The sequence below is a fragment of the Stigmatopora argus genome, chromosome 6 (assembly GCF_051989625.1).
Source record: "Stigmatopora argus isolate UIUO_Sarg chromosome 6, RoL_Sarg_1.0, whole genome shotgun sequence".
NCBI lineage: Eukaryota > Metazoa > Chordata > Actinopteri > Syngnathiformes > Syngnathidae > Stigmatopora > Stigmatopora argus.
This window is the reverse complement of record NC_135392.1, coordinates 15,266,235-15,410,413: the sequence shown is the minus strand read 5'-3', so window position 1 is coordinate 15,410,413 and position 144,179 is coordinate 15,266,235. Positions and strand designations below refer to the sequence as shown.

Genomic DNA, 144,179 nt, shown 5'->3' with positions numbered 1-144,179 from the left:
ATTAGATAATTTTATTCATCCCGTATTCAGGAAATTTCACTGTCACAGTAGCAAGAGGGTGAGAAGACAGACACAGGAAAAAATCAGTTTTAGATATAAAAGAAATAATATAATGGGTTACATGAATGACTATTTTTTTCTATTTATTAATTATTTGTTTTATATATATATATACATATACATATATATACATATATATATATATACACATATATACATATATACATATATACATACATATACATACATATACATACATATACATACATATACATACATATACATACATATACATACATATATATACATATATATATATATATATATATATATATAATATATAACATAAAAATAATAAATAGATAGAAAAAAAAGTAATTCATGTAACCCATTGACTTGGCATATACAAAACAAACATTCAAACGGTTTAAGTAACTTCGTAAGAAAATTGTGAACTGCCTGCAGGTGATGTTGAGTGTGAACATGTCTCTGATGTCAAAGAAAACATGGGGGTCCTTTTTGGCCCTTTCTTTTTTGTGTGTTGAACAAAAACAACAGTGTATACATGAAACATATTGTCAGACACATATGACATAACATTACATTGAGATCAATTCACGTATGCAAATATTAGAAAGATGTTCTTTTTTTACTTCATACAAACGTGTGATTAATGTGGGTAAATTTGTCCTGCCTTCCTCGAATTGTTGTACAGTTGGTAAACGAGCTGAGAGTGTGCTATACATAAATTTTGACTCAGCACATAAACACGACGTGACATCTTTGCTTGTTAAGTTCTGCACCTTTCAACTGAATTATGAAGGGTGCTCTGAAACAGACGTTACGCAGTACTTTGTGGGCATCGATAATCGACCAATGCTGAGGAGTCGGATAACATTAGGCCGTCGTGACCTGAGCAGTGTGCAGCCACAGGCATCTCAAATTACATCTGCTTTGCACCACTCTTGGTTTGGTTTTCACAATTTGTGGGCTTGTTCCTAATGAGCCTCTATCGAGTCTAAGTAAGCATGACTTTATGCAAATTGAAAAATTGAACACCTTTCTTCCTTTTTATCTATTTTTTTAAGACGCCTGGCTCAGTTGCTTCAGCATTATGGTAAAATATTCATTTTTTTCTGGCAAGATAGAACCTGGCATAATGCGCTAGTACAGGGTTTGCTCAATGTGCATAGAGCGTATGCAGATATATATTATCTCTCATAATGCTCTGAGGGAGACAGACACATTTTGGATACAATATGCACTATGCAAAAGTCTTAACGCAGCACAAAGTTTCTTATTTAGTAACCATCCTTTTCTAAAACAGTCTTTCTCATGAACAGTTCTAGGAATGGTTCTGAGGAGTGTGTACATGATATATAAATAGATATTTATAACTACAGTATATACGAGTCTAGCAGAAGGGAAGGAATCGTTTTATTTGGTTTCAGATGTCATTCAGACAGATTATAGCTTTTTGATTCAATTTCCGCACTCGACGGTTTACATTTTGCAGTTGTTGTAAGCATAAATTATGAGTACTTATGGGCTAACCAATACTAGACATTAGTGCAATTGTTTTTCGGTACCTGACTACGGTTCATCAACAGCCACAGAGGCTTTGTTGCTTGTCTAACAGATTTTTCTATGCTTCTCAAATAGGATTTGTTCTTGACAAACCTTCTAGAAGAAGGCTAAAGCTACATCTAATGAAACTATAACACTCATTGAGCTGTCACATAACGGTTCAATTTAAGGGCAATCAAATGAACCTTAAGGATGAACCTGAACGTTTAAAGCTCTTTAGGTATGGTATACTTAGCACTGGTCAGCTGTTTGTACCATTATTCTCCACAATGCAACCAGTAACATGACCTCTGACTGACCCGTTTGCCGACACTTGCCAAACTGGCTCTGAATTGTAGCAGGGAACAGAAAACTTCTTACCTAGTAGCAATTTTACAACTATGCTAGACTGTGAATTGTTGGGCCATGGACAAGGCAATTATACGCTTACTAAAACTTCTAAGGTTAAGTTGTCAAACGCTTAAGGCCTCACGCTTATCTGAATGATAAAAGAAAGGGGGGGAGAAAGAAGTACTAAAAGAAAGGAGTGTGTTTTGGAACAACCTGCACACTACCTGCCACTTTGCGTTTTGATCGTTTTGCTCACTTCTAGGTCACCCTGTTGCCTAGGATCATTAAAGCGTTGCTAAGAATTTTACAGTTTTTTACTGGATCCTTTGGGGAGTCCTTCAAGCTGTGTTAAAAAGAAATTGAGTAGCAATGCTAATGTTCCGGTCTACCTGTTCCATTTTTGATGGCAGTGATTTCATATACAATAGTTCCACACATTGATGTTTCCTGAGGTCATACTTTGCCCTTGCAACCTTTGCTGAAGAGGGCTGCATCAGCAGGATTTACTCCCCAGAGGCAACTGTGGTGCAACACAACACATAACCTTGTTTAGAATTTAGCATAACCTGATCAATCAAATCAAATGGCCAACAGTGAAAAAAGAGCTCAAAAGGTGGTTGCCATCCAGATAAATTTCTTTCATTCATCTTTTCCTGTATGCGTTTGTTGGGCATTTCTCAGCCAGCCCCTTCAAAGATGTGAATTATGTGAGCCTCCACTTCACTACTAGTAGTCGGACACCTTATTCTGCTGTGTCATGCGGTGGCTTACACAACCGTTCCTTGCTGTAAGCGCGGTGCCTAGGCAAGAAAGGGCAAAGCATGGTCTCAAGAGAGAGAAGGGGTTGAATCATTGCTAGATCTTACTAAGAAGTTACGTAGACAACACATAAATACACTCGCAGTCTCACACACTGCACAGTCATACTAGATGCACAAGAGCGTGTCTTTCCTGTGCACATCCCCAAAATGGATTCCCCCACCCTCCTCTTTAGTAGAGCAGTAATAATAGCTCTTTTTCTGGTGACAGATGGCAGGAAGTATTCAAGATTAAGCATTCTTTAGTAGGGTCTTTCATTCCTTCAATTGTATTTTTTTTTTTGAAAATTCCTATTTGACATGAAAAGAAACAAGAAGTTAATGATTAGTAAAAAATAAAAATAAAACAATTTAAAAAATAATTTATTGCTATTAACAGCAAACTCATATTTGACATGGAAAAAAACAAATGAAATGTTATTGATCACATTAATGATGACGCAAGATTTGAAATTCACCTTGGTCTCATTTTTACGCTTATTTTAAGCTTGTTTATGTCAACTTTTTTCTCGATACTGTATAGATATTATCATTTCAATCATCATATCAAAATATCACTTTTTACCATTGCATTTGATCACTTCTCCATGTAAGCCCAGACACTGCATAGGAATCCTCTAAACAAGTAGATAATTTTCTCTGAGACGAGAACCTGGGTGAATCAATAAATTGACTTTGCCAGTCAGCGTGAGCCTAAGACATGATGTTATTGCCATTAGGAGAATTTATTGTAAATTGCAAGCTCATAGACTTGAGCTAAGGTGCTGACTCAGTCTTGACTTCATGGTCCACTGCACCTGCTCTACAGTTTCTACATCTAAATCAGGGATACCGAATTCACTTAAAGTCCTGTAAAATATTTCATATTTATATTTAAAATCTTATAAATACATAGTAAACGTTTGAAGATAGGTGCCGAAAACATGAACAAAGACTATTATTAAAAATTTTGTGTTGAACTGAAGCAATAAACTCGTTTTCCACAGATTATTAAATTATCTGTGTTTTTCTAATATAAATCATGCACGTTTACCAATCAGTATTACAATTAGAAACTTTGCACAAAATCTTTTACTTGCTGTAATCATAGCAGGGGCGTTCATGGCCGACATACTCGGTGGAGGGTCTTCATCAGTCCTCAGCCTGTACTGTGCTGTAGCACACTTGTGGCTGTTTTAATGACTCAGGGCTGGCATGCTTGGTAAAAGCACACTTTTTGGCACGTTAATTTGTTTATTGATGTCGAATTCCATTTTACAAGCCCTTTAAATAAAGTATAAATTGTGTCTGATAGTTATTCTGAAAGTTTAGATTGCTTTCCCATGGACCATTTAAAGTTATGGAAGGGTAACTGAGGTCTACTGGTCTGTCAACAGGCTAATCTGTGCGTCACATGGATGGTATTTACACTGATTATTAGATTATGCCATACGGCATACAGATTAGAGAGGTGCCAAGTTACATTTAACAGCAGATAGTTTATTTCTACGTCAAGCTGGCTCAAAAACTCATTAATCCAATCAGAACTAAAACAGCCCTAAAACACATTTTATAGTTTGTTCTAATTAGGATTGAGTGGAATTAGAGCCTATTCCTACTGCCATTGGATGAAAGACAGGCTGCACACTGAAGAGGTTACTAGGAAATTACAGGGCAAATATACCCAAACAATTATTCATACTCACATTAACACCTGGACCACATAGATCAGGGGTGGGAAACTATTCCACAAATGGCTGCAGTGGGTTCGGGTTTGTATTCCAACCCATAAAGAGGACACTTTTTCACCAATTTGGTGTCCTACAAGTGCAATCAATGGATTACAGTCAGGTGTTTCTTGTTTTCTGCAGAAATCTCATTGGTTAAAGTGCCTGTGCTGGATCGGTTGGAACAAAAACCTGCACCCACAGCAGCCCCCGAGGACCGGTTTGCCCACCTCTGAGTCGTAGAGCCTTCCATGAAATAAACATGTATATTATGAGGAACTGGAGCCATTGGGAAAACTTGTTAACTGTCAAAAGCACACAAGGAAGTAAGCAGTATTTGCTCAATTTGCAAATCTGTGTTTGTGGCTTTTCTGTCAGCAATAGCACATAACAGCATGCTTACTCCAATATTAAAAGTATCTGGTCAAATATTTGACAACATGTACATGTGTCTGACTTCTGAGAGTGTAATGCGCGTTGGAATCCCTCTGATTGACAGTGAAGGGGTGTCTGTCTCTGTAAGTAAAGTAGTATTAGTCCTGTGACGGACTGGTGACCAGCCCAGGGTGTATCTGCCTTTCATTCTCGCTCAGGTGGGATAAAATCCAACTCCCTGCAACACTGAAAAGGATAAGCAGCCTTGAAAATGGTTGGATGGCTAGATAATTATGACCATCATGTTTTCCTCCTCATTCTATGGTTCACATTCAAATTCTTCACCCGTTTCTGGTATATTATTTGGTTTTTCCCACACACTCCTGCTTCTCCCCATGTTCTACAAAAATATATGTTATCTTAATGCAAATGGCAAAATTATACGTGACGATATTCGCAAATGCTCAATAAATGCTCGTCACTGGCCTATTCAGCACACAATTATATATATGCTCTGTTACTCAAGAGAAAAACTTCATAAAATATGTCTTGATCGCTATCCTTTTTGTCAAAAATGTACATTAAAAGACGGGAATCCGTTGCAAAGTTTTGTACTATGGCCAAAATATCAGGGGTTCTGGTGCAATAGCTTTACATCTTTTGACCAACCAAAAATATTGATGTTAATCCAAGTCCAATTTAATCATGATAATATCATTAGAAAATACAATAGCTCTGAGGTAAGGGTGTCTAAAAAAAATTAGAGGGCCGCGGAATGACTTCAAATGTTTTCCAATGGATTTTAAGTATTAACTCATTAGCTACCATTCACTGGGATAGACCCCCATCCATTTTGACTGGGAGGGCTGCCAGCGATCGTTGTATCATTGTCAGCCCCCCAGTCAAATTGGATTGGACGTCCATCGCCATCAATAACAGTTAGACATGATGACTAAATTGCAGCTTTCCAAACTGTAATGGATTTGATGTCTACAACGGTCTATGGAGGTGAATGTGTCAAGGGCTACAAGCAATAAAATAATTGAAAGGTATAAGGATATTCCAAAAATATATGTACTTATATTTACACTCCTGAAAAAAAATCTACAGTTTTCTACATTTATTTCAACATGTCAGGTCTCCATCTAGGGTTGAAGCTGAGGCAGGCAATAGGCACAAGGGTCGGAAACGTTTTTGACAGAGGGAGCCAGAATATTCCTTGAGAGTCATAATCAGAATATAAAAATCAAATTACATGAAAATGTGAGGGTTTTTTGTTGTTGTCATGTCAACACTTCCAATACAGAAAGTCTCGGAATTATTTTAACAACATTGCTAATCAATGAGTATCAATGGGAGTATGCATTTACAATGGGAGTCTAATGAAATAAAATGTATGATTACACCAGCGCTTGAGCTACATTTTAGCTTATAAGTTTGCAGAAAGCCATATATAGCTTGCGAGCCATAGGTTCCCTACCCCTGCTCTAGCACTTTCTCCATTAATTAGTTGTCATTTTACATGTTGGCAGTAGGACTCTAACCATGATCTTTCAAAACTGCTTATAGAGTTTGAGTTTGATTTATTTAATAAAGGGACAGAAAATATTAATTAACATATACATATCCATGTTAAGGGCGGCCCAACGGCTTCAATGGTTAGCACGTCGGCCTCACAGGTCTGGGGTCCTGGGATCAAATCCAGGTCGGTCCATCTGTGTGCAGTTTCTTTGTTCTTGCCGGGCCTGCGTGGGTTTTCTCCGGGTACTCCGGTTTCCTCCCACATTCCAAAAACATGCATGGTAGGCTTATTGGACACTATAAATTGTCCCTAGGTATGAATGTGAGCGTGAATGGTTGTTTGTCTCCTTGTGCCTTGGCCCGAAGTCAGCTGGGATAGGCTCCAGCACCCCCCACGACCCTAGTGTGGACAAAGCAGTTCAGAAAATGAATGAATGATTGAATGAATGAATATTCACGTTAATGAACATCACTCTTGCTCATTTTGTGTTTTTGCTGCTTTTCTGTCTTAATGATTTGATTTGGTGATTCTCAATGATCCCATTTACTTTGATTTGCTTTGTACTTTGTGCTTTTGCTTTGTTGTTCTGTCTAATCACCCTCTTGCTACTGCCACAATGAAATTTCCCGAATACGGGATGAATAAAGTTATCCAATCCAATCCAATATATATAAGATTATAGCCAAAGGCTAATTTCCATCTTTAGTCCCTTATTCAGGCTCATGCCACACTATTTATTTATCTTTTTGTGTGCAATTATAGTCTAATAATCTTGTGATTGAACTGGTAATTGATCTCAGATGTGCAGGGAGTTGTTTATTACACTCACCTGGAGCTCGCACCATGCTACTTCGACCCATGTTTCCGTGTCGAGACCTTTGTAGACCGTTTTGAAGGACCCCCTCCCCAACTCAATGTCGAACTTGAGAAAACGGCCACCAGGTGAGGTGGACACGGCCTTCATCCCCGGCTCCTCTTCGTTCTCATCACTTCCGGCTTTGCCTGTGACGTCACATGCCACGCCCTCTTCCTTGACCTGGCTTTGGCACGTGTCATGTCTCTCCTCGCCGGTCTCCGCGTCCTCGTCCACTTCCGGCTGACTTTCCGATCTCGACTTCTTTGACTGCAAAGTCCGACTCTGAGTCCGACCGACGATGGAGCGCAGGTCGATGTTGGCCACCGGTGCGCTGCTGCTGCTGACACAGTCGCCCGCATCCGGCGCGTGGTCCTCGGAGTCCGACAGCCACAAACTCCGCCGAATGAACCTCTGGCGCACGAGCCCTCGGTAGTCTGAGGGCGGATAGGCGCTGGGGTCGCTGGCTCCTCGCATCGCCGTGTTCCGGATGTTGACATTGTCATCCGCCCCGTTGTCAACGTGCCTTCTCAAGGCATTGGCGTTAATGTCCGAGTCCAAATCGGGCGTCGAGGAAAACGTGGAGCCAAGTGGCGGATCTTTGGTCGAATCCTCCGCCGCATGCATCCCAGCTGCCGTTCAGTCCCGCGGCATTGCGTGCGCAGGATGCGGATGAGGAGCGGCGGTCCTCTCCGATGGAGGAGGGACAGCTGACTCGCCTACCTGCAGCCGCACTCGCTAGCAGTGACGCAGTTCGGAAGCTCCCAATATGCGACCTCCAGTGTATTTGGGATCCGGAGCATCCCTCCTCCCGGAAAAAAAAATGTCCAGCTGGGAGGGAGGATGCGCACTTTTACCCGCACAAGTTCTCCTCACCGTTCACCTTGTTGCGGAAGCATGGCAGACCCACTCGATTCCGCTGCACTACAATGAAAAATAACATAAACAGAAAATAAACAAATACACACCCCCAAAAAAAGAATCTTTGTGATCAATCGGGTTGTTTGGAATGTGCTACGCGCTAATTCCTACGTGCATTACGGTAAACGCGAAGTGCGCAGATGGCATGCAGCGCGACACACCCGCTAAATAGCCGGCATCCGGGTGGAAATACCACGGCTTCTCTCCCCCTGACCACACGCACTTTTCTCCCACGAGTGACATCCCGGAGCGCAGTGCAGGGGGCAGGAGGATAGAATGGAAGCTCTTATCAGATTATATGATCACTGCGGCACACTTCCCAACCCCTCCCCGCCCTGCACAGCCCTGGCTTTCGTCTCTGCACGAAAGGGAGCGTGTGGGACAATTTGACAGCTAAAAAATAAATAAGCCCACGCCCCGACTGCACCCCTTCCCATCCAGGTTTTAGGCGACTCCCTCCTGGACTTCTGCTGTGCTGTCAGCCTTGTAGTACTGGACCATCTTTGGTAAAACAAGCAATCCTCCCTCGCTCTTTCCCCCCATCCCTCTCTCTCTCTCTGTGGGCTGTGCCATATAATGGCACCACCCACATGGATAACCTGTGGAAAGTGACAAGTGGCAAAGCGTTTTCCCCCTCCCAACAGTTACCGTAATTCCTTGCATGTAAGCAACCTTAAAATTGCCTTAAAAATCGGTGAATTTTATCATTTCTCGCGTATAAGACGCCCCCTGATTCACAATTTCATCTCATCTCACCTCATTTTTCTGAACCGTTTTATCCTCACTAGGGTCGCAGGGGGTGCTGGAGGCTATCCCAGTTGACTTCGGGCCTCAACTGGTGGCCAGCCAATCACAGGCAACAAGGAAACAAACACCCATTCGCGCTCACACTCATATCTAGGGGAAATTTAGAGTGCCCAATCAGCCTACCATGCATGTCTTTCGAATGTGGGAGGAAACCGTAGTACCTGGAGAAAAACCACACAGGCCCAGGGAGAACATACACACAGTGAAGAGACAGATTTGTATGGGTTTTCTCTAGGTACGGTTTCCTCTCACATCTTAAAAACTGGTTGAAAATTATAAATTGGCAAAAAACGCAACATGGAATTTGACATCCATTGCCGTTAAAGGCTATCCAGTGTGCATAAAAAAATACAAAAAAAGGACAAAGACCAAAGAATAAGACAAAGAAGTGATGGAAGCCTAAAGCATTCATCCTGTCTTAAATTACAGTGGGAAGATATAAAGAGGTGTCATTTTGATGGTGGTGACTAAGCAAAGTAACCCAATAGCGATGTTGGCCAGTGAGTGCCTCACAAGAGCAAATTTTACCCTGCCTAAAATATTCGAGTTTAATATTACTACATTTCTAGAGGCTGAGCAAGATTCAGCACAAATTAATGAACATAATTTTCTGTAAATTCAAATATTAGTGTTGCTTTACTTAGAATTGAAAGTAAATGTTCTGATATAAGCCACTGGCCACCTGGGGCCCGCAGCAAAGTATAAAATATGTATTATTGAATATGGCCTACACAACAAGCCAAACTTCAGCACACATTTTGCATCACTTCTAAATGATTACAAGTTGGACACATGATTTGGACGTATCCGTTCTACTATGATCAACATATATTTTCTTGAATCTAGCCTTCCTGTGTGGAGTTTACGACTTCCCCTTTGCTTCTGCGGTTTTCCTTTCACATACCAAAAGCGTGCATGTACGATTAACTCATTCCCTCCCATTGATGGGGACAGACCAGCCAATAAAAAGATTGGACATCTATCCTCTTCAATGGCATTGGATATTAATTGAATACTTCTATTACAATGTGAAAGTGAATGTTTAGTTTTCCAGGAATGGAATTGAACTGAATGTTTTTATTCTCATTATATAATGAGATTTAAAGCTGTCACCACAAAGTGCACAAATCACAACAATAACAAACAAATATGCAAATAAATTATCAATATATAAATAATAAATAGATAAGTAGTCAATAAATACATAAGACCTCATTTAGTGTAGGAAAATTTATTTGATGAAAATCTGATTGCTGGATGATTTCTTCTCTGATCCAAACAAGGACAAAACACAACATTTTGACGCATATGCCAGTCTGGCGCCCACCTGCACTACCAAGTGATTTGCACTAGATGGCAGTAGAGAGGTATGAGTTGGTGGTCAGTGTGGGAAACTCGTCACCCGTTGGCTTTCGCCAATGGAAACATTACTCATCTTATTTTCACATCACTTTTTTCGAATCCTGGCGAGGGGAAAAGAGGCGGACGGGGCTCAAACGTGACAACTAAAGTCGTGGGTGTAGTCGTTGTTGCCTCCGGTCTGCCCGAAAGGGGCTGGCGTGTTGGCTGCAGCCCACCCACCGCTTCTGTCGTCACGTTATGCGCTGTAATTCCACGGACCGTGACCGTGACCCCTTACACGCTCGACCACTGCGGCTCTTACACTATTCCTCGGTTAATCCTCGTTCCCGTGGTGCTGAAAGGCAGAACGTTCATGGTTAACGGAGATGGCCAGCGATGACTTCGAAATGAACGGCGATGCCGACCACAACGGCGAGACGGAGGTAAGGCGGTACCCTAAGACCCCATTTTATAATCGCGATGCTCTAAACCGTTATGGGTGTAAAATCGGGTTTGGGGATAATTCAAATTCGTTAGTCATTCGGTGGATCTAGACGGGTTCCCCCCAGCATTCACGATTAAGAATTATGAAGTTCTGATTGGGTAGAAAGTGTAGAGTTAGTTTGAGTTTCTGAAAGAATTCAAATGGTGGGTCGTAAAACTATTAATATTTTCACGATGAGAAGAACTGAGCCTTTCTTTAACTCTTTCATGGACAGTGCTCACTCTACAGTTGGCGTTTGAGCAAATTTACTCTTTAAATGGCGAGTGAATATTTTTTGAAGTGATCATAAAATTCAATATGTGGCTCGGTGGACAAGTGGTCACCGTGTCAGCCTCACAGCTCTGGGGTCCTGGGTTGAAATCCAGGTTGGTCCACCTGTGTGGAGTTTGCATGTTCTCCCCGGGCCAGTGTGGATTTTCTCCGGGTATACTCCGGTTTACTCCCACATTCCAAAGAAATGCATGGTAGGATGATTGGACACTCTAAATTGCCACTAGGTATGAGTGTGAGCGTGAATGGTTGTTTGTCTCCTTGTGCCCTGTAATTGGTTGGCCACCAATTCAGGGTGTCCCCCACCTCTGGCCCGAAGTCAGCTGGCATAGCTCCATCACCCCACGACCCTAGTGAGGATAAAGCGGTTCAGAAAATGAGATAAAGTGAGAAAAACAATACAAGCATTTTTAATGATTTATCTTTATTGTATTTTTGATAAAAATTTTATATCATTATAAATACACTTATCCACCTGATTATGTAGTGGTTCACTCGCCTGACTTCTGCACGCCAGTGTGGGATCGATTCCCGCTCGGTGTCAATGCAGTTGTGAGTGCGAATGGTTGTCTTGTCTAAGTGTGCCCTATGACCGACTGGCGATCGATCTAAGGTATCATCCGCCTTTTCCCCAAAGTCAGCTGGGATAGGCGTCAGCACCCCGTGACCCTTATGAGGAAAAGTGGTTCAGAAAACGAATGAATGGTGCTGAACAATTTGAAGTTTCTTTTCTGAATATTCATCAATCCAAAAAGTGATATGATTTATATGTCTGGAGTTTGCACGTTATCCCCAGGCTTGCGTGGGTTTTCTCCAGGTACTCCGGTTTCCTCCCACATCCCAAAAACATGCATGGTAGGCTGGTTTAACACTCTAAATCACCCCTAGGTAGGAGTGTGACCATGAATGGTCATCAGTCTCCTTGCGCCCCGCGATTGGCTGGCCACTAATTCAGGGTACTCGGACGTTTCGTCGAAAGACGTTTGGACCCTGGATGTTTGGTCCCCGGACGTTTGGTCGACCGCACGTTTGTTCTACCGCACGTTTGTTCGACCGCACGTTTGGTAGAACGGACATTTGGTCGCCGGCTTGTCACTGTTGAAACAAGCTCTCAAAATTATAATCATGAGAGAGAGAGAGTGAGTTTAATATCTAAATATCTAATATCAAAATATCAACAGTAAACTCTCTGTCATAATTTGACAGCGAGCGAACCCGGCGACCAAACGTTCCGTTCTACCAAACGTCCGCTCGACCAAACGTCCGGGGACCAAACGTCTTTCGACGAAACGTCCGGTCACGCTAATTCAGGGTGTGTCCCGCCCTGGTGCCCATAGTTATCTGGACTAGGCTCCAGATTGAAGATTCTCTATCACTCCAGTTTTCGCAATGTTATGTCTATTACTATTTACCTCTGAAAAATAACGGAGCCAAAGTTGGAGTTGTAAATCCCTAACAACGTCCCTGGGTGTTTTACACGCCCACAGGAAGAAAGCAGTCCAAGTTCCTGAGAAAGCTCTTCTCTAAACTTTACAGCATGAGAAAAAAAGAAGACGATTAAGCAAGGAAGGAAGAGTGGAGTCATGACTGTGCCAGTATACAAAATAGCATGCATGGTCCATTATTTAGTGTTGTCAGCCATAGCACAAGGCAAACCCTTGTTGAACTACTGCTGTGAGCTCTGTGCAGATAAAACCTTGACAACTTATCTATGCAGAACGTGTCTAGTTGCCAGTTAAAATGACTTCCTCTTATGTAAGATTATGGGCATACAAAAGTAGAAAGCTGTTGCCTGGTCTCTTCCTTGCTGAATGACCATCAAATTCCAATGTATCAACTATCCAAATTGTATCAAATAGCACACATTATTGTATCAACAAACCTGATCATTTAAGTTTGTTAAGTGTTGTGTATGACGCGCATGCTTGGCTTAATCTCGCTGGACGCCAGTAAATATTATATGTACCCATTAAACTCTAAAAAAAGGATGTAGCATTTATAACATTGCTTGACCTTTGAATGAAAGCAGAACAGTGGACTCGCGGGTCATGAGGGATCTGAGTTTTTGGTTTTGGTTGGCACTTTGACATTTGTGAGGGTTTTCCTGTGCAATGAAATCATATGTGGTTGCACAATGCTTGAATGTACCCCTTCTGATGGGTCATTTAATATGTTGGGTGATCGGTTATGACAGCAAAATTTCAAAATCTTTTAAGTGGAGTGAGTTATCATGATTTTGTCTACGTGAAATCCACGTTTACTGGAATATTACATTACAAGTATATTACATTACAAGTGTGTAATAGTGTTTGTGTTTTGGGTGAAACTCTGTCACACTCACAAAAAAAACACACATTCCCACATGTAGAACAGCATACAACAGGCTTTGTAGATATGCTGTAATGATTAAACAGTGAAAACGTTCCCCTTTGGTCGGAGTTGACTTATAGTAAAAAATAAATAAATAAATTAAAAACACTTCCACCAAACACATGGCAAAATGTGTTATGGTCCGACTTCTCGTTCCCCAAGAGATGCTCGGAGTAAGAAAAAAAAGTGCTAATAGTGTCATGCTATGCGAGTTTTATTTTTAATCAGATGAAATTGGGACTTTAGGAATAATGAACTGTCACTTTTCCAAATATTTATTAGGGTTACCGTGCCTTCTTTAATATTGTAATATATTTAATGACAACACAATGTGATATTGATTCTTTGAGCAACGATAATATGATAGTTGCTAACATTACAAAGTCGGACAGAATTTGATTTGGATTGGATAACTTTATTCATCCCGTATTCGTTGTCACAGTAGCAAGAGGGTGAGGATGCAGAAATAGGAAAGGCATTTTAGACATAAATAGATAGGTAATAAGTAAGTTAATAAATAAATAAATATATAAATAAATAAGCATGTTGCTGAAATATATATTCATATACATACACATACACATCCGTGTACATACACATATATATATACATACATATATATAAGCACATATATACATATATGCATGTACATGCATGCATACGGTAGGTCTTAACACACAGCCATTTGTTTTGTTAAAGAGCCTGACAGCTGATGGGAGGAAGGATCTGCGGAAGCGCTCCTTCCTGCAATGAGGGTGCAGCAGTCTATTGCTGAAAGAGCTTCGGAGGGACTCCACAGACTCATGCAGGGGGTGGGAGGTGCTGTCCATGATGGACATCATCCTGGTCAGCATCCTCCGCTCTCCCACTTCCTCCACAGAGTCCAAAGGACAGCCCAGAACAGAGCTGGCCCTCCTGACCAGCTTATTCAGCCTGTTCCTGTTCCTCTCCGTGCTCCCGCATCCCCAACAGACCACTGCACAAAACACTGTAGATGCCACCAGTGTCGTAAAAAGTCCTCAGCAGTGTCCTGCACACTCCAAAGAACCGTAGACTCCTCAGTAGGTAGAGGTGGCTCTGGCCCCTTTTATACAGGGCATCTATGTTTGTGGACCAGTCTGGTTTGTCGTTGAGGTGAACACCAAGGTACTTAAAATTCTCCACGATTTCAATGTCTGTACCCTGGATGTTCACCTGAGTGGTCTGTTGAGGATTCCTCCGAAAATCGATGACCATTTCCTTTGTCTTACTGGTGTTGATGTAGAGGTGGTTTTGCTTGCACCAGTCAACAAAGGCTGTGATGATTCCCCTGTACTCTAGGTCGTTTGCTTTTAAGGCTTTCTAATACAATTTTTATGACCACATTTAATATAATTAGTTCCATTCACCAAAAGCAGCAAAAAATATCAAGCCATTTTTATGTTTTTATTGAAATATTTCAGTTTGGATTACATTGGTGTTCCACCTTTTGACCAATAGCGATTATTAACAAACCTATTGAACCTATTCAGATCAATTAATTGTTACGCCATTGCTCTTTAACATTATTTTGAAGTGACAGCCATGTCTTGATATAAGAAACCGATCACATTACAGCAATTGGTCGTATTTTGCATATCACAAAAACAGCATTTGCTCAAAGAGATGTAGACAATGAAACATGTTCAGGCAACATCATTGGGATTATAAACAACAGGGTATTATTTTCTTATGTTCTGCCATTTTTCCTTATTTGTGAATTTGTGATTGTGACAAACCGCTGGAGGAACCAATATCAGTCAACCTAGCACATTTGGAAAAATCACATGACCTGCATCTATACTGAAAACAAAATTAACCTTTTTCAAAAGGGGCACCTAAGTTTGCTGTGTACATAGCCAATATGAGACTTTTTTTTAACACAAAACAGCGTATTAAACTGTAGGAGCCGATAAACTCAAGGTATTCTTTCATTGTTGCAATCCAATGCTTCAGTGAAGGATTGTGCTGAGTAGGTTATTTCCATCTCTTTTGCTGAGACATACCTGCTTTAGTGAAATCCAAAACACAAACTGTACAATTGGTTCAAACCGCAATACAAGCATTCATATAATGGTCGAGGAAAGATTTCAAATTTTCAAGGCAGAGGGAATCAATTTATTTTCTACCAAAGTAAACTCGGAAAAGGTTTGTTCTGCAAAAATTCTCAACACATGAAAAACACATGGGAAATTCCATCGTGTGGCTCTAAATTCTTTTTAAGGAAATGAGTGTGGAGAGGATTTCCTTTTGGGGATTTAGTATTTATGTGAAACACAGTGTATGGAAATTTTCTATTTTAATTGCACAATTGAAGGGTATTTATTTTGGTCCATAATTCATTCCACTGCCTCTTAGATTTAGTAGTATAAAAGGGAAGATAAAGACCGAATGTATACTCTAATAGTCTAATATTCAAAAATTTATAACTTCTTGTTGAGGCGGCAGCAGGTGTTAACCACACTTTTCTTATATGGAATTCCTAATACCCTGCTATTATGGTTTAAATGAATACCACAATAAAAAGAAAAGCCCAAGAAGAAGCACATGTACTATACGTAAAGTTTGTCCCCGACACACAAGAGAGTTGTTGCCAAACTGTTCTCAAAATGTGTAAGCAACTAGTTACTAAAACACTTTTTTTCAGTAAAAAGGAGTGGCTAAAAATCCTGATTCAGTCAAATAAAGAGCATATCTTTGCAAATATTTCATTTCATTGAATTGTTAAAACAAATAGAATGAAACCCCCAAGGAACTACGAATAATACCGTATTGATTCGAGTATAACGCGCATGTTGTACCAAAAAGCTGAAGCAAAGTTCGGCTGCGCGTTATACACGAATGCCAGTGAAACACTGCCCTCGGCCTGTGAAAAAGTCCCTGAAATTGGGAGACGTAAAAACTGTCTTTGTCCACTAGATGGGGCGCAAGAGCCCGTTCTATTGGCCGATGCTCACTTAGAAAAAAGAACTCGAGATGAATGGAATCAATTGTTTGGTGAATCTGATCATGATGAATCAGATTTTGAACATTTTTAAATATTATGATGATGAATTAGACTTTAAAGATTTAAAATTGTATATTCCATTTGAGAATTGTGTTCATACTGGTAGTTTGTTTTACCAGGTTTCCATACCATATGTTGTGATTAAGCTGCCTCGTGGTGTAGAGGTCCACTTGCCTGACTTCGGTGTGAGCAAACGTGGGCTCAATTCCCGCTGGTGGCAGTATGATTGGGAGTACGGATGGTCGTTTGTCTCTCTGTGTGCCCTATGACTGACTGGCGCCCAGTCTAGGGTGTAGTCTGCCATTCGCCTGACAACAGCTGGGTTAGGCTCCTGCAACCCTTTTGAGGACGGGCAATATGGAAGATGAATGAATGAATGTTGTGAATAAATGTTTTGTTATGGCGACATGTGTTCAGCATTTGCCAATTACGAATACCAGTGCAATCCTTGGTGTGAGCTGAGAAAGTGAAAAAAAGGTTACAGCAATTTTAGTCACAAATTATGGGTGTGCGTTATACACTAGTGTGCGCTACACTCGAATAAATACAGTAATCACACTGTTCCTGCCTCTTCCAACCACCGTGAGCATATCAGCTGATTGCGCTGAAACAATGCCCCATTCAACTATCAATGAAATGTTGCTGTAAGACAGAAAAATGGGTGTTATTTCCTCTATCATTTTTCTGCTGCACCCACATAACTAATGTGTATATTGAGCTGAGTAAATATACTAACTACTGACTGAAATCCACCCAACCGGGTCATCAAGGAGTTCTTTTCTCTTTGAAAATAAAGTGCTCTAAAGTGGTTATGCCACCAGGATTGCTCACCATGAAGTCAGATAATGGTTAATAATGCAAGTTTTTATGGCAGCAGATCTTTTTCCTCACAGAGATGGGTCCTCATGTCCATTTTTTGTGTGTTTCAGGATGCACTGCACAACCCCCAAAGGAGGCAGAGGAGACCCCTGAATATGAACCATTATGCCAACAAGAAGAGCGCGGCACAGAGCATGCTGGATGTGGCTTTACTCATGGCCAATGCCTCGCAGCTGAAGGCCGTGCTGGAGCAAGGCCCATCTTTCTCCTTTTACACGCCACTGATTATTCTCATCAGCATATCCCTCACCCTGCAAATCCTAGTGGGAATTATGCTCATTTTCATAGGTAGGTTTGCATTTTTTTAGGGTTCCTTTATCTGTTACTTACACTACAAGCGGCTTTTATTACAGAACCTTCTAACTTTTCAACCAGAGGTAACCTGAAACGCGACTTAGCTGGTTTCACAAAGGGTTTCTTTCAAATACAATTGACACAGTAAATGGAACATGGTTGATTAAAAAGAGGAGGTTATTGGATGAACAAATGCACAAGTAAAAAGCACATAGTATATTATTTCCTTTACTTTACTAGATTTTAGATTAGATTAGATAACTTTATTCGTCCCGTATTCAGGAAATTTTATTGTCACGGTAGCAAGAGGGTGAGAATACAGACACAGGAAAATACATTTTAGACATAAATAAGTAGGTAATAAATAAGTTCATAAATAAATAAAATACTAGGTGTATGTCTACTTGTTCCTAAGAAAAGGGCAAATGTGTTATGCTGTTTGTAAACTATATTTTCAATTTATTGAGGGATGTGTGCATTTTATAGTTTTAATGAGTAGATAAACCCAACATATTTATATTCCCTATTTATTACTATTTAACATGAATATTTATCTTGACTATTTGGAATTGAGATTCATACAGCTTATATTTAGAGCAAATGTTTGAGTTGGCTTTTAATAATTCAATCTAACTATTTAATATGGAGTATATTTACGTTGTCTTATGTTATTAATAATTGTGAAAACATTTTTTTACAAACCCTATACTTTTCATCTTTTCTAATCAGGTTGAAAACGCAAAAAATGGCAAGTATAGTAGAAGTAGAGAAGAGAAGATGTTGGTGTAGACAAAACAATAGCAAGAACAAAAATGAAAATGGAATTTCATTTAAAAATAAAATACTCGATTGTGAGCCTGAATGTAAGGGTAATATTAATTTTTCATTTTTATGAGAGTTATTAGAAAGACTTCATGATGCAATGCAGTGCTGTTCGGCACAGTTGCAAACAACAATCAACAGTATACATACTATTGTCAATATCAATTAGAACAGAGCATTATTGCCTATAGTCCAGTCCAGCTCAATTGCTGAATAAATAGTGAAAACACCGTGTCCCCTCAGTGAAGAGTCTGAAGCCTTTGTTTTTATCTTATCCCAACAGACTGCATACTATTGTGAAAAGCCGGCTAAATTTAGAGAGCCACTACAGGAAGAGCTGAATTTCAATCATCTGCTACTGCCAAAAAAGTACATGAAGCAGTCATGGTTATATTTTAAAGAAGTTCAATACTAGTGACCCCAGCAAGTTTTTTTTTCATATTAATAATAATAAAGACACGATTTATCCTCAATTATTTCTGCAGCTTTTTGGGTAGACAAATCTCTACTGCCCCTTAGTGGATAATAAACTCTATTTGTATCTTTTGCAGTCAAATGGAACCTGAACGATGAACGAATGCATTACCGGTTGAACATCCTGGAGAATTTGACCACAGCTTTCGTCTTTGTCATCGTGGTGGTTAATGTCTTTATCACGGCCTTCGGCGTCCAGCGGCCCAACACCAGTGCATGACCTGAAACTTTGACATCTACATCATCTATCTCGCCTGTGGATTTAGTACCCAACATGCACTTGCACTCATCAACGACTTATTTACTTTGCCTACAAACTGTCTCTTAGGTGCAAACACACAGTTGTGTTTTTTCCTGGAATCTGACCTTGCATGGTAAAATTATACCGAGGCTCAAATGACGCAAGCCGGTCAAGCGAACACAATCCACTATATAATGACTCAGTTCATGTTGTAACTTTGGGCAGTAGTGTATTTTTTTTTTTTAAACATATATTTTTATTTTTTTATTTTTAATAATATCATACTCAGGTCACTTTGACTAAACAACTGCCTTTTCATACTAACATTTGCTACTGTTAGCCTTTGGGTATGGTTTCAATTTGAGGTGTTTGCCTTACTGCCTGTCTCACCTCAAGGAGTCAACAAGTTTTAAACTTAACATGACGTAAAAGCTTTATTTCCTCGACCATCTTGTAGCATCATGCAAGATTCAGAGCTAGTTGTTTTGTCGTATACTTTATGCGCTATGCAACCACTACTGTGTATTTAAAATGAGTAACATGCATATTTTAGTTAAGGCTTTAATGTGTGTTCGATAATTGGGAGTATATGTTTTTATAGCATTTTCTATGGACTAAAATCTTTTTTCGGATATTACTGTATGACATTAATATTCACTGTGACAACTATTTTAAATTAAAAGTATGACCAAAACAAACAGCCGTTATCATGTTGTTTATTGTTAGAATATATACGCACTTGGTTCAGAAGACCAAAGGGGCACTTCTACATTTAAGGCATCTTCACATGAAAACAATGCAAGCAGGCACCAAGAAATTTGGATGTTTCCTAACATCACTCAGAGATAAAATACAAACAACATACCAAAACACATGAATGTAGTAGTATAACAATTTCTGTTTTCACAAGGCACCAATTACGGTGGCCGAGAAGTGTCAGGCGAATACTTTGCAAAATGAAACAAAGCACAAAAGCAAGTTCGCCATGTCAATTCAAAAAAACTTTCCAAAAGAAAAACAATTGCAAAATTTCCCAGCACGAATGCAGAATGACGACTCGGAAGTGGGAAAAATGTATTCATGTTTGCATTTTTGCTATGGCTTTTTCCATTCGTGCTGTGGATTTTCGCATTCGTATTGCGGCTATTTTCATCCATGTCATGGAAATGTGTATTTCTGCTTTTTCGTTTTTGCAAAACGTTTGGACTACCTTCCCTTACACTTCTCAGCCACCACAAGCAAATAAAACATCAACTATTATAGGTACTAATTTGACTACTAGTACTTTCCTTTTTTTCTTTAAATTTGATCATATTTACAAGAGCCTGAGATACACTTAACATTACATCTTATGAATTCCATTAGAGGTAAATCCATTCATTACAAGGCAGAGCTTTTATCTTCATTTAAAAAGAAAAAAAAAGATTTTAAAATTTCCAAAAGGCACTCAAGGGCATAAATGTCCAATTATGTGGGAAATAGAAAATCGATAATTTGGTTGCAATTTATAAACATTTAAAAATATTTCTTAAGGCAAACTGGTTGGACAATATTTGAGCAGCTGACTGGTGAATAAAATCACAAAATAATAGTTTCCAATACATTAGGTTGAACGTTGGACCTTGCTCAAAGCAATATAAGTGCTTAGTTCCTACCACTACAAGTAAAAGAAAAATGTACCTGAATTTAGATGAACTATTATAATAATATAATATAATTCCTCTTCTAAAGGTGGATACATCAAAAAACTTGGTTAGAGATGCCACGAAGTAGGTGGCATTGCCTTAACCATATGTGTGTTGCAGGCCACAAGGGCCATTTCCATCCTTGTCAAGGGGAGTGCTAACCTTCTCTCCTTTCATACAACACACCCAAACGTACAGCCGTGTCCGTTTTTATATGGGCAGCTACAGAAGTCGTTTTGACTTATGGTTTTAACTTAACAAAGTCATTGTTAATATTATGTCAGAATTGGCGTGTCGATGCCTTTTCATTCTGAGTGGCGTTTGTGTTTACGGCTTAATTCATTTCATTATTATCATATTTGCTTCGTTTAGATTTTATTATTGCTACCCATAATGCACCTCGCACGAAAGTTGGAAATAATTGGTTAGGTCGCTCGCGAACACGGAGAGAGTCGAACTATTTTCAAATTAAGATCACAGGAAAGACAACTGTTTGTTTTTATGTTTTCATAGATAGGAGATTTAAAAAAAATACACCTATTTTGCCTCAGATGTCGCTTTTTGACCCTGTAATAATAGATTCCCTTTGCTCGTGTACTCCCTTTTTATACCACATGGGGGCAACCCCAAACCTTTTTTTTCAGTTCTATAGCTTTCTCAGACTTTCAGAATAATTCCTACAACCCGTGCATGGAAAATAGTATTACATTTAGTACCAGTTAAGAGATCAAGTTACAGTTATTCGGTCTATCTATAAAGGCAGAATAACAATTAGTTTTCAAATGTATAGTTCACAGAAATATAAATAGCAATCCTATTGTTATTACTTTATTCATTAACTTTATAGATAAATTTCCCTGTCAAATACAGCAATACCTTGACATACGAGTGAGTGCCCCAACATACGAGGAATTTGAGATACGGGTAAAATTCTGAGCAAATATTTACCCTGAGATACGAGACAAATTTTGAGATACGAGCATACGAGACAGCCAGTTTATGATTTCTCGCCGCATCACCCCCGGTTGCATTTTTTCTGTTTCTTTTTTGCGTTACTGCAGAATTAAGGAAAACACAATGGGTCCAAAGCAAGCTGGTGCAATGAAAGGTAGTACGAGGAAAAGGCGTATGATGAAAATCGATATTAAGCATGAAATAATCGAAACACATGAGCAGTGTACGCATGACTGAGCTGGCTCGCCAATACGTATGGAGAAGCAGCAAGTTCGCCTCGAAAGCCGCGGTGGAATACATTTACCTATTTGCCTTGGTTATTGCACAAGATTTAAATTCAGTATAACGTAAGATTAAAACTTTCTTAAGTGTGTGTATAAGAATCTAAGTTCAATTATGTTAATTTTAACGTTTGTTACGTTACGAGTGCATCCGTGAAGTCTCTCTTTCTCTCTCTCTCCCATCCGCAAACTCTGCGTAATATTGAATGTCTATTTTTTTTTTTAATTAAACATCATAACCACTAGTTATTTGTAACTCTGTTCATAGAGGGTGAATTACAACCAATAAAAATGTTGTAATATCCATTTTTTTGTGTTTTTTTCAGAGTGGGAACAAATTAATTTGTATTTAGTTCATTTCTATGGGAACCGTTGATTCGAGATACAATTAAATTGACATATGAGCTCACTTCCGGAACGCAGGAAGCTCGTATCTCATGGTATGAGGAAAAATGCCTGCCAAATGATCCCCATCACTCATATCCTGAAGCCCCAAAGAAATAAATACTAATGTGTAAAATTTGTCTTCCTATGGACCGCGTGAAAAGGCAAAGTATGGTGCTGTGCTTTGGTTCAAATGAAGGTTTGCTGACGCCTATGGCCACTTAGCATCAGTTGATCCTTACTTCATTAGGCTTTCTTCTGTGTACCATACAAGGACCTCACGGGCTTTTCTTTTCAAGCCCAGTGCCGCCATCCCGAGGGCCCCGCTGCCGCCAGTCACTTTGGCTTCTAAGGAACAAGGACATGGTGACGGTTGACCCGGGTTAAAAAATAAATAAATAAACTTGGATATCTTTTTTTTCATTACTCTATGAATCTTCCTATTTTAATGTCAGCAACATAAACAATAGCTCCTTACCACCAAGGTAATAGACTAATGCCACTCCAACAGCAACACCGAAGCAGCCCATGAAGAACAGGGGACCTAGAAAGAGGTCATTTTTTTAGGGGCATTGCTGAAAATTTATAACAGCATGCAAAACTACAATGTATAGTGGGGCAGGTCAATTATGGACTTATCTAAATGTATATAATACATTGTTTTTATCTTACCTTTGTCGTTCATAACATGTCTCTCTTTGAATGCACTTGGATATGTGAGAGGGTCAACAGAATCTGGAGACAAAGTGATTAATCTATTGCATTCTTGGACAATTAAAGTGGAACCTCCAAAGTCCAAATTCCTAAAATAAAATCAACATCCTCTGTAAGGCAAGCAAAACCTTAAAAACCCTAAATATTCAATAAAAACCCTGTGAGACCTCACCTTAGTAAGCATGAGGAGTGTGTTCGAGTGATGCCACCAAAAAGGGTATTGTATTATTATGGCAAATGGAAAAATGTTGGTTATAACCATAAAACCAGATATGATATGAAAGGCTTTTTAAGACACTTAACATTCAACAGGTCAAAACATAGATAACAAGAAGACAAAATGAACGTAGTACAACTAAAAACATTAAAGGAAATGTTTTTAGTTGTAGTTCATTTTGTCTTTTTGTTATCTATGTTTTGACCAGTTCATTTATAACGGACAATGGTGGGTTTTTTTGCAGGTTTTAGTCACCTGACATTCCGACGTGTTACTTCCGACTTCTTTAATGTCACATGATGTAATTGTGACGCGCCTCAATCAGCTGATGGTTCGTATTTTCGTTATTTTTATATAATTGTACAAAAGTGGTAAATTGTCATTAAACTTGTATCAATGTTAAAATGACCCATAATATGTTGTTCATAAATGACTTCTAGATGTTATAAGAGTGATGATATGCTTTTAAGTTATATAATTGTGGTCCTTTTTGGAGATTTCACTTTATAGTACATGTTGCTATTTAATCTAGCCAAACAATGAGTGCCTTAATTACTGGGCTATCAAATATTACTATATCTCAATTTGCACACTTACCTCGAAGGCGGAGACGTGTAGGCAAGCTGTAGTATACATCCTCTACATGCAGGTGAAGAGCCCTATAAAATTCCCTGCATGCCTCCTCACCTTTTGCCTGCAGGTGAGTCACAAGCTCACTCAGTCGGACGCAAGTGGGCACATCCAACTTTCGGAACTGCAAATGGACAAGAAAAATAGACGAGTAAATATAGAAGTCATTACATAACACGGGTATTGTAAAAAGGTGGTACCAGCATCATGAGAGGTACATGGATTTTCTATTGTGATTTGCCCAATAATAATTAAAGAAAAGACACATTTGTAGTCATTCATATACAGAGCTGCTAATGTATTTGTTGTCTCTTTATTTTCTTTAATTTCACACCTAAGAAACACGCTCTGTATACATTTACAGTGAAACACTGATTACAACATTTTGCACCTACTTTATTTTTGAAAGTGAATTTGCTCACAAGATTTTAAACACATGGCCCAAGATGATAGATATATAGCTAGTTTTTCCAAATGCTGTCGTATTTTTCACCCAAAAATGGAGGGGCTTGTGCCGTAATTTGTATATTCTTAAATCCCAATCTCATTGTTCACCCTGCTTGAAATCAAATTTGGGTCCTGTGTTTTGCATTTTGTTGATTTACTGTGCTGAATTTGAAGGAATGTAGGCAGAAAACTGTAGTTTATGATATTTAGCAGTATTATGCCACTCAAGAAATTAAAAATGTACGTAGTTTAGCTATTATAAACATCCCCCTTGGGAACAAAAATATATTGGTTCGTGATGTAAATGATGTGTGACAATGCCAACCTAGAGAAGCATTTTTAAGAACAAAATATCATTTGCCTGGGGGAAGGTACACTAATACAAACATAAAAATACTAATCCATCAGACTTGTTGCAAAGACAGCACACTTGACTCTTAAAATAAAAATGGCATTATGTTAAAGTGTTGACAACAATAATAATAATAATGCACACTCGCTTTGCAAAGATTTTACTTGCCTTGGTGGCCTCCTTGTCTGTGAGTATTTGTGGGTAGATTCGATTGAGCTGTAGGATAATTTTGTCCACCAACTCTGTGTCAAGTTTCCTCTCTGCTCTGAGAAAGGCAGCATCCTCCATCAACTGGTCATGGAAACTATCTGTCCACACACAGGGGAGTTTCATTAAAATACATTGTATCAAAATAATTGAGATGTGCACGTTTTGAGAAATAAACAACGTTTCTTTCGTATGCTAAATTAGTCAAAATTCGAAGAAGAACGCAAAACATCTCCATCGAAATGAGTAAAGATCGCAGCAGCAACTACTACTTCGTCTACGAAAACAAAGTTTTGGAACGGCTACTAATGATTCGGGTGAATTTTCCATTATCATACAACATTTGCAAGTTAATTGTGAATGGCAGTCTCATATTTTATAGTGGAAACGGGGATAAAACACATATATAGTCCAGTTAACGAAAGACACAAACCTCCCATGGTGGAGTCCCTTATGCCCTTTTACCAAGACGCGCCCCCTTGACGTCATTATTCTGTGCGCTGACCGGAAACGGAAATTCGTGTCTCCTTTTGGGATGAAGCAAAAATAAGAGGAGGCTAAAATTAAACAAAGATTAAAAAGCACTCTGGGATCTGATTGTTAGGAGTTCGGCATATCAAATGCAACTTTCGACTTACAATACTATTGTTTTTAAACAATTTACACGGAAATAAACTCATGAATAGGTGTGCTAAAGGTTATGCAGAGATGAGGAGTGTTACACTTTAAAACTTGCTTCCGTATATATGAGTGCCGTGGCTTGTGATTGGCCGAAAATATGCCTACTTTTTTCTGATTGGACAACAACTTTTGACAGACGCTTCCTTGACAAAAACAATAAGATGCTGCTTGAGTCAGAAATTACATTTTGTAAATACAGAAAGTCGAATATAGTATAAAAAAAGGAAAGTGGCAAAAGCAATGGGAATAAGAAAGAAAATGTTTAACGAAACACAATAAAGTAGGTGAATTGAGGAAATCAGGAGAAAATAAAAATATTAGCAATGAATTTTGGACATTGCTGAACTTAATTTAAGAAACAAGTTAGAAGCGGTCCAAAATATCTTATTCAGGTTTGAAAGGCCGCCAATTCAGTATTGACCGCCTCTGGCCCGAAGTCAGCTGGAATAGGCTCCAGCACCCCCCGCGACCCTAGCAGGGATAAAGCAGTTCAGAAAATGAGATGAGACATTAAAAGAGTAAAAACACTATAGAATTTGGAAATGTAGATGCAAAAGTCAAGGATGAAAAAATATCAGCTAGGACATTGTTTGTTTTAATTTGAATATTGCAAGAAATTATCAAAATCATGCAATGAAAAAAAAAAGTATGAAGTGCTTTCACAAAACACAACAAAATAAATCTTCATGCCGTAAGAAGAGAACCCTCGGTAGAGTAGTACAATAGGAACTCCTAAGGAGAGACAAAATAGTTTATTTTAAATTAAAAACAAACACCCTCCTGTCCATAGTTAGATGGGATAGGCTCCAGCACCCCTGTGGCCCTAGTGAGGATAAGCAGTAAATGAATACAAATAAATATCACAACATTTACCCAAATAACTCTTCAGAAGTGTGAGAGTTAGAATATTTTATTGGCTTAGCAGTCTAGCTGTTTACATTTACTCTACAGTCTGTATGACATTTGCCATGTTTTTACCACGTCTTTGTGATTTTTTTTCCATTTTCCACCTCTTTTCCTCACAACTGAACAATTGTAATGAAACATGAACTAAATAGAAAAAGGTGAGAAATACAATGTAACATATTTTCAGTTGGCATGAGAAAAAGAGGATTTTGCTAGTTTTAGAAATTGCACTTTCACCATCACACAAAATGGCACTGGAGGTGGACTTTTTGAAGAAAAAGCTTATTAAAGTCACATATAGTAATACATAAATCCAGGACCTAATTTCTTCTGTAAATAGTGGTATATCATTCTCATTGAACATTAACTTAGGCAACTTCAGATACAAGTTTGCATACTCTTCCTTAATGCTTGTGAGCTTAGTTTGCTCTGCAATGGTTAGAAAATAATTTACTCTGAATTATTTATTATTGAACTAGTATCCTGTTTACAGAAATTGTCAGGCGTCATTTTTCACAATTGAAGCAAAAAGTGTTCAAAATTCAGGCATTTGACAGTGATTTCTTGCTCTAAAATAAATAAAAATAACCAACCAAACTTGGTAACTCAGAAATGGTGACCCATGCTGGTAAAAATGCACTTTCTTTAAAATATGTCATCATATTAGAAAAGTTAAAAAAAACAAAATTCTTAGAAAGAAAGCGACAACAAGCATTCAAAGTGCTCAGTTGGGGTAACACGCACACAGGAAAATAATCAAATAATCAATCATGATCGCTCTTCCATCCATTTTTTTAGAATGGCGTCCGTTCTTGACGTGTGAAGGACCGCAGACACTGCTGATGTATGCTGATGTAATACTTTACAAAATAGTCTTGGCACTTTAAAACAAGGCCCTTGTGTATGATCTGCTGTATGCAAGATTTGGAACATAATTAGAGAGAAACTGCCAGGAGAAGAGGTGTCTGGCAGCTGCATACTGATCAAACTCGCCAAGGACACTTGACTTGAGAGATTTACTGTGGACAAAAGAGATAAGAAAGAGAAAAATCTAATTAAATTAATTGATGATTGATAATTAATGAGAATCACAATCAGGTTAATTAGTGTCCAGTGAGGTTTTCATGCAGGATTTGCCAAGTATCAAACAAGGAGGGCCCCCCAAATGTTCCCCATTTCATTGAAACAGGAAACTGCCTTGATTCAGCAGAGCTAAGAATTTTTAGTTGGAATCAATGTAGCAATATGGAATAAGGGATAGGTCAGTTAAAAGTAGAGGAACAATCACATTTTGGGGTGTAGAATAACATGAATGCTTCCAGCAATTCAACATTTTGACATTTTCTTCTTCCTTTTAAATAAAATACAACAAATATACAGTATCAAAAACCCTGAAATAGAAAAAATCATGTAACAAAATGAATGTGAATACTGTTGTTGTTTTATCTACTGGAGTTAGAACAATGATCCTTTTCATAACCAGAGAACACGAGTGCCTGATTTCATGGTCTGTACACATGAAAGAAACCTAGAAAATAGATTTCAACTGTTAATTACCATGTAAAGGAGAGCTAGTGACAGTCAAGAGGCATTATTGTTCTTTGGACAAAGCAAAGCATGCACAAAACGGTGCTAGTCTGGAGCCAGCTACAATGGCGGCTCACGCCAGAACTTACATGATGAGTGGACGGGGCTCCCTTGCCCTTCGTCTTGCCCTTTCCCACTGCCAAAGTGGTGGTGTTGCGGCGTGCCTGCTCATGATCAAATTCTAGGTCCTCCAGACGCTGGGTGAGGGCTAGTTTCTGCTGGATGGCCATTCGTAACAGAGAGTTCAACGTCTTCTTCTCGTCCTCCGCCGCCGCTAGTTGTCTCTGCATGTCGTCCAGCTGGGTCACGTATTCGTCACATCTTGCAGGAACAAAAAAGTGGGATGAAACGACTTGATAAATACCACTGACAGCTGGAGATGCAATTTTCCTGTCCCAACATATGCTCTGCAATTAGCCAAATATAGTTTCCAGATGGATGGAAAACTATTACATCAGACAGTTCCCACAATGCTTTGTGGTTCGTGCACATTTACGTAAGAATCATGCGTTGTTGTAATTAATGATAATAATATGATGGTTTCTAACCAGGTTTCTCAACTTGTGAAAATTGCTTAGTGTGTGCATGCGTGTTTAATGTATGCATTTTTCCTGTAGGTTTTTTAGATGGTGAATTAGAACCAATAAAAATGTTTTTCCATTGTAATCTGCTGTTTTGGGGGCTGTTTTTTTTCAGGGGGTAGAAACGAATTAATTTGTATTTAGTTCATTTCTATGGGAAAAGTTGATTTGAGATACGAGTAAATTGACATACGAGCTCGGTCCTGGAACGCATCAAGCTCGTATTTCAAGGTATTACTGTAGTTGAATTTCAGTTGTGTTGTTAAAGTTAAGATTGGCTTTAACAATATGGAAATGAAATGTGCCGAGCATTTATGCATCAAGGCGCTTGCGACCACAATTAAGCATTCTCCTAAAGTCTGGAGGGCAATGGTGATTGTCGTCGTCGCTCGTTGGCCATTTTACGTAGGGCCTTCAATAAATGTAGCATTACAGTCAATGAAGTGTGTTCTTTTCTAATAGTTAATTTTATTAGTTTATCCTATAAATCTCATAAATGCAATAATTTTACTGAAAGTTTAAGAATATTTTTTTTAAATCTTTTCAAAATCCAGCTGGAATTGTAGCTACATGAATACGGTTTGTCATGGACCAATCCGTAATGTGAATCTGTCAAGAATAAAGTGTATTATAGAAGACAAAATCATTCACCTTACATCCGCTTTTGTTTTTGCCTTTTAAACATAATTGAATCATTTTTTTGGCCGTGAGAAATGTAAGTTGTGCCGTAGCGCGTGAAAATGGCCTGAACGCGTTAGAAACAAACTCAATGTGTAACTGTTGTTTCTAACAAAGTGAGAACATAAAAATATAATTGCACCTCGGCGTGGACGTGGGAACATCTTTTAAAATAAATGACGAAAAAAATAATATAAGTGTACCTTGACGCAAACATGGCTCTGAGAGAGGAGAAAGTGGCAGCATCTTCCTTTAAAGCCTTGAGTTCATTGCGGAGCTTCATCATAGTCTCAGTCACCATGGCCTTCTCACTGTCGTATTTGCTCTTCAGATTCGCCAGTGCACCCTCAGCTGTCTGAAGAACCAATTTATTTCATACAGATGCATTCTAGAGGTTATTGGGCCTCAAATCAAATCGAACCATGGCAGACTTTGTAATATCGCCAATTATCATTGTTCAAAGAATTAATATTGTATTATAACATCATTATAATAAGCAATTTTTGATAAGAGCAAATGTAATATAAAACATTAGTAAAAGGATGCTTCCTTATCAGTGGCTCTGGTGGAATTTTGTACCTAACAATATTTTTAGAGCAGGGGTGTCAAACATGGGCCCACGAGGGGGTCCGATTGGGCCTGCGGGGTTGTTCCACCTGACGAGCAGTTTGTAGGTCATTCATACTTTGTGTAGATAATTAAATGCTTTAATTTTTTTGACAGGGGCGCCGCAAAACCAGCTGTTTATGAGTTGTGTCTGCAAGTGCGAGCACTGCGGGACTTGAATAAATTTCCTACCCGCAATCACATTCGTTCATTCCCCCCTTGCCGTCAAATTAGTGCTTTCAGGCAGGCAACGAGTTAATAAGTCGATAGTGGCAACTTTTTGGAAGGAATATAAACTGGTCCGGCCCACATGAGATCTTATTGGCATTAATTTGTCCCGCAAACCAAACAGAGTTTGACACTCCTGTTCTAGAGAGTGTACATAGACCTCTGACCTGTTTGTTGGCTTTGAGCACGGCTCTGAGCGTGGCGATCTGTTCTCTCTTAGTGCTAAGTAGAGACTTCAGCTTAAGGATCTCCTCCATGCAAGCCTCCTTGTCCTTATCAGCAACGCTGCTCAGCTCTAGATTGGCCAGCCTTTGGCGGGACAGATCCGTGGTACGGTCCACCGCCTGCTGCAAATGGCGAATCTGGTCTCGGATGATGGCAACCAGGTTATAGATGTTCATAGGCTCTGGGCGAGTCTCTGGTGCAGAGACGATGGCGGCGGTCTCGACAGAGTCTGGCATTTTTGGGTCTGTCTCCGGTATGAGTCCGTTGGTAATAAGTATAGAAGCGGGGCGCGTCTTTGCTTCTTGTCCTCGCCTCACCAATGCTTTGCCCCCCTTGTAGTAGTCCAACATGACACGATTGGGGGTCTCATTGTTGCACATGCAAACATGGTTGTACAGATTTGCCAGCTCCTCACTGAAGACTATGAGCTCATCTTGGGCTACATTGAGGCTCCCAAGTGATTCTCCCGCGGTCTCGCTAACCAGACGGAGCTCCTTTTCCAGACGGGCCATCTCAATTTTATCTGCTTGACTGATCTTCTCCAGGGATGCCAACCTTGACCTGAGCTCATGAAGGTCAGTCTCTAATCGTGCTCGTTCTTCTTCGTATTGGGTTCGACAATTATCATACTGTGCCCTCAGCGTCTTAAGCTCCTGCCTAAGCTCACCTGCTTCGGACACGGCCACCGTGTATTTACACTTCAGGATCTCCGGTCCGTTGATGTCCAACTCATAGTAGTCTCCATCTTCGTGGCTGTCTCGATCTTTTTCACCATCAAGGGCAGACTGACGCTCTTTGCTGGCCTGAAGCTTTCTCATGGCACTAAGATTTTCAGTGAGTCTGTTCACCGTTTCCTTTTGCTCAGACACCGTGCCGTAGGCTTGTTCAAGCTGCTTCTGGTTCTCCTGCAGTGTGTTAATGAGAGCCATTTTCTCCCTTTCCACCTAAGACACAAATAAGACCTTTTTGAGCAATGTTTCATTTGGATATTGATGTTTTGATAAATACAGGTACAACTATGCAACCCCAAAGACATGCTTTTTTAAAACACAACTATGTGAAATGCAAAAACAAAACTTCTCTGTAAATGTTCAAGGTTAGACTCAATTTTTGGTTCTACTTTTTTTTTATCTACTCAACTGTAATGCATTTGCAGAGCACGCCATATACAGCCTTCATACCTGTCAACCTCTGCCGATAACCGTACGAGTCGTACGGTGTTTGTAAGGTTTTTTGGGGGTTTGTAAGGGGAATCATAATCATTTATAAGGGCAGTTATCGGCAGAGGTTGACAGGTATGAGCCTTACCTGATTCATACTATTTTTAATAGGAATCTAGTCCACATTAAATATAATTTAGAACACATTAATTTCAAAAAAATAACAGTTGTTTGTCAGTTTTCCTCTCCTGGTTCATACAATCATCTTCTGAGCTGCTTATTCTCACAAGGCTAGCCTAAGAGACTATCTGGATCACTGTCGTCCAGTACAGAAATCCAGCTAATAAATTATACAGGCTTGGACTACTAGTAGATATTAATGCAGGATTTTCATCCATTACACGCAAAACCTGAATGTTTATCACGAATACGCCTAACTATACGCATAATATTGCACACTAACACAGTGAAATTTTCCAGCATTACCAAGCAATGCAAAAGGGGTTACTACTGTAGTTCTTAGGTCTCATACCTGGCCAAGCTGTTGTTTCAGTTTCTGAATCTCTGAGATGTTAAGCTCACTCAGCAGGTCGTCCACCAGGCTCGGAGCAGGCTGGAAGGAATCTCCTCTCTGGCCCGCCGTGGAGTCGTTGTCTTTGTTACTTTCGCGTGCTTTGATCAATCCATTCTCGAAGCCCCGGATCAGCTCCTCGTTGTCAAGATCGGAGATTGCGGAGGGATCGTCATGGAGTTTCAGGTTGTCGAAAGAGATATTGAACAAGCCATTGTAAACGGAACCACCGACGGTCACATAATGGGAGAGCTCCTTGCGCAATGTGGCTTTCTGTTCACGTTCGGTTTTTATGGTCTCTAAGGCCTCCGTTAGCTGGCGCTCAGCAATCTCCCGCAACCGCATGGCATCCTCCAGCTGACTGTTTAGGCACTGCGAGTCTTCCTCCAGTCGGCGGATTTCATATTTAAGACCTTCAAATTCTACCTAAACAGATGTTAGGACACAGGAATGCAAAGCTGTAAATAAATTTGTTTAAACCAAAAGCAAACGTACAGAGACAATTGTTTATAAACCTGTTCTTACAATAATACTAGGAATAGTAAAACAAACAACTCTATACAGTAATCCCTCGAATATTGCGGCTAATGTAGACCAGACATGGCCACGGTAATCGAAAAATCACAAAGTAGGATCACCCCTATTATAACTTTTTTTTCCTTAAGTGCCGAGTCCTGGTAGCAAGCAGGAGATAAGGGAGTGGCTTCCGCTTGCAAGTTTCAGCGTAGATTTTCACATTTTTCTGAACGTACTTTTTATAAAAATAATTAATAGCAGAAAAAAATCATGGAGTGAATTCGCGATAAGTGAAGTCCCGATAATCCAGGAAGACTGTCTTTTTATACAAGATATAACAAGTGAAAAATCCTGTGTCACACCTGGTTCTGTCTCAGTGCAGACACTTGCTTTTGGAGAGAGATGTTCTCATCTTCCAGTTCACTGTAGTCCTGCAGCAGCCGGGCCTCCCGCACCTTATACTCCCGAATATCATCCCGAAGCTGACTGCGCTGCAGCTCCACCTGGTCAGAGGCCTACTCGATAAGAAAAATAGGAGGAAGTACAGGAAAATTACTTGAAACGGTTTAGAACAAATGGGATAAATGACAGTTGTGTGGCCAAAATTTCAGAGTAAAAATAAATAACTCTGATACAAAACATGCTCAGCAAACTTTGCAGATTTAACCTTGTGGTTGATGGTTCTTTCTAAGGTATTGAAATCCTACTTTCTTATGTACTTTTTTATATTTACAATAGTTTATAAAAGTGATTAATCTGACCAAAGATTACTTTGCACTTTGCTATATTAAGTAATACCATATACAAGAGGTGCAGATATTTCTCATTCACTCTGTGTCGCCATCCATACATGCTACTATAGTATCTGTGCTTTTATGTTGGATGCCTTAGAAGACAGCGTCTGGCCTGGTGAGTAATGTGTGATGTTAGCAAATGACAGTGAGAAGCTAGCTGGCTGTTTACTGGATAACGAGTTAACCTGATTGTGATGACCCGACTCAGAATAGATTTTGCCAATAAGCCACTTTTATGAATGTGCTTATTACTTTTTTTGTTTGTTTTCATTGCATTGTTGACATAAAGTGCACTAGCCAATGTGTATATCCTTGATCCCATGTGGGGATATTATAATTCTAATTTAGTTATGGTAATTACCTAACATATAGTGGTTTGAATAGATTTATGCACCCCTTCATAAATCATTGATTGTATGGCTCAGCAATTGCAGTAAAGCTCGAAAGACAGAACAGTACACCGTTGCAGATGATGTCATTGTGCATTTTTCAACTACTCAGCAAACTGCACAAGGAGATGTGCTAAGCAGTTTTTTTTAGGTATGCCTAAGCACATTTTCATTTAGCCAGCTTCATTTTGGACCAATGAATCATGAATAGATGAATAAAATGGAGTTATTTGGACTTAAAAAGTTTGTGGAATGCACAGAGGAGAATACAGCATTCAAGACAGCTACCGACAGTTGATTTTGGTGGTGGTTCCACCATGCTACGTGGCCTGTCCAGGTAGGTACTAGCAATTTGTATCAGTTGAAGGTTGCACATATTCCAGTCAGTATCAGCAGATTCTTGAGAAGAATGTCCAAGAATCAGTGACAAAGTTGAGCTGGGCCTGGAGACTTCAACAAGACAAGGACCATAAACAATGCCAGGGGTGGCGAACACGTGGCTCCCGGTCTAAATGAATGCAGCTCTTTGCTTATTATGATATGTTGTATATACTGTGACTCTTTGTCTTGTAGTTGATGTGTTAACTGTGGCTAAGCTGCATTTGATGTGTGTTGAGGGTGTAAACTGACCTTGAAATGAACATATTGTTGTGTAAGGGGAAGAAAGTGTCATGGTGAATAAAATGGTTTCAATCGTGTGATTGTGTGTTTGTGTGTTTGTGTGTGTGTGTGTGTGTGTGTGCGTGTGTGTTTGTGTCAGTCTGTTTTGGCAAGTCACTGCATGGAGTGGCTCTTTGACACTCACTGTTTAAAATGTTTGCTCTTTGTGTCTAACGTGTTCGCCACCCCTGAACAATGCTCAAAATCTACAAAAGCATTAAGCAGGAGGAGAAATACAATGTTGTGGAATTCCCAGCTCAGTCCCCAGACCTGATTATTGTTGAAAACCCTGTAATGTGATTTAAAGCATGACTGAATTGGAGATGAAGAATGTTCCTAAACACCTTAACCCAGAATCCAGACCCTGATTGGAACTTTTTGGAAAGTCTTTAGAGGGTGTTGTTTTTAGAAAAATCTACTAAATATTAGTGTACTTTTCTGTTGGGTTCATGCACCTGGCTTTTTGGTTGAAATAATAATTGTACACTAAGAACTTTTAAAAATGACTGTTTGTCTGCTATATGATATATTTAACTGCAATTGCTGACTCATACAACCAATGATTCATAAAGGAAAATTAGGGGTGCCCAATTTTTTTAATTCCCCCTTTAGATATAGTTATTACTATTTCAAATTTACTGTTGTGCTACACACACTGCACTTCATATTGCTTGTTTAATGTAAAATGATCTAAACTTTTGGAGATTCTTTCATTTACTGACACTTTCCTCCCAGCTCGCCACCATTAGCCCAACTTATTTCTACACTGAGTTGCACATGTGACAGCAGTAACTATAAATCATGTCTGTGTTGACAGTTAGGAAGTTATTTGGAGACTGCTTTTTTAATATCTAATTGGAGCCATTCAAATAATTTTTGGACTAAAAAAACTCCTTAAAATAATGCCTTTAGAGTTATAATGACGGTATTTGACTTTGACTATTGACGTAATTGATGAAAAGAATAGTTCTTCCAGAATTCCAGGAAATCAAGCCCACAAATGTCTCCCCAACCAATAATCTCTGATCTACTATACTTCAATCTAATCATATTCACCTCTCTCATTTCCAAAGTGATATGTGACAGGCGCTCATTCTCAGTTTGCACACTAGCAATTGAGACTTTGGCCTGACGAAGGTCATTTTGCAGTTCCAGGACTTTCTGCTGGTACTGCGCCTCCTTACTGGCCGACTCCAGGATCAACGATTCCTCCCTGCTCTCTCCATCTGCTGCCACCTTCCTGTGAGCCGAGTGTGCTTGCCCGAAGGCCTGAGGACAGAAAGAATAGACAAAACATAACAAACAGGGCCAGAAAAGCGTACAAGCTCCCAGCATTTCAGGTTACACATGGTCACAAAGCAACAATATGACAACCGCAAAAATACTAGTGATATAAATTTTCAACTATAGAGACATTGGAACTTAATTCCGCTGACGTTTTTAGATCAAAACGTACTGATTTGTGCAATCGGCCGTGGTCAGTCATGGCTCGAGCTCTGACAGCATTATCGCTGAAGAAGGAAGTAGGTCATCATCATGAGACCTTTCAAAAGAATTAGCTAAAACTGTGAGTCAATGGATAGTGATTTATGCTACTAAAGAGGTCATAATGGATAACCATTCCATCATGTTATGAATGTGCTATTGGGACTAGGTCATCATTTGTTACTCACAAGCATATATATTTATATATATATTTGGAAAACACTGGTAACAAATGCTAAAAAGAAGCTACTGCATCCCCTGCAAAGGGAAATGACTGGGGGTTGGGAGGTATCTGTAGTTATTCAGGATGTGGGAGTTGCACAAATAAAGGAATTTGTGCAATCTGTATTCTAGGACTGTTGACTTTTAATGCAGTGTGATATTTTATGTATTTAAAGTTTGCCACATAGGCAGCAGCGGAAAAAAAAGAGCATAACATACCGAGAAGCACAAGTCAAGACGTGACAAGAGGCATTTCTTCTGCGAGGAAATTACACACTAAGATGGTGCTTATAAACGTGTAACTCAAGTAGCGATCAACCGATAATCGTCCGGACTGATATATGGCAATTTGACTTATATCATGATTTACTTTCTCGGGCCGCATAAAATGATGCGGTGGGCCAGATTTGCCCACCGGGCCACCACTTTGACACATGTGGGCTAGAAGGACCACCATAGTAAACAATGTACAATTTAGTGTAGTTACAAGAATAAAATTATCATCTTTCAAAAAGCACATGATTATTTTTTTTTCTAAGTGCTTAGCACGTTGGCCTCACAGTAGGAGACCTGGGTTCAAATCCAGGTCAGTCCACCTGTGTGTAGTTTGCATGTTCTCCCCGGGCCTGCGTGGGTTTTCTCCAGGTGCTCCGGTTTCCTCCCACATTCCAAAGACATGCATGGTAGCCTGATTGGACACTCTAAATTGCCCCTAGGTATGAGGATGGTTGTTTGTCTCCTTTTGCCCTGCGATTGGCTGGCCACCAATTCAGGGTGTACCCCGCCTCTGGCCTGAAGTCAGCTGGGATAGGCTCCAGCACCCCCCGCGAACCTAGTGAGGATAAAGCGGTTCAGAAAATGAGATGAGAAACAGTGGCTATGTTCTAGTAGCCCATTTCATCTCATGAGATTATTCAGCCTCAGTGAATTTAATAACAGAAACAAACACTCAATAATTGAAGACAAAACCAGGCTTTTCTTAGCCACCTTTTACGTAACATATATATGTATATATATTTTTTATAATATTACGAGTAAAATGTGAGCATACAATACCTCTTTGAGCTGATCAAGCTCATGTCGGACCGCCTCATACTCGGTCTCCAACTCATCAAATCGCTGTTTGAGCTGTTGTTTCTCGTCCAGCACTGCCAGTCCATATTCCGCCGCCTGAATCTTTTCCTGCGTTGTTTCACGGAGCTCCCGGGTGAGTCGCTCCACCTCGGCCAAGAGCCACTGCGGCCCGGCCTCGGTCACCAGCACGGCTTCGGGGTATTCCTGGTCCGCCATGGAAATGTTGGCGAACCGCAGCCTCGCAGCTGTAACGGAACGGAGCCCAGCCCTGGCTAGCCGGAGCGCCGAAGAAAAGCGAGCAGCTCTTCAAAAAAAAAAATCACTGCACTCTTTCTTTCGAGCGCATTGTCGCAATTCACGCGGCTTCTATGCACTTTATTTGGGCCATTACGCATTCCGAAGCTTCACGCTCGTCAACTGCAGTTCCATTCTCGATGACTTTACTTGGGTCGCTCTATTCTTGAAGCTGACAGACGAAACTTGTGTTGAGATAATCGAGTGGAAAAAATGCCCTTGCACGACGTTCTAATTAGGGGACAGGGAAATGTAGTTTATATCGCACGTAACATTGTCCAAGTCACTTCTAAAATTAACCACAAGTACCACAATGCAATGCGCGGGTTCTGAAGTGAGCAGGCTAAATTCAATGTGGCACTGCCATCTATTGGTTTAATATGAAAACTACAGCACAATTTGCCATTAGGAAAAAACTATTTTTGAATGTCGGAATGTAGTCGCTCTCTCTCACTCAAAAATAATTTTTGGAAAGTCCCAAAGTTCAGGATTTTCCATCCCTGGAATATAGAAGAGTGTTTTATTGGTATTTAAGAAATGTTTTGGTTGGGGCTTTCATATAACATCTATTTTATTAAAAAAGAAAAATCATTTTATATTAGAAAGTGGATTCTCCGTCCTGTAAAAATCCAAGATGACATCACACCTAAAAGTTTTAGATAAGTTGTATTTAAGATAAAATAATAACAAGAATTTCCTTAATTTAAGTCTGGTACTTTCTTATTGTAATAAATGTGTAGTTTATTTACAGTAAATAATTTTGTGCATGTGAACTATTTACATGACAATTCATTTCAATCCATCTGAATGTTTACTATAATAACATGAATTGCTTGGCAGTGTTAACAATAAAGTCAAATAAACACAAACTCCAGGACTCAAATGTAGAGGGCTTTATTACATGAAATAATAGTGCTTACAAAACTTCAAGTAACAGTTCATTAACCAGATTTAACTCTACCTCTGACAGTCAAAATCCAACTTCTGCATCCACACAGAAGGAACTCCTCATATAAAAACAAAATGAAATAATGCTGCTGTTGTATCATTTGCATTGTGGTAGTTGACATCAAGTTACAACAAAACACAATGCTGAAGAGTAGCAATTCACCTGAATTGTCTGTGGATGTGACCCGTTTTTTTTGTTGCCATTTTGTAACCAATCTACATTTGTTTTTTTTTAATTTAGTTTCATCCCCACTAACCCCTACACACAAAAACTCACCCTGTTACTTGCTGACACCATCATAATGACAAAAACTTTAATACTAACTAAACATCCCACCTGATTTCAAAAGCTACGTTTGGAATAATATATATTTTTAAAAATGCCACTCTAGTGACGTGACTGAAAAAAGTATTTCAAAATCATATGGAATCACCACAAGGTACTAATAGTGAACATGAAAAAAATTGATGGGATATGTATTTGAGCATTTGCACGTTTGTGTGAATGTATAAGTGTTTGAGTATCTGTGTTGGGTGCTTTAAAAGTTTAGTGAAAGTGGAATTCTACCTGGGAAGATCACAAAATCACAATACTTACTTACGGGGATTCACAGTGAATAAAAAGGAGAGAGCTGGGTGTCATGTGACTCACGTGAGTGTTAATAGATTTGGTGAGAATTTTTTTTAGGGCAGGGCATGAGAATTACTTGGCGTTGGTGGAGGTGCTGAGCATCTTGCGTACGGCCTGGGCGATGGCGTCGCGGTCAATACCGTAAAGCTTGAGAAGCTCTTGGGGTTTGCCGCCGTGCGGTACGTGGGACACAGCCAGACGATGAAGATTAAACCCAGTCTCGTTTACTACTGCCGAGCACACGGCCTCCCCCAGGCCACCTGTGAGACAAAAATAAACCAGATGAAGGAGACATCAAGCAAAGTCAAAGTTGGGGGGAGGAAGCTAGAGACCACAGGCCACATGCGGACAACATCGTTTTTAGCATCACCAAGAGTTCTCAATAATAAAAGTCTTGTTGCATTATATTTGCATTTTTTTAAAATTTTGGTAGGATTAAATAAATTTTTTCAATTTATTTTTATTCATATATATTCTTAACTGTTTTGATTATTAATTTCTTCCCATTTATAGAAAAATCTGAACTCAAAAAGGCGGATGAGTGGTTAGGGGAGGGATGCTAACTACTCGGGAATTTCAGGAGTTTCTCCGGAAATGCAACTCCGGACAACCTCCCTAAATTCCGGAAATCCCCAAAAATGTTCTCTTAAATTTTTTTGAAGCAACCATTTTGGAAAAGTACCAAACTTCCAATTTCTCTCTCATGTCATCTCATTTTCTGAACCGCTTTATCCTCATTAGGGTCGCGGGGGGTGTTGGAGCCAATCTCAGCCGTCTCCAGGCCAGGGGCGGGGGACACCATGAATCGGTGGCCAGCCAATCGCAGGCCACAAGGAGACAGACAACCAGACACCAATTTAGAGTGTCCAATCAGCCTACCATGCATGTTTTTGGAATGTTGGAGGAAACCAGAGTACACAGATGCACATGACCTGGATTTGAATCCAGCACCCCAGAGCTGTGAGCCCGACACGCTAACCACTCGCTCCACCGGGCCGCCATTTCCAATTTAAATCCCTCGAAATTCACACCATCACTACGGCTTCCGCCATCTTTATTCATGCAAGTGCAACTTCAGCGTAACACATGTTAGAATTACTGACTATAAATAATAATAATCGGACATAGGCCCTGTCGTCATCATCAACAACAAAAAAGCCTACTTGTCATCACACCCAGAAACTGCACATAGAGGGACCCAAACATAAAGATAAACTTATTTTCATTATGCTGTACTTTTTCAATAGTTTGCAAAAACACAATATTTCAATTAATGTAAAACAGATCTGGGCAATTAATTCCACAAAGGGCCACAGTGGGTGCAGGTTTTCGTTCTGACCCATAAGAGGAAACATTTCCACCAATCTGGTATTTTACAAGTCCAATAAATGGCTCGCTTCTTGTTTCAGCAGAAATCTAATTAGTTAAACTGTCTGTGCTGGATCAGTTGGAACCAAAATCTGCACCCAAATCGACCCTCGAGGACCGGATTGCCCAGGTCTGATGTAAAAACATGATAATAAAAGCTTGATTTAAATCAAGGGTGTCAGGCTCGGGTTGGTTCGCGGGCCGCTTTAACGTCAACTTGATTTCACGTGGGCCGGACCATTTTAGATATAATATGTAGTTTTTTTCATAAATGGATTAAAAGAACTGGATTAAAAGCCCTAAATATTCAGTTTTTTAATTGATCTAAAACAATGTTTAATTTAGCTTTTTTTAAATATATTTTTAGATTTTACAAAATGATTTTTGAACTAAAAACACACAAAAATTGATTAAAAAAATACAATTAATATAATTGAACATAGGCCCTCATTATTGATTTAAAAGGGGGAAAATCAGGAAATTTAATATGCATCTATACTCTTTATTGTAATTTGATCCTAAAACAGAAAGTCGGCACTCATGATTTATTTTCCCGGGCCACACAAAATGATGCGGCAGGCCAGATTTGGCCCCCGGTTCACCACTTTGACACTTCTGATTTAAATTGTCCTACGCTTATTGTTTTTTTTTAACATTTTATATGGATTTTGTCTGAATCGCATTCACTCCCGAAATAATCTGGAAACAGGCGTACTCCTGAAATGGGGTCAATAGAGCTCTGAATATGTAGTGTCCAGTCAAGTCTGTGCCTTCACCCCTCCCCACTGCTCTGGCCGAGAGAGGGCCCGGCTGCCTGTCCTTATCTAGGTCACAAAATACCCCACAGGCACATGCTAAGCTAAAGCAATGTGACAGCGCACTGCCTAGTTGACTTTTGCATTTTGGAAGAGCTGCATGATACTTTGTCTGCAATGAGGGCAGACTACTCCCAGCCAATAGGCAAATGCCACTGGATTGTGTCTTTTTTTAACAAGCCAATGGGAACGCGCCATTACAAGCCAAGACGATACAATCCAAGGCAAATGTGCCCCAGCTGCACTGATGCATGTTTTTTTGCTAAAAGCCTCGTCTATGTCATGCATTATCAAAAGAGAGAATGCCTACCTTCATAGTAATGGTCCTCTACAGTGAGGATTCTTCCCCTGGTGGCACGTGTGTGGTCAACGATGGTCTTGGCGTCAAGAGGTTTGATGGTGAAAGGGTCAATAACCCGCACATATATCCTTTCTGCAATGTCAAGAATAGAAAGTAATTATAAAGGTTCCAAGTTTTTAGGATCACACATAAATCTACCATACACAACATAAACTACATTATTAAAGGGGATGAAATCTGAATAATCCATTAATTAGGTTCGAGGTTGCCTGGAAGGTACTTTTATTTGCAGTGAAGTACTAGTTCTATTATTTTATTTTGAATACATTACCTTAATTCAATGATTCTCAAATTGCTGCACTAGTCCCACTGAATGATCCATAGTCAAATTCAGTTTAGGGGTGTTATGGTTTTGGTGGTAGAGTAGTTGTTTCCCAACCCATAGATTGCGGGTTAGATTCCCTGCTCTGGTGACCTCGTCTAAGTATCGATTGAGCAAGATATTGAGCCCCACATTGCTCCTGATGGTGTGTCATCAGTAGATGAATGATGATATAATGTCAAAGCAGTTTGAGTGTGGTAAAGGTGAGAAAATGCTATACATGTATAAATCTATTTCGCTTTTTAAAAGTTTAACTTTTAACTTCAATGACCTCTAAAATTCTCAAAAAAATTGCTTGTAAAATCATATTGAGTTGCATTTTTTTTAAATTTATATATACAATTTTTAGTTCTTGTTTTCGTAATGTACTTAAAAGTTATGTTTTGTTTAATTTTGTATTGACAGTAAGAAATTTAATTTAAAAAAAGAAATTTCTCGAATACGAGATGAAATAAAATTCTAATCTAATCTAATCTAAGTGCTTGATTTACAATACCTTTCTTTAGATGTTCAGCTGCAGCAAGTGCCTCATGCAGAGTTACTCCAGCAGCCACCACAGTCACCTGGTCCTCTTTGTTCTGGTAGACCACCTGGCATTCAAAATTGGAAGCTCTTTTAGACCAATAAAAAAGGCTCCATTATAAGTAGAGAGTTTTCTATACCTTGGCCTGTCCGACATGGAAATCTTCATTGCTGTTGTAAATGATAGCATTGTCTTGGCGGCTGGTTCGGATATAGCAAACACCCTTTGACAATAAAAACAGAAGGACAAGCCAATAAATGGAAGAGTTCCCCCTTGAAAATAAATAAGAAAACACACCCCTTTTACCTTTGTGGAAGCAGCCAATTCCACAGCTTTCTCTGTTGATACGCCATCACTAGGGTAGAATATGGTGGCTCTAGGGAGGGCCCTGAACATGGCCATGTCCTCCAAACCCATCAAGGAAGGCCCTTCTTCTCCTATAATACATATATTACACTGGATCATTGTTCACATGCAGCAGATAATCATTACAAGTTAACATTTTGGCAGGGGAACAGACACATGCGGGAACGTTTCTGGTCTTTGCATGCATTAGGTATACCTGCAATAAAGGAGGAACACTTGGTTCCTTGCAGACAGCTTCCAAGGGAGACGGGAAAGGAGGGAGAGGAAAGGGGTGAGGACTATGGGTAGGGCATTGGTGAGGAAAAGACAGGATTAGATGATGAAGGAGAAAACAACAAGAACTGCAGTTATCAACAAGAGTGGAGTGCTCAGTGTGGGGGAAAAAGGCTGTGAGGTTGTGAGGTCGGTATATCTTACTGACCAGTGGACAGGCCGCAGTGGGAGCCACAAAGGTTGATGTTGCTATCTAATATGGCTGCCATACGGAGTTGGTCGTAGGCACGTGTGAAAAAGGATGCCAGGGTGCTGGCAAACACAACGTTTCTCTCACGGGAGGTACATCCCATGGCAACACTGACCTAGCAGAGGAATAAAGAAAATGTTGTTTCGCATCCCGACATGGTGTCCCTTCAGAAAGAGTAGACAGCAACACTACTTGAATTAGGTAGCACACACTTAAAGATGATTTTTTCTTCTTCTATCTGTTCTATTCTAGCACAAACACGATCCTTGTGATTAAAAAACTGTACGGAAGATGAAAGAATGGATCAACATAAGAGGATCTACTGTGTGTTAGAGCACATGTGTCAAAGTGGCGGCCCGGGGGAAAAATCTGGCCCGCCGCATCATTTTGTGTGGCCCGGGAAAGTAAATCATCAGTGCCGACTTTCTGTTTTAGGATCAAATTAAAATGAAGAGTATAGATGTATATAAAATTTCCTGATTTTCCCCCTTTTAAATCAATAATTGTAATTTTTTAATCATTTTTTTCTGTTTTTAGTTCAAAAATATATTTTTAAAAAGCTAAAATAAACATTGTTTTAGATCTACAAAAAACTGAATATTCAGGGCTTTTAATCCAGTTCTTTTAATCCATTTATTTAAAAAAATCTAAATATTATATCTAAAATAATACGGCCCACATGAAATCGAGTTGACGTTAACGCGGCCCGGGAACCAACCCGAGTCTGACACCCCTGTGTTAGAGCCTTCGCCCTTCTATCTTCATACCTGCCTCATTGGAGGCAGTTGGGAGGGATTTTATTTGATTACAGGTCGGATGTCAGACGGGTAGAGTGGCCTTAGCTGACTCCAGTTGCCATCAGCTAGCTTTTAAAGCAGAATGGATACACCGTTCATCACCCGCCCGATTAACTTGTCCGTTACCCACATGATTTGTATCTTGACTTCTATCTGTATTTATTCATCGTGTCATGATCTTTCACTTCGTTTCTCTGGACATGGCCTGCTCGCTCCCCAACAGATACTTAGTATATCTCTATCAGCCTGAAAAACACCCTGGTTCTGAGGAAAGATCATCATTCTCCTTTTCACCACTTCTCCATTTGCCTGAATGAGCATTTTTATTCCAATAGAGAACTCTCACTTTCTAATAATACAATTTTTTAATTGAATATTATAATTTAGATTTTAGATTACTAGATTAGATTTTTAGATTAGATAACTTTATTCATCCCGTATTTGGGAAATTTCATTGTCACAGTAGCTGGAGGGTGAGAATACAGACATAGGAAAATACATTTTAGACATAAATAAAGAGGTAATAAATAAGTTAATAAATACATAAATAAAAATATTTAATTTGAATATATATATATATATATATATATATATATATATATATATATATATATATATAATTATTATTAGAGTTATTACAAATCATTTTAGTCATCTACCAATTATTCATGGAAATATTTTAAAGGTTGCTGTATGCATCTATCCAGTCACTTCAACCATTGACTGCATCAGCCAGATGGCTCCACCCTCCCCTCAAATTAATATTTCATTTGCCGTGACTGCTTATGGTCCCACACATGCCTGACCTAGATTGGAGAGGTCTGCATTTGGAGACACAACAGCATCCCCATTAGAATATAGTAATAGTACAAACCTGTTCTTCCTAAAAGCTTTACTTCATATCAAGATTAATGAGCTCATAATTGCAGCTGCCAAGGAAGACCCTGATCAGTGGCATTGTCAGTGGTCCATTCTTTTTACCCATCTTTGCATAATGCAAGACTTATATTTAATTTACTACCACGTTCGACCAGCTGCCAAATGTATAATCATAAAAGACGCATAGAAAGCAATTCTTTCACAAGAATTAAGAGAGAGCTGGTTCTTCCTATAAGCGATTATCCACGATAAGAATAGAACCTCAAAATCTTTCAAAGCCAACCCATCGTGTCTAATAAATAATGTGTTAGGGATTGGTTTCGTCAGGGGTTTTTTTTTTTTCGACCTGCTTCCCTGCATGTGTAACATAACATGTAACATTTTTTTACCTAGGTCTACAATGTCTTGTGTGTCTTGTGTCTGTCTTGCTACTGCAACCAAGAATTTTCCCGAATACGGGATGAAATTAAGTTCAAATCCAACTCTAATGCAAAATATGCAGAAGAAATTTGCAGTTCAGATTCAGTGACAAGGCAAAGTTAATAAAAATCTGCAATTTCTGTACATTGAGGTTCAAAAATAGTTCCAATGAACTACTATAACAATGGCGGTTCTTTGGAAATCCTACCATATTCTGTTGTGCAATGTAGCACTCCACAAAACGATTGGGATGCTCATTTTTGAAGATCTCTGAATAAGTGAGGTTGTTGGTGTCTCCATCAAGAGCCACAATGCGTTCGTTGTAGCGGCCTAACTTAGTGATTGACATCCCATAGGCCTTACGTGTGGCAATCTGTAAAAAATAAAAAGAAGTCTTTAATACAGGCATCAGTGCTTATGCACCCCTAAAACTTATGTGAAAAGGGCATACATTGTGCACAGGTGAATGAATACCTTTTCTCCAGGTTTGTAAGTGGGTGCGCTGGCCATGCGGATGTTCCTCAGGCTCACTGGGGGGGAATCCTCAATGGGAGTAGGTGGGTACAGGTGCTTGCTGGTGCTCATAATCCGACTCTGCAGATCCTTCATGACCATCTCAGCCATGTCTTTGGGCAATGTTTTGGACTGCCAACCCATCTTATCTTCTGCCGCTTTAACACCAATGGTACATCATAACATTATGTTACAGAAAAGCATTCATTTACATTTCAAGTAACTGTTAATTACCTGGAATCCCTTTGCCTTTGGTGGTTTTGGCAATGATAGCAGTGGGCTGATGGCGTGGCTGGCTCAGAGCCTTGCACAACTCCTCAATACTATGTCCATCCACAATAATGGCATGCCAGCTGCATAAACATACATACAGTTGTAGTATGTACTTCAAATGAAAATTTGCTTGTATTAAATGTATTTAAGGTAACTTGGTTTTTATAACTGATTACTCATTTTTATTTAAATCATTATTAAAAATATATATAATATTTAAAATGATGATAAAACATTATATTAGTTTTTTTGTCACGTTTATTAGCCAGAAGTAATTACCGTATGTTCCGGCTACGAGTCGCCCTTTTTTTCATAGTTTGGCTAGGCATGTGACTAATACTCAAGTACAACTTATATATGTTTATTTTTTCCTCCCTGACCAGCCTGTTATGTTGTTTTTGGGGCTCTAATCATAAAAAAATGTAATGTAAACAGATGCCTATTTAGCCAGTTATTGTCCATTTTATTGTTGTATTTTAACATATGTTTTATTCTTGGTTTCTGATCAAATAAATGTGACATTCTATTCAAGTGCAACTTATTTTTTTCCCTCTTCATTGTGTATTTTTTGGCTGGCGCGGCTTTTATTAAAAAATACAGTACATCGTGACCACGATTTGCTATGGATTGTCATATGCTGAAAAATCTTTCTGCATTTCATAATAGGGAATGCTACTATTCTCCAATACCTAATAGCATTGAAGCTGTAAATGTGCACTCGAATTTTATTCAGTAGTAACCTTTTCAAAAAATTTAAAACCCCATCTAAAGTACGGTTGATCGGTATTTGACTGTATTACCCAAAAGCTTCACAGCGTCTCTGGTATTTCTCGGCATGATGCTGCAGAGGCGCAGAGTCACTTTGGCTCAGGCGGTTGATGTCCATGATGGCCACTAGGTTGTCAAGCTGGTAGTAAGAAGCAAAAGACATAGCTTCCCAAACGGAGCCCTCTGACATGTCGCCATCCCCCAACAGGCAGTAAACACGGTAGCTGCATTTGAACACAGTTACACCATGAGTGTGCATGCGCTTGAGTGCATACAGCATGAAAATGCTATCTGACAAGTTTCTGGTTAGATTGATTCCTGATCTGATGGAACACTTGTTAAGTATGGCATAAAAGCTTCCTGAGGCTTCTGAAGGTGTGGCTGCTGAATTTCACACCTGCACCTGGAACTTGTTTTTCCTTTTGTTCTTGTATATGAACATCTATGTATATGTCTTTGCAGAAAACGGTTTGAATGTCACAAGAGAAAAATGAGTAATGACTTGGAATTAGTTTGCAAGAATAGATTAGGACAATCAACTGTGAAAAAATCCACGGTGGAAAGCACAATGGTGTGATTTTTTTCGTAAAGGAAATTTGCTAGAAAAAGATGGGAGATATGACTGCTGGGCCTGTGGTTATTAGAGCAGAAAAATCAGGAGAGCAAAGCATGTAGTCACAGCACAAATCCACTGTATGCACAATCCTAAAATTTTTCCCAAGAATCTACGATATAATGTAGAAATCATTAAAGGATTTGACTTCTGCATAAGTGTGAATCTACAGATTTAAACAATTTATGAATATAGTGTGTAACTGATGACCCATGTCAGGATTACCTGGCTTTGTCGAAGTATTTACCAGTGTACGCCATTCCACAGGCCACACCGAGCCCCTGTCCCAAATAGCCAGTTGTAACATCCACAAACTGTTGCTTCTGAAATATCAACATATAAATGCATACAAACATCAATGCAATGGATTTTAAACATCCGGTCAATCCATTTTTTTGTAATTGGAAAAATGAGACCAAGATAAAGAAAAGATTTAGAGCACAAATGTTTCTCTTTCTTCTTCAAATGAAACTCAGCCCTTTGGACAGTGAAAGGAATTATGAACAGTTTGAAATTGTAGTTAGTGTTAGCAGTTAGCCCTCGGTTATAGTCTTACATATTTACATATATACCACTTAAAAGTCTTAAATTTTCTCCAAAATAGAATTGGCGCCTGATAATCCAGTGTGCTTTATATATGGAAAACAAATTAAAATGTGTCATTCATTGAGGGTGCGCCTTATAATGCGGTGCGCCTTATAGTCGTGAAAATACGGTATGTTCATTAACATGAATATAAATATGTTCATTAATATGTGCTGTCCCTTATTAAATAAATCAAACTCAAGCTCAAATACTTTGGACTTGAAGGTAGAAAGCAAAAACAAAAAATTGGGAAAATCTGACTATTAAAAGAAAATACTGTATTTGGCCTCCACTGTCATGTGTCTTTTTGTGAGTTTTAATGTGATTGGTTCAGTTTTTTGAGGGTACACAAACTACTGCAACCACATTATTAGATTTGTTTATTTTTAGCTCCCATTTCTATAAGATGCATAATAATAAAATTAAATCTACCGAGTGGTATGTTCCTGGCCCTATTAATGGTGGAAACGGTTTAGCTTGGTCTCATTTTTAATATAAAAAAGTCGATTTTTAGATACACAATTAAATATATTGAATTTTTAACAGGATCATCTGCTATCTCCTTACAGGAACAAGATGGCACTCCAGTGAAGAATCAACCTGGCACATATTGAGCAACTCGCTCTCCTTTAGGAAGCCTGTCTCAACCCACATTGAGTACAAAGCTGGGGCAGATTGAACCTGGGATAGATGAAATAAGGAAATAGCTCTCATTTTTAAATATATGCATTTCTTCCATAAGGCCAATATGCTCGTCGTACCTTGGACATGAGGAAGCGATCGCTGTGGAAGTTCCTTGGGTCCTCAGGGCGGTACTTCATAGTGTGGAAAAAAAGCACCGACATGATTTCCGCCACACTGCAGCATGATGTCGGGTGTCTGCAGAAAAAAGGAGGGGAAAGGGGGCTTTCATCCAGATGTGCATGCAATGGGCAAATCCTAAAGATGCACGCACAAAATATTTATCAGCTTTCCGTTGGTGAATGTGTTACACTAGCTGGCCTCGCAAACAGATGAACAGCTTTACAATAACTACGAGTATTTGGTCTAGTCAGATAAATTAGAATATATTTTTTTTAAAGAAGCAAAATATGTTATTAAATTTAAAAAAATGAAAAAAAAAGTAGAATATTAATACTGTGCAGCACACACTGAACAGACCAACTGCAGTATTGAAACAAAGACCACCATCTATCCTTATTGGGTTTACTGTATGCCTGATGTGCGATCAACCATGTTTATTCTCATTATAAAATCTTTATATTTTTTATTATTTGAGTATTTTAATGCCAGTGTAAGAAATGCAAATGGTAACAAGCAGCTACCAACACAAAAATATCTTTGTTCAATTTCTTTTCTTTGTTAGTTGCCCTCCATGCTTTGCAATAGATGTTTTCTTTGCTATATTTTAGTGATTTAACTACCACCATGTAAAACACAACAATGTATACCAAAACAAAACACAGATTTTCTTCATTTCAATCATTATTTAAAATAATACACAAAATTAAATTTAAAAAAAGTGCCTAATAAATTCATCTGTATGTACTGTGAATATTCTGTTTACTCTATATTCTTAATATTCTTGTAGTCATATATTGTTTTAGTAAAGATAGAACACGGAAAATTTAGTATCAGTGCAAGAGTGGAACAAAGGCAGGACATGGTGTTTTCTAGGCCCGTCACTTCAAATATGCCCTACTGAATGCACATTAATACATGGATGTGAACATTTTTCTTGCTGAGAAATAGCAATTTTGTAAAGATTCCATAGCATTGTACTTGTATTGATATACAAGCACAGGTGTTTTTACCAGATCACACCTCTATATGCCTTACCCAAAGCCTGCTGCGGTCGTCGCCTTGATGGAGTTGATCCTGAGGCGATTGGCGATGTTCCTCAACGCCTGCACTGTCTGTTGGTCAGGTTTGTGATAATCCTCCATGAAGGCAAAATGTCGAGCTCCAACAGTCCTTTGCTGGTAAATGAGTGAAAGTATGAGATGGGGCGAGAGGGGCCCAATCTGAAAGAGATGGTGTTAGGGATAAAAAGAATGGCAATGAACTAGAGGCTGGTTTGACCCAATCAGGTATGCAGACGGATAGATTTGCAAGGACACACTACATACACAACAGCAAAAATCACACACACGAAATCGTAAGCATCATTAGGCGCAGAGGAGGGGCAAGTGAGTGACGTCCACTGCTAAAATTGCATTGGGCTTATTTCATTGGCTCGGGAGAAACAGGATGACAGAGGTGTGTCACAGCAGTGCGTGTGTATGTGCATACACAAGGGGAATGGGAGGGACTGAACATTTAGATCTTAATTCCCTTTGACATTTCTGTCAAAACATATACAATTCATTTGTGGTGGTTTATCATCTTTTGTTGTTTAATCCAAGATAAAATAACCCACATTTTAAAGTTTAATAGTACAAAAGAAGCACAGCATAATTTAAATTTAACAAAACATGAAAACTTGATAATGCATAGGCAGAAATGAAAGGATAGTGTTTAAGAATTATGGTGGACAAAATGATACATGCATTGTGGCCTCATCATAGAGAGGAATTTACTAACGGGTTCAGTAGAACATTATAATTTAATCTAATTTCTCACCCTCATTTTTCTCTCTGCACAACCTCATGCTCAGTGAAGCTTATGACACCCTAAAGTGACAAGGACGTGATGTTCTTCCCTCAGTTTCAAGTAGCCACACCTTAAGGACCGTGAGGAGACATGTATTAACCAGAGTAGACATTTTCCAACAAAATATGTTGACGCATTCTTAAATTTGTGTTGTCTGACTGAGGAAAATACAGAAAGAAAACCCCAAAAAATTCTATTCGGCAAAGGCTACATCAGCCTTATCTTTTATTGCGTGAGAGCTGAATGCAAATGCTTAACCCAAATTCTAATCCCTATGTGCGCAAAAGCACTGATGCGTGTCGTGCAATCTGTAAATGTAGAAGTCAGACTGAGATTAACTGTGTTTGCCTGCCATCAAGAGGGTAAACCTTGATCATGCACAGGACTTCCCCATTGCATCTACTGCATAGAAAAGTCGGCATACAATATGGATGAATAATTTCTGAAAATTATTGTTTTTAGTATAGTATATTACAAAAAAGTGTCTTATATATGGTTGTACCTTTTTACAATATAATGTAGACCATCAATTAATGGACCAGACAAAATGCAGACTATAATCTTTATCTTTTAGGGCAGGGGTGTCAGACTCGGATTGGTTCGCGGGCCGCTTTAACGTCAACTTGATTTCAGGTGGGCCGGACCATTTTAGATATAATATTTTGATTTTTTTTTTTATAAATGGATCAAAAGAACTGGATTAAAAGCCCTGAATATTTAGTTTTTTTATAGATCTAAAACAATGTTTATTTTAGCTTTTTTTTAAATATATATTAGATTTTACAAAATGATTTTTGAACTAAAAACACAGAAAAAATGGATTAAAAAATTACAATTATTGATTTAAAAGGGGTAAAATCAGGAAATTTAATATTCATCTATACTCTTCATTTTAATTTGATCCTGAAACAGAAAGTTGGCACTCATGATTTACTTTCCCGGGCCACACAAAATGATGCGGCGGGCCAGATTTGGCCCCCGGGCTGCCACTTTGACACATCTGTTTTAGGGTAAACCATTTTTAATGAGCAGTTTAGGGGATTGCAGGCCCGTTTTGTGTGAATAAACGGAGCATTGTTGAGGGGAAAGTTGTAAAAAAACAAACCGTAGATAGTGTTTACGTCATAAAATATCTCTGGCACCCATTTTTAAACATTTTTGTCTTTAAACAAATTTGGAGATGCAAGATATTACCTACCTTTGGTCTTATTTAAGGGATTATTGGATGTTGTTGCATGAGTACATTTTATCCATACTATAGTTATATACTTTAAACCTAGAAAACTGATACTTCTGATCCGTATGTGAAAGAATGTTATTCTGATTATTGTTTGCAGATAGGTTTTTAAGTTGGAGGCATGGTGATTTATGGTCATAGGAGTGAATATGAGTGTGAAAGGTTGTCCTTATCTCTGCACTTAGATTGGCTGGCAAACACGTGCCCATTGGTTAGTATGGCTGATGAATGGATGTATTTATGTCCAACACTATAAAACAATTGCTAAAGTTTTGTTGTATTACGGAGGACCTTCAAGTACATGGAATTGAAGAATATGTCATAATGTGATGCTCTCAAGACAAGGGGGGGCGCACTATTAGAGTCACCAGATTATATGGCACTACTTTAATGAATAACCTATTTTAAAATGTGTTTCATTAATAAGGCGCACTGGATTACAAAACACAGTAGTAGTACTAGTGGTGCAGTGGCAGTCCGTGAATTTCCTAGCGACACCTTCAGCTGTCGGAATCAATCCAACCCTCAAAAACTATTTTATGGCTATAAAACCTCTACTGCAGCTACAGCTGCGACACATAAAAATCATCAATAATAACCTCATACAATTGAAATATTATTTAGGAAGATAGCCATGTTTACTCACCAAAAATCATTTTTACCTGTACACAATATCCATCCTCCTTTCTTTCCTCCTTCTTTTCTATCGCCATCGAAGCTAATGCTGAAAGCCGGGCCTGTCCTGTCATATTTCTGGCATACGTTTTTATTCGATTTAATGCTGAAAATGTTCGTTCCCGGTTGTGACAGGCTTGCTTGGTTTGGAGTTGTCCGACCTTTCTTAATGATGTCCAGCTTTTTTTTCTTGAAAAGTCTGTCTTGAAAATGGCTTTGACAGTAAATCTGCAAACAAATCAATTTCTTCTCCTCCTTCAGCCATTGTGGGTTGACAAAACAGCTATTAAATCAACACAACAATATATTTGCTTGTGCAGCATGCTCCAGATACAGTTTGGTAGCTCTGGCTAGTCCACTCTATCACTAGCCAATCATAGTTGGTGAAAGCGATGACGTATCCCTACGCCTGCGAGAAGGCCTTGGTGTCACCAAATCGAATTTTGATTGGTTAAAGCAACAGTCTTATCGACGCTTGTTTAATGCAGCAGAGCCTGTAGAACTCATTGTGAAGGCCTTGAGGAAGATTTCTGACCCTGGCAACAAATAATGGCTGAAATGTGATTGGTTAAATGCTTCAATATGAAAACACACCTGGAAGCAGTGCAACCAGGGGGAAAAGCAATGAAAGGAAGCTAACACACAATTTGGGATTATTTAATAAGTATTCATGGACAAAATATAATTAACATCAGTCTGTGATTTAGATATTTCTTAGGCCAGCAGAGAAGGCCTTGAAGACCCTGACGGCACACCACTGGGTGGTGGTAAAGGTAGTAGTAATAGTAGTAGGGGATTGTGTTATACATCAACTAGATGGAGCTGTGCTAAAGGGAATTTCACACAATGATTAACCACTCTAGCTCCATATATAAGGCGCATCGGATTGCACTGTCGGCGTTTGAGAAAATTGTCTTTTAGTTGTACCTTATAGTGTGGAAAATATCATAATTTAACTACATTACTTTTCAAATTTGTATTCATAATCAGATTCCAATTTAAATGTAATTGTGGAGTTATAAGCTTAGTTGGCAACCACGCTTCTTCTAGCTAAGTAAAAAGCCAAATTGGGGCAGCAAACATTAGTTGGCAGCATAAACCAATTCCAGAAACAGGCAGTGGTCCTGCAGTAGCAGCACTCTAGTTGAAAATAGCTTTAAATATTAATAATGACGCCACCCAAACCCTTCTCATTCACTGACATAGATAGTGACACTGACATTGGTACAGGGCGCAGGGTGCTACACCCCTGTCTACAATGCATTAGCTTCATGTGCAATTAAACAAGATTTTACACTGAATAAGCAAGTGCATGACTTATTGAGAGGAAATCGTGCTTTTTTGTTAAGGTTTGCATCTGGTAGTTGCCGTTTGACTCAATAAATGCGGGAAACTTGTAACAACGTGCATGTGCAAGCTTTTAACACCAAGGGGCACTCTCTTCTAAGAAATATTTTTCTTCACTAGCGAAGAGCAGTTTCAATAATACCTTGACATACAAGTGCGCCAACAGAAATTTGAGATACAAGTAAAATTATGAGCAAATATTTGCCTTGAGATACGAGACAAATTTTGAGGTATGAGCATTCGAGACAGCCGGGTGGCTGAGACGCGAGAGGCTGCTTATGATAACAGCGCACTGTCTTTCTTGCCGCCTCTCTCTAGTGTAAAGATATCTATGAGCATTGGACAGTGTTGCATTTTTTCCATGTTTCTTTGCGTTAGTCAGTGCAAAATGAAGGGAAAAACAATGGGTCCAAAGCAAGCAGGTGCAATCAAGGGTAGTGCAAAGAAAAGGCGAATGATGACAATCGATATTAAACACGAAATAATTGAAAAACATGAGAGTGGTGTACGTGTGACGGAGCTGGCTCGCTAATACGAGAGGAGCACCCGGACAACATTGTTTGCGTCATTTTCGTAATATTTTGTTGGGGGGACAAAAACAAACACCCCTATATAGGTTCCTTTTAAAAACTCCGGCTAAAAGTGTAAGTGGATGCGAGATAAAAAGAGCCAAACCGGAGGAAGAAAAAGTTTTTTAAAACAATTGTGTAAGGTAAGATTAAAACTTATTTTTAAGTGTCTGTATCGTAGTCTAAGTTCATTTAAGTTAAATTTATGTTATGTTACAAGCGCGTTGCCGTGCAAAAAGTGTCTCTCTCTCTCTCTCGCTCCCTTCCACGCACTCTACTGAATAATGTCTCATTTTAGTATTGAACATCATAACCACTAGATAGTTATTTGTTACTCTGTTAGTAGATGGTGAATTAGAACCAATAAAAATATGTTTTTCCATTGCAATATCCTGTTTAGTGGGGTTTTGTTTGGGGGAGCTGCAAATGAATTCCCTTCTTCACAATTTTGAACATGTTATTAGTCTTTTAGCACTGAGAGGTCACATCACGATGTCACTGCCAAACTCGGCCCTACGAGAACATCTCGTTCTGCAGCCTGGCCGCCCACCGCTTTCCGGCCTCCACCTACCGTGTCCTTCTCCCAGTTTCGAGTAACTCCTTTGGGCGATTGGCTGCTGTCATAAAAGCTTTAGCTCACTGTGGCCCACAGGTGCCAGCCAATAAGAGCCAGTGAGGGTGACAGCACGTGACAACATGTAGCCAATTGAAAAGCCCTGCAGCTGCACACTTCCTGGAGGGTAAGTACATTCAGGGAGTATGAGCATCTATTTTTAAAACTAGCAGAAAAAGAAGAGCAGAGAGCCACTTTTGAAACAATGTCTTAATATAGCACTTGTGCATTACAAAGAATTTTAAAGAAGTGCTTACAGTCGCATGGGTCCACATGCAAATCACCAAGATTTTCAATTTATGAAAAATGTTTCGAGTGAGGGGTGGCGACGTGGGCGAGATCAAGGGTTCAAACCCCAGTAGGTTCCGACCTTCCTTTGTGGACAAGATCTGTGCCAATACAGTCAAGATTACAGAAATATATTAATTCAATTTTTAAAAATCTAATTTAAAAAGGCCTTGTGGAGAGGGGTTAGTGCATCAGCCTCACAGTTCTGGGATCGACGGTTTGATCCCACGTCCTCACTGTGTGGAGTTTGCATGTTCTCCCCAGGCCTGTGTGGGTTTTTCTGTGTTCTCCTGTTTCCTTCATTCATTCATCTTCCATACGGCTCATCTTCGAAAGGGTTGCTGGAGCCTAACCCAGCTGTCTTCGGGTGAAAGAGAGATTACACCCTCAACTGGTCGCCAGTCAGCCATAGGGCACACAGAGAGACAAGTTCTGGGGTCGAGGCTTCGATCATTGGTTAAACTGTCTGTGCTGGTTCAATTGGAACAAAGACCAGGACCTAGTCTGGCCCTTTAAAACCAATTTGCCCACCCCTGAATTCAATTGATATACAGTGGTACCTCGTCACACGACCGCTCGTCATACAATATTCTCGTCTTACGACGGAAATTTCGATCGAATAATTCGCCCGTCATGCGATCAAAATTTTGTGATGCGACAAAGCCAGGTGGCCATGGCACTGTCTTTTTTGCATATCTTTCGTGTATAACAATATTTACGAGCACCGAATGAGTTATTCAGACCAGGAAACACACAACGCGAATGCGCGGGGAAAAGAGGGCTTTCTGGGTAATGAAGTATACTCGTGCACACAACGCCAACAGGCAATGGCACTCTTTCTCAGAATAATACTCTACCCACAATCAATACGTGGGTAAGCTCAGCTGCTGCATTTCCTGTTATTTTTATCTAATACGAGGAGTATTATATTACTTCTCGTTCGCTGCTCATAAGAACATCAGGGGCACTGGCTCGCGACTCCCCACAATAGCATCCACGGTAGCAACTCTTTCATAGGCGCCGTTCGAGGGGATGCGAACACAGATGGTACAAGCTAAAAGGGAGCCGCTAGCCGGCGCCCCCGAAGCTCCCATCAGCAGCGGAGCGATCGCTGATAAAAGACTGCTGCTCGTTGGCAAGTGGTCGTGCATTATCCGATTGTAAGGACATTTGTGTGCATCATTTTCGGAATATTTTGAAGGGAACAGCAAACAGCCCATCGATAGCGAACGTGAGGGTGGAGTGTTTGTTCCGTTTACGAGTGGGTTGTGTGGGGAAAAAAAAAGAAGCCCCCCACCCCTTTTGTGCCCCTCTCCCCGCGGCGAAATCCGCCCAATTTTAGTTAGATTAAACACATTTTATTTCTATTAATGTTATGATCGCGCCGCGTCGTGCGACGCGATCGTGGAAGGAGGTCGACCCAAATGCAGGAGGCAGGAGAGGACGAGGCATTAGCGTGATAACGAGTCCTTTAATGCATCAACCAAAACGTGCAAACAAGCGTGGCCGCATGCGGCGCGCATACGGACAGAGGCGAACAGAAAGGCAGCAGCATAACGACCGCTAGCTACCGCTAGCAACTGCTACTACAGTCAATGGTAGAGTGATGATCCGGCGACGTGTGATGACGCGTCGCCTACTTAAATACAGGAACCAAAAGTAATCATTGAATTGGCTACAGCCGGTACGTGTCGACGGCAACCCAGGAGGGCCAAAAGGGCACTCCTGACAGTACCTCCCCCCTAAGGGACGGATCCCAGACGCCCCAAAGCCAAGTGTCCATGAAAAAACGGAAAAGCAGCCAGGGAGGGCGGGCGGGAACTGTACACTAGGTCCGGGGGGCGTCCGCGCCAGCCCGTGAAGCAACGAGAGGTTGGCCGGTCCGGCGGGCGTCCGCGCCAGCCCGTGAAGCAATGGAAGAGTGGCCGGTTCGGCGGGCGTCCGCGCCGGCCAGAGACGAGGCGAAGACGTGGTCGGTCCGGCGGGCGTCCGCGCCGGCCGATGACGAGGCGTGGACCTGGTCGGTCCGGCGGGCGTCCGCGCCGGCCGATGACGAGGCGTGGGCAGGGTCGGTCCGGCGGGCGTCCGTGCCGGCCGGTGACGAGACGTAGGAGAGGCCTCTCCAGCAGACCTCGGCGCTTGGAGAGGAGTGGGGGTAGCGGGAGTAGCCGGTCCTGCGGGCCTCCCTGCTGGTGCTTAGGGTGCTGGCCAAGCCCCCTGCCTTCAACAGACAACGGAACTTTAGCATGGTCGTCGGGTACCTTACCCTGGCTGTTCGGGGGGTCGCCTGCCCCCTCGGTCGGGAGGGCAGGAGGGTCACTCTCGCCGTCGCCGGGCCCCTCGGTCGGGAGGGCAGGAGGGTACGAGGCATTAGCGTGATAACGAGTCCTTTAATGCATCAACCAAAACGTGCAAACAAGCGTGGCCGCATGCGGCGCGCATACGGACAGAGGCGAACAGAAAGGCAGCAGCATAACGACCGCTAGCTACCGCTAGCAACTGCTACTACAGTCAATGGTAGAGTGATGATCCGGCGACGTGTGATGACGCGTCGCCTACTTAAATACAGGAACCAAAAGTAATCATTGAATTGGCTACAGCCGGTACGTGTCGACGGCAACCCAGGAGGGCCAAAAGGGCACTCCTGACAATTAAACCACTAGTTATGTGTTACTTTGTTAATAGATGGGGAATTAGAAGAAATAAAACATTTTTTCCAATCCAATATCCAGTTTTTGGTGTTTTTTCAGAGGGCTGGAACAAATTAATTTTTTTTCCATTCATTTCAATGGGAAACGTCCGCTCGAGTTACGAGAACCTCGTCATACGATCTCAGTCTCGGAACGGATTACGATCGTATGTCGAGGTACCACTGTACCAGCACAAAGGGAGTGAAATCTGAATGGACAGAAAATCCAATATCCACCTATGTACTGGAAGCTCTGCTGTGAAATAGAGAGCCTATTTGAAAATAAATATTGCAATTTCTTGAAAAAATTTATTAGAATTCTGATCGCGCAAGTAGGTCCGTGCTTCCAAAAGTGTTTATGCCAGTAGAGAATGACTTATAAAAACCCCACACACTAGTACATGTGTTTTTAAAATGCCAGTTGCTACTTCAGGCCCGAGCCTACTACATGTGCTCTTATCACTCCATTTCCTTTCAATCGCTCCTTAATCACCATGATGACATAGCGCTTGCCCTTCAATCGGCAAGTGGCCGTCTGTCACTCTGAGACCCGAACCTTTCAAAAGTGCACGAGGGAAGTGCAAGGAGTTATGATCACTAAAGTTCATCATTTACCCATTCAATGATGAATAGGATGACTTGGACATAGGTTCAGGTGAGGGCACACGTGATGAGGTAGCATTAAAAAATCATCTGTAGATGGCAAAGGAATGTATATCATGTGTTTGTTTGGTTTGATGAAATCACTAACAAAAAACTGTATATTGGCCTTTAGCTGTTTAGCAATAAGAAATACACACTATTATATGTGAGTACGGTTATAGTGTCTGTGAAATGTGCTCATCATGTCTCTGTGCTGTTGAGTATAGGACCTTATTTAGCCAGTACAAGGCATGTGCATTCTTCCAGTATGATTATCACATCTCTGGGCTGATGAGATGTTTAGGGGATGAGTCAGGCAATCATAGTTCCTTTGAACTTGTTTGCAGAAGATCAAGTATATACAGTTCGGTGGAAAAATATTTAACACACAGGTTTCAGACTATCGAATCAATTTTCGTATGACACAGAGACAACCCAAGGAAAGATAAAATGCAGTTTCTAAATGAGTTTTTATATACCAAGGCAGAAGTTACAAACTTGTGTGGCCCTCTGTGAATATATATATATATATATTATATATATATATATATATATATATATAAATAAATAATTTATTTTATTTTTTTAAATTTTGACACTTTTTAAAACAAAAAAACAACAATTTTACATTCTTGTGTACTTGCTGTAATTCACAGACTCTCAAGTATATTCCCCACAGATAACGTGTGTTTACTGTGTACAAAGATCTAGATTTTCTTGGAAAAGAAAAGCAGTGACAAATGAAGATGAAGATTGAGGTAGAGGAGAGGACAGCATGTGCGTACATTGATGATGGCTGAGCCTGTGTTGTGAGCTCAACAGTGAAGTTGACGTTGCACTGGGGGAACAGCTGCGCTGCAGGGCTTTCAAGCTCCATCACTACTGCTCTCCTTCAAGCTGCTTCCCCAACATACTCCCTCTCATTCAACACACACACAGATACACATGCAAAACCACTGGTTGTCGCTTCAGTGCGCAGCAATATGCAGCGTTATAGCCAGGTTTTGTAAACAAGACAGTCACCCCGAGTTTGGTGATTTTAAAGCATTTTTTGCAGTATACTGCACAATGTTTGGAGACATTTTTCATGAGATGGATAATGGAATAATACCTATGAATTGAATCATGTGTGGGACCTCATGTGCGTTTAGTGTCCAAGAGCTAGACATAAGTACATTTGCAGAACGATCACTTGTTCACTGTAAAATTCATAACGACTCAACATATTGTTTTCTTTTTCAAGCCAACACATTATAAATCTTTTTCTATGATCAATAAACACAACCAGGAAACATATTCTTGTGCAGTGAATCCCGAAAACAGTGCCATGGCATATGTGAGATGCTGAATTTTCCATACTGCATATCCTCACAAGGGTCGCGAGGAGTGCCTGAGCCTATCCCAGCCAACAATGGGCACTAGGCAGAGACATCCTGAATCGGTGGCAATCCAATCGCAGGGCACCAGAGGATGGACAACCACTCCTACTATCTAGGGGCAATTTTGAGTCTTGAACTAGCCGACCATGCATCTCTTTGGGATGTGGGAGGAATACCTGGAGAAAACCTACGCAAGCCTGAGAAAAACATGCAAACTCCACACAGGAAGGTCCCAACCTGGGATTGAATCCTCTCAGAACTGTCAGGCCGACGTGCTATTATTATAAATTAATTTTGGGGTGCAGAATCATAGACTAATATCAATTATTCACGTCAAGTTTTTAATTCAGTTCAGTTTGTGATCATTTTATTTGAGGGTGTGCAGTTAGATATACAGTGGTACCTCGACATCTTAATCCGTTCCGGGACTGAGATCGTATGTCGAGCTTCTCGTAACTCGAGCGAACGTTTCCCATTGAAATGAACTGAAAACAAATTAATTTGTTCCAACCCTCTGAAAAAACACCAAAAACAGGATATTGGATTGGAAAAATGTTTTATTTCTTCTAATTTGCCATCTATTAACAAAGTAACACATAACTAGTGGTTTAATAGTAATAAAATGTGTTTAATAGAAGTAAAATTTGACGCATTTCGCGGAGGGTAGAGACAGCGACATACACAGAGGCGGCGGGGGGGGGGGGGGGGGGGGGGGTGTTCGGGGGGACCTGATCCATGGCAACGCACTCGTAACCGAACAAACACATTTAAATTAACTTGGATTAATATATACAGCCGGACGTTCAGCCGGAGTCTTCAAAACGAACGCCTCAAGAGTTGTTTGTTTTTGCCTTCCCTTCAAAATATTTCGAAAATGACACGCACAAATGTCATCACAATACGATAACGCGCGACCACTTGCCAGCTTGTCAGGGTGCCTCTTTTCTACAAAATCCAAAAACTCTTGCCACTTCGTTGTAACTTTCCTGGGTGATAATTGATTTCTTGATAAATTCCACCGCGGCTTTCGAATTGGAACTATCTTTTATCCACAATAAAAGAAGGCTCTCTATCCCGTCATGAATGTCATGCACCGGTGGGAAATTATAGTTAGTCCTTTGGAAGGCCTCTTCTCCTTAATTGCGTCCTTCTGCTTAAGGATGGTGGATATGGTTGACGTATTCCTCTCGTATTGCCGAGCAAGCTCGGTGACACGTACACCACTCTCATATTTTTCAATTATTTCGCGCTTAATGTTGATTGTCAACGGTCGACTTTTCTTTGCAAAACTCTGGCGATCCATTGTTGTTTACTTTGTATGTAAATGTAGTATGCGTTGACCAACGTGGAAAAAACGCGGGGAAATGCAAAGCTCCGCCCCGTGCTCGTAGATATATTTTATACACGAAAGAGATGCGTCAAGACAGTGCCATGGCCGCCTGGCTTGGTCGCATCTCGAAATTTTGATTGTATCTAGGGCGATTTATTCGATCAAAATTTTCATCGTATCTCGAGCATGTCGTAGGTAGAGCTGATCGTAGGTCGAGGTACCACTGTATCTCATAATGAAATGTTTCTTGGCTCAATAAAGGTGGGGAAGCACCAATGTATTCGAAGTAGCACATCCGTGATCATAGTCATTTGCCTATGAAGAAGTTTAGGCACCTTTAATAATTTCCGACATTTTCCTCAATAAATCATGGCGTGATCAGAAATTTCAGTTAAATATACCATATAACAGACAAACACCATAGGATTGATTTGAGGAGTGAAAAATATTTATTAGGAGTTGCAGAAAGTGTACACTTCTTTTTAAACAAAATAAAATATCTGTATAAATTATTGTTGTTTCTTGTTGAATAACTTAGCATCGGTCGTCAGAAGAAAATACAAACATACAGAAGTGAAGTAAATAGCGAGAAAAGAGTATTAAAGGTGGCTATTTGCAAGAGTGGAATTAAAGAAAGCGAAAAAAAAGAGAAAGACAACTATAAGGTTGGGCCAAGCTTTTTCAGTACACTTCATCGAAAACTATGCGGCTGACACGCCAACCACTCATCCTTCAGACGGGTCATAAAGGCATAAAAATGTCTTTTACACATGGAATACAGCATGTGGCATTAAAAGACACGCTTTTATAAATTTCCTCTGAATTAAACATTACCTTAAGATGCAAACTTCTATTGGAAGAAGAGGAGCTCACACTGATCACAACAACTAACGTCTATTCAGTAAATTGGTAAGATATATACCGTATGTTCATGACTATAAGGCGCACCGCATTATAAGGCGCACCCGCAATGAATGACGCATTTTATTTTTTCCATATATAAAGTACACTGGATTATAAGGCGCCCTGTCTATTTAGGAGAAAATTTAAGACTTTTAAGTGCGCCTTATAGTCGTGAAAATACGGTACTCCATAATTAGTTTGTTTGTCTTCTGGTGTCTTGTTCTTTCTCTTTTTTTCCATTTTAGATGCTTATTATGCCTACCGACCAAGCCCGAACAGTGTGACATACTCCTGCTACCTTTTTCTTTTCTTTATGTAGTTTTTCCAATGAAAATCAGCATTTGAAACAATTTTACCTAAAATGTAGCACGTCTGCAAAGTAGCAGATAGCAGCACGAAATAAAAGGATGGCAAAATGTAACAATCTTGCCTACTACTTACTGAAAAATTGGCCTTCATTAACATTTTTCTCCACTATTAGACAGAAAGGATAATTATAAAAATTCTGCTCGTGTGCATCTAATCAATTCTTTCAATCTGTTTGGAAATTTATTACCACTCATCACCCTCTGCTAGGGAGAAATTGAACACATTGTTTGCAGTTAGAGCTGTACAATTTGATGACTTTTATATATTTCAACCTGCAAAAAATACAGTCATCCTCTCTTTAATTATTATCTCTTCAAATTTGGTCATCTACTATAATATATTAAATAGTTTGTTTTCTCAGGGACATAAAATAAAGAACATACATATTTCATGAATTTCAGCTGCTAACATGCAAGTTGTATTCAACATAAGAATACTGCACACACAGGTAAATAATTCAGGAAGATTCTAGACGATGAAACCATTACCCCAAGCCGACCGGTAAACTGATCGCTTACATTGTCAAGAGACAGTTTCTCCCCTTTCTTCCTTCTCTTTGAGTCTATCGCCACCCCTGAAAACAAAAGGATGCTTCTTTTGTGCTCTATGTTGTCAACCAGGACAAACAGTTGAAGTCACTAACAAGCTGCACCGCCTTGACAGGTAGGATAATTTACTACTTTGTAACCTTTGCAATTTAATGCATCAGATTCTGTTATATCATGTCAATGAGGACAACTTAATTATTTTGGAATGTCACAAAATAACCCCAAAATAAATGGTTATGATAGTGTTTAATTAATCAAGGCACTGTACGCCTCAGTTTTTTGGGAGGGTTTTATGGTTATTTTTACCACATTTCTATTCACGTGTTGTCAGCAACCACATCATATACTTTCCATAATTGACAGTTTTTTTCTTTTTTTTAATCTTTCGTAGAATAAAAAGGTTAGGTCTTTTTTTTCCAAGATAAAAAAAAAACATTGTTTAATTTAGGGCACCTCATGGTGTAGAACAGGGGTGGCCAAGTCCGGTCCTCGAGAACCCCAATCCAGTCTGTTTTCCATATCACCCTCCTCTACCACACCTGAATCAAATGATCAACTCATCAGCAAGCTGTCCAGAAGCTTCATACTAATCCCGATTATTTGATTCAGGCGTGTTGGTGGGGGGAGACATGGAAAACAGACTGGATAGGGGGCTCTCGAGAACCGGTCTTGGCCACCCCTGGTGTAGAGGTTCACTCGCCTGACTTCGGTGTGGGCAGGGGTGGGCTCGATTCCCGCTGGTGGCTTTATAATTGGGAGTACGGATGGTCATTTGTCTCTCTGTGTGCCCTATGACTGACTGGCGACCAGTCTAAGGACGCGCTAAACCACTCAAGCCGCGAGCCGCCTTATTTAAAAATAATAATAATATTGACAGGGCGGCCCGGTGGTGCGAATAGTTAGCGTGTCGGCCTTACAGCTCTGGGGCCCTTGGTTCAAATCCAGAGTCAGTCAACCTTTGTGGAGTTTGCATCTTCTTCCTGGGTCTGCGTGGGTTTCCTCCGGGTACTCCGGTTTCCTCCCACATTCGAAAAACATGCATGGTAGACTGATTGGACACTCTAAATTGCCCCTAGGTATGGGTGTGAGTGTGGATGGTTGTCCTTCAGGATGTCCCCCGCCTCCTTCCCGGAGTCAGCTGAGATAGACTCCAGCACCCCCAGCGACCCTCACGAGGATAAAGCGGTTCAGAAAATGAAATGAACATTTTGGAATTGTCGTCTGTGAGACATTGCTCGAAATATTTGAGCACAAGGGAAAATATAGTATGTTTACTATAGAGGGGTCACATAGAGTATGGTGAATTGAGCGACTTATATATTGGGTCAAGGTCAGATTTTATGGCTGTTTTCGCTATTGTGGCACAAAAAGGGAGGAGGACGTGTTTGATTGAGCGCGTGTGACGAGAAGAGCACACGCAGCCAGTGGTGGACGCGGATGCTCCGTTTGGTTGGACCCATCTCTCCACTTGCAAGAGCGCCATGGGTGAGCTTCATTAATGCTCAGGCTCTTCCCCATCCTCCTTATTACCACAGGAGCAGATGAATTTCAAAGCATCGTTTGACAGGACAAAGCCAGCCCTCCAAAGCGTTGGAGCAGCGATACCAAGCGGCTAAAGTCTTCTATTTGAATTTTTAAAAAAAGGTCCGGTGAGCTCTCTTCTCCTCTCAACGTAGCTTCTTTAGCATAGCATCGTCTTTCCCCCCCTTCCACATATGCTTGCGTGCATGTGCGTGTATTTTCGTTTGTGTTATTTATTATCTTACCACAGCAAAGAGGACAGCGCTTATTGATAGCCAATTTTCCCTCGACGAGTGTGTGTGGACGTGGATGAGCTTCACTAACATGTCATTCACAATAAATCCATTTTAATGATCAGGCACGATACCTTCACCCTTTTTCAACACACACTTAACACGCTCAGGTTGTCTGCGGTCATGTGGAGTCCACATTATCATCTCCAGCTCGTGTGCATATGCGCGACATATTACATTACATTTTTTTCCTTTCATTTTTTTGGAACGCAAGATTTGTCCTACCTTGTCATGCTTCAAGGAGAAACGATAGAATTTTATCCGACAGTGATCGTGAACGTGTACAAGCGACGATGCCGATGTAACTACAACATACAGTCATGTTTTATTTCATAGCCTCCTTTTGTATGATCCTTCCATAATAGCCACATGCGGCAAAATGGGTTGTTGATGAGATGTTTGTTTTAAATTGTGTCATTTTTCATAACAGTATGGATCACATGTTATTGTTGCACTGGTTTGTGTAGATGGAGTCTAAAGAGAGCATCGCTGCAATGTGACCTTTTTCCTATTCTTTGCTCCGCTCTGGGGCCTGCTTGTAGTTCAAGGACTTGGTAACAAAAGTGAGGAGACCAATACTAGATGCTTTATGTGGAATGTTTGCCTGCCTTTCAATTGAGGCTTGTCTATTTTAGAACATATAGGAATAATATGTTTTGCATATTTCCACAAAAGATTACTCAATCAGACATTGCAACTAATTGGTGGGTCACGGGTTCTAAAAATGGTGGCCTGGGGCCGCTAAATGTGTTTTAGGAATTTTGCATTCATTTGCATTACATTTTCATCTCATCCCATTTTTTTCAACCGCTTTATCCTCATTATGGTCGCGGGGGGTGCTGGAGCCTATCCCAGCTGACTCTGGGTCAGAGGTGGGGGACACCCTGAATCGATGGCCAGTCGATGGCAGGGCACAAGGAGACGGACAACCATGCACACTCACACCCATACCTAGGGGCAATTTAGAGTGTCCAATCAGCCTACCATGGATGTTTTTGGAAATGTGGGAGGAAACCAGAGTACCCGGAGGAAACCCACGCGAGCCCGGGGAGTGTATTACATTTTATTCATTACAAATAGTTCAAACCAGGCGGCCCAGTGGATTGAGTGGTTAGCACGTCAGCCTCACAACTCTGGGGTCCTGGGTTCAAGTCCAGGTCGGTCCACCTGTGTGGAGTTTGCATGTTCTCCCCAAGCCTGCATGGGTTTTCTCCGGGTACTCCGATTACGTCCCACATTCCAAAGACATGGATGGAAGGCTGATTGGACACTCTAAATTGCCCCTTGGTATGAGTGTGAGAGTGAATGGTTGTCCGTCTCCTCGTGCCATGCGATCGGCTGGCCACCGATTAAGGGTGTCTACCGCCTCTTGCCCGAAGTCAGCTGAGATAGGCTCCAGCATCCCCCACGACCCTAGTGAGGATAGATCGGTTCAGAAAAGGAATGAATGAATAGTTCAAACCTTCATTTTGAATCAGGAATGTAAAAAATACACCATTTCACAGGGATTAGCAGGTTTCTTCTGCCAAGAAAGAAGAACCCTGGAAGCAATTTAAAAAACCAGGTCAATGGATGAGGAAAGATATAGTATGTTACTAAATTGTCCATGCATTCAGTCATCCATTTTCAAAGCCACTTATCATAACCAGGGCCGTGTGGTGCTAAAGATCATCCCAGTGAAGCTAAGGAAAAAGCAGACTTCAATTTAAACTGGTTTCCAGTCAGTTAGAGGGCACATGCACAGACAGAACCATTCATACTCACATTCACGGGATTGCTTAGTGAGAATCTATTCTGTGTATTAATTTTTATTTCCATTGAAAACTAACAACGTTCCCTAGAATGTGAATTTAATGATATGTTTGATGATGTCACAGTATTGTTACTAGAAATGTCTCAATACAGATGATTGTCAGGATGTTTTGCCAATACCGATCTGATCCCCACATTTTAAAACCAGTAAAAATAATACAAGAAAATAAATAACAAGTAAATGACAATCCTTTCTTTATGATTAAAGTGAACCCTGATAGTACCCCCTTCAGGAAATGTTTCTGTTTACAAATATTCCGTGATACTTTGTTACTATGATTAGTTTCTAAAGAGGGTTAGGGTTATAAAGTAATTCCACTCAGCCAACATGTTGGCCTAATGGATGGATTTACAGCAGCCCAAATGCACCATGCTAATTAAAACACATGCCTACTGGATTGGATCTGATCTTGGGTCCACATTCGATACTGTCCAATACTCCAAAAATAGCTAAATCGCGGTGCCGATACCAATACTGGGTATCAGGTCGGGAGATCACTAGTTGTTACTCTATGAGCAAAAATTACACAAAGGCAAATAGTTCAGGGGGTAAAACATGCAGACAATCTAAAATATTTGGAGGTAGTATAGCCTCTATGCCACAGGTGTCAAAGTGGCGGCCTGGGGGCCAAATCTGGCCCGCCGCATCATTTTGTGCGGCCCGAGAAAGTAAATCATGTGTGCCGACTTTCTGTTTTAGGATCAAATTAAAATGAAGAGTATAGATGTATATTAAATTCCTGATTTTCCCCCTTTTAAATTAATAATTGTAATTTTTTAATAATTTTTTTCTGTTTTTAGTTCAAAGATCATTTTGTAAAATCTAAAAATATATTAAAAAAAGCTAAAATAAACATTGTTTTAGATCTATAAAAAACTGAGTATTCATGGCTTAATCTAGTTATTTTAATCCATTTATTTAAAAAAATCTAAATATTATATCTAAAATGGTCCGACCCACTTGAAACCGAGTTGACGTTAATGTGGCCCGTGAACCAACCCGAGTCTGACACCCTTTCTCTATGCCATGACGAGAACGCAAAAGACAATCATTATATAAAGTATTTACAACAGTGGTTCTTAAACCGGGTTCGATTGAACCCTGGGGGTTCGGTGAGTCGGTCTCAGGGTTTCAGTGGAGCCTCTGCCATGGAGGTCAAGACACATTGACTCATAATGTCTATTCATGATAACATGCCCCGCTTGACCATCACTGGCTGCAGATGATCACGTGACATTGCTTGGCCATTTAGTGCTGCAAGGAATTTATATATCTTGAATTTGAAAAAATCACATTTTATTTTACGCTAAAGTAGCATTTGGTAAATGCGCATATGAAACTGGTGGGGTTCGGTCGCTCCAACATGGTAAAGAACCACTGATTTAAACTATACATGTTTTTATACAATGCAGTTTATTTTCAGGAAAAACAAAAAATGCATTAAAAACAAATTCAAATTTAGAACAAATCACTTCTTGAACAGCCGGAACAGATTGCAGTCGAGAACCAAGGTACCACTCCAAAAAGTTGAAAACATTTGTTGTGGATTTGTCATGCATGCTTTTGGTATGTGGGACAATGCCAACATACTGTGTCAGAACAACATGCATTTCTGACAACAAAGCGCCTAAAACCAGATTTGAAGCCAGAATATTCTGACTGGGAGGGCGATGTTAAAATTTGCCATAGGTTCTAAAGCCACATGTGGTTCTTTAGCACTGCCCTAGTGGCTCCCTGGAGCTTTTTCTAAAATGTTTCCAAATGGCTGTGAGAAATATGTTTTTTAATATTAGTATCGGTAATATGGTTTCTGTATGAGGACAAACATGACACAAACATTCTAAAGTTTTCCAATGCTGTAAGCATGTGTAGAATAAATATCAAACTTAATCTCTGTCAACAAAGATTTGTGTCAAGGCCTGTGACACACGCTTCTATTAGTAGGGCTGGATGCTAGGCAGGTGCCTGTTGTAAAGAAAATGGCGACTGTGCAATGGGAGTGATCTGATGTATCCCAAGGGAAAAGAAAAAAAATAACTGAGGAAAAAAGGATTAAACATTTCTTGGACCTGATCATTTGAATTAATTGCCAATTTGCCAATGAGGAAGGATTGCCTGAATTTGTTTGTTTTGCAGAGAGAATGTTCAGCTACATTTTATATATAGATTAATATTGGTTATTATCTAGTGGATGCATATTGTAACCCTCCAACCACTACTTTTACTGTGTCTACTGCTCCTTATAATGCGGTGCGCCCTATATATGGAAACTGTTTTATAATAGGCCATCTATTGAAGGTGCACCCTATAGTGCTGAAAATACGGTACTCACAAGTCTGGCATAGCACAAAAATATATCAACCAACATGAACTGTAACTCATTAGAAAACAGGCTAATCGTTTCCCTTTTGTCTTACAGAGGCAAACTATGCCAGCAGCACCAGAGTCGCTGCCCCTGGTGACTTGCCAGCTAATTGGTCAGACCATTCTACCCCCAACTAGTGTCCCTGCCCATACTGGCAGATCCATGCCACTGGATGCCCCTCACAGAGCCACACCTACACCATGAGCGCCAACGGGCCTACCCCAGACCCAGCCCCGGAAGCCCCTCCAACCTCGACACCTGCCCCGACCCCTGCTCCGGCACCTACTCCGACCCCAGCCCCAGCTTCGGCACCTGCGCAAGTGGCGCAAGTGGCGCCAGCGGTGTCAGCTGCTCCACCTGCCTCCTCAACCATCCCGGTGGGTGCGTTGGCACAGAAGAAACGGCAGCAGTATGCAAAGAGCAAGAAACAGGGCAGTAATGCCAACAGCAGGCCGCCGAGGGCTCTCTTTTGCCTCAACCTCAACAATCCCATACGCAGGGCCTGCATCAGTCTGGTGGAGTGGAAGTATCCTTTTCTGCATAAATATTCCACTGGATGCATGTTTGACATTTTAGAAAATAAACAATCACCGTCATAATATCAGGAACAACTACATAATTGCATTGAAGTTGCCTTCATATGAGCTATATCTCATATTTTTCCTTTCCAATGTAGATAAACGTACGGATTTTGTGGATAGAATTAATACATCTTCAACCTAATGCCTGATATTTTGTTTCTACTGGGGTTTTTAATTTAATCACGTCAAAGACATTTTTCAATATAAAAATCCTGTTGTGGTTCGCAGTTGGAGTTGGTTATAGTGAAGCCAAAGATTGTTGGTAATATATAAAGTATATATGAACTGATTTTAATTTACAGTCAATATTTTTTGTGCGCACTTAATTTTTTTCAAAAAGAAGAACATTTTTAGCAAGCAAATGATTTTGTGACAGTCAGTTAAAACTGATATAAGAAAATGTTGCATTTTGGATAATTTTGTATTCTGTTTCTGAAAACTTTGTGCCAACATGTTCAGTTTCCTTAATTTTTTTTCACCAGGCCATTTGATATCTTTATACTAATTGCTATATTTGCCAACTGTATGGCCTTAGCTGTCTATGTACCTTTTCCAGAAGATGATTCCAACTCCACAAACCATGACCTGGTGAGTACCTTAAATGTATTAATGTGATATTATAATAACACATTTAACTGTGCATGCAGTCAAACAATGCTAAGATGTTGTTGTAATTTTTAATTTAGGAGAGTGTTTGCCTTCTAATTCCTCTTGTCATCTACCATATTATTAGATACTTTGTGATGCAGGAGTTTCAAATGCTGAAGCGTGAGAAAGAGAACAGTTTACCCAGCCTGGTTTAGCTTACAGCTGCTTACTCAGCTCCACCGATGGCACTTTGTCACACTACGCTTACCTTTGGAGAAGTGTGCGAATGCTCTTCACATACACATACTCCCACACACAAGTGTTTGTCTCACACAGGGGGGTCAACCTACCTGCCATGTGACTCACACTTTGGCGGGCTGCTGATGTCACTTCTTATAGCTTAACCACCTTGTAACAGCTCACATGGGGTAGAAGATTGGTGCTTCATAATTCTGTTTGATTTACATCATATTGTACTATACTGTCTTTGTGTGTCCCCTACGGCTGACTGGCGACCCAAAGTCAGCTGGGATAAACCCCCGCGACCCTTAGGAGAATGGGCGGTACAGAAGATGAATGAATGAAATGTACACTGAAACATTTTTGTTTCTTCTTAAAAAAATGAGCAAAATGTATACTGATCTGATATTGAATGGGAGGCCAGCAAAGTGTTGGAAGATAGATGATAGGAAAGCTACTACAGCAGGACAATTTAAAATGATAAAATAAGATAACTAGGTGTGCTTGAGGCTATTCTGTGTGGATGTTGCTGAGTGAGCTGAGTGGTAAGCGAGCTTGTCTTGCGTGGTAGCTTTGGCAGGCACTTCGAGATCATCTGTTGTAAGTGCTGCAATATCAAAGTAAAGCACTTGTTCTTCGGTTGAACTTTCGTAAGTTGGACAGCTTTACATACGTGTATCTTGGAACAGCAATTTGGAAATCAACGTTTTTTGTAACGTGAAAATTACATAATGTAGAAGCATTCGTAAGTAGACGTACTACTGTACTCATACCTGTCAACCTCTGCCGATAACTGCCCTTATAAATGATTATGATTCCCCTTACAAACCCCCCCAAAACCTTACAAACACCGTACGAGTCGTACAAGGGGTAAATGTAGCCGTTTCCACCAGCCAATACCTACCATTATTACAATTACTGAAAATCACATGACAATAATTAATTGCAGTGAATGAGCAGCTTCTGGATTGTCAGTATTTAGCGTCACACACACCATCTTGTGTACATCATCTTAGCTGATAGGCCTGAATGTCAGCTGACACCAATGTCATACTGATAAACATGCACCCGAAGACAAGACTACAATGTGTGAGGACGAGATAAGACACTTAAAGCAAGCACCATCTTAACCTTCAATGACAGATAGTACATGAAAACATGCAACCATAATAAAATAGTTTGATTTTTACGAACTTTACCTAATTACATCCTTAGCATTATGCTGTAGGGATACTGTGTGTATGTGGCAGCATTGCTAAGTGAAAGAGTAGTCATCTCCAAACCAAAAGGTCGTGGGGTTGATCATTTTCTCTTAGTGGAGAGTATCGAAGTATCCTTGAGCAAACTTTACATTGTTTTTGATTGGATTGGACAACTTTATTCATCCCGTATTTGGGAAATTTCATTATGACAGTAGCAAGAGGATGATTAGACAGAACAACAAAGCAAAAGCACAAAGTACACAGCAAATCAAAGTAAATGGGATCATTAAGAATCACCAAATCAAATCATTAAGAAAGGAAAAGCAGCAAAACACGTTGTTTCACCAGTAGGTAAATGAGGAGATATTGTCAAAGCGCTCTGAGTGGCTTTTAAGTTGGAAAAGCGTTATACAAGTAATAGCCCATTTACCTTGCATGTACACATAGACTGTTATGTTCAAATTACTTACGCAGTCTGTGAGCATTCCATAATGGCTATTTTGAGTGTAATTAAACTCAATGGCAAATTGGCTAGTAGTCAGTGATACAAAATGGAATAATAAGTTAGTTTGATGGGGATAATTATTTTGTTTATTTTGCACAAATAGAGACATACGTTTTGCTTTCCTTTGCAAATCCTTACCACTTGCAATTTTCCACTGCTTTTGTTATTCGTGTTTTTCTATTTCATCTTTTTAAACACTTCATGTTTCAACTTGCCCATTTCAGCACCATTACAGTGCTTGCACAGGACTTCATTTTAATTCTGCAGTGTCAACACTGATGCGCATAATAAACAAGGGATAATGCGGCAGAGGCTGAACATTGAGAGCAGGTGCCGCAGCGGTTAAGTTAGATGTTCTGCTTTGAGGCCTCGCAGGTGGACTAATGCATGCCACAAAACTTAAAGGAAGCAGGAGGGAGGCCTGTAAGCGAGGGAAGCCAGGTTCACATTACATGACAGGCTGAGGCATGGCGTTTTGACACAAAATATGGTGTAGCCCTGTGATTGGCTGGCACCGCCTCTGGCCCGAAGTCAGCTGTGACTGTAGTGAGGATAATGCAGTTCAGAAACTGACATGAGATGTATGCGAACCCAAAATAAAACTTGGCTAGTCTAAACACAAGACTAGACAAGGAGCAAGAAATTATAAACCGTTTGGGAAAAATAATTAAAGTTTTATCTAAAGAACTTCAGGCTCATGCTGAAACAAAAATGTTAGAGAAAGCCTACAGAAATTCATTAATGGTTATTTGGAGGCACTTTATACAGTGGCAAGTGTCCTCTAACTCCCCTTTATAATGGTTTCAAAATAGGAACACAACCACTCTCCAGTCTATAAATAAATTGAAAATGAAATCCTTTTTATTTGACATCTTGAATATAGAAACAAATCAATTGAATTGCACATAGACCAAATTGACAGCAATGTATTTTTTTAAAAGTTAAAGACTTAAACATAAAAATCTGACATAAAAATGTGAGTTGAAAGGCGAGGGCTATGTTTACTTTTTATTTTGCTTTATGTGAGATACAGTTTTGTAACAATGTGCTGAAATTAATTAATACTTGTTTGATCTTTAAATGCATGCACTTTACTGCGTACTGTGAAGTAATATGGAGCTACTGCAGAGCTGCCGCTATGTATTATTGCAAAGTCTGTCAGTCTTGTTAGCACGACCTGGTTTAATGTAGCAGCTATTTAAAAATAGATGGTAGCTTCCTCCTCTGGCAGAACACAGGGCCAAGGATGGGGGGTCCCACGACCATCAGTAGGCACGCTGGAGTAACAGTACATAAGGAATGCGAGGCAATGCTTATGCATGAAAACAACAACGTTCTTTAATTCCTCTCTGCGTCTTTGCTGCATCTACTTAGTCAATTTAACTGCTGTGCAGTAATAAAAACATACACACAAATTAAGCAACTGTGTCTCCTACATAATTACCTGCTCAAGGGGACAGGAAATAGTCTTTAGTTCTCCCGCCCTTGCTTTAAGGTTACATGTGCTTTAGCTACGTGAGACTCAACACCGCGGGCACATCCTGACGAAGGTAGCTGAGACAAACAATGACCTTTTCTTGCCGAATGTGATTCATGCGCCTCATCCTTTGGAAAGCCGCGGCATACAGCCAGCGCGTTGCATCTGGTGGTCTTATGTGGTGTTTGCCCGTATCACTGTTATTGCATAACTCGGATGCTGCAGAGCTATTTATTTTACTGGGGACAAAAGGACAAAAGTATGGAGGGATGGAAATGTCCTCGTGCATGCCAGCATGCTGTTGATGATAAAGCCAGTACAGAACTGTTTCCATTTTGGTATGTATTCCAATCCCTGGGGGGTGGGTCGTTAATGCATTCATACACTATCAATGTTAAATTTAATGAGTCACTTTTCAAGATGAATACGGAGAAATGAGTTGCAAGGGTACAGTTCATTAAGACACAAAAATACAAATGGCAAATTTTATACTACATTTAACAATCTGAAGTACAGTTCATTAATCTGCAACTGTATTGTTGAAGTTTGTTGAATTTAGTGCACTCAATAGTGTCTCAAATATTTAATGGTTATTGAAATGGTTGTTCACTTTATAAATTCCTGTGCCTGAAGAATGCCAACAGATATTTTTATAATGTTTCCTAACAAAAAAATAGCTCTCTTCATTATATCTATTATCAGAATGTCATTAAAAAATCAGCAGTTTATGCATGAGATGATAAATCAATGGACATTCTACTGCTCAATCTGGGTTGCAGTCTTAATGATAATTTTGTTAGCCCATCCATGGCATTTTGATTGTTTGTTAACAATAAAGTAGTGGACTTTTTTACAGGATTTTTTTCCACTCATATTCCGTGCCACTTTTCATCCTTTCTACAACTGCAGACTGTTTGTATGCCAAACAAAGGCTTTTATTTGATGAACTCAAAAGTCACTGTTACAGGAACTTTTTTAGTTAATGACACGCTTACATGGATAACATTCTGCAGACATCAAAGTGTGAAGAGAAGACGTGCAATGTTGATTTGCATTTATGAAGGTTGCTATATATAGATTCCAATTTCCCTTTCAATTTTGGCCCATTGTGAATGCCTGAAGACTTTCTGAACATATTTGAGGGTGATATATTGTATTTTCCACAGTGGGCCTTATAATCTGATACGCCCTATATATGGATCAATATTGGTTAATTGTTGTATGTAATTCCCTTTAGCTCAGGTCCTTCTAGTTCCGGTGACGGCAACCATAGCTTCTGGAGCCGCATGTGGCTTTTCAGCGCTGCCCGTGTGTATCCATGGAGCTTTTTCACAAATTTTTGAAAATGGGGGAGAGAAATATTGTGAAATAATCTTGCGTAAACAAAAAGAATGTTTCAATACGTGTCATAGCCTTCAATCCGTGTCACAGCCTTCAATCCGTGTCACAGCCTTCATCCGTGTCACAGCCCTGCATCTTTGTCATAGAGACTTTGTATGTCACGCAATCTTGTCCTAATAAAACTGTTCATGCACAAAGGGGAGCCGGAGATTGGAGAGCGGAAACAGTCGAAGATTGACCGGAGTCTTACGCAGAGTAACTCTCTGTCTGTTTTCTCTCCGTGCTCCCCTTCTGCAGTAGCGTCAAAATCTCACTCATCCGTCTTGGTGTGCTTACTTGTGTTCGACCTTGTTGAATGTTCATCGTGGACCGGACAAATATATATAAATATATTTTACTGCTATCAGGACCACTACTGCTACTGCATTTTATAATCCGGTGTGCCTTATATATTAAACAAATTTTAAGATAGGCCACTGAAGGTGCGCATTATAGTGAGGAAAATACGGTATTTTTTTGTTGTTGGCTGTGTTGAGTATGAAAGGCATTTGAAACACTAATTACATAAATTTAATATTAAAACATTGATTGAATTCTAAACAACTAAATAAAAGAAAAATTACAGACGGGGAGGAGGCGCAGTAAAAAATGACAATTTACAATAAAGTCAAAAGTTTAACCACCGAGAGCCATCTTCTACATCAGGGGTCGGGAACCTTTTTGACGAAGAGAGCCACAAACAATTCATATTTTCAAATGTTATTCCTTGTGAGCCATACTACGAATTTAAAAGTCAAAATACATACATGTAAACGAGTGCCTTTTCATTTTTTGGGGGAATTTCACCACTTTTAAAGTGGAAAAAAATGAATATTTTTAAAAAGATTCTTATGCTGTTGCTAATCAGAGGGTGCATTCCAGAGGAGTCTACTGCAAAAAATGAAGATTGAAGCAGTTCTAAATGTAATATCTCAGTTCTGTCAACAGCGATTTCCATATTTTAGCTCACAGGTTAGCAAAGAGCCAGATGCACCCATCAAAAGAGCCACATGTGGCTCCCGAGCCATAGGTTCCCTACCCCTGTTCTACATCATCATTCCTCATGTCACAAATAATGAGAGTCACACTACAATGAAGTTTTTACAAATATTTTTGGCTATACCTTTTAAAGTTAAGACACAAGTAGAATGTTGTTTCCCTGTAAATGGGAGTTATGGTTTTGATAACCCGCTGTATATCATTATTCTGTGAGGTTTACGTATGTTCATTTTTGCTTTAGCAGCATAACAGAAATCCAGACTTAATTGGCAAGAAAAAAAAACATATATTTGCACAGTTTTAGGTGTGTGTGTATATTACATTTAATAGTAAATAGGACAAAAATAACTTTTCATTATGTGATAGCCTTTGATTGTTGATGTTTTACCTTCCAAACATACTATAACTCTCCTTCTCATTGCATCCAAACGTTTTCCTACATGAGAGGTGTTGTGTTTGTGGGGTGTCATCTTACCCAAACATGCATGCGTGCTTGTGTCTGCTGACGAATAGAGGGGTTGGTTGCATAATGGATGGTGTGAGGATCAATGTCTGCAGTCTCCCATAGAGATGCTTCAACTCTGTGTTTAGTCACTTAATGCAGCTGCTCATTTGTAGCTCACACTAACCCTGTCCCCAGTAGTTATCTTGAATGTTTATGCCTCTGTGAGTTGGGTGTGTGTGTATGTATGTGTGTGTGTTTGTGTGCATATGAGAGATGGGCAGAAGAAGGAGAGCAATAGCAAGACTGAATGCAAACTTAGTTGAAGCTGTACAGCTTTTGTGTGGATGCTGAGTGCCAGTACAGCTATGGTAATATGCATTAAGACTACATCATACAGGCCTCGTTAAAAGGGAACGACAGATGCCTGAAAGTATTCGCTCCCTTTAGGTTAGAAGATTCTGCAGTAAGAATATTTCAACATGTTTAATTTTTTAATAATAATAATTCTGGACTGTGAAGTAGATGACTGTCTCGCAAGTGGAATATTTAGGGATCTATTCTACTAATATCTTTCAAACAACAATTAATCCCAAAGCAAAAACAGTATTTGAAATACAAATGATGAATTCCTGGAAATCTGTCTTAAAACGTTTTATTTACACATAAGGTGTGTATTAACAAAATATAAGATACAGTGGCACCTCTACTTACGAAATAATTTCGTTTCGGAAGTGGTTTCGTAACTTGGATTTTTTGTAATTAGAAGCATATAAAATGTATTAATTACATATAAGATGTATATTAACATTGTATAATATGCAGTGGCAAAGTATTTCGTTTCAAAAGTGGTTTCGTAACTTAAAAGTAAATTAGAAGCATTTTGTACATCAAATTAGCATAATCCGTTCCACAATCTTTAATACTACCTCCGAAACCCTTTAGAAATGATAAAAGTATGTAGTATTCATATATGTTTGTATAAAATTGGATTGGATTGGATAACTTTATTCAAAAATCTTATTTATTCTTTATTCAAAATCTGCATATAAATCTATATATGTATGCAAAAAAGAGACAAAAAGAGAAGAAAATTATTTTCTAAGCCATCAAAATGAATAAGATATACAAAAACGTTTTCCAATGGGATGGAATTGCTGGTGGCATCTGAGTAAACATATTACACACACAAATAAACAAACAACTTAAAATTATGCTGCGCCCACTCAGAAAAACAATGCAGTAACAAGCAAAGGCACACGAATAAGGAACTCACTGCCGGTCGGAGCTAATCAGCCATGTTTCCGTAGTAAATATCAAAAGTGGCCAGAAATGGGGCTTTTGGTTGGACGGTCGCGCTCAAATTCTAAGCCGGCTCCGGCATCTGTTTGGTGAGAAAATGCAAAAGGTGGCTAATTATGTTGAGATATTCAACTCGCAATGTGTTGAGCAGGGTACACCACACGATCAATAGTGCCACGATCATCATCATCATCATCATTCCCACCCAAGCCATTTTTTTCCTCTGTTGCTGAACAGCTAGTTCTATAAAGAATCAAGGAATATCTTCTCACCAGTGTGGGCATCATCACCCACTGAAGATAACAAAATATGAGCACTAGTCACACATCCTTCGGCGTATCAATGAGCAAATTGCAAGCTTGCTATTTTCTTGTCTTTGGAAGCTTTTGCCATGATGACATTGCTTAGTTTATGATATCACTGAAGCATATTAGAATAAGTTTGTGTTTATTGTTTCCTTGTATTTGGAAAAGGATCACTTGATAGTGTGGGTACATTTGAGTTGACCTGCTCTCAAAACTGTCTTTGGCAGACTCCTGCCCGCCCCCACAGCTCGCACAGCTCACACTTATACACATACGCATGCACACACGCACGCATGAGTACACGTAGCACAAGGACCCTTATACTGACAGGCATATGGGTATAACTATACACAGTGGTAAATAGATAGTAGTATGTGGATATTAAAACACATGATTACCTTTGCTATATTTTACAGTAGCATGAGATGGGTTGGGCATAAAGTGTCATGAAAAAATGTAGGGAAATCTTGGTATACACAAACTTTTAAATGCCACAATAATTTAATTATGCTTCTGCCTTAACTTAAACACCCTAACCCTGACATACATTTAATTTTGTCTCATTGTCTGAAGTCATATCAGACAAAATCATAAATTCTCTGGTTTTAATAAAATGGAATGATTAATATCCATAAATAAAATATCCTAATGAATGTCTCTGGAATAAGCACAAATCTGACTTAAATTTTAGGTGGCTAGTTTGTAATGTTTTCTCATAAAATTCTTTCAAACTACCAAATAGAAGTTTAAACTAATGGAATCGAGATTGGACGATGTGAAAAAACAAAATGTGATCCTTTTTTTGTATCCGGAGCAAAATAAGTCAAGCCATCTGCTGTTGCTATATATTTTCACTGATCAACTTTGGCAAGATTTTCTTCAGGTTATGTATGCTCTTGTGTACTTCAAATTCCCAGTATTACTTTTTTTAGCTTGAATCACAGCACCATGTGCTCAATCTGTTGGGTCAATGCCAAATTTAGCTTCCAATGAAAGTGGAATGCAATATGGAAGACTGATATTAAATTCTCATTTACTCTAGATCTTCTCTAAAAACAGAATGACTTGCCCACACAAAACACAATTTAGTGCAGCATAAAACATGCAAGTCACCCCATAAACGTCTTTAAAGGACACTTTCTCCCATTGCAAATTTTACAAATAACTAGTGTCCACAGGCTCCCACACTACTATATTATGAAGAAGCCCGTATTCACTACTGCGACAAACACAAAGTAATTTACTAAAAATGATGTCCAATTTCAAAATAGCATTCCAATAAGCAGTTTATTCTAAGTGAACCTACTATATTCACACGAAGATACTGTCTAACATGAACTATCTATCCATGGCTTTTGCGCCATTGACTGATCCTTATTCACAGTAGTTGGGGAGATGTAGAGATTATGAGGAAGTAATATGGAGCGGTAGAATGTTATTGGGAGCTCCACAGAATCCATTTCTCCTCACAGTGTGTAGCATTAGATTCAAAATGTCATCATTACTTTATCTGTTTCCCCACTGCATGTTCGCTCAAGGCAAGGGCCTGTATCAGATTCTGTAAGTATAATAACCTTGAAGGGAAAGTTTTATCATGCAATTTTTAGGGCAAATCTAAAATGTATTATATTGACATGCTTATTTGAATAATCTTTAGACCATTGAACATCCGGTACACGGTCGATTGGTCACCGGTCTTTTGGTCGCCGATCTTTTGGTCGCCCGAAAGGTAAGTCAGAATTACCATTTAAATCGTTGCTCAAATTCCCTAAATACAAACTGTGAATTACTATTTAGTCATACTTAATGCCCTAGTAATTATTAGGCTAAAGAAAAGCTCAAAATTTCCCGGACTTTTATTGTTTTTCGTTGGAGAACTTGTAATCGACCGCACACGGAACAATCCATTCAAGTTCCAGACTGCTTATCCTCACAAGAGTTGCAGGGGGTGCTGGAGACTATCCCAGATAACTACGGGCACCAGGCTGAATCGGTGGTCAGCCAATTACAGGCCACAAGGAGACGGGCAACCATTCACGCTCATACTCATACCTAGGGGCTATTTAGAGTGTTCAACCAGCCTACCCTGCATGTTTTTGGGATGTGGGAGGAAACCAGAGTACCTTGGGAAAACCCACGCAAACCCGGGGAGAGCATGCAAACACCACACAGTGAGGACACATGCTCAGGCCAGCGACTGCCTATAGTGCACAAACTTCCACCATCATGGAGACGCTTCTTCTCTTCTAGCCAATGGGAACCCAGCGGAGTATTGAGAGAGTAACTATCAGGACAACTTCAAAATAAATTACAGGTTGCTCCAAGAGAATGTTAGAATTTTTCAACTTTTGCGTTTTGTAACTTGGAATTTCTTTCATATCCTGAGACAAAATTTTCTTGTTGAGTCTTTTCGTAAGCTGAATATTTCAGACATTTATAAGTAGAGGTACCATTGTACCTCTACTTTTCCTCCAAAAATGCTTTTTCTTCAGCGCTCAAAAATGTTATGCAACTTTAAAATTTGTATCGGCCTGGTCAGGCTAACTTCTGAAGCAAGGTAGGCGATAGCCAGACACACTGTGCTGTACTGGCCCTGGGCCATTGGATCACATTTAGTATCAGACCCTTTTGCTACCCAATGTTAGTGTTCCCAAAGAGGTGATCACGGGTTTATCCGAGTGATCTGACAGCACCTTCACGGTGTCTCACTGGCCCTGCGGCCCTGCGTGGCTAACAGCTCTGCATTAGTGCTGTCTGGCTGGCTCAGTCGTATGTGTGTTTACTGTATCAAGCAGAATGCATACTTCAGCCAATTAGCATGCTTGTCATATGGTCAGCTGCGCTTTGTGAAGTGTTTGAGTTGTGCCTCTGGCTACAACGGTTCACCGCGGCAGTTTCTGTGGCATTAAGAAAGCAGGAATGTATCAGTATATTGGCATACCGCAGTCTATTGGAGAGGTGTTTATTATGTTGAGAACGATCAACTACCACTTGATCGTTTGGAAAAAAAGTCCTGCAGTATATGAAGAAAGATAAGTCTTTGTCTCCCATCCTGCCTTGGTGTTTGAATTGTCTTTTGATTGACATAACAGGGAAGGGGGCGAGTGGTTAGCGTGTTGGCCTCACAACTCTGGGGTCCTGGGTTCAAATCCAGGTCACGTCCACCTGTGTGGAGTTTGCATGTTCTCCTTGGGTCTGCGTGGGTTTCCTCCGGGTACTCCGGGTTCCTCCCACATTCCAAAAACATGCCTGATAGGCTGATTTGACACTGCAAAATTGACCCTAGGTATGGGTGTGAGTGTGCATGGTTGTCCGTCTCCTTGTGCCCTGCGATCGGCTGTCCACCGATTCAGGGTGTCCCCTGCCTCTGGCCCGGAGTCAGCTGGGATAGGGTCCAGCACCCCCCGCGACCCTAATGAGGATGAAGCGGTTCAGAAGATGAGATGAGATAACAGGGAAGGTAAACCAGTCAAGCTTAGCAGAAGAAACATTTCAGAGCAACTGTAGCCACACAGTAAATAGCTTCAAGTTATATATCAAATCACAGCTCAAAATATATCCAGCACATCCAACCTCATCAGCTTATGCAACAGGTATCGAATCAAGTAAAAAAGACAAAACTTATTTCCAAACGATTTGGTAGACTATCGTCAAATATTTTTTGTCAACAATAATAATAAAAACTTTAGATAAAAATTTGATGCGTTTAAACTGCAATACCCGACCACCACAAAGAACGGGGTGCGGATGCAACATGAACGTTCATCAGAAGATTGATTGTTGAAGTTGATTTTCTCATTTGTTGCTGATGAACCGTGAGACTGATAAAAAAAATGCTCTTGAAAAATTATCTTGCTGTATTATTTCAAAACGGGTTTGGATTAAGGCAAGATTTCTTTGGTATATTTTTCATATCTGGGAGTCTGCTGTAAAATGTCCTCTTAAAAAGAAGAATTATAGTTTTATTTATTTAAATAAATGGCATAGTCAAACAGGGAACAATTTTAGAAACCCACCACACCAAAAAAAACAATGAAAATAGTCCATTAATTTTATTATTTTCCCAAAACAGGCTAAAATGAGCGGTTTCCCACGTCCTTAACTTTTCTACGTCTACGTCATCAAAGACTGAGTTGTCGTAATGACGAAAATCTCGGTATATATAAAGGTAGATATTTTGGGTTGATTCTTGTAAAGTAATTCTGGTCTTTTTCATTTGAGTTTGTCAGTGTGTGTTTTAAGTGAGCACGTTCAATTCATGGTAATGTACCTGACGCAAATGCTATACAGGCTTGTTTGTTGTAATACTATAGTGGTTTTATATACGATACGATATATCTTTATACCACACTGCCACGCCATTAAAGAGGAGTCAATTTTGAGATAGTTGTTACCACATCTGCCTTCTGTCTGACATTTGTGTTTTTGCCATGCATGTGTTTTTTCTACGGCTACTAAATACGTGTATCTTGTACTCCATGAATACTCTAGATGTGGATTTTTTATTTATTGGTGCAATGTTTTTTTAAATTTGCTTGGGTCTCTTGATTGGTTGTCGACCAGTCCGGAGTCCACCCAGCTCCAAGTTTAAAGTTGGCTGCAAGTACCATAGAACATAGATGGATCATCATAAACAAATTAAACAAATTACAATGCATTGCTTTCCATCTAAAGCCTTCCAACATGAAGTGCCTTGTCTTCACTGTTGAATATGTGGCTTCAACACAGCTCTAATATGGACACAAGAGCCTCAAGCTTTTCTCAACCTTTTGCCTTCACTACCAAGAGGCCCGTGTCTCTTATTCTTGCTTAAGTGCTCCTTATAATCTTCAGTAAACTGTTGGGAAAACGAGCCCTACAGCACTCATTGCGCTTGCATTTCGTGGAGTCCACAGAAAAGACATAAAAGCAGATTCAAATTCTTCCTTCAGGCAGAGAAGGTTATTATGTCTTCTATATGCATTTTGTATTTGTAGTGTGTTTGTATTTTGTATTAGCTTCGCATGTGAGATATTAGAGACTGTGTTTGGTTGCCACAGCGTTTACATTGACCCTGTGGCTTTGAAAGAGACATTTTCAGTCACTTACTATCAGAATAGTGTTGTGTATTGCGTGACAAATAACAATACAAACTTGTGTGCAGTGTCATGCACATTGCATCGAGATAACGTCTGGTTTTATGGCCGTTCATACACACGATTACTATTGTTTTTCAGAAATGGTACAGTTACCTTTGAATACTCGTCTCTACTTGACATTGGCTTTAATTCAAATGGAATTTTCATAAATATTCATATTTTTGCCAAATCTTCATGAACACACTTTTATTGCACATGGCATGCATTTCAGTAAAATGTTACACTACTTAAACACATATTGAAAATAAACTTTTATTGAAGCTCTATCATCACTGACTGTTCATTCATTCAGTTTCTGTATCGGTCATCTTCACAATGGTTGCGGGGATTGCTGGAGCTTATCGCAGGCAACTATGGGCAATAGGCGTTGGACACCCTGAATTGGTGACCAGCTAATTGCAGGGCACGAGGAGACCATAAACCATTCACACAAACACCTAGGAGCAATTTAGAGTTTTCAACCAGAATATCAATTTTTTGGGGATGTGGAAGGAAAAGTAGAAATGTGGTTTATGCATTCTTTCATCAGGTATAAATGTAGATAATTATTTTAGTCATTTATACATTTATAACACGACAAAGATCCTAATTCTAAGCCCATCAATAGCATATTGCATTGCGTGAGTGCACAGATTGCGTCTTTGAAATAAGATGATTATCTTCTTCTTGTTTGAAACACATTGAAATTGCTGGCTTTTTGCACATTGAAAGGGATGAAATGTATCAACAAAGAACAAAGGGGACAGCAGCACCAAAAGGTTGTCCACTTTAATGTGCTATCAACTCTGGGATGAAGCAAAACAGAAAAAACTTTTAAATAATCAAAAGCTGTGCCTTGGAATTTTGGACATTGTAAATGAGCAGGTATGGTTTCAGATTATCCATATTAAAATTCAACAATACTTTTAAATTGATGCATTAGGCAGTTTTCATTGGTTTTGTAGTACCTTTTAATGTTAGGCTCCAAGCTGTTGTGTATTGATAGAGTGGAGGGTGACTGGCAATGCCACCATACAAAGCCTTGGTACTAAACATTCACTCTGCACTGCAGTACTCAGTATTTCTTATTAATGTATAGGAGCTGTCTTATGTACCCTCGAAAGCATAGTTTATTAGGTCAGTCATATAGTAAGTCATGTGTAGACTGTTAATCTTCATCATATGGTCATCTTGGTTGAGTCTGAGACTGGGTGGGTGTACTGCATGTTGTAAGCTGCTCTTTATGTCTCGTTAATAAGCATTTCATTCTTCAAACTACGCTTTTTTAGGTATGCATTTTAGCCTAGTGAGAGCCATATTATAAACACACATTCCATAAAGTATTTACTAACCTGTACGTTTATTATTATGTTGTAAAACTGCAAGTTTAAAATTTTGGTAGAGAGCTTTCATTATGTAGGCCAGGGGTGGCCAACTCCAGTCCTCCAGAGCCGTTATCCAGTCTGTTTTCCATATCTCCCTCCTCTACCACACCTGAATCAAATGATCAACTCAACCGCAAGCTTTCCAGAAGCTTCATACCGATCCCAGCTATTTGATTCAGGTGTGTTGGTGGAGGGAGACATGGAAAACAGACTGGTTAGGGGCTCTCGAGGATCGGAGTTGGCCACCCGTGATGTAGGCCAATCAGTGTGTCTGTTTCCATGCACAGTACGGTTGCCAACCGTCCCTCAAAATTTTTTGGGTCCCATTTGGAGCTTACAAGGGATGTGCTTTGTTTTGTATTATCTCATTATCCAAGTTTTAAGCTCACCTAAGTACCTCTGATATTTTTTTGCATTTCTTGTTTTTGTCTGCAGGAGACCGTTGAGTATGCCTTCCTCATCATTTTCACAATTGAGACTTTTCTGAAAATTATCGCTTATGGTTTGGTGATGCATCAAAATGCCTACGTGAGAAATGGTTGGAACATGCTGGATTTTGTCATTGTCGTCATTGGGTAAGTCTTCAGTTTTTTTTCCAATCTTTTATCTTTGTTTTGAAATCATTATTCTTGGACCAAGTGTGATATTTGTTGACTCAAAAATGCCTTATGAGTTTGCTGTCAGGATTTGCAGTTTGACAATCCTAGTTGTGAACGATGTGGCAGGCGGTGCAAAAAGTTAAAGTTGCTTAAGCTTGTGCTCCAAGTGGCCTAGCCCTAATAGAGACCCTCAAACACCCACACAATATGACCCAGAAAAGACAGAGAGAATAAATCAAAGCTTTACCACCATTGGAATGAGTCACCATCCCTCTGTACTCAATTTCTCCTCCAACACTCCCTCCCATCTCTTCCATCCTCTCACTTACTGTCTTTCTCTCACATTCTCCCATCATGCAACAGTTTTGTTTTATCAGCAGCCACTTCCATTTCTGCGCCAATCTATTTTTCCCATCGTTCAGACTGCCTTCATGGCTAACACCTTTGCATTACCCTCTTTGCTATCTTTGTCTTTCCTTCCTTTTGCCCTTCATCTGCTTTTCCTCGCTTGTCTTATAAGAACCTCTCCTCTAATATGCACACTCCACTGGGTAGCTGGGTCACATCACTTGTCTTTGTGTGGCATGCAAGGTTGATCTGGCGTGCACTCACATGCGAAGACAGGCGCTTTGCCGCCAAGCTTTGCCACTCATTCGGGGCAGTGACATAAGCAAATAAGGCGACTGGCGTTCAGTGTCACCATTTGAAGACATCAGCATCTATCTTGAACTTACACAAACATGTCATAAAGTGCTAAATGGGGAGCCCAAAAGCCCCATGTTTTAAAGGGCCGACGTCTCAAAAAAATGCAGCCATTTCTGTTCGGCAGCTCATGTTGTTGCATTGCTGCCTAGTCAGGTATAGCAGTTTGGAGAGATGAAAATCAATTATATCCGCAGTGTTGGCTGATTTTGGCAGAGATGAATTATTTAATTTAAAGAAGTCAAGTCTTCAATTGATTTTGATTGCTTTTTAAATAAATGCAGTTCTACTCATTCGTGTAGCATGGTAGCAAAAGAAAGCATCTGCATTTTTGAGACTGATGTATATATTGACAAAACAATATTGACTACAATTAAGAATGCACCAGCAGTGCAGTAAGAAAGTGATAGACTAGGTGTCTCAGTAAAGTTCTAAGAATGGTATCTCGCAAGACATATTTTAAGTCCGATCTGCAAATGAAAAGTTTTCCCCTTCGGAGTAACGCTCCTGGAGTTATGCGTTTTTCCAGGTACAGTGATACCTCTGCCTATGAAATTAATTGGTTAAAAAAGTGGTCTCGCAACTTAGATTTTGGAATAAGCATAATTTGTTCCATGATCTTTAATACTGCTGATCAGCCTACCATGCATGTTTTTGGAATGTGGGAGGAAACTGGCCTACACAGGCCCGGGGGAGAACATGCAAACTCCACACACGTGGAGCAACCTGGATTTGTACACAGGACTCCAGAACTGTGAGGCCGATGCACTAACAACACGTTCCACCCGGATTTTTGATGTCTCCGTAAATAATCAATATAGGGTGCATTAAATCCAATTTTTCTCAAAGCCTTATAGGTGAGCAGGAATTACTGTATGCGCCTACTGTATGTGTTAGTGTTTTGAACGACCTCCTATTCGCTGAGACCATGAACTGGAGATGTAGTATTGAATATGAATAAATACAATTTTGAAGATGATTGCTATGAAGGATGACTAGCTACTTTCACCAATCAATATGTGGAGGATGATTTTCTTGGTTGTGTGAGTAACAAAACAACATCTTAGCATTGTGACTCACAGGAACAGGTGCAGTCAAAACTTAAAAGAACATCTTTCATCTCCATTCTACACCAGTAGTTCTCCACTTGTATGTATATGTTTATGATTTCTTTTTGTGGCCACCCACTAATGCAGTGGTTCTTCCGCCTGACTTTGGTGTGGGCAATCTAGGTTCGATTCCCGCTTGATGGCATTGTGAGTGGTTGTCTGTTTCTCTGTGTGCCCTATGACTGACTGGCGACCAGTCTAGGGTGTAGTCTGCCTTTCGCCTGAAGACAGTTGGGTTAGGCTCCAGCAACCCCTGCAACCCTTTTGAGGATGGAGGGTATGGAAGATGAATGAATGAATTTATTCTTGTTTCAGTGAAAGGCTGAAAGAATTTGATTTTTATGTGAAAATGTTTGATAATGCAGACTCATCTTTTGTAAACAGCGCACACAACAACAGTGTTCATCATACCTTTTGAGCAATTATAGTTATAATTTCATTGCATTAGGTTTTCACATAACTACTATCACGTTTAAATCATATCACTGACCTGCACACAGCTATTGACCATTAAAAATGACTTTCGACCTGTCTGACGCATTTGTTCTCAGGATTACATATATTTCACATAAGAAATATAGCCTTATGGCTTTCATTTCAAGGAATTTAGAGAAATAAACATACTTGCACAAATAGACATACAGTGCACTGGAAAAAATACATCTTAAATTTAATGTAGTTAATGGGAGCTGTGGTTTCCTGTTAAAATAAAAAGACTCCTGTAAACAACCACAATAGAAGCACATCCAACTCCCATGTGGCACATTATAATTGTGTAACCTTTAAAAACAGTCAGTTTCCCATTCTCTGTGTCTGAATAGCTTAATCGATTTCAAAAGGCAGCATGCTCAACTGCTACAGTGAAAGCGTGAGTTGAAACCCCAATTTTACAGCTGTGAGAATAAGAAAGGGACCTGTTAAACCGGTTACACATAAACCTTTTACTTTAATGTTGTTTGTTGTAAATGTAATTCTATTTATGGTAGTTTTTTGTTAATGTGCGAATAAAACCTTCCGGAGATTTTAGTATTTTTTTTCTTAAACAGTACTATTCTGGCAACCACAGCTGCCAGTATTTTACCATATATGTATTAGTTTTTATTTTCAAAATATTCATGTTTTTATTTGGCAATGTAGGTATACATAGATAGTATATTTACACCAATGCATTCCATTTTGGATCTTAGGCTGAATTTATTTGTACCTTTAAAAAAACAGAAACTATAAAATATTGCTATTTGAAAAAACAACACCAGAACAGCCTTACATTCTATAAACGTATAATTATGTGCTATTTTGGGATAGAGTTCAATAACTGATTAACAATGCACTGACGCCAATTCACAATATGTGAAGTTGTACTGGTAAGTAATTGTCAAACTGTTTCTCGGTGAAATCAATATGGCTGGTGGGTGGTTGTTAAAAAAAGTGACAGTCCTTTTCACAAAACTTAGTGAGAGGGGTTAACAAGAGTAAGCTGTTTTGTCTGAAATTGGCAGGCTACAAGTGCAAAGAAAGGGGAAAGAGAATGACACAGCCACAAAAAAGACAGTGTATATACAACTTATTTCTTTCACTAGAAAAATAACCCATAAAGGCTTTGTTTTTCAAAGGTTTGGGTGATGATTGCTGTATATTATTCAGTGTTTAATAATGGTGGATATAATTTTGGACACTACCTGTTTGTGTCATGTAATCGGTAATACTGTCTGAGCTAACTGACACAAAATAAGCATATAAATATTTTCCATTTTCACTACTGTACTATGATTTGGTATTTGTGTCCTTACTGGTAGACTATTCAGTGTTGTCTTGGAGATTCTGACCAAAGATGAAAAGGCAGAAGTTGAGGGAGAAGAAATCCACCCATCAATGCACGGTCACGGTAGTAAATCCGGTGGGTTTGATGTAAAAGCCCTCCGAGCCTTCCGTGTGCTGCGTCCCCTACGGCTGGTCTCAGGAGTACCCAGTAAGTAAAGTGGCATGTTATAACAATTTTCATACTTTTGTCACTCCTTATAGTGACAAATAAAAAGTGATGGGTGGGTCCAGATGGTGTCTTTATTGTTTGGACGCTAAAAACATTTTTTTTTTATTTATATGTATAGGACATGCCAGCTCATTACAGGGATTGAGCTCTCAATGTGAGAAGTGCGAGGCCGACGTGCAAACTAGTCTTCCACTGGGCCATTTTTTAAACATATGTATATTTCTTAAAAATAATGACAATGAAGTAACACTCAGGGAAAGTAGTTTTTTTAAGATAACGTAAGTTTCTTTGTTTAGAGTTACTGTAACCTCTAACTAGAAGTATCCTCAAACAACTGAAGACTGTTTTTGAAGATTTATTTCATTTGACAAACTGCAGCTTGTTGTGACATGAGTTGTGTTGAATTGTCTGCAACCACCGCTTCGTTCTCATATCTAGAAAGATCATATCGAGAACTCCTACCTTGAGTCATTTGTATCTCAAGGTATTACTGTACATAAAATAACTCGAAATATTACACAATGCCAAGAAAGCAGAAAATGTGAGTCAGCAAAGGATAAAACAGGGTTACCTTATTGAATCCTGACACGATCCATGTTACCCAGAGTATGTGCTCTTAAATCTCTGCATGATTATTGTATACATAATTTCTACCTCTTTCTTAGGTTTACAAGTGGTGTTGAACTCCATCATCAAAGCCATGGTCCCTCTTCTTCATATTGCCCTCCTGGTTTTGTTTGTCATAATTATCTATGCTATTATTGGCCTGGAGCTCTTTATTGGTAAAATGCACGCAACCTGCTACCTTCCTGGCTCAGGTATGCAAATTGTAGTTACTTTATCGACTTGCTTATCTGACTGAATGGTAGTCATGCAAAGCTCGACGTTAAAAAAAAAAAGAGGATTTCTCTCTGAAGTATCAATTATAATCATTTACAATTGTATCTAATCTACCTAATCATGAAATGGGATCGGATTGATTTTGCAAAATAATCTGATTGAATCAGAAAAAAATATATACTATAAATCCAATGTAGCATTTTTATTTTATGGAGGTGGTGTTTAGCATTACTGACTAAACACATCCACATACGCATAAACACCCAAACTCATGCTTTTATGACAACAGGTAGTTTTATGAAAGTTGTCTTTGTCGCAATGATAATTCTGTGTGACAATTAAATAATAGATTGTAAATTGTAAAAATACAATTGATACATAAATAATACAAGAGCGTTTGTAGCATTAATAGTTCTAGAAAGTTATGTATTGGGCCCAACGTTATTTATTTATGCTAAATTAACTGTCACAGCCAAATGCAATCAAAAATAAATTGTCCAAGGCATCATGATTTGGCTGTAAAATGGCAAGAACTTCTTCAGTAGTGCATGAATGAGACAACTGGCAACCAATCACTCAACTTTGCCATTCCATCGTATATGCCCTTGTACCATACAATGTAATGCTTAAAACAGTGTCAGTGTTTGAAATGTACTTACTCTAATTATGAGAAGACAGTGTTGCTTTTTACATCTATTTTCTCTGATGTGTTTTCTGCCTAGACATCACAGCAGAGGATGATGCTGCTCCATGCGCGATCTCAGGGCACGGGCGGCAATGCCCTATCAACGGCACCGAGTGCAGGGAAGGCTGGCAAGGCCCCAACGGCGGCATCACCAACTTCGACAACTTCCTGTTCGCCATGCTCACTGTGTTTCAGTGCATAACTATGGAAGGCTGGACCGACGTGCTCTACTGGGTGAGTGGCTGCTTTAGCCAACCTGCCAAGTTGACTGTTACGCGCCTTCAGCCCGAACGTCGGGTCAGATCACACATCTGACATCGTGATGATGATGATGCTGATAATTTCCTGAGGCATCTCATGTGATTGACTCGCTAAATATGATTGAGAGCACTTGACAACTCCTCTTAGAATGTAACACAAAGCGTGTGAAAGTACAGTGGTACCTCGAGATACGAGCTTAATTCGTTCCGGGACTGAGCTCGTATGTTGATTTATTCGTAACTCAAATGAATGTGTCCCATAGAAATGAACTAAAAACAAATTAATTCGTTCCAACCCTCTGAAAAAACACCCAAAACAGGATATTGGATTGGAAAAACATTTTTATTTGTTCTAATTTGCCATCTATTATCAAAGTAACAAATAACTAGTGGTTAGCTCTACATGCCCCGCCTCCACCCTGACTTTCAGATGCTACCTATCGAGGGTTGTTTGCTTTTGTATTCCCTTCAAGTATTCCGAAAATGATGCACACAAATGTCCTCACAATAGGATACCGCACGACCACTTGCCAACGAGAAGTAGTCTCGTATTAGCGATCGCTCCGCCAACGGGAGCTAATGGGCTAACGGGGGAAAAACACGGAAAAAATGCAACGCTCCGCCCAGTGCTCGTAGAGACATTACACGAGGGAGTTGCGACCAGAAACATTACACGAGAGAGTTGTGGGGCGAGAGACAGTGCCCATGATGTTCTTATGAGCAGCCTCTCGCGTCCACTGTATGCTCGTATAACAAAATTTGTCTCGAATCTCAAGATAAATATTTGCCCGAAATTTTACTCGTATCTCAAATTGCTCGTATGACGGGGCACTCGTATGTCGAGGTACCACTGTAATGCTTCAGACTTTTTCTGTGCCTCTTTTTAAAAAAATTCAAAACTCTCTTCACAGTTATTTTTTCTTGCTCTTTCTCTCTTTCCTCCTCACTTCTCCAGATGAACGATGCTATGGGCTTTGAGCTTCCATGGGTGTACTTTGTCAGTCTCGTGATCTTCGGCTCCTTTTTTGTTCTTAACCTGGTTTTGGGTGTGTTGAGCGGGTAAGCACCTTCTCCTTTTTGTGTTTGTCTCTATTGACGGGCTACTTCTGGTTCCCTCAGGTAAACGACGCCATAGGATGGGAAACACCTTGGATTTATTTTGTTAGCCTGATCATACTCGGCTCCTTTTTTGTGCTAAACCTTGTGTTAGGTGTGCTAAGTGGGTAAGAGGCAAATGTGTGCAGTGGCATTTACTTTGCAATATGCAACTCTTGTTTGCTGTCCTCTGGGTTGCTTGGTATGTTTGGGCAAAAATTCTCTTCTTAATGACCATGTTGTCTAAGAATTAAGCTATTTCCTCTGGTTCTCAAATTTCAAGATTATTTAACATTCTACCTCTAAAACCTCCTTAATCAATCACGTGGGTAGTAGCAAATGAGATTCCAATTGATGCAAATGTTAACTTAAACTTATTCCATTCACATATTTTTTAAAAATAGGTCCTAATACTTTTATCCGCAGTGTATTTTTATCCCCTTGGTGGCGTCACACACTCGTATACTTTTCTTGGCCACTGCAAAGTGATCATTTCCTTCCCCTCCCACTCTAGTCAACCCTCAAGAGAGAAAAATTAATCGTATTCCTCGCCTTTCAGTCCTCGCTTGATCTCAAACCCTAGTTTGCTTTCCCAGCAGTATCAACTGTGTAGTGGTTGTGTTACAGTAAGATTTACTCAGCAGGGACCAGCCAGCAAAGACAAGTTTAAACAATCATACACCGTGACAATATTGTTAACATCTTTAGAAACCTGTTAGTCGCTCTTGATGACCAACTGATACTTGCCTTACTACATTTCATTTTAGCAGCTTGTACGCTTTTAAATTAAGCAGCATTTTTATATAACCTATATATTGCGATTCCACACCTATGTTGCTTTTCTGAAACCCATCTCCGTACTTAAATTGCCTAGTCTCCAAGATGAGGACGCAGGCATGCAGGCTTTTCTCCATCAGTGGTAGAACGATCCAAATATAGTGCCCCATTCTATTTCCAAGGTGTAGATCTCCCTCCAGTGGTAAGGGGTTACAAATAGACAGTCTTAGAAAGGTTTCGATTACTGGATGAAATAGATTATCCAAAAACACAATAAAATCCAATTGCTTACCTGTTACACTAACAAATGCTTTTGGAAATGATTCACTGGAAAAAAAAAGTGACTTGTTTGATTATTTTGTGGTGTGAATGATGTGTTCAATGTAGACTGTGGGAGTAAATCCTCCCTAAGGGGGTCCCGTTTTGCTCATTTGTGTTTTTTGTGTTGTGTTTCCTTGGTCTCCTTGTGGTTCTGCCTAACTAAGAGAGTTCTCCAAAGAGAGAGAAAAGGCCAAAGCTCGTGGAGACTTCCAGAAGCTGAGAGAGAAGCAGCAACTGGAGGAGGACCTGAAGGGTTACCTGGACTGGATCACTCAGGCTGAAGATATTGACCCTGACAATGAGGACGAAGCAGACGAGGAGTGTAAACGCAACCGTAAGAACATTCCACGATTAATCACTATTTAGTTTGCATGCTCAAAAAGCCCTTCAAGAAGTCTTTTCCCCCCATATTTTCCCTTTAGTGTATTCAAAATGGAATACATTACAAGTATGGCTTCAGTTCAGCTGAGAAGGGTGGGGGGGCATGTTTTTGCGCAATATAAAAAAACTTAATCCAAATCCTCTTTATATAAGCGGCACACATGAAACACAGACTGATGATTCACCTTATATATTTGATTTTGATGCTCATTCTCCCTTAAACCTAGACTCAAGTCCTTTATCAAATCATTTAAGATTATTCTTTTTTCATACTATGTTGAAAGATAATACGTTTACTCAAGTGCTGAATGAAGTTTCAGAATTTAATTGATAATAAGGTACCCTTACGTCCATTTTGATTAGGTTTCCTCCATAATCAGAGTAGTATCAGGATTAATCGGGATCGAAGCACGATACAAACCGTATGACCAGATATGAGGCAATACACACCCCTTTTACAGTGTCTGTACTTCCAAAAAAATCCAAGTCACAAAACTCATTCTAGAACCAAATAATTTTGTGAATAGAGGTACCACAGTATATATGTATTTATCTGCATTACAGCATGATAGTCTAGGGCACCTGTGTCAAAGTGCCGGCCCGGGGGCCAAATCTGGCCCGCCGCATCATTTTGTGTGGCCCGGGAAAGTAAATCATGAGTGCTGACTTTCTGTTTTAGGATCAAATTAAAATGAAGAGTATAGATGTATATTAAATTTCCTGATTATTAAATATTAATTAATTGTAGTTTTTTTGTTCATTTTTTTCTGTTTTTAGTTCAAAAATAATTTTGTAAAATCTAAAAATATATATATATAAAGCTAAAATAAACATTGTTTTAGATCTATAAAAACTGAATATTCAGGGCTTTTAATCCAGTTCTTTTAATCCATTCATTAAAAAAAATCTAAATATTATATCTAAAATGGTCCGGCCCACGTGAAATCAAGTTGACGTTAAAGCGGCCCGCGAACCAACCCGAGTCTGACACCCTTGGTCTAGGGTCTCCTCTAATGTTGTTTCAATCTCATTTTCAGTATCAGTGTCAGCAACCATCATGAGTGTTCTTGGGTTGTCGGATAGTATAGGATTTGGTCACAAATCGGATCCAGTATTCAATTATATTTTCAGCACTGTCGCACTTTTTGGCTGTTTTGTAGAACTAATTCATTTCAGAAATCAAAGTTGTAATAGTAAAGAGCATCGTGTATTTTTTTCGCAGGAGAGCATTTCTCAATGAATTACCAACACGGCCCACTTGAATACAAAAACATGGTTTGTTGTTTACTGGCTGGATTATTATTAGCATTACTTTTAATCTTCTCAAATTTAAGGTATCAAATCAGAAAATTGAATCATAAGTTTTAAAAAAATCAGTATTGGGATATGTGTAATCTCTCGGCCCTTCTTGTGACAAACAGTGACCTCTCCCATGTGACCCTCTACCGTCACTGCCACCACCACCACCTCCATGTTCCGCTCTCCTCAGCACCCATGTGGCTCCCGCTGCTCTTTGTCACTGTTGGATTATTGATATTTGGAATACGGTTGTTGGCCTGTGTTGTTGCTTGTCTGCTCTGACCCCGTTTTGATAGCAGCGCATTCTCCTCCCTGCCTCTCCCTTCCCATGTCCCTCTGCTGTGCCATTGTGTCTGAATGCATGGCCTTGCATGCATTGCACATGAAGGGGTGACTCTGGCTGACCTTACTGAGAAGAAGAAAGGAAGGTTTGGGTGGTTCAGCCAGTCGTCCGACACTCATGGTAAATCTTGTGTTTTCCCTCTCTGAGGTTTGTGTGTGTGTGTGTGTGTGTGTGTGTGTGTGTGTGTGTGTGTGTGTGTGTGTGTGTGTGTGTGTGTGCGCGCGTTTGCGTGTGTGTGTGTGCGCGTGTGCGCGTGTGCGTGTGTGCGTGTGTGCGTGTGTGTGTGTGTGTGTGTGTGTGTGTGGTAGGGGGGTACTTTTGTGTGCGTGTGTGTGTACAGGGTGTTGTTAGTCACAAACTGCATTAGAGCAGGTGATTGTTCTTCATTAGGGGCACTGCACCACCAGATATTTTTCTTTTTTTTTGTAAATTTATTTTCGGTTACTTGTATTAGTTACTGTGTATATTTCCTCAGTGTGTTAGTCTGATGTAATATGGTCAATATAAATTTATATGTTGCTGACTTCCTGAGTAATGTCAATATTGTCAATCCGCTGACATCCAAACAACTTTTCAATAGGCCTGAATGGCATATTTTGTAAATGTTTTTTTTAAATTATTTTTCATTGGCTTATGACTGATAACTATGGGGCACTTGTGACCGAGCCATGTGAAATGTGCCTGGCAACAAACATCAGACTTGACACAAAAAAAGATGAACTGTTGACTTTAGTGAAAAGGGATTGTGCTTACGTGCTCAGCAGAAATTCCCAGTATTTCAAGAAATTGAAAAAACATGATCGCAGAATGCTGAAAAATATTTAGTTAAATTACAATCAAAATTTCTCTGAGCTATTTTTTTTCTTTTAGGAAGTTTAATAACTATAGCTTTTCTTGACGAACAATATAGACATGTGCATGGGGAGCACGTTGTGTTCAATGTAATGCAGAGCATGCTCACTTCTTAATGCATCATTATTGTGTTGAACACCTTGAGTGTGAGAGAAATTCTTATTAATGGCTTCAGGTGGGAAAAATTGCTTAAAAAGGGGACAAAAAAATCATTCCACTTTCTAACGGGGAAAAAAATGTAACTTCTAATTTTCACATAAAAGCAATCTGTTACAAGGTAAACAACAATACACGTTTGAGTAGCAGCACTGCCCCATTTTTCCTCAAGGCTCGCACTGTGAATGTAGGAAACAAGGCTAAACCCAGATCACTACCATAACAAACAGCACTATTTTCAGAGCTTAGAGCTTTGCGACCACTCAAGCATCAAAGACAACACATTTGAATAAGCTAAGCGGAAACATACACACACATTCACACACACCTTGAAGTTGAAAAAGACACCATATACACTGACCCACACACGCACACACTGTGAGTGGAACATTTCATCTGTCCACCCACTTCATGGACAGCTACCAACTTCCGTGTACCATAATTGTATCTTTATTGATGCAATATAACATATTTTCTGAACTGTAAGGTGCCCCAGATAATAAGCCGCACAATCAATGAGGAATTTATTTTTATACTTAACATAGTCAATATAGTTTCATCTACATTACTGTACATATTGTTTATATTATCATTAAAACATTGAATTGGATACCAATTGGTGCTGCTCTAGTCTTTGTTATTTGGTTCTAGCTGTTTGCGTATATAATGTGTATGTATATATATATATATATATATATATATATATATATATAGTATATATATATATATATATATATATATATATATATATATATATATATATATATATATATATATATATATATATATATATATATATATATATATATATATATATATATATGTATATTGCTGATGTGACATCTTAATTTCTTAATTTGGATTTTACATTTACATTTCTCTTTGTCATTGGGTCTGCAGCAAGCGTTCCTGCCAGCGAAACGGAATCTGTGAACACAGAGAACCAAACTGGGGAGGATGAAAAGACGCCGTGTTGCGGACCTCTTTGGTGAGTGTCAAAACACCTGTAAGAATTTTTCTGCTTGAATTGGTAGTCTCACTTGAGTGGTGTTGATGTTTTTCGTTTTAAAGAATATCGTCAAAGGTCGAATCCTTCCTGCCCTTTTTAGCATTTCTTCTCTTTGCAGTTATTTTCTTCTAAAATTGGTTTTCAAGATTCCTAGTAATCTTTCAACCTGTCTTTCAAACTTTGACAACTTCTTCTTTCTTTCAGTCAAAAAATTTCAAAGTCAAAGTTCAGGTCAGTATCTTGCATTGCTTGTTCTCTCACACAGATTTCTTTAGCTTTATTGACTTATCATAAACACATATTTACCAAAAGTAGCTTTACCCACATGGGATTGTATTGTGTTTTTACTTAATGGTACAACATGTGTGTATTAATCCCATTGATTTGCATGAATAGATTCCAAACATGATATTCTTATTTCTAGAAGAAAAAAAAAGGAACATTTTGCAGAGCCTCTTAATATTAAAATATGGTAGGTGGGTAGAGTAGCCAAAAATTGTACTCAAGTAAAATTTGTGTTACTTCACAATATTACTCAAGTTAAAGTAAAAGTGGTCATCCCCCCAAAAAAATCCCCATATAAGTAAAAAAGTGAACGAAATGAACACTCAAAAACGGATTAACAACTTTGTTACTATTTTAAAACAAAAGAATCAGACAGACAAAAACACATTTTCAAATGTCTGGAATATTAATAAAACAAATTTCACTCATTAAGGTAACAGAGTTAACACGATAGTACCCAGAAGAGGAGAAACTGGAGCTGGATGTTAAGAATATGTGCTAGTAAAACCTCCAGACTACTGAGGGACTGTGTGGTAACCTCAGTGTCAGTCTGCAGAAGGTCTCCACCTTGTGGACTTCCTGTGTGTGGCTCCAGTTTTTTTTATCTAGGTTTACAATGTCTTGTGTGTCTTGTGTCTGTCTTGCTACTGCAACCAAAAAATTTCCCGAAAACGGGATGAAATAAAGTTCTAATCTAAAAATCTAATCTAAAGGAAAACACAATAAAACAGGAGCTCCTTGATAGCATACAGTACAATTAGAAACAACTCAGCAAAGCTGAGGATTACAGTTTTCCGTCGTCTCCTACAGCCGGCGCTGGCGCCGCTGGAATAGGTTCTGCCGCAGAAAGTGTCGGTTGGCTGTCAAATCGGTGCCTTTCTATTGGCTGGTCATTATCTTGGTTTTCCTCAACACCCTCACCATATCATCAGAGCACTACAACCAACCGTTGTGGCTGACACAAGTGCAGGGTAGGCAAAATATCCCTGCAATTCAAGACATAGAAATCTTTCTTCACTATTTAACATGTGCCTTTTTTATGGCTTTCAGATGTGGCCAACAAGGTGCTCTTAGCCCTGTTCACTTGCGAGATGTTGGTGAAGATGTACAGCCTCGGCCTACAGGCCTACTTTGTCTCACTCTTCAACCGCTTTGACTGCTTCGTGGTTTGTGGGGGAATCACAGAGACCATCCTGGTGGAGCTGGAGATCATGTCACCCCTCGGGATCTCAGTGTTCCGCTGTGTGCGTCTGTTGAGAATATTCAAGGTCACACGGTAAAACCCCAAATGTGTACATCAGTTTTCTATTCTAATTGTTGGAGTCAGGGTCAAGAGAAAATATTCCAGCTGGCAAATAGCCATTTTCCCTAATTACTCGCCTCGCCTTGGATACAAACTAGCAAATATGACAACTCGGGCTAATTCAATTTTGTTTTTCATTCGTTGTTTGTACCTCTTATACTCACGATGGTCGTGGGGGTGCTGGAGTCTAACTGAACTGGTTGCCAGCCAATCGCAGGCCGCATGTAGACAAACAACCATTCACATTCACAATCACACTTATTCATTTAGTGCATTCAATCAGCATTACATATGTTTGGGATGTAGGAGGAAGCCGGCATACCCGGAGAAAACCCACGCAGGCATTGAGAGAACATGCAAACTGTACACGGGAAGGCCAGAGCCAATAATTGAATCTTTGATATCAGAACTGTTTGGAACCCCTTATGTGATTTTGGTTCATTCAGATTCCTCTTAACAGAAAAATATCAATTAATCATTTGATATGCTCAGTCTCAGTACTGTAATGTGGTCAAATGCCAGACAGAAATGTGCTAAAAAGATTATTTTCTATCATAAAAGGATAAATTAGATTTTTTTTAAATCCTTCCAATGATTATCCCCCATGAATGGCAGATTTGCTATTGGCCTATAAGTATTAGTTGTCGATGTATTGAGATAAAAAAAAATCGTTTACTAGCGTATTTAAAACTAATTATTTTGTTCTAAAGAAGTAATTTTCATTTGCAGTATATATAGAGCTTTTCAATTGAAAGCTGCTTTTAAAAAAATTGAAGGAAGAATATCAAGGCAGCAAGTTGTGGGCTTTCATTTTGACACCGTTTTTGCTAGAGCTGCGTAGTTCAGGAGGCTAAAATATCCAAGATTGACTGTGGGGGCGAGATGGGAAGGAATGAGAGTACTCATTGCTGAACTGGAGCTGTTTCTTTTACGTAATCGAGTCGCACTCTATTTTTTTTACCTTCATCTCTCACGGCAACCTAACATACTGCAGGAGTCAGTGACTTAATCATCTACTGCAATCACCATTGAGCATTCTAGGTTTGGTTTTCACTTTATCAGTTGTCCCTGTCTTTTTCCCCTTTGTCCTTTTGGTTTTACCAGCCACTGGCAGTCACTCAGCAACTTGGTGGCTTCCCTCCTCAACTCCATGAAGTCCATCGCTTCCTTGCTGCTACTGCTGTTCCTCTTCATTATAATCTTCTCCCTGCTGGGAATGCAAGTGTTTGGTGGAAAGTTCAACTTTGACGAGACCCAAACCAAGAGGAGCACGTTTGACAACTTTCCACAAGCATTACTCACGGTGTTTCAGGTATGCAGATGTGTCTTCTTCTTAAGATATAATGGAAATTTCGCCTCAGATTTGCCTCCTGAATGAGTGAATGAATACAATTCCTCAGATCTTGACTGGGGAAGACTGGAATGCTGTCATGTATGATGGCATCATGGCCTATGGAGGACCTTCTTCTTCTGGCATGATTTTAAGCTTTTACTTCATCATCCTCTTCATCTGCGGAAACTGTATCCTCATTCAAGTAGAATTTACTCACATTGAGCTACCAGTTGTCACAAAAGCACTGGCATAAGAGTTTCCTTGACTCAAACCCGCCCCAGACATCCTTCTGAATGTCTTCTTGGCCATTGCTGTGGACAACCTAGCAGATGCCGAATCTCTCAATACAGATGAGGGAGATAAGAAAGGGTAAAAGCCTGAATATTTCCTCTTTGGAAGGAATTCATTTGCTTTTTGTGATGAATAGGCACAAAAAACATTGGATAAAATGGAGAAGTTTACATGTTGTATTAATCACAGGTAGAGCTGGGCGATAAAACGATAACGCTAATCATCGATATTTTTTTCAACAATAATAATAAAAACTTTGGAAAAAAATTTGATAGTTTCAAACTGCAATTACATCACCCAACCACCACAGAGAACGGGGGCATTGTTGAAAGATGAACGCTAGTTCCAGACCAACGCTCCGGAGAAGAAGATAAAACGTGTTTTTAGCATGTTTGCGATAGAGGCTAACACAGAGCATGAACGCAAAAGGACAATAACACGGCCAAAATGAGTGATTATGAGATGCAGGACAACTCAGATCAGATCCACAAATGTTTAGAGGAATGGGCATTGTCTTAGAGCAAATTAAAATTGTATTTTAATACATCTGTGTACTATATAATGCTTTTTTGTCATGTGATTTAGATTTTTTATATAGCTTTTGGGATTGTTCATGGATGAGTGACTTTCTCTTTGTGTTTTCCAGGGGAAAAAAGGATGAGAAAGATGAGAAGGTATGTCACATACAAATATTAGTAATAAATATTTATGAAATCATAGTGCTCAATTCTGAGGAGTTTGCATATGCATTCAGGATGAAGAAGAGGAAAATGAGGACACCGCTGGAGAGGAGGAAGACCCAGAAGTCCCAGCAGGACCTCGGCCAGCCATCTCTGATTTGGTCAAGAAAGAGAAGATCACTCCGATTCCAGAGGGAAGTGCCTTTTTTATCTTCAGCAACACTAACCCGTAAGAAACGCGCACAGGCTTTCATTTGACCACCGGGGACAAGTAGTGATGCATCGGCTGTGTTCTGCAGGTTTCGTGTGTTTTGCCACAAGCTGATTAACCACCACATCTTCACCAACCTCATCTTGGTGTTCATCATGCTCAGCTCCGTCTCACTTGCCGCTGAGGATCCTATCAGAAACTTCTCTGCTCGCAATATTGTAAGTTTCCTCACACTTGCTACCTTCGTGAATTAGTATAGCCTTTCGGGGGTCGCAGTGTTCTTCACCTCTGTAAAAACACTGGTTCTTCATAATTTAGTGTCGTTAATTTCACCAGGTAAAAAAAACATCTGTTTATTTGCATTCTTAATGAGTTAAGGAATTTGTAAGTGTAATAATATTATTTAAGTCTTAAAGACCCAGTAAAGGATTTTTTGTGATTACTTAAAAAAAAAAAGTTTTTTTTTCCTTCTGACCACCGACAGTCTTTTATGTGGTATATTTTTTAAACTATAGATATCAGAAAAAGGTATGTTAACAGATCAGTATTTATCCTGTTTTTTCTCCATTTTACTACTGTTACTTTGTTGGTATCTGATTTTTTTTTTAATTGGCTATCCAAAAAATGCGACTCAAACCCCAATGCGACGTATCTATATATTTTTTTCCTCTTCTTTGTGTCTTCTGTAGCTGGTGCAACCTATAATCAGGTGCAAGTTATCTTCTGAAAAAGACAGTATTTTAAAAGATAACTGGTCAAAACGTGCAAAAACAGAACAATTTGAGATTAGCGTTCAACTCTTTTTCACTTTCTCAATTGTCTGGAGTTCTTGGGTAAGGCTAAAAGAGGCAACAATCCCGCAACCCCCGCCTCACTAGCATGATTCGCATATTTTACTTAAATCGGTGGCAGATTACGTCGTGCAAGTAATTCACGCCTTTTGTACCAGAGTAGCATGCAATTAGAGCTATCAATCTTTTGCAGATGGCACAAAATACATTTTCCTGACGTTTTATGTCACCGGTGTTTGTGTAATTGTGTTTCAACCGCTATTCGAAACACTCAACTCTGCCGGCCCTCTCTAGAAATGACAATTAGTCACCAACCACAATGCCCATTTTGCGACCCCACTGGCCCGCAAAACAAGTAGACTGGCACAGAAAATTTACTGTTATTTACACACGCTAATTTAAGATCTAATTTAAGATGATTTGTGATTATTTCTTAACAATACTCCTTTCTGCGGTGTAAAATTTGCATTGGTTTTCCTTATCACTTTACTGGGTCTTTAACTTATGGCTTAGCTCCCAAGAAAGTCTACTAAAGCTAAAGAAAACTGTATGTAAAAGACAAGTTCTTAAAAATATACATATTCTAATGAACATAAAATCCAGCATAGCTACGTATGGAGTAAATATTTTTTTTCTACGGTGGTACCTTGAGCTACATGTGGCCCAACCAGTGAGTTATTTGGGATACTAGCATCAGGCCGATTATTTTGCTATGAATTGAATGCATAATTTGGAGAGGCTTGTACTGCATGAATGCAGTAAACTCTTACTGTTAAAAGTGAATTGTTAAAACACGAGAATAATTTCACTGTTGCAAATTAAATTTTGCACAATTTTATTGCGTTAACTGTGTTAAGGTGAAAGTAATTATATTAAAGGGTAAATTAATTTCTGCCTAAAGAGAAAATATTAAAACATGCCTGAAAATCATGGATTAAAGAAAATTTAAACTTATTTTGTGGGGAAGGCTGAAATAAATAAATGGTTGATACAAAAGAGGAAACGAGATCTAAATGTTTTGAGTTTCTAATGTGGCCACATGATGAATTCAATTTAGAGCTCAAGGAATTACTGTATTTTAATTTTTAAAATATATGTTTAAATAAATGTATGATACATTACAAAAGTAGTAGAGTATTTGAATTTAGAACAAACAGATTGATTTAAATAAAATAGAACCTAAAATATATGTTTAAATAAATGTATGAATACATTACAAAAGTAGTATTTGAATTTAGAACAAACAAATTGATTTAAATAAAATAGAACCTTTTAAACACTTAATATGGTTGTTCCTAAAGGCGCTCAATAGGCAGATTACCTAAAGAATAAACCATCATGAACTCCTTCATGTAAGATGTTGTGGTTATAATTCATAACTCAATAATGAGGAAATATTTTTTGTGCTAAACCAAATGTTCACTTAAGTTGTGCCATTGTGTAAGGAGAATGCAAGCATTTACAAACTGTTTTCAACCTATATCCAATGAAATACACTACAAGTGTTCAAAGAGTTAATCTGATAGCAAGCATGCTCTTATTTTGAAAGGGATACCTTCAAAAAGAAAAAAAAGCTGGGACAAGGGCATTTCCTGAAACGTTGTGACATCACCTTTTCATCCGACCAAACTCAACACACCAGTTGTTGAAGCTTTGTAGGTGAAATTCTTTCTCATTCTTGCTTGATATGCAAGTTCAATTGCACGTAATAATGTGTGGTATAGACAGATCTAGACTGCTTGCAGGCAAGTCTATTCTTCCCACATTTTTTACCTTATAGCCACACTGTTTAAAACATGAGCAGAATGTGGTTTTCTTCATTTTTATTTTTTTCACTAAACCCTGCATGTACCATTGTGGGTGGCACCCAGGCAACTGGTATTAACACAACTCCACACAGATTGTGAACTCTGGGCGTTGGTGAGATTTTTAGCTTAATAGAATGGTTTTATTAATTTTATTGTGTCCATATCGCTGTATCAATGTCACAATAATGCAGTTTTCTCATGCACTGACGCCTGTGGGATCGAAGATTACAAACACCTAGTGATGCTTTTTGGCCTTGCCACTAAAATGTAGATTGAGATTTATCCAGATTCTCTGAATCTCTTAATCATTTTATGAAAATTAGATGTATGAATCCTTCACTTCCTCGCAACAGTTTTTTTTACCTATTGTTTTTAAATCATTAGATTTCCTTTTTTTCATGCAGATGTTCACAAAATGGGGAATTTTGTCCAATTCTTTCTTGTAAACAACAGTAGCCTTTTAAACAAAATTATGTTGCTCCTTTCCCAGGTTTTTTTAAACATGTTGCACACATCAACATAAAAATGAACGAATATTTGCAAAAAACAATAACATTAATTGATTATATTACGTTTGGGGTATGTTAAATTTTTTATAGGTTGAAAATAATTTGCATATGCACTTGAACTTTTTTTGTTAACGCTTATTGTCGTAATCTGGCATGAACATGCTGGTTCCAAAGGTAAGATTTTTTTTTTCAAGGTGAAACTATTCAAAATGCTGTACATGGTTGATTGCACTAAATGGACAAAAGTATTGGGAGACTTTGCCCTCAATTGTAAGCGAATTAGATGATTTTCAATGCCAAACATGCCCTCATTGACAGTAATTTGTACACTTCTGGGTAAAGAAAAGGGCAAAAAATTCCAAAGGGAGAATTAAGATTTAGAATAGTTTACCCCCACCAAGATATCTAGAGAAGGTAGATGTCTGTTTCAGTATTTTTGTCCATATAGGGCCTGTTTACATCTGTGTAGTTGCAGTAAAATCTACAATGGAACCTCGTAAGTTCAAACCCAAATGAGTATGCTCTTGGACGATGTCGCATATGAATTAACAAATGAAAAAATAATCAGTTTGTTAAGATGTTAAAGAGCATTCTTAATTGGCAGAAAAGTATCAATAGAAATCGCAGTTTATGCTCATGTAAATTACATAAACACCAGTCAAAGCAAACACAATTGAAACAGCAAGAGTATTATTGAGATCCGACAAGAGTGTCACAACATAATTTTTTGACTTTGCTATTATGTTATGTTCTGGTGGCATAGTACAGTAATACCTTAAGATACGAGCTTAATGCGTTCCGGGACCGAGGTCGTATGTCAATTTACTCGTATTTCAAATCAATATTTCCCATAGAAACGAACTAAATACAAATTAATCCGTTCCGATCCTCTGAAAAATTAACTAAATACCAATTAATCCGTTCCCAACCCCTGAAAAAACACCCAAAAATAGATATTACAATGGAAAAACATCATTTTATATGTTCTAATTCACCACCCACTCACAAAGTAATAAATACATTCTAGTGGTTATGATGTCCAGTACTGAAATGTAATATTTTTCAGTACAGACAGCATTTACTGCAGAGTGCGTGGACAATAGAGAAGCGGAGAGAGAGATAGGGAGAGAGAGGGAGAGACAAAGGACAGGAGAGAGACTTGACAGACGGCAACGCGCTCGTAACATAACATAAACTTTAAATTTAACTTAAATTAACTTAGATTACGATACACGCACTTAAATGGGTATAACTTTGTCGTGCTAAAACCGAGCCAAAGGTGTTAATGTATTCTGCTGTGGCTTAAAAGTCAGAACTAGCTGCTCCCCCGTTCCTCACAACCGGTTGTACTATCCCAGTTCGTTTTTTTAAATTATCGAACCTGCCACGACTTACTTTGAAGGATTGAGCTGGTGTCTTTTTCAAATGCTTGCTTTGCTTTGCTCGACTCGTTCATGTATCTCCCGCTAACTATTTATCTTTTAACCATATGAAGTGAAGGCTCTCCATCTTGTTGTGAATGTGACTGCCCATCTTGGAAATGATGGTTAGCCCTTAATTGCACTGGCTTGCTTTGGACCCATTGTTTTTCCCTTAATTTTGCACTGATTAATGCAAAAAATGCAGCCTGTATGGCCAGTGCTCGTAGAAAGATAAGAGCGACACTGTTCTCATAAGCAGCCTCTCACATACTCGGCCACCCAGACAGCCGCATCTCGTATGCTCTTAACTCAAAGTTGTCTCGCATCTCAAGGCAAAAATTTGCTCGGAATTTCCCTTGTATCTCAAATTTCTCTTATGTTGGGACACTCGTATGTCAAGGCATTACTGTAATTGAAAAAAATGAACATGATAAAAACAAACAGGTTAGAATGAAGCGTTTAGCCATGCAAACGGCTTGTTTAAACTTTTTGTTTAATTTATTTAGTACAGTACATTAATTAAGTGGAGTTAAAATATCCTGTAATTAACCTTGAAGTACAGTACAATACATTTTATCTTTTATTTAAAAAAATCAAATGCTGTTCGAATTAAATTTATGTGGAATACATTCAGTTCCATTATTATTTTAGTTTGCTCTTTTTTATGCGCATGGTCGAATATCCAAACTAGGCTTAGTGTTAGAATGGCCTTCAACGTGGCTCTGTGGTAACATTGTTTGTTAAACCACTACTAACTACTCCAGTTACATTGAAGATCCTGCGAGGGCTTTGTCCTGGTCTTTTGCTAGGAATGTTCAGTTACCTACTGTACCTGTAATTTAAAGAAAGGCTTTTACATTTTGTCTCTAATGCAGAAGTTTGTTTTGCATATAACAAACTAATCCTTGAAAGGCTTGTTGAACATAAATGACAGTGGTTTTGATAGAGGTATAAGTTTCCCTGAGTAATTTGTAAATTGTTCTTTAGAGGTTCCATTGCAATCATTTCAACTACTGCAGTTGTACTCAGTGACAATGAATAAAGAAGCCGTATAGTCTCCAAACAAAATATATTCTTCCAAATTCCAAAGTTAAAAAAAAAAAAGTAATTGATCTTATTTTTTAATGATGTATAAAGCTGCACAATGAACTGTCTCTGTTAAACATCTACGTTGCTTTTTGCAGATACTTGGTTACTTTGACTATGCTTTCACGGCTATCTTTACTGTTGAGATCGTTTTGAAGGTAAATGTCCTGTGTCCCCTGTCTGTGCTGTACTAACCTCCTCCCCAATAACCCTGCACACATGTGGTTGCCTTCCAGGTCCTAGGCTATGCAGATTATGTCTTCACTAGTATGTTTACATTTGAGATCATATTGAAGGTAACCCCTTAAGTGACAGCGAGAGCCTTGCTGCATTCTCTCCTTGTGTGTCACCTGCCACTCAGTACAACCTAGCTTGTTTGTTTCCTTTCTCTTATTTACTTATTTGCTCCATGGCACCTCTTTTAACGATGAAAATAAACCGCAGAAATCTTTATTGGGTTTGTTAATTGCACATTTGTAACGTAAATGCAAGAGAGAACTTAGGGGAAGGAAACACAACATCAAACATTACATTCTATTACCATGGGTGTCAAATCATGGCTGAAAAAAAGGATGTGTAAAAAGGATGCAGATAATCAAATCTTTGTGCTACTCTTAACTTGGCTGACCAGACATGACTGAAGCATTGGGAAAGGAGTTCGTTTTTTGGAGCATTGTCAACTCCAGTCAAAGCTACTAACTCCATGCCTCCGATACAGACTACTAGGGGTTGAACTGACATGGTTACTAGTCGATGTATCAACTTTACCAATGGAAAATTATCAATTCATTGGTTATCACATGTTTTGGCATTAGCAATGTGAATTCTACACGAAAACAGGTGGTTGGTCAGGCCGGAAAACTACTATCATTGATTCAAGTATGTGGGCCTGTTTCACAAGATTTACAATCTACAAAATGTAGAGAAGCAGTGAAGGTTACACTCATAGTTGATACCCTGCCTTACTCTGGCTAAAAGAACACTTGATTTTACCTTACATTAGCCCGTAAGCTATCTTCCCTACTTTAATGGGTTTAAAAAACATTCAGGTCAGACACTACAACTCATTATTTCAAAGCATTCCTCCTTTCATTTTTAAAGATGGATACTGATACAAACCTGGCAAAGAAGCACACAGCAGTTTAGTATAGTATAAAGATGTTCTAAACCAGTTCTGAACCCAAAGCAGAAGCCCTTTCCTACGTTACTGAACATTTTGAAAGGTCCTAATGTCTATTCCCACGGGTAAAGAAACTAAGCTTCTTGCTCCATGGAGTACGTAGTTCAATTTTTTGTACAATTATCCCCGGAAGAAGAAACAACCCTGCAAAAGTGTTCACTTAAATTGGCATTAAATTTTTACAAGTCGTGATTGGATGAACGAATCGAAGGTGGGGGGCCTGTGCAAACAAAGAAGGTTAAGAAAGTGAGCCTACTGAAAATAATTGCAATGACAAAAAATTCAGAAGTCGTTCAACCCCTAAAATAGACTGCTTTTCAGACGCAATAAAGATGAGCCAAATCAACCATTTTCCAGCATGGTTCAAACTGCTTAACCAGTCTGAGTGCGTTGAAAGGTGGACTTGTGTCTGCAGCCATTTGGACACAAAACATGCCACTGCTGTTTGAACATAAAATTCCCAAACACTCTCAGGAAGCGCTTGGCATCTCACTGCATCTTGCTCCACCGTTTACATGCACTCGGAATATATTAATCCTTCACTTTTATGATTTGAAGATAGAGTCATCTTTGCTAGTTTTTCTTATCTGCCTGTTTTCTAATTAGGAGCTGCCTTCTCTACTTTGGGCACTATTAAAGAACATGATAGAATGGGCTTTAAGAGAACGGTCCGCATGAATGTGACAGTAAATTCATTTTCACTTTCCAATCTCTTTGACTGAATCTTTTGCTGGGAATAAATATATTGCTAACGCCGTGGCAACAAAATGCATGTTTTCTTGCCATAGAAGATTGAGAAATGAATGACTTACTACTACATTCATGTCTTCAAGGGCCGTGAGGGTGGCGATGGTAGATGTTAGCCTCCCTTTTTCACCGCTCGGAGCCCGCCACCCTCAATCAGTGTGAACTACAAGAGTGTGAATAAGTGTGTGTGTTTGGGGATAGTAATATGAATGGGCATAATATAAAATATATTTATCTGTACTGTGCATCTGTGTGAAAGATGTTCTCTGTCAGGGGTCTCAAACTCAGTATAACGGAGGGCCTCCTAAAATGAATCTGCGTGAGTCTGGGCTTGGTCAAGGATGCAAAAAATGCAAAAAGAAGTAGTACAATTACCATATTTTCACGATTATAAGGAAATGTAATGTGTTAAATACAGAAATTGCACCTGCAACTGAGACTTAAATACGGTAAGCCTTACGATCGCAAAAATACGGTAATTCAATCTTCTCAATCTTTTAAAATAATGGTTTAAAACATTAACGTTTTTTCAGAAGATCAACAAGATTGGTGACCCATCTCCTGTGTCATTAACCCAAAACTGTAATTCTGCCACACTGACATTAAACTTTAAAGTGTACCAGGGGGCTGGAAAATATTGCATTATGGAACTCAATTTGGGCTGTGGCTCCAAGTTTGAGACCCCCTGTCTGTGTGTTTCAAAAAAGTGTGTATGTGTAATTGTGAATAAGGTGTGAATGAATTTTGGTATGTACTTGGTTTGTTTTATAGTTTTGTCACTTGCTTTCCTAATATATTGTGCCCTCTCCGCAGATGACAACATATGGAGCTTTTCTCCATAAAGGAGCTTTCTGCAGGAACTACTTCAATCTTCTCGACCTGTTGGTGGTGGGAGTGTCTTTAGTCTCCTTTGGAATTCAGTAAGTTTGAAAGGATTCAATCTTTAGTCTCCTTTGGAATTCAGTAAATTTGAATGGATTCAATTCTAATCTACCACACTAATCGCCAATGCAATCCTACTGTTTTTTTCATGGCAATTGCCTGTAAAAAAGTGATGGAAATTGTTTGTAGTTTTCACTCTTCACACCCTTTCCATTTCATCTCCAAATAGTAGGGCTCCAGACCTATTTGATGATATTGTCAGCAAAAACTATTAGTACAAATAAGGGCCTCGCCATAATAAATAGCTTAGAATAGACCCAATAGCAGTGGCAAACTTTCAGAGCCTTATTCTTTCAGAGGACTAATAAAATTGTGGGGTATTTAAAAAAGTATTTTACATCAAACGAGTAATATGGTCAAAATGTCCTTTCATTCATTCATCTTCCGTACCGTGCATCCTCGTAAGGGTTGCCCGGGTTGCTGGAGCCTGTCCCAGCTGACTTCAGGCCAAAGCCACACTACACCCTAGACTGGTCGCCAGTCAGCCGTAGGGCAAACAGAGCGACAGATGACCATTAGCACCTACAATCATACCGCCACCAGTGGGAATCGAGCCCGCACCAAAGTCAAGCGAGTGAACCACTACACTATCTGGCCTCGTTCAAAATGGTATTACAATATTTCATTTCACCAAATAAGTACATCAACACTCTCAGTGAAAACGAGGATTCAATCCCAGGTTCGACCTGTCCTATGTGGTGTTTGCATTTCTCCCTTGCGTGGGTTTTCTCAGAGTAGTCCAGTCTCCTCCCACATCCCAAAAAGATGCATGGTAGGCTGGTTGAAGAGTCTAAATTGCCCCTAGGTATGAGTGTGTGTGAATGGCCGTCTGTCTCCTTGTGCCCTTCGATTGGCTGGCCACCTATTCAGGGTGTCCCCCGCCTGGTTGGCTGGGATAGGCTCTAGCCCTTCCCGCAACCCTTGGTGGTCTAATACCTAGCCACAGAAGCTCGTGCTTCGGTTGTGGAGTGTCCCTTTTCTGGTAGAGAGCGAGCCCGAGCGATTAAGCAATTCAGGCTGGATATACTCAAGCTTGAGCTTTGGTACCACCCCTGTTGAAAAGAGACATTATTCCACTCTGGACATGCCCACAACGAGAAAGCGAAGAAATATCGATATAGCTATTGCCCCCCAGTAGACGAGAGGGTATCATTCCTCCCCCTTTGTGTCAGCCTGACGGTTGCTCTTGTGCATCATACAGTGCATTAAGATCTAAAAATGGGCCCTAACAATTAAACTCATTTCATCAGATCTAAAATTCAGTGTGTGTTTTCACTATCCAGGTCATCAGCCATCTCAGTGGTGAAGATTCTCAGGGTACTTCGTGTCCTGAGACCCTTGAGAGCTATCAATCGGGCCAAAGGTCTAAAGGTGGGGTTAGTGGCATTTGTCAAGTTCACTCTGGATTTGCTGGTATGTCTAAATGAGTGCACTTTTTGTCCAACAGCATGTGGTGCAGTGTGTGTTTGTGGCAATTAGAACCATCGGGAACATCATGATTGTCACAACGCTTCTTCAGTTCATGTTTGCCTGCATAGGGGTGCAGCTCTTCAAGGTCAGCCTTATGGCTAAATATGGTTGATAGAATGGCTGAAAGAGAGTCAATAGTATAAATAAGTTATTTTCCTTCATAGGGAAAGTTCTATCGCTGCACCGATGAAGCCAAATCTAGCCCAGAGGAGTGCAAGTTGGTGTTCATAGTCTTTAACCAACAGAATAGCCATTGCAGTTCACTACCTAAACCCTCTGACCTGTGCATTTTCAGAGGCACCTATATCCTGTATAAAGATGGCGACGTGAACCAACCCACTATCCACAGGCGAATGTGGCACAACAGCGACTTCAACTTTGACAACGTGCTCATGGCAATGATGGCTTTATTCACTGTATCAACATTTGAAGGCTGGCCTGCGTAAGACTCTCGCCCCACTTTTGATGATTTGATGTTGACAAATTGGGGAATTTTGTGATCACTTGGTAGTGCGCTGGCTGGTCATTAATATGTACACCATAAAACACCAAGAACAGAGCATATATATAAAAATATAAATATATGCACTCTTTTTGAAGTCTTTTCTGGTGTACAGGCATAAATGTTTTGATATCAAAGGATTCTCCATAAATCAGAGTGGCTTCAGGCTACGCACCAAAAAGAAAATTATGTGGGGCCATTATACTGTAATACTACTAATTATTTTCGCTACAGTAATGATGATTTTAAGCCATGTACTAATTCAAGGTTGTCCCATCTTCTCAGGTTACTATACAAGGCAATCGACTCTAACAGGGAAAACATTGGGCCCATTTACAACTACCGCGTGGAGATTTCAATCTTCTTCATCATCTACATCATCATTATCGCCTTCTTCATGATGAACATCTTTGTAGGTTTTGTGATTGTCACCTTTCAGGAGCAAGGAGAGAAGGAGTACAAAAACTGTGAACTGGACAAGAATCAGGTAAATGACCACAGTGTTTCTTATTCGGAATTTATAGGGACAAACAAGAACTTCTATAAATGACCTTCCTGTGTAAAATGGTTGTCCAGAGAATCTGAATATTCAAAACACTGTAATAATAATGGAGAAAATAATTTTCAAACAGAAAATGACTCAAGTAATTTGCCATTTGGGACAAATGTGACGTTAGTTGTATCCACGATAACTTATGGACTGCCAGCCGGAATGTGTCGGAATGCCAGAGAAGCCTATGGGTTTATCAGTTTTGAGCTGTGAGGCAAAGAAAATGGCGGATAAAAGTCCTAACTTACATAGTTTGAGTGATTAGTCTTTCGCAAGTTATGTGTTGGAAAGCCAGAGTCAGCTTCTGTTTTAGCCCACTATTTCACTTTTTTATAAAATTGTTAAACAATCAAAACCGGGGGGCCCGGCGGCTGAGTGGTTAGCGCGTCGGACTCGCAGTGGGGGACCTTGGTTCAAATCCAGGTCGGTCCACCTGTGTGGAGTTTGCATGTTCTCCCTTGGCCTGTGTGGGTTTTCTCCGGATGGTCCCGTTTCTTCCCACATTCCAAAGACATACATGGTAGGCTGATTAGACACTGTAAATTGCCCCTCTGTATGAATGTGAGCGTGAATGGTTGTTTGTCTCCTTGTGTCCTGCGATTGGCTGGCATACGGTTCAGGGTTTCCCCCCGCCTCTGGCATGAAGTCAGTTGGGATGTGGTCCAGCACCCCCTGCAACCCTTGTGAGGATAAAGCGGTTCAGAAAATGAGATGAGACAATCAAAACCTTGTCTGTCCCTTTGAAATTAAATATTTATTCATTCATTCATTTTCTGAACCGCTTTATCCTCACTAGGATCGCAGGGGGTGCTGGAGCCCATCCCAGCTGACTTCAGGCCAGAGGCGGGGGACACCCTGAATCGGTGGCCAGCCGATCGCAGGGCACGAGGAGACGGGCAACCATTCACGCTCACACTCATACCTAGGGGCAGATTAGTGTCCAATCCAATCAGCCTACCATGCATGCTTTTGGAATGTGGGAGGAAACCGGAGTACCCGGAGAAAACCCACGCAGAGAACATGCAAACACCACACAGGTGGACCGACCTGGAACCCAGGAGCCCAGAGCTGTGAGGCTGACGTGCTAACCACTCAAGCCGCCGGGCCGCATCCTTTAAAATTAAATATTAAATAAAATTCACTGAAACCCTGATTGTTGCTGTTGTATTTCTGTGCAGCGTCAATGTGTGGAGTATGCTCTAAAGGCCCGTCCTCTGAGGAGGTATATCCCCAAGAACCCTTACCAGTACAAATTCTGGTATGTGGTCAATTCCACAGGCTTTGAGTACATCATGTTTGTGCTCATCATGCTTAACACACTCTGCCTAGCTGTACAGGTAAGACAAGTCAAAGTAATACACATGAATTCATACTATCCCCTACTTTAAGGTTGTTATCAAAATACATCAGTTCTACAGTAAATCAGTCCAGACTCTGGTCCGCTACCATTTTAAATATATTACAACAATATATAACTGGGGCATTATGTCTTCCTTAGAGTCAAGAGGTCCTCAGGTTTTTGTTTTTCTTTGCAGAGTTTGTATGTTGTTGGAATTGTGTTGGTTTTCTCTAGGTACTCAGGCTTCTTCCCTCGTTCCAAAAAGATGCACGAAAAAGACTTTAAATTGTCTATTTATGTGAATGTGTGTGTATCTTGTTCTCCTGCTACCGACTAACAGCCTGTACACGGTTTACCGTGCCTTATAATCAGTTTTCACATTGATTGGCTGTTTGTTCAGATTTTTTGGTATCAGTGCGTCGCTTATTCTCCCCATGAGTATTACCTAAGTGTTACTCGCTATTTTTGTTGTATTTTTCTTGTTAAGACCAAGATTTTCAAACTCAAATTCACAATATATCATATATCATTGTTCTAAATATTGAGAGCAGTTGTGCATGTTATGCCTAAACATTGAATATGAAATACAAATTCAATATATCTACGAGCATTAACGATGCATGCACAAAGCCAACAGTCCAGCTCTAATATTTGATATAAGTTCATGGGTCAAATATAACATGTGCGGTCGTTTGGTCGCCGGTCTTTTGGTCGCCGTCTTTTGGTTGCCATCTTTTGGTCGCCATCTTTTGGTCGCCGGACTTTTGGTCGCCGGACTTTTGGTCGCGGTCTTTTGGTCGCCCGGACCCAAACAACGGGCGACCAAAAGACTGGCGACAAAACAAGGTAAAACAACATGGTCTACGCATCAATAAAAGCCAACAATGGCCCTGAGCAGTTTCACTGAGCCGACGTGTGAGTGTATAAGAGTTTGTATGTACATGAGTTGTCCCCTTAGGAAGGGACGTCAGTCAGGGTCTTAACAAGTTCTCCAACAAAACACAATAAAAGTACGAGAAATTTGGAGCTTTTCTTTAGCCTAATTATTAATAGGTCATTAAGTATGACTAAATAATAATTCGCAGTTTGTATTTAGGGAATTTGAGCAACAATTTAAATGGTAATTATCAATAACCTTCAGGGCGACCAAAAGACCGGCGACCAAACGACCGAGTACCAAATATAATTCCACTGCAGGACAGACTAATAATTTCTTCCTTATTTAACTTAATTAAATTATATCAGTAATGGCCACCTCATCAATGAGTACTGTTTTTAGAGAACCCTGCACTTGCTTATCCGTTCTGAACTTACAACGAATTGTACACTAATATTTTTCAGGCCTTTCACTAACATTTCTTCACTGTGCGTCCTGCAGCACTATGGCCAATCTGCGCTTTTTAACTACGTCATGGACATCCTCAACATGGTCTTCACGACTGTTTTCACTGTGGAAATGGTTCTCAAGCTCATTGCTTTTAAACCCAGGGTGAGTCAACCCATTAATCCCTTTACTCAAACTCACAAGTTCCACATCACGTTTGCTCACAAATGGACAACCAAAGGATATGATTATACATTCACAGTGATTTGTTTTTTTGTTCAACAGCATGTAATTAATGACTATTTATTTTGTTCACGCCCTTGGTCATCAGCTCTTTGTGGCAAAGAAGGACAGGATGCTAGTAAGAGTGTGTGGCGTGCAGTGGTTTTGTTGTTTACATGCAATAATACTACTAATTATGCCCTTGTTGTAACTTGTAAGAAAAATGCGGCCCTAAGTCATTGCGCAGTAGGAGTTCAAAGACTAATTCATTTTATGTTTACTGCAATACGAGGAAAGATGCATTAAATTTAATCGTGACCGGACAATTCGCCGAAAGACGTTTCGCCGACGGACGGTTCGTCAAATGGACGGTTCGTCAAATGGACGTTTCGCCGAATGGACGTTTCGCCGAAACGGGATTCCCGCGCTCGCCCCGCCCCCGGATCATGTGTGTATATGTTTTTCAACCTCGGCACAAAAAACAACACAATGAGAAACAGCCCCACTTTTATTTGTTTAATAAAATAATCAATCAAACACTTTAATTTTTTCAGCAAAACGTCCGTTCGGCGACACGTCCATTCGGCGAACTGTGCGTCGGCGAAACGTCCGTCGGCGAAACGTCTTTCGGCGAATCGTCCGAGTACCAAATTTAATCGGTGACATAATTCGTTTGCAGTTTTTCAGTTCACCATTTGCATGGCAATTGGTTTTGTAGTACCGAGTAGTAATGTTGATTAATGGGTAAACCCAAATGTAGATATCTGAGAGGGCAAAAAACTTTTTGTGGTCTGACCTCAAACTCTGCAACCACTCGCTCAACCTCACCCAGGGCTATTTCGGAGATGCCTGGAATGTGTTCGACGCCCTGGTTGTGATTGGCAGCATAGTAGACATTGTTCTCAGTGAGATCGATGTGAGTACATTCCTAGATTTGAACTGGTATCGGTCATTCTCTGAACTCTTCCTCTTTCTCCTCAGTGGAGCTCACTTCGCAAGGACTCACACCTTTGCTATGTTTCGATTTCTATCTAATACTTGTCTTTTTTCCTCTCTTTTCTCTTTTCAACTCATCCTTTCCTTTCATTAATTCATTTGACATCCTCCCCGACGCCATTTCTTTCTCCCTTCCTCCTTACCCCACATTGTGCATTGACTCCAGCACTATTTCGCTGATGCTTGGAACACATTTGATGCCTTAATAGTCGTCGGTTCCGTCGTCGATATTGCTATCACTGAAGTGAATGTAAGTACGACTTTACTTTGACTCTTGGGTCAAACTAAGGCTTTACAAGAAATGTGTGGCCCATCCCTATGTATTACCATTCAAGCAATTCATCTACTTTTGAGGTACAAGAATTTTTCTAAAACATTGCAATATTTTTTTTGCATGCAATTCAGAAAAATCTTTGCTTTTAATGGGGAAAAAATATCCATGCTAATGATAAAAATTATTGCAATGTTCAATTCTTACAATTCAAATCTCAATTTGTCCAATGAACTTTTGGCTGATTGTTTAAAAAAAAATAAACCAAACATTTAATGTTAAGCTTCAGTTTGACATTGTTTTTCAAATGCCATTCTTTCCTTGCTTGATTACAGCATTACTCCTGCCTCTCCATGTCTGCTTCTCTTAAATTTGTTTCTAATTATTGACAAAATGTGATAATGTTTTTATGACTATGAACTGAAGCCCCACTCTTTGATAATGTTTGCCTATATCAAGTTATCTAATTCTTACTTTTGTTTATTTTGTTTCCATAGAAACTTGTAGAGGCAAGTATGACAATGAAAGACTATGTTGTTTTGTGTGTTTCCTATGTTTAAAAGCAACTTTATCAGTAGGACCCCAATCGCAGGGACCATTTTATTATGATAAATCTGATTATGTATTTGTTTATTTTACAGCAAATATTTAAGATTTGCATAGTTGTAGTTTTACACCATCTGTGCATTATTTTAAATTCCTGTTATTAGCTCTTCTTATTAACTTTGCTTTCTAAACAAATCCAGAAAAATATAGGTTCAATTCAGTTCATTGTGTTAGAGTCCGATTGAAAATGGGCCACTCATAAAAGTATATTACCGTCATATGATTACCAATATCCTAATATTTTTGGTATACAATCATCTTTTTATGAAAAATACATTTCTGGTTTTTGGTTAATTTCAAAATTTCTGTATTGAATATAACTGATTTAACACAGTGGGGCCCAGCGGCTTGACTGGTTAGCATGTCTGCCTCACAGATCTGGGGTCCTGGGTTCAAATCCAGGTCGGTCCACCTGTGTGGAGTTTGCATGTTCTCCTCGGGCCTGCGTGGGTTTTCTCCGGGTACTCCGGTTTCCTTCCACATTCCAAAAACATGCATGGTAGGCTGATTGGACACTCTAAATTGCCCCTTGGTATGAGTGTGGGCGTGAATGGTTGTCCGTCTCCCCGCGCCCTGCGATTGGCTTGCCACCGATTCAGGGTGTCCCCCGCCTCTGGCCCGAAGTCAGCTGGGATAGGCTCCAGCACCCCCACGACCCTAGTGAGGTTTAAAGCAGTTCACAAAATGAATGAATGAATGATTTAACACAAAAGTGAGGACAGCAACAACTCTCTTTTCTATTCAGCAACCATACAACAATACTTATTACTATTAGTAATAATAACAATTTTGTCTGTCAGCAGATCTCAGGGCACTAAATTTCAGCAATGTATGACAATTATACATTCCATAAAATATTTTCAATGTAGTAAGAAAATTAACTACCTGTTACAACACTGTTTTTATTGAACAAACCAAACAACAACAGAAAATACAGTATTTCAGTGTGTACAATAATATATATTTTTCACACTTAACCTTAACATTTTACTTTTTAACTAATACAAAGTGTTTTTGCTCCTTGTTCACTGTGGTTCTGACTCTCAAATTTAAATTTTATTAGCAAAAAAAACAAAACATATTTGTCATCTCACGACAATTTAGGTGTGGAAGGTGCACCCTAACTCTAACTACCCCGACAACTCATAATCCCCTACCCCTCCCTCGTGCTCATGTCTGAGCTGCAGTGCTATCTTTTTGGGAAGACATATATCATGTTATTTTCCCTCATTGCGTGTCTGCACGAATGTAGTATTGATTATTTCAAGTATTTGTGATTTATATTTTTGCACGTACAGAGTGTCAACTGTTTGTAATTGACTGTCTGCACTTATGCTTTTCTTAGTAGCGTGCTGGAACATGTTGTTAATTTCACAAAGACATGGTTCTTGTGAGACCATTTCCCTTTCAGTATGGCTTTTTGTGTCTCATAGTGCATGCGGTTATTGTTTATGTGTGCGTGGCTAAATCATCGTTCACGTTGCAGTCATTTTTTATGGTTGATTTGAAAAGTAATGAGGTTTCTATACAAATACATTGATACTTGGTGGTTCTATATTAAACTATTTACCTTCCCAACACTTCACTTTGTCCATGCTAAAATATCGACACTTTAAAAAAATATATACAACTAATCGCAGTAGAAATTATTGCAGAAATTTTCAATGTATCGTGAAAAAAGCAAAATATCAACAACAAGCTAACAAACAGCGCCAAACCCTAAAGCATTGGTGCTCAACATGTGGATCGCAATCTATCAGTTGATCAACAAGGTACTATTGGTAGATCGCATGACAATAAGATTTGATCCAGTCATACTTCTTTTCAACTTAAACAACGAGCATGCTGGTTCTGTGCCAACTCACAAACATTTGTAGGAGAAGCCCAGTGTTGCATTTTAAAACCACAATATAATTAGTGCTATTCCTCCTAGGGAAAAACAAATACACGTTACGAGGGCAAAAATATATTAATTGTATGTATATCTTTTTCAGATTGGAAAGATGATTTACGATGACTTATAGTATTTTGATGTGTAAGCGTGATGACCAATGAATTAGACACATATTTTTAGGGACCAGTCTACATATAGTACGTACACAATAAACTGAAACTGGAAAACCATCAAAGAGTAGTGGCATATTGCTATGAAAAAAATGCTGGTCGCATTATGTCTTCTTTGTGTCCACTGTATTTATCCACTAGCTGCTTGTCACTTTGCATTCCAAAATAAGTTGTTGATGTTTGTGACCTCTTCAAATGCATGCTGAGAAGCGTCAGCTAACATCTTTTCCATGTCCCACCTATCCCAGATAGCCCTTGGCCATCCGCTCCATTCCCCTCCGGTCAGTTTTGTTTTACCATAAATGCTTTTTTTCTTCCCTATCCTCACCACGACCATTAAACGTGACCTCCAGACAGAATGGCCCTTGGCTCTATGCTCCTCGCACATTGATTCTCAACTACAAAATTAAAATCTGTGACGCTCTAGTTTGTATAAAGAACTACTATTCATGAATGAATTCGTCAATTCAGACTGCATAATGTAATGAGATCCAATATAAACACTCTTGGATCTCATTAGATTGTGCAAGTGTATCTCATTTAGTTGTTGGCAATTGTAATAAATAGAATTTAATTACTTTAAAAGTCAAGCTACTGTGGAATATGTCAATAACAGTACTGAGCATTTTTCCCCACAGGTAAGACTGAGTGGATTAGTGTCCTTTAAAACGATACAAGCTGAGTTTGAGGTTCTTTGTTGATCTGGTGTTTGTGTCTCTGTGAGTGATTGTGTGTGTTTTGTTCTGTCTTCCTGTAGTGAGCTCATAAAGCTCACATTGGAGTTCATGTGTAGCACAGGTGTGTAGACCCCAGGCAGGTGCATGAATACCTTAGCGGGTCCTCACTCTCTCCCTGCCCTTTTCCTAAATTTGGCTCAAGTTCCACCTCTTTGTCCCAGGATCTCTTCTCATCTTTCTTTCATCGCTCTCCCTTCCGTTCGACAACACTCCGCTCCATGGCAGCCTTGCTACAGGGCACGTGCATGAGTTTGCTGCATCGCTATGAGTTGACCGCTCGCTCCTCGCGACAATGCTGGATGCATGCCCCACGGATGCCGTGGCCACGATTACCTAAAGAACCTCCTCAAGCTAAACTACGGATTGTTTGCTTTTCACAGAAACAGATTTGAAATATTATTGCTCAAGGATTTGGATGACGCCACGTCTGTCTGGAGGGTGTTGTTGCTGTTTGTTTATTGATTTGTTTGGTCTGATCTGAGGCATAATAGACTCAAGTATACTACTATTGTTAACATTTTCATTTTGCATCTGGACTGTGTGTTTGCAAGATAACTTTTCATCTTTTGGCATGAATTGCATACGGTGTAAAGAGAAGCGTGTGGTTCCTGTGTGAGTGTGACAAATATCTCATTCTATTTAGACGTTCTTAGACTCGGTATCCCAATGTTAAATTCGATTTAATAAGACTGAAAATTCCTTATTTGTATCCAGTTCAGTTGACAAGACTAGATATTCAGTGGTTTTGTTGGCCAAAAAGTTAGGCACATGAAGTTAGGCGAATGATACTGACATCCATTAAAGGGGTATTTGCCTTCACAAAGATAAAATTTATCATTTTTTTACATCTTCAAGTATCTTTCAAATGTATAGCCCATACATTTTTTAGAATCCATCCTTATCAAAATTCAATGAAGTAATAAGTTTATGTATGCGCATTCGTACAGTGACACAGCATCTCAAAGTAGAAAAGGTAGTAACTGGCATATAAGTAACATTTTAACTCAATAAGATGCTATTTCAGCGCACTAAATCAGTGTGTAGACCCCAGGCAGGTGCATGACACTCCAGCAAAAATGTCTCAAATCTTGTAGAACCGTACTTGTCAATTTTACTCCTTGCCACAACGGATCGGTAAAACTCTACTTTTGAAATGAACACCTCTCAGACAGTTTAATTCAGAGAATGGCAAAATATTTTTTAATTCAATTTGATTCTAAAATGTTCAATGTTATGGCCACGAAGGGTTTTTCAGTAGGTAAATTCATACAAATCACACTTTCGTCAATAGTAACACTGACACGTGACATGAATGCATCACCTCCCAGTTTATGAAGTACTCCTGCCGTGACCGGATATTTCGTCGACGGACACTTCGTCGCCGGACACTTCGTCACCAGACAGTTCGTCGACCGGACATTTCGTCGCCGGACACTTCGTCGCCAGACAGTTATAATAACAGTCAAACTTAGGGTTTCGTTAAGAGGGGAGAGATTTGTTTTAGTCGACGAGGAAGATATCGTTTTAATGGCAACTGTCACAAATCTCGATTTATTGGCAAAAAGTATGCACTGGTTATGCGACGGTACGTTCGATAGTGCACCTGACAACCATCAACTCTATACCAGTGCATACTTTTCCAATAAATCGAGATTAGTGTCCGTAGCCATAAAAACGATATCTTCCTCTTCGAGTAAAACAAATCTCTCCCCTATTAACGAAACCCTAAGTTCGTCTGTTATTATAACTGTCTGGCAACGAAGTGTCCTGCGACGAAGTGTCCGGCGACGAATTGTCCGTCGACGAAATGTCCGGGTACCACTCCTGCAGTTCTAGTTGCCTCCTTTGGGGTGATAAAGTTGTGTGCTGGTCTTATACTTGTAAGTGATCCCATGTTGTTTGTCAATGTAACCTGATCTTGTCTGGTTGCACATACAGTATAAAATTAATCTATGGTATAATGTAACATTTCATAGTCCATACAGACTGTTGTCTTAGAACTGTCAGGCTCCACGCTGTGTGCGATGCCAGTGGTGACTTTGTTCTGTCTCTGTCATGTCAAACTTTGTATGGTATTGAATCACTGAGTGTTTAGGTTAGTCAGTGTGTGGGACTTTCTGTCTCTATATAAGTCATTAATACAGGTCTTTGATTTTAAAGCCAACAGAAACTCCTCAGGTGGATGAACTGGGGGTAAGATGCTACACCTCCAAACCCCTCTTCCTAGGATCTTTATGTTTCTGTTGTTATCTTAATTCAGATTCATTTTTTTCATTCTAAGATTTTCATTTCCCTTTCTGTTTGTTTTGCCCATGTATCCTTAAGAATTGTTTATTTGTAAGTTCAGTTGTTTCTAGAATAAGGAGTGTGTGTCACTCAAACGTGGCGCGCCATGTCAACCCTGTAATGTGGCAGCTGGTTTTATATACCGGCTTCTCACGTTTGTAGTGCTGCTACATGGTTTCTGCCCCACACTGTGGAGTAGTTAGCCATGGAAGACCAAAAAAAACCCTTTCCTTGGATAAGGTCATCCAGCTCTGATCTAGCAACCTCCTGGCCGACCCGTTTCCGGGTTGGTCCCACTGTGACTCTGCATGCAGTGACTCTGGAGTGAGGGTGCCATGCTTGTTCAGACGTGTCCTGTCAAGTATGGCAAGATTTTCTCCAGCATGCCTGCCTCCTTGCTTCCTCTCCTTGTAGGTTACTGATGACAGTGCTTTGGACTTGGTTCGGCAGAAACATATGAGCGCAGGTTCCACTGCTGTTTAACCACTTTAATCTATAGTAGCCATGTTTTCATGATGTGGTGCAGTTCAATTTTCCACAAAATAGTTTGTCACCGCATCATTCTGCCTTTGTAGCGGCATCAACCTCAGTAGTCTCCAAATTTTTGCCATTAGAAATCGAATCACTTGAATGCCTGAAAAATTATGTAATATTCTAAAACGAGAGAAAACGCGTTTATCCACATTCTACAAATAAATAGCAGAAGTTACAATACTTTTTAACCAATTAAAGTCTACATTCACCTAAATTTAACAATTTGTGAAGGAATTGCGACAAGATCGTAATTATTAACTTTTTGTGACAATATTGTTTAGTGGTGTGCTGGCAATGTTTATTATGTATTTCCTAAATTATTTGCTCTAAAAACCAGACGATACATAGGATGATCTAATTTAAGAATGCTATCTTCATTTGATAGTTTCATATTAATGGCCAGGAAGTGGGTTAATTTGTCAAATGTTCATAATCAATATGCCTTTCTTGCATTGACATGATGTCGACGTTACTAATAGACAATAACGTTACAAAGCTGCAATAATTGCATTCGGTACAGTCATTCATTATGAATGTGGTCATGCCATCACCAGGATTTAGTGACATACAAAAACTTGTTTGTCAGACAAACATGTTGGTTTTGACCACAAGGAGCTAAAAGGAATGTCAAATGTTAAATGTTTTCTTGCACTCAAGTGATTTTGTTTTTTTAGTGGCCAAAATACTAACCCAGTTTAAGATGATCTTCTTCATTAGATCACCCCATTCCGTAGCTTTTACACAAAATTGAATTAAGAAAAACCAGCGGCAAACTAGTGCTTATCTTCCCATACTGTATTGTTTGGTGGAAATTTGGCAACATGAAAAAAATCTCTTTCAAATTCATATTTAAAAATGCAATGGCGCTCTCCCAGCCCATATGTATCTGCTCCTGAGTCCACAACATCTTCGGACCTGCGCAGCCAGAGGTCCAGTGTCTCATGCTGCATCTATGCTGCTTTTGACTTTGTCACATTTTCTTTCCAGAACACAGAGGACAGCGCCCGGATCTCGATTACCTTCTTCCGTCTATTCCGAGTCATGCGGCTTGTCAAGCTGCTCAGTAGAGGGGAGGGCATCCGTACTCTTCTTTGGACGTTCATCAAATCCTTCCAGGTGAATTTTTGAATGAAGTTAAAGCCAGTGACTCAATATTGTATGTGGCGAATTTTAAGGACTATAAGTCATTCATTCATTCATCTTCCATACGCCCATCCTCGAAAGGGTTACGGGGTTGCTGGAACTTAATCCAACTGTCTTTGGGCGAAAGGCAGCCCCCACCCCAGACTGGTCGCCAGTTAGTCGTACGGCACACAGAGAGACAGGCAACCACTCACACTGCCGCCAAGTGGGAATCAAACCCAGACTGCCCGCATCAAAGTCAGGCGGAAGAACCAATGCACCATCAGCTGGTGGACTATAAATCACACCAACGAAAGAATACACAAAATAGAGTACATGGCAGGGCAATTTTTTATTTGATCAGAAACCAAGAAGTAACATACTTTTAGGTAAAAATAGTAAAATGAGAACAACAGGCTACATCGGCATCTGTTAACATAAGTTTTTCAAAAAACTATAGCATAAAAAAACAACACACCAAAAATGATACATATACAAGTCGCACTTGAGTGTTAATTGCAGGACCAGGCAAAGTATGGAAAAAAACGTGTGACTTATAGTCCAGAAAATATGGTAGTATTGTCTTAATCTTTTAAGTGGTGAATAAGTATAATATGCTTTTGTGACAATTATCATTTGCAAGTTGCAGCTGCCAGAAATGTTGTTGTTTTTTTCAAAACATGTCTCTTTAAAGTTTAAATTTTTGGAGGGAATTTTATTCAATCAAAGACCAAGAACAAATATTAAACATGATACTAAATATACAATGAGAACAAAAGCTCCAAAATAGACGTGCTAATTTATACTAATTACAGTATATAGCCTAGACAACACAACATGACTTGTCCACCAAGCTCTCACTCCAAATCATTGCAAAATCCAGTAAAGTCTTCATCTTCAATATCATTTAGGAAGTAGAGTTCACCCTTGCTGCTTTCATTGTGGAAAAGAAAACATAGATAAGTCACTCCTCGGAAAAGTGCAATCCATTGTTTGGCAGGACTATTTTTTTTAATTGCACAGATATTAGTGCTTGGCCTTTTCTCAAGCTTCTGCCGATTATCCAAAAGCGAGCATTTTTGATAGAATGAAGACCCCACTTTCTGTGGGTGTAAATAGTGTTTGTCTCATAATTAGCTGGAGAACAGTCACCCAAAGTCATTTTTTTTGTATTGAAAAAGAATGGATGGCAAATTGCATTTTTCATTTTGTCATATGAAACAATATGTGGTGGTATTTTTTCTGAGAATTTTATTATCTTGTTTTATTTCTTTCAGGCTCTGCCGTATGTCGCTCTTCTGATAGCTATGCTGTTCTTCATCTATGCTGTCATTGGAATGCAGGTCCTTACCCCAAACTTGATAACACCAACATGTTTCCCTTCTCACAATGCACTCAACAAATCTCTTTTAGGTGTTTGGGAAAATTGCGATGGTGGATGGAACGCACATCAACAGGAACAACAACTTCCAGACCTTCCCTCAAGCTGTGCTCCTTCTCTTCAGGTCTGGGAGATTTGTCAACTGTCTGACCTTACGAAAATTTCAAACCTCCATTGCATTGTTGTTATCATATGATTCCCAGATGTGCCACTGGAGAGGCGTGGCAGGAGATCATGTTGGCCTGCATGCCGGGAAAGTTGTGCGACCCCGAGTCAGACTACAACCCCGGAGAGGAAATGACATGTGGCAGTGGATTTGCAATTATCTACTTCATCACCTTCTACATGCTTTGCGCCTTTTTGGTAAATATATCCATGGACCTAGATTGACATGAAACGACTTATGCATTCATTATTTTGAGTTTCCTAATGTTACGTTTGGTTGATGATGAGCTGAAAAGCGAGGAAGGTGAGGCAAAAGGAACTAATTTAAACCTGTATTAACCAAAACATCCATTCATTCATTTTCCAAACCACATATCCTCACAAGGGTCACTGGGTGTGATATAGAGGCTATTCCAGCTATCTATAGGCACAATTCGGGGTCCACCCCGAATCGGTGGGCAGCCAGTCGCAGGGCACAAAGAGATAGACAACCACTCAAGCTAATATCCAGGGGTAATTTTAGAGTCTTCAACCACTTTAACTCATTGGCCATTGACATTCATCCCTCCTAATCCAAATGGATTGGATTGCTATCAAAGGCACTGAAACACAATCATTCAATGCCAGTCTTCCGGAAACAATATAAAAAAATGTTTGTTGTGACTGATACTAGTGTGTATTTCTGTAATCATTTCATTTTCATTAATTTATTATGTTTTATTAGGACTGAATTCTTTTAAAATTGTATTTATAATTATACAAAATATAAAAATACAATTCTAAATAACTAAAAAATAATAATATAATAAATGCTAATGTTGAAGTGAAACTAATGGGGTAATCACATTAACACAAGCTACTGTTTGCAGTAGCGCTTTGTTTCTAAACACTCAAATCCTAACACCTCTTTCTTCCGTGCTTGACGTAACACATGAATACATTTAAAACAATCCTCTTTTGGATTTTGCATGTCTCTCATTGGTTCTTTCTTCCTGCGCACCTTCAAGATGCCTCAGCCTACGCTTGCAGCTTCTTGTTTCGTCTTGAAAGGGCCAAATCTTTCATTCATTCATTTTCTGAAACGCTTTATCCTCATTAGGGTAGCAGGGGGTGCTGGAGCCTATCCCAGCTGAATTCGGGCCAGAGGCGGGGAACACCGTGAATTGGTGGCCAGCCAATCGCAGGGCACAAGGAGACGGACAACCATGCACACTCACACTCATACCTAGGGGCAAATTTAGAATGTCCAATCAGCCTACCATACATGTTTTTGGAACGTGGGATTAAACCGGAGTACCCGGAGATAAACCACACAGGCCCCGGGAAAACATGCAAACTCCACACAGGTGGACCGACCTGGATTTGAGTCCAGGACCCCAGACCTGTGAGGCCGACACGCTAACCACTCATCCTCTGGGCCGCCCGGGCCAAATCTGCATAGCTGCAAATTTCTTCTTATCTTTTTGTCATCCTCTAGATTATTAATTTGTTTGTGGCAGTCATCATGGACAACTTTGACTATTTGACACGTGATTGGTCTATCCTTGGTCCACACCACCTGGATGAATTCAAGAGAATTTGGTCGGAGTATGATCCAGAGGCAAAGTATGACTTGACTCCTGTGAATGATACCTTAATTGCCTTCAAGTGTTTTTACAGCAATCTTTGTCCTTTATCTCTCACCCAGGGGAAGAATTAAACATCTAGACGTGGTCACACTTCTTCGACGAATCCAGCCTCCTCTTGGCTTCGGTAAACTGTGTCCTCATCGAGTAGCGTGCAAGGTCTCCTTACTCGCCTTTTTATCATCTCACATTTAGAACACCAAACGCCAATATTCGGTACACCTGCATTTTATACAGGCAATCCTTGAGACACTACTAAATTCCGTTCCTTTGCCGGTGACATAATCCAAATTTTCGCTGAAGTTGGATTTCACTGTTAAAATGAATATGCGTGGCGACCTCAAGGAGATATTCAGTAATCCGTAAATTCACCTCTTGGATATACATCATGCCATAAAAATGCTACAAGATGTAATACGATGGTGATAACGACGATCAATGGTTCCAAAAATCAGTGGCTCTGCCATTCATACAAGTCAATTCACATTCATTCATAAAACCCACAATTTCAAGTTAAAATGGATTAATCTTTCAGCACGGGCACCTAGGATGAATAAATTACATTTTGTAGGTTGTCATTAAAAACAGAGCACTATTAACAAAATTATTGTTTTAATTTCAGTATGACCACATTAAACTTTAGCAGGTGTACCAAATGTTGTGACAGTTTAATTATGAAACACTGAAATATTTATCCTAAATGCCCATCTTTTATCTTCCCTCCCCTTTCAGAGGCTGGTGGCCATGAATATGCCTCTAAACAGCGACGGCACAGTCATGTTTAACGCTACTCTTTTCGCACTGGTGCGAACAGCCCTCAAAATAAAAACTGAAGGTAAAAATAATTTTGAATTGAAAAAAAAATCCCATTTATTACCGAAGCGCAGATTGCTTTAACTGCAAGTCGAAAACTGTTGACTCAAAAGAAGAGCTTTCACTCTGCCGCAGGGAATCTCGAGCAAGCCAATGAGGAGCTTCGAGCTGTCATCAAGAAAATCTGGAAGAGAACCAGTATGAAACTGCTGGACCAAGTAGTGCCGCCTGCTGGTGGTCAGTCACACTCACTTTCCGTGCTTCTGGCACAAAACCTATTTTTACATACACACAAAGATATATTAACAGTGCTGCTCGTGTACATATTGAAATGCATTGAATGCCTTTATTGCAGGGGTGGGCAATTAATTCAAACAAAGGGCCGCAGTGGGTGCAGGTTTTCGTTCCAACCCATAAGAGGACACCTCTCGACAAATCTGGTATTTTAGAAGTGCAATCAGTGAATTGCAGACAGGTGCTTCTTGTTTCAGCAGAAATCTAATTGGTTAAACTGTCTGTGTTGGATTGGTTGGAACAAAAACCTGCAACCACAGCGGCCCTCGAGGACCGGGTTACCCACCTCTGCTTTAGTGTCATTAGATTAGATTAGATTATTTCATCCCGTATTCGGGAAATTTCTTGGTTGTAGTAGCACGACAGACACAAGACACACAAGACATTGTAGACCTAGGAAAAAAAAACTGGAGCTACACACAGGAAGTCCACAAGGGGGACCTTCTGCAGACTGGGGTTACCACACAGTCTCTCAGTAGTCTGGAGGTTTTAAAGATCGTTTATAGTTTAAAGATCATTTACACGTACGATGAGATTTAAAGCTTCACCATAAAGTGCACACATAAATAAGTAGTCATAAAAAAGATTTATATACAATAAAAATGAAGGGACTAAATTGGTTAATAGCACGTGAGGTAGCTATAATGTTTTTGTGCAAGAATCAAAGTGCAAGATAAAAATTTGCAGTGCTAAGACTGAAGTTAAAGTCTGAGAACATTACTTTTTGATTTGTATTATGGTGTTGCTGAATCTTCTCCTGGTTACAGTGTCTTTCCTGCCCCTGTGTTTTCAACCCATTCTTCTCGTGTTTTGGATCCTGACAGAGGCTGCTGATGTCAGGCTTGCGTGGCCTTGTAGACAGCCGCTCGTTGGGACTTTTTGTCTTCTTCATTTCTTTCATGTTTCTTCTTATTCTCTTATATCTGTTTGTGTGTGTCCAAGTCTTTGAAGCACTTCAGAATATTCTGAAGCAGTTCTGTTTTAGGGTGGTGGCATGGAACTAGTGTTGCCTTTCTCTCTCTGTCTCTCTGATTTCTGTCCCCAGTTTTCTTGTTCAAAGTGATCCAGACCTCTGCTTTACAAAGATTTTTACACTCTTCACTGCACCAAAATCCACAAAAATGCATTGTAACACTTTCTTTGGGATCGCTGTTGCTGGTAAAAAAAATAAAAATAAAAGCAATATCAACGATGACGTTATGCAACAATTTTACGACAGAGCGTGCAAATTAGAGATCGACCGATAGGGGCTTTTCAGGACCAATACAAATTGTTAGTAGTTAGAGGAGGCTAATAAGCGATATTTGGAACCGGTATTTATTTTCAGTAAAAAAATAAAATTTGGTTTAAAAGAATTTATTAAATCAGGCCCTGAACTTCATAGAACTTTATCAAATCACACATGTCGATATACTAAAGAGACGAGCAAGTCAAAATTATCTATTTTACCCATATAGTATTTATTAAGAAATACATTGAGGATTCTTACGACTTATCTTGATGTTTGTTGCATAACCACCAATGTACAAGTCAACTTGAACATTGAGAGAGAAGTCAAATTTACATTGGAGGTGTGTCCTCACTTGGCACTGAGTTTCAGAAGGACGGCATCTGAGATGCGTCCCATTACCAACATTGGGTGCCGTATTGAAGGAATAGTTGCAGCAAGGCTAGTAAGATGTTCAAGATTGAATATCAAATTGCACAATATTGGTGCTGATAATTAGATGATCTATAGTGCAAATAAAAACTTAAAACGTGATTGAGCTTCAAAATCTGTCAAACTTAATGAACATGAAATTCAATAGCTGTGTTTGAATGTATTTGGTTGGTTATCAGATTAGAGGTTCAAATCAAACTAATCGATGTTGTCCAGCTGGTGTTTTCATTGGTTGGTCACATATTTAGTACCTCCAGAAAGGACATCACTTTTTGTATCACGTCGTAATCTTTTTGACATTAAATTCTAAGAGCCTTTGATATATAATGAAAGCAATGCAACATATGGAGAAAGGTTACAAAATAAAAAGAATGGTCAGGCTAAAAATAATGTAATTTCATGGAACAAAAAGTAGAATTTAGCATTGGAGGAATAAATTAGAAGTGTGTAAATATAATGCAGTACAACTCTACACCCCGGCAAACTATATCTATATATTTTCTTGAGCAACACAGGGAGGTGCTTTCTGTGCAATGCATTGATTTAATTACATTTGGTAAAAGAACACTTAACGAATACGGCACATTTGTAAAAATGAGAATAATTTTTCAAATTAAGACAAAACCCATGATTATACTCTTTGGTTCCAAAATTGTAACTATGGCATTTCTAGTTAATTAATTACTATCGAGGAGACCACTTGCCTAAAGAACATTGTTCACTTTTTTTCTGGTCTTTTTTAATATGAATTGCGCTTGACATGATGTGCTGTATGGACCACCACGAAAGACAGTCTTAGAACTTGTCTTCAGGTCGGGAAGAGCTGAATTCCCCTCCTCGCCCCTGAAAACCATCCGTCCGGGAATTTGTGTATGTGCTGACCTGCTGACACAGGTGGTCTGTTCACTCAGATGATGAGGTAACCGTGGGGAAGTTCTATGCCACCTTCCTGATACAGGACTACTTTAGGAAATTCAAGAAACGTAAAGAGGAAGGCCTGGTGGGTGCGCACCCCTCCCAGAACAACACAGCCATCGCACTGCAGGTGAGTTTCTGCCATTCAAATCCAGTTGGAAGTCAGTGTGTGAGCAAAGCTGGTCACCTAATCATTTGAAAACATGGACTGTAGGACTGTAGTGTTTTGTCTATAACATGTTTGTACGCATTTCATTTAAATATCATCAAGTGTGCTAACGTTATGATTTGTGAGTCAGCAGGAGGTTCATCTCGCTGTATAGTATGGATATGTTGTTACCTCATTTGCAGCTGAATTATGTGTCAACGGTTTGTTTATTGTCAAACATGTTGATGTTAAGCGTTAGCCATCATCTCACAAGATTTCTGTGTAACACAATTCATCCGTCAGCTCATGAAAGTCACCTCGAAAGCTTGTTTTCTGTTCCACTCCAATCCGCAATATACACCCTAGGCCACAACATAGGTTGAACTGCACAGTCTAATGAGATTTCAATGCAAACGTGTGTTTGCTTGTTTGTTTTTGTATGTCAGGCTTAATTCCGAGACTATGAATCTCATGGTTGTCTAACTTGGTGAAAGAGTGTGTCATAGCCAGAAGTTTAAATTATTGGTCAACAAGAATTACTTCATATTTTTATTTGGTACAAAAACAAGTACTATATTAGACTATAATTTGTCGCATTTTGAATTTTAATAGGCAGGTTTTTATTTTTTATTATTTTTTTAATTTTGTTCACCTGACACCTTTCATCTGCAAATTTGATGATTCCTCCATCTTTTCATTTGCGTTAACAGTTTGGGGACAACCCTACTTTTTCATTCACAGCCATTGAAGTCGATAGATGTCCAATTCATTTGCACTTCCAGTTTGACATTGGATATTTATCGCCATCAATGGCAGCGAAGGAATTTAATTGGAATATATAGAGAGGTGAGTATTTTTTAGGGGCTGGAGCTAAGAAAAAGTAAGGTACTACAAACTAATTAAAATACTTCGTTTCTTGAGGTTTTTAAATTTTATACCTATTATTAACTGGAATTTTGTAGCTCTGTGCTTCTGGAGAGACCAGAAGAAAAAGTGTTCAATTAAACACTTTCTAGCAATATTGAGTTAACAAAAAATATATATACAGTGGTACCTCGAGATACAATCTTAATTCGTTCCGGGACTGAGCTCGTATGTCGATTTACTCGTAACTCAAATGAACGTTTCCCATAGAAATGAACTAAAAACAAATTAATTAATTCCAACCCTCTGAAAAAACACAAAAAATAGGATATTGGATTGGAAAAACATTTTAATTTGTTCTAATTCGCAATCTATTAACAAAGTAACAAATAACTAGTGGTTTAATAGTACTAAAATGTGTTTAATAGTTCTCAAATTAGACGGGGGCTGACTTTTTGCACAGCAACACGCTCATAAAATAACATAAACCAATTTAAATGAACTTGGTTACGATGCAGACACTCAAAAATAAATTTAATCTAACCTTTTACTAAACTTAATTCTAATTTTATTTTAAATTTTGATACCTTTCTCCTCCCGGGTTGGCTCTATTTGCCCCGTCTCCACCCTGACTTTCAGATGCAACCTATCGAGGGTTTGCTTTTGTCTTCCCTTCAAAATATTCCGAAAATTATGCACACAAATGCCCTCACAATCGGATAACGCACGACCACTTGCCAACGAGAAGTAGTATATACGCCATTCGCACTGACGAACGGGAAAAAAACACTGAAAAAATGCAATGCTCTGCCCAGTGCTCGCAGAGACATTACAAAGAGGGAGTATGCTTGTATATCAAAATTTGTCTCGTATCTCAAGATAAATATTTGCTCAAAATTTTACCCGTATCTCAAATTGCTCGTATGTCGGGGCACTCATATGTCAAGGTACATCTGTATATTGAATTGCTAACAGGATGGCCCGGTAAAACAGTGATTAAAGCACTTCTGTGCACTGTGTCTCCGTGGCTTTTCTCACGTTTCTTCCCAATTCCCAAAAACATGCTTGGTAGTCAGGTTGAAAACTCTAAATTGTCACTCGATATGAGTCTGAGCAAAAATGGTTGTCCCATTGTGCCCTTGGATTGACTGGCAACAAATTCAGGGTATCAGGGTGGGATAGGCTCACATTGCTCACATTAAACTGTGCAGGAATACCTAATGAAGTGGACAGTAAGTGTATAGCTGCACTCACTGTCACCACAAGTCAACTTCAGGCAGACGCAACTGATTTAAGTCCATCTAAGTCAACTTTTAAACAAAGGTTAGACCAATTTCACCTAGTGTACTTGAGCTAAAAAGTCGGTTTATATTAAATTGAGCACATTTGTCTTTCTGTGCATGTCTGTCTGCACTGTACTTTATATGTCAGGTGTCAAACTAGCAGGCATGTGTGTGCGGTTGTGGCTGACAGGTGTCATTTTTTTTATATTGAACTGTGAGATAAAGGCCTCTCCAACAGTGCTTAGCGCTTTTGTTTTAATGGTTACAGGCTGGCCTCCGCACACTCCATGATATTGGGCCCGAAATTCGCCGAGCAATATCATGTGACCTGCAAGATGATGAACTAGTAGACTTTATACCAGAGGAAGACGAGGAAATATATAGGGTAACTGATTTGATTTTACCTGATAGGGGGGATGTTTGTGACATGACACATCACTTGCACCATATGGACACAAGTGGTAAGACTTTGGAATAACATTATGAATTCAAACTCTGTAGAGAGACAACAGATTTGTTTCGAAATATATTATACAGGTTGGTAAATAGGCAGCCCAGTGGAAAGTGGTTAGCGTGTTGGCCTCACAGTTCTGGGGTCGCGCGTTAGGTCCCCCTGTGAAGTTTGCATGTTATCCCCGAGCGTGCGTGTGTTTTCTCCAGGTACTCTGGTTTCCTTCCACGTCCCAAAAACATGCAAGCTAGGCTGGTTGGTTGAACACTCTAAATTGCTCCTCGGTATGAGTGTGAGCGTGACCGTCTCCCTGTGCCGTCTCCAATTGGCTGGTCACCGATTCAGGGTGTCCCATGCCTGGTGCCCATAGTTAGCTGGGATAGGCTCTAGCACCCCCCGCAACCCTAGTGAGGATAAGCGGTGCATAAATGAATCAATGAATGAAAGATTGGAAAATATTTGCTGATAAATAGAACTTAGCAGTATTGGATTGTAGACTATTTTTTAGATTAGATTAGATAACTATTCATCCCGTATTCGCGAAATTTCACTGTCACAGTAGCAAGAGGGTGAGAATACAGACACAGGAAAAGACATTTTAGACAAATAAATAGGTAATAAATGGGCTTGTTGCATGAAATATATATATATATATATATATATATATATATATATATATATATATATATATATATATATATGTATATATATATATACATATATATATATATATATATATATATATATATATATATATATATATATATATATATATATAGTATATATATATACACATTCAGACATTTCTTTTATCTTTTATTTGTTCACTATTTTAGTTGCCTTGATTTTTCACAATTTTATATTCTTGGTGCTGTGCTTTTATGAAGTCGAGTCAAAGTTTAATTATAAAGCACATTTTTAAAGAACAGGAGTGCTGTACACAAGATCAAAGCAAATAACAAAAACAAATAAATCAGATGCAATATATCTACTATAAAAACAAAATCATAGGGTTAATTCTAAAGTCCCAATACATATAATTGTGCTTAATCGCCAAATTCCAGAGAAGAGAGTTGAGATTTAAAAGCCCTTATGGTCTCCAATGTCCGAACTGAGATGTGAAGGGGTCCCTATGGTCATCCTAATTTGGCAGTGTTGTTCACGAGATTCTTCTTAGTATTTATATTTTGTTTTGTATCAGATTTTTTAATGATGGGGTAAAGTCTTTTTCTCAGCCAAATGTGAAGCTTTTTTGGCTACAGTTAAAAAATTAATGTTTATGCGTCTCTACTTGTAATTACCAAGTGTCACTGCACTTTTGTCCATATGGTGTTGATACTCTTAAATGGTGTTTTACGACAAACACCTTTAAAAATGCATACATACTTTAAGCAAATGGAATAGTTGTACTCATTTATTGTTTTGTCCTATTTCAATTAGTACATATTTATTTTTTCCATTTGTAATTCAGGACAAAACTAATTCATTTTCCGCCCACACAACCCATGCACCCATAAGTCAGCTTCCTATTTTGCTCACATCAATTCTAAAATCTTAACATCAATCCTGTATTCATTTGTATTACAAGCAATGAAAATGTTGGAGTTGTCAATGTGCGTATTCCTTGGCAGCGTAATGGCGGACTCTTTGGCAACCACCTAATAAACGGAGGTCATCGAAGATCCAACGGCCACCAGACCAACGCCACACAGCGGCCTCTGCAAGTGCAGCCGCCTCCTCACTACGCTCACATGGAGCAACCGGTGGGACGGCTTTCTCGAGCTAACGCAATGTCCCACGCCAACCATCGTCACCATCACCACCACCATAATCACCACCGCCACCACAACAACTCTTATGGCAAGTCTCCCAAATCCACCAACATCAACCTCAACAATGCCAACAAGTCCAGTCTGCCCAATGGGGGGCACCAACGCTACTATGAACACGCCCCTCCCAATGGCTACCCGGTTCATCACAGCTCCTACTATGACTATGAAAAGTCCCGGACCCCGCAAGCTCAAAGGTACCAACCATTTATTTATCCAGCTGCAGATAAAAGCATTTCTTAATGGTGAATTTGATATCAAGAAAGGCTGGATGAAGCTTTGGCATAGATGCGCTTTTATTTATTTATTTTGCTTCTCGATCACGCACCCTGAACAGGACATTTGTTGTGTTTTGTTTGCTTTTATTTTTTCATTAAGTAGTTGGATTATTTTTAACTCTCTTTTGTGTATAAATTCAACACAGCCTGTTTTACGACCAAAACTTAAGGCGCTACTTTGGCATTTTACTAAATGGGAGAGAAGTAAAAGGCCCACATAAAACATTCTGAGTCCACCACCCTTTTTCCCCTTGGAGATGTGTATTTGGGAAGAGGCTGTTATTTATTTAACGACTTGTTTGCGGATCAAATTGATTCGAGCGGAGGCTACTTTTAGTTTTTAAGGATAAAGAGTAATCAGTTTTCCTATCTTCAGTTGACTGCTAGATTTCCGTTGTTTTAATTGGAGGCCTGAATTCTGATGTTGCTGTCCATCAGCAAATGATTGTCTGACAATCCTGCGTATTAAAAATAGTTGGTACACTTATGGCCGCCGCATGGTGTAGAGGTTCACTCGTGTGACTTCGGTGCGGGCGAGCGTGGGCTCGTTTCCCGCCGTGACCGGACGTTTCGTCGAAAGACGTTTGGTCCCCGGACGTTTGGTCCCTGGACGTTTGGTCGACCGGACGTTTGATCGACCGGACGTTTGATAGAACGGACGTTTGGTAGAACAGACGTTTGGTCGCCGGGTTCGCTCGCTGTCAAATTATGACAGAGAGTTTACTGTTGATATTTTGATATTAGATATTTAGATATTAAACTCACTCTCTCTCTCCCTCTTGATTATAATTTTGAGAGGGGTTTAGACAGTGACAACCTGGCGACCAAACGTCCATTCTACCAAACATCCGTTCTACCAAACATCCGTTCTACCAAACATCCTTTCTACCAAACGTCCGTTCTACCAAACGTCCGGTCGACCAAACGTCCGGTCGACCAAACGTCCGGTCGACCAAACGTCCGGTCGACTAAACGTCCGGGGACCAAACGTCTTTCGGCGAAACGTCCGAGTACGGTTTCCCGCTGGTAGTGGTACGATTGGGAGCGCAGATGGTCGTTTGTCTCTCTGTATGCCCTACGACAGACTGGGGGCCAGCCTAGGGTGTAGTCTGCCTTTCGCCCGAAGACAGCTGGGTTAGGCTCCAGCAACCCTGCAACCCTTTGGAGGATGGGCCGTATGGAAGATGAATGAATGAATGGTACACATGAATGTGTTAGTTTCCCATCGTTTGAAATGTAAGGTCAAGAATAAGTTTAACTTTCATTTTGCTCCTCTGTGCACCTGAGATGGAGTAAATTCTGTCGCAAAAAGGCAGGTGACTCCATTTGTATCCCGGCCTTCAGGCAGAATCCCACTCCATATCAATTGTCTCCCATCTAAGCAGACTTTATTCATTAATACTCCAATATGGGCCTTGTTTTTCCCTGGCAACCATTGAGTGTGTGGGACAATTTCATTTCAAATAGTTTCTTATCGTGGGAACTGTAAAAAAACGAGATTGTCCAGCACCCTCTATGTCCACCATCATACTCTTTTTTTCATACATATATATTCGATTACTGTACATATACTGTATGATATACAGTAAAGAGCTGTATGATATACAGTATATATATCACTCTTTTCCTGCCTTTTTTCTCTGTGTTCTCTTCCTTTCTCCTTAACACAAATGTTTTCTCTCGGCCAACCCTCTGCTGTCATGGACAGAAGGCGCTACTATGAGACCTATGTTAGGTATGTTGTTTTTCCAGGTTTGGCAACAGCAGTAACAGCAAAAAAAGGGTCTATTTACCACTTCTTTCATTTTTCACGTTTGGATCAATGGCTGTCTGTATCCCTGCAAAACACATGGCTAAAGTGTGATATGCTGGTCAGTTATGTCTCTGCATAGTGAACAATTCATATAAAAATCAATAATGGGAGGTAAAATAGAGGAAATGTCTTCAAGTGGCCAGCATATTGCGGTCAAAAGCTCCTTTTCTAATGCATGTGGCTTGTTTTGGCACAAGGGAATGTTAGATCCTGTTAACTGGTGGCCACTGCTTATACTCATCAGTTTTATTCATCTCTAATAGCTAGATGGCTTTACATGGTTTACATAAGCAACAGAGATCTTCAAGTTCTAAATCTGTGGATTTTTTTTTGTCTTTCGGATTGGGTGTGTTGGTTCGTTTTCATGCTTTTATGAGGTTTCAACAGCACTGCAACTCTGTAGGCTTGCATCTGCATGGCAGTGCATGACACAAGTTCAGTAAAACCTGTCTCTTTCTAAACAGTGCACACTAATAATTTCTTTCAGGTCCAATGGTGGGGATAGACGTCACCCCACCATCCGCAGAGAGGAGGAGTTGGATGAAGATCGCTTGTCTGGGGAGTATTTTAGTGGAGAAGAGTTTTATGAAGATGACAGCATGCTTTCGGGGGACAGGTAGGCCAGCAACACTAGACTCTGACTAAAACATCAGAAAAGTGACATCTAATCTGCTAAAAAACTGTTCATGTTGTTCATTTTGTAGGAAATAATATACAGTGGTACCTCGACATACGAGTGCCCCGACATACGAGCAATTTGAGATACGGGTAACATTTCGGGCAAATATTTATCTTGAGATACGAGACAAATTTTGATATACGAGCATACAGCGGACGTGAGAGGCTGCTCATAAGAACATCATGGGCACTGTCTTTCTGGTCGCAACTCCCTCGTGTAATGTCTCTACGAGCACTGGGCGGAGCGTTGCATTTTTTTCAGTGTGTTTTTTCCCGTTAGTCAGTGCGAATGGCGTATATACTACTTCTCTTTGGCAATTGGTCGTGTGTTATCCGATTGTGTGCATCATTGTTGGAATATTTTGAAGGGAAGGCAAAAGCAAGCAACTCTCGATAGGTTGCGTCTGAAAATCAGGGTGGAGGCGGTGCAAATAGAACCAACCCGAGAGAAGAAAGGTATCAAAATTTAAAACAAAATTAGAATTAAGTTTAGTGTAAGGTTAGATAAAATTTATTTTTGAGTGTGTCTGCATCGTAATCCAAGTTCATTTAAATTTGTTTATGTTATGTTATGAGCGCGTTGCCATGCAAAAAGTCCCCCCTCTCTGTCCCTCTCTCTCTCTCCCCTCCGCGAAATCCGTCTAATTTTAGTACTCTTAATCCACTAGTTATTTGTTACTTTGTTAATAGATGGCGAATTAGCACAAATAAAAATGTTTTTGCAATCCAATATCCTGTTTTTGGTGTTTTTTCAGAGGGTTGGAATGAATTAATTTGTTTTAGTTCATTTCTAAGGGAAACGTTCATTTGAGTTACGAGTAAATTGACACACGAGCTCAGTCCCGGAACGAATTAAACTCGTATCTTGAGGTACCACTGTATATGTATGTTGGGATTGTTTTTTATTTGTGCCATGGTGTAGAATTGTGCCTTACAACCGATACATATTGCACACAAAATAATGTCCTACTGCTTTTATAACATCTAATGCGTTTTGTATTGAAATTAAGATATCAGAACAGTGACGCAGAGTACGAGACTCCCAAAGGTTACCATCATCCTGACAGTTACTATGACGACGATGAGCAGCCTCTCTACCATGACTCAAGGCGGTCACCAAAAAGACGTTTGCTTCCTGCCACACCTGAAGGTTTGACTGCTAATTACCTACTTACCATTTTAAGCCAAGTTTGCAATTTTTAGATTTTAGAAACAGGGGGAAACTCATCTATGTCAGGCTATCCTCAGTTAAGGACAGTTCGTCAAAATTGGTTAAATTCATAATAATGCACAATTTGTTTAATTCTTTACATTGCACTTGCTTATGTTATTAATTTACGCAGTTAAGATTTTTTTTCGCTACTAAATAAACAGTGGGGAAGGCTGAAATTGATGGATGGCATTTGCATCAAGAGCAATGATGTTTGCAATAAAACTGCAGTAGTCATTTAAACTCATTTCTGCGAACCATTGTACAGGATGGTGTCAGAAGAAAATCATTTTAAACCAATCAAAATTCCATCAATTTTTATTAAATATTATGTTTTAAAGGTTTTCATTTACTATGAACAATCTGTGTTAATCTTTTTTTGTTTCTCACCAAAAATTGACAATGGTAAAAATATTTATGAATATGTCCCCCCGCCTGGCCAACCCATTATTTGGTGTCTTAAATGACACTAAGCTAACTTTAACGTCACAAAATAATTGTACAGTCTCGTTTCATGGGAAAATACACTACAGAACGGAGTATTTGCCACATTAACATTTGCACTCACTGGTCGACGTGTGTTGCTCAGGTCACAGAAGGCCGTCTTTTAACTTTGAGTGTCTGCGGAGGCAAGGTAGCCACGATGAGCTTCCACATCAGCGTACCGCACTACCACTGCACCTTATGCAGCACCAGGTAACTAAAGTAGTTGGCTAGTAGGGACATTCCAGCAGATATTTTACCTAGCTAATTCGGTAATCCAAGATTTTGTGTTTCTTTGTGTTTGATGCATGACACATTATATATAGTGAATAAGTTGCTAAGTGTATGCGTCGTTGTAATGTGAATTTGTGCTCCACGTCTAATTGTTGGCAATTTCATACAAAAATAGTGGAAATTGTTGAGTGGCTGCATGAGTTTAGCTGGCTGAGGTATTTTAGGGATACAAGTTTAATGAAGGGCGGCCCGGAGGATGAGTGGTTAGCGCGCCGGCCTCACAGTGGGAGTCCTGGGTTCAAATCCAGGTCGGTCCACCTGTGTGGAGTTTGCATGTTATCCCCAGGCCTGCGTGGGTTTCCTCCGGGTAATCCGGTTTCCTCCCACATTCCAAAAACATGCATGGTAGGCTGATTGGACACTCTAAATTGCCCCTAAGTATGGGTGTGAGTGTGCATAGTTGTCCGTCTCCTCGTGCCCTGCGAATGGCTGGCCACCAATTCAGGATGTCCCCCGCCTCTGACCCAGAGTCAGCTGGGATAGGCTCCAGAACCCGCCGCGACCTTAATGAGGATAAAGTGGTTCAGAAAATGAGAGAGAGAGAGAGAGAGAGAAGTTTAATGAACTCTAAATTCTGATGGCGACAGTCATGACAGGTGAAATCGCATGAAATTTGATGATTATTGTGGCACTCATTTTACAGTCTAAACTGTTTTTCTCCTGAAATACTCGTCAGTAGCACATTGAAAATGAGACAATGTGCTTTTGCGATTATTCACTTTGCAAGTCAATTTACACTGTGCCTCTTTAAAATATGTATCTCTACTTCTAAAGTGAGTTTCCAACAAATCTCTGGAGAGACAATACGCAGGCAAAATCCTGATATCGTCAATCGAATATTGCGATCTTTTGTGTCATTTTACACAGTATTAATTTTTTTGTAGTAACATTAGCCATTGGCTCTTGTCAGGTCATGGCTGTAGCTGGCCTGGACTCCAGCAGAGCCCATCACCTCTCCCCGACCCGTTCCACCCGCTCCTGGGCCACGCCTCCTGCCACCCCCGCCAGCAAAGACCAGTCACCGTACTACACCCCTCTCATCCGTATAGACCACCCACACAGGGATAGTGTCGGCAGCAGCCACATATCGGTGCGCAAGAGCTCGTGGTATTCTGACGACCATGAGTTCACGCAGAGGACATACTCGCCTATTCACCTGCAGGTGCCACCTGAGTACCACAGCCAGTACCACCAGAAGCGAGGTAGCGCCACTAGTCTCGTCGAAGCGGTGAGTTTTTCTTTTTGTTAAATTACATCTCACTGTAGTTCAATTCAATTACAATTGTTTTGAATTTGGCCTGATTGCTCAATGCTTTTTTTAAACTATTTATTAGTACAGCTATTGCTGGTAATAACGCTAGAAAAGTCACAGTTTCTATATTGGAAATGGCTTCCACTGCATCACTTTGGATTTTGCGCCCATTTGCTGCAGCCAAAGAACTTGGATTATTTACAAACACAAGTAGTGTAGATTTCTTAATTATTATTATTACAAATCTCATTTGCTGTGATAAGCCATCCATCAAATTTAGTTGACGATTAAACAGCTGATTCTTGTGTATGTGGGACACCTACAATAAAACTTACAAAAAAGATAGACAAATGATGTATATAAATGCCAGTATAACTTTATTGTCCAGCTAATTGCGTTTTACAAAAGGCCAAATTTACCGACTCAAGAATGATTGCTTAGTATTAATTACAGACATTTGCACGGCAACACGCTCGTAACATAACATAAACAAATTTAAATGAACTTGGATTAAGATGCAGACACACTCAAAAATAAGTTTAATCTAAACTACACTAAACTTAATTCTAATTTTGTTTTAAATTTGTATACCTTCCTTCTCCCGGGTTGGCTCTATTTGCCCCGCCTCCACCCTGACTTTCAGATGCAGCTAAAAGGAACCTATCGAGGGTCGTTTGCTTTTGCATTCACTTCAAAATATTCAGAAAATGATGCACACAAATGTCCTCACAATAGTATAACGCACGACCACTTGTCAACGAGAAGTAGTATATTCGCCATTCGCACTGACTAACCGGAAAAAACACTGAAAAAATGCAACGCTCCGCCTATTGGTCGTAGAGACATTACATGAGGGAGTTGTGACCAGAGAGACAGTGCCCATGATGTTCTTATGAGCAGCCTCTCGCATCCGCTGTATGCTCGTATATCAAAATGTGTCTCGTATCTTAAGATAAATATTTGCTCTTAATTTTACACGTGTCTCAAATTGCTCGTATGTCAGGGGACTCGTATGTCTAAGTATTACTGTATTTATTAAAATCAGGCAATGGATAGTGAACTTGAACCAACCGTGATTGCAAAGGTTTGCAAAACAACTGTTATGATCCGCTAATTTGGAACCAAGGTCGAAACCCAAGGCAGACAATTACACCTAGGAAGCCTGTCATGAAATAAATTAAACACAGGAAATACTTGATGCTAAAAAAAAGAAAGCAATAACAAAATAGCCTGTAACAGAAGGTTGAGAGGATCTAAAATACCGAGAATAACTGAGGAGATGGGCAGAGTGCCACAAGAGAAGCGTACGAGTAAAACAAACAATCAACTCAAGACATGCACGAGGTAGGGGATGCCAACGAGAAATACAAAAACTAAAACAAGACGAGCGCATTTAGTAGTAGCAAAAGAGCATGAGATTACAAATTGGCAATAGCGAGCAGCAAGAGAAAATCTTGACTCCCTTCTGAACAACCTGATTACAAGACGGGACGCAGGTGGGCCCGGGAGTCTCCGCCCACTACCACATACCTGAGCCCTGCTCTATGAGAAAAACCAAAACGACCGTAGAAAGTAACAACAACCTTCCTTTGTTTTTGGGGCAGGTTTTGATATCCGAAGGACTCGGGAGATACGCCAAGGATCCCAAGTTCGTCGCGGCCACCAAGCACGAGATAGCGGACGCCTGCGAGATGACCATCGACGAGATGGAAAGCGCGGCCAGTCACCTGCTGAACGGCGGCATGGCGCCGGTCGTCAATGGGGTCAACGTGTTCCCACTCTTAACCACGGGGGACTTTGAAGCGCAGGATCCGGCGGCCAGCTACAGCGACGAAGAGCCCGAGACGGAACCCCGGGCTCCCTACGAAGAGGATTTGGCTGATGAGATGATCTGCATCACGACTTTATAGCGGAGAAGGACCCTATGACCGACTACAATCAGTGAAAATACAAGACGCATTGTATTTACAGGCTCTGACCAAAAGAAGTGCCTTCACACTGAAGACAACGGCATAGGGAAGAGAAATACCCACGAGCCCCACGCTTCACAGAAGGAAACTTCTCTCCCTTCCAGAGGGGCCGACCTGACCTTCCCGTCAAAGGGCTTCTTGACCTGGGGGTCCGGGCGGAGACCATCCAGGATGAGTGGCGAGGACGTGCCATGCTCTCTCGGGCTGGCGTGGAAGGGTGATGACAATCAGATGTACGATGTCATTACCTGTGTCACTTTATTAAGGTTTGGCATATCATGCAAGTTTTCAATGCAAGCATAGAAAGGCATATCTGTCCTCCCGATCCGTCCCCCCCCCCTTCAGTCCAGTTTGATCCCTTTGTCCCGTGATACTTAAAGTAGTAATGCTGCAGCCGAGTCACACAGCAAAGAGTTAGTACAAACAAAACAGAATATGCAGGAACTAACATGTTACTTTTCAAGCATTTGTGATGAATGCACGAGTAGGCAGGTTATTTCCAAATGTAGACTAGCCTGATCCATATTTCCTAGTTGAGATGCTGTAAATTGTATTATATAATACAGGACACTTTGTAAAGAGATATTCTATATTTTGTAATTATATATGATTTCCAAGATCAGCAATATGGACCATTCTAATGTGCTATAAAAGCAGACACCCACTTATTAGGTAC

General features: G+C 39.6%; 6 protein-coding genes and 1 non-coding gene across 13 annotated transcripts in view; 2 read left to right on the top strand and 5 right to left on the bottom strand.

Moving 5' to 3' along the window:
* wnk2 (WNK lysine deficient protein kinase 2) overlaps nt 1–8,651 on the bottom strand; it is a 30,414-nt gene extending 21,763 nt beyond the window's left edge. For 3 of the 4 annotated variants that reach the window (XM_077602345.1, XM_077602347.1, XM_077602348.1), the window contains exon 1: nt 7,168–8,651. In XM_077602345.1, the coding sequence (XP_077458471.1) occupies nt 7,168–7,818 (651 nt within the window). In that variant the 5' untranslated portion in view covers nt 7,819–8,651. The remainder of the gene's footprint in view (nt 1–7,167) is intronic. The other variant, XM_077602346.1, reaches the window with a different exon arrangement.
* A 1,722-nt stretch (nt 8,652–10,373) lies between these two features.
* Nucleotides 10,374–19,843, top strand: ninj1 (ninjurin 1). The gene is made up of 3 exons (XM_077602349.1): nt 10,374–10,703; nt 17,360–17,597; nt 18,977–19,843. Exons 1-3 carry the CDS (start codon nt 10,647–10,649, stop codon nt 19,117–19,119), a joined length of 438 nt encoding a protein of 145 aa, XP_077458475.1. The 5' UTR covers nt 10,374–10,646; the 3' UTR covers nt 19,120–19,843.
* A 609-nt stretch (nt 19,844–20,452) lies between these two features.
* On the bottom strand, nt 20,453–25,501 carry card19 (caspase recruitment domain family, member 19). The gene is made up of 6 exons (XM_077603938.1): nt 25,445–25,501; nt 24,973–25,112; nt 23,973–24,129; nt 23,117–23,179; nt 22,923–22,988; nt 20,453–22,792 (listed from the first exon to the last, which is right to left on the bottom strand). The coding sequence occupies exons 1-6, from the start codon at nt 25,449–25,451 to the stop codon at nt 22,683–22,685; spliced, it is 543 nt and encodes a 180-aa protein (XP_077460064.1). The 5' UTR covers nt 25,452–25,501; the 3' UTR covers nt 20,453–22,682.
* LOC144076364 (U6atac minor spliceosomal RNA) lies at nt 20,882–21,009 on the bottom strand. The gene has a single exon (XR_013300806.1). It is a non-coding gene; the product is annotated as a U6atac minor spliceosomal RNA (small nuclear RNA).
* A 765-nt stretch (nt 25,502–26,266) lies between the features above and the next one.
* bicd2b (BICD cargo adaptor 2b) lies at nt 26,267–37,916 on the bottom strand. Its single transcript, XM_077602674.1, has 8 exons — nt 37,357–37,916; nt 35,650–35,862; nt 33,113–33,265; nt 32,196–32,660; nt 30,446–31,447; nt 29,648–29,799; nt 28,275–28,506; nt 26,267–27,617 (listed from the first exon to the last, which is right to left on the bottom strand). The coding sequence occupies exons 1-8, from the start codon at nt 37,588–37,590 to the stop codon at nt 27,615–27,617; spliced, it is 2,454 nt and encodes an 817-aa protein (XP_077458800.1). The 5' UTR covers nt 37,591–37,916; the 3' UTR covers nt 26,267–27,614.
* Nucleotides 37,917–38,546: 630 nt separating this feature from the next.
* Nucleotides 38,547–50,469, bottom strand: tkta (transketolase a). Its single transcript, XM_077602675.1, has 14 exons — nt 50,153–50,469; nt 49,075–49,192; nt 48,881–48,994; nt 47,954–48,051; nt 47,148–47,339; nt 46,309–46,427; nt 46,036–46,232; nt 45,770–45,934; nt 43,424–43,580; nt 42,943–43,073; nt 42,776–42,859; nt 42,610–42,703; nt 41,741–41,863; nt 38,547–39,507 (listed from the first exon to the last, which is right to left on the bottom strand). The coding sequence occupies exons 1-14, from the start codon at nt 50,257–50,259 to the stop codon at nt 39,320–39,322; spliced, it is 1,887 nt and encodes a 628-aa protein (XP_077458801.1). The 5' UTR covers nt 50,260–50,469; the 3' UTR covers nt 38,547–39,319.
* Nucleotides 50,470–65,020: 14,551 nt separating this feature from the next.
* Nucleotides 65,021–143,838, top strand: cacna1da (calcium channel, voltage-dependent, L type, alpha 1D subunit, a). 4 transcript variants are annotated; one of them, XM_077603871.1, is made up of 48 exons: nt 65,021–65,039; nt 69,601–70,072; nt 70,610–70,715; nt 85,505–85,644; nt 89,276–89,448; nt 90,135–90,287; nt 91,032–91,228; nt 92,210–92,313; nt 93,612–93,781; nt 95,516–95,590; nt 97,379–97,466; nt 97,692–97,718; nt 98,583–98,743; nt 98,823–99,048; nt 100,180–100,387; nt 100,476–100,596; nt 100,690–100,777; nt 101,346–101,373; nt 101,454–101,608; nt 101,679–101,808; nt 107,304–107,363; nt 107,442–107,501; nt 109,946–110,052; nt 111,358–111,445; nt 111,522–111,629; nt 111,709–111,761; nt 111,840–111,986; nt 112,332–112,533; nt 113,775–113,933; nt 115,314–115,424; nt 116,644–116,727; nt 123,963–124,091; nt 125,375–125,440; nt 125,511–125,602; nt 125,682–125,841; nt 127,121–127,248; nt 127,331–127,427; nt 128,001–128,103; nt 128,217–128,318; nt 130,947–131,080; nt 133,514–133,630; nt 135,328–135,722; nt 137,512–137,538; nt 138,104–138,232; nt 139,305–139,444; nt 140,094–140,200; nt 141,192–141,509; nt 143,138–143,838. In XM_077603871.1, exons 2-48 carry the CDS (start codon nt 69,747–69,749, stop codon nt 143,441–143,443), a joined length of 6,405 nt encoding a protein of 2,134 aa, XP_077459997.1. In that variant the 5' UTR covers nt 65,021–65,039; nt 69,601–69,746; the 3' UTR covers nt 143,444–143,838. The 4 variants fall into 4 exon arrangements, with proteins under 4 accessions (XP_077459997.1, XP_077459998.1, XP_077459999.1 ...); XM_077603872.1 differs by lacking the exon at nt 95,516–95,590; XM_077603873.1 differs by lacking the exons at nt 95,516–95,590; nt 107,304–107,363.
* The last annotated feature ends 341 nt before the right edge of the window (nt 143,839–144,179 follow it).

Coding starts and splice junctions, on each gene's coding strand:
- card19 (XM_077603938.1), bottom strand. Junction 23,180..23,972: donor TACACGTCTCCGCCTTCGAG/GTAAGTGTGCAA, acceptor CTTTGTCTCCAG/ATTCTGTTGACCCTCTCACA. Junction 22,793..22,922: donor ATTAGTCTATTACCTTGGTG/GTAAGGAGCTAT, acceptor CTTGTTCCTTAG/AAGCCAAAGTGACTGGCGGC.
- cacna1da (XM_077603871.1), top strand. CDS start 69,747: ATGAGCGCCAACGGGCCTACCCCAGACCCAGCCCCGGAAGCCCCTCCA. Junction 111,987..112,331: donor ACATTTGAAGGCTGGCCTGC/GTAAGACTCTCG, acceptor CCATCTTCTCAG/GTTACTATACAAGGCAATCG. Junction 133,631..135,327: donor AAGACGAGGAAATATATAGG/GTAACTGATTTG, acceptor ATTCCTTGGCAG/CGTAATGGCGGACTCTTTGG.
- tkta (XM_077602675.1), bottom strand. CDS start 50,259: ATGGAGGATTATCACAAACCTGACCAACAGACAGTGCAGGCGTTGAGG. Junction 48,052..48,880: donor TGGAGTGCCATCTTGTTCCT/GTAAGGAGATAG, acceptor TTGATATTTCAG/AAGCAACAGTTTGTGGATGT. Junction 45,935..46,035: donor CTTACAAACCTGGAGAAAAG/GTATTCATTCAC, acceptor TATTTTTTACAG/ATTGCCACACGTAAGGCCTA.
- ninj1 (XM_077602349.1), top strand. CDS start 10,647: ATGGCCAGCGATGACTTCGAAATGAACGGCGATGCCGACCACAACGGC. Junction 10,704..17,359: donor ACCACAACGGCGAGACGGAG/GTAAGGCGGTAC, acceptor TGTGTGTTTCAG/GATGCACTGCACAACCCCCA. Junction 17,598..18,976: donor AATTATGCTCATTTTCATAG/GTAGGTTTGCAT, acceptor TATCTTTTGCAG/TCAAATGGAACCTGAACGAT.
- bicd2b (XM_077602674.1), bottom strand. CDS start 37,590: ATGGCGGACCAGGAATACCCCGAAGCCGTGCTGGTGACCGAGGCCGGG. Junction 32,661..33,112: donor CTGCACTGAGACAGAACCAG/GTGTGACACAGG, acceptor ACATCTGTTTAG/GTAGAATTTGAAGGTCTTAA. Junction 29,800..30,445: donor TGCTCAAAGCCAACAAACAG/GTCAGAGGTCTA, acceptor TTGGTTCTTCAG/ACAGCTGAGGGTGCACTGGC.